General features: G+C 44.0%; 1 protein-coding gene across 7 annotated transcripts; it reads right to left on the bottom strand.

Annotated features, from left to right (window-relative positions):
• Window positions 1-26203: 26203 nt before the first annotated feature.
• Window positions 26204-128730, bottom strand: DUSP16 (dual specificity phosphatase 16). 7 transcript variants are annotated; one of them, XM_030539271.1, is made up of 11 exons: window positions 128227-128730; window positions 91535-91687; window positions 86160-86321; window positions 85580-85702; window positions 84476-84639; window positions 81563-82156; window positions 80147-80285; window positions 45964-46127; window positions 37441-37600; window positions 35314-35437; window positions 26204-30475 (listed from the first exon to the last, which is right to left on the bottom strand). In XM_030539271.1, exons 6-11 carry the CDS (start codon window positions 81791-81793, stop codon window positions 29296-29298), a joined length of 1998 nt encoding a protein of 665 aa, XP_030395131.1. In that variant the 5' UTR covers window positions 81794-82156; window positions 84476-84639; window positions 85580-85702; window positions 86160-86321; window positions 91535-91687; window positions 128227-128730; the 3' UTR covers window positions 26204-29295. The 7 variants fall into 7 exon arrangements, with proteins under 7 accessions (XP_030395131.1, XP_030395165.1, XP_030395140.1 ...); XM_030539305.1 differs by lacking the exon at window positions 84476-84639; XM_030539280.1 differs by lacking the exon at window positions 91535-91687.
• Between the last annotated feature and the right edge of the window lie 14225 nt (window positions 128731-142955).

The following is a 142955-nucleotide window of genomic DNA, read 5'->3' as shown; positions in this document are numbered from 1 at the left end:
GACGGGAGGCTGAAGTGTCCATTGAGCTTAGTGTGTTGGCTCAGCTGCCTTCGTTCTGAGAGCAGTTGAGTGCAGTGTTTCATGACTAAAACCACACCGCCCTTTGGGATTATGCTCCACAAACTGCTCCAAAGGCAACAGGACGTTCTCACTCTATTGCAAACACCATGCAGCTCTGCAAGGGAGGCAGTGTGCTCGTGCGGGTAGAGCTCTGCTCTGGGACGTAGACAGCTGGGTTCTATTCCTGGCTCTTTCACTTGCCTGCGGGGTGACCTTTGGCAGGTCAGTGCACCTCTCTGGGCCATGGTTTCTCCATCTCTAAAATGGGGGTAATGATACTTTACTCGCCTTTGTACAGTACTTTGAGATCTCTAGATGAACGGCACTATGTAAGCCACAAATATGTAATGATCTGAATAGCTGCTTCATGATTAGTGTTAACTCAAAAGTGAGGAACCCTTCCCTGCTTTTGGCTTGTAGCGACGTGAGAAAAGAAATCAAGACCCACAATCAGGTCCAAACATGTGCTTGTTACTTTAATCACAAAATGTCACTGAGAGTGAAACACACACACACCTGTACTTGGCTTGGGTAGTCACTACACCATTCCACAGGGCACATGCTGCAGCAGGCCTGGATCTGGGAATCCTGAAGCAGGGTGTGATTCCTGTTGGCTGCTTTGAATGCTAGTAGTGTATTCACAGTTCTATTTGAGAGCCTCCTGTGACATCCTCCCCATGTAGTGGATGGTTAGGTTATTTACCCAAAGGTTTTTTTGAATGCCTCCTACGGGGCTTTGAAAACATTACTGTATATGTAGAGAATTTACTCAGCCAAAGTTTGTGTCTAAGCACTGGTGAATAAGAGTGACTCAGGCTCCTGTCAATATTAATTGCTGCCTGTTGGCAGCAAGCTGCTTATTGTTCTCCTTTGTTGCATCACCTAAGGCCAGGTGGTTTATATTGGTATCTGTATTGCAGAGTGCAGCCCACTTTGAGTTATATTTGAAACATAGCAATGTTGGACTCAAGTCCTCTGAACATTGTGTGGGAATAGAGTCCCTTTGAAATGAAGAACACTTAATGATTCAGATTTGGCAAAAGATTTATTGGCAGGATACATGCAGTAAAGGCAGCTTAATGGACCCAGTTCTCCACTACTTTATACCGTGTGTATTTGTGAGCAAAACGCTGCCAAATCAGAATTCTCCCCTTCCTCACACCAATGGTAGCATTTTACAACAGCTTTGCACCAGTTCTAATGACAACCCAAAGTTCAAGACAAGGGGGAATCAGGCCCCGAGGTCCTGGGCTCTTTCCTAGATTGTCAAGACACTTGCAAGCCAAAAGCCATATAACACACATTGCCTCCGTAGTGGAGAGATCCATTTGCTAAATTGGGGAGCACTGTAATAAGATCCCTTATGCACCTTGGCGCAACCCTGATCTCTGCCCACTATTTCATCATCCCTGGGTGTCTGACATTCCCTCAAGCAGCTTCAAACAGCTGCCATATTTCCTTAAATCAACCTGATACACAAGTATTACCTTCTCTCTCAAATTACACTGGCTTGAGATCGAGGATGGGCAATATTCAGTCCTAGACCAATGATGAGTTGTGCAGAGCTAGGAGCTGGAGGCTTATACCACTGGGTAGGTCACAAGATACCAGAGCTTAAATTTTGTTAGGTCTTTTTTTAGAAGGTAGGTACTGTAAATGTTTTCTCTCCCATAAAGGTCTGGACAGTTGGACTAGGTCAAAGAGGCAATATATCCTGTGGCTCCTCAATCTATTTTGTCTCTCTAAGTGTGGTGCACACGCGCATATACAACACTTACCATCTTCTAAGTACTTTCCAATATTGCTCCTTGCAGCACAAGTGAAGCAGGTGTCTTGAGTATTCTCTCCATTTTACTACAGCTGCAGAAACTAAGGCAGTGATGTAATTTGCTGCAGATGATACAATATTCCCTCTAATTTTGAACGTCCATGTGCGGAATTAATTTTGTTACGTGTACCAGTATGGAGGTGATGTGTGGTGGGGGTGGGGTTGAAGGGTTCGGAGTGTGGGAGGGGGCTCCGGCTGGGGGTGCAGGCTCTGGGGTGAGGCTGGGGATGAAGTTTGGGGTGCAGGCTGCCCCGGGGCTGCAGCAGGGAGAGAGGACTCCCCCCAGCCCTTGTAGTAGCAGCCTGGGGCCAAGGGAGAGGCACCTTTCCCTGGCCAGGGCAGCTCTCGAACCGTGGGAGAGATGCTTCTCCCTGCCTCTATGGCACTTGATAGCCTGCCGTATGGCCGCACAGCTTAGAGGTAACTTAGATGCCACAGCAAATCAGCAACTTCTTAATTTATGCACTTGTTGCCATGAAAGATCTAGAAAATGGTCTGATTGTGAAAAAAAAATCTTATTTGTGAGAATCTGGTTGTATAGCTCCCTGGACGCTGCTGAGCACCCTGTTAATGCTTTATAAATAGCAAGGAAACAGCAATGTGGCAGGCAGGCATCAGTGTTGGGTATCAAAACAAACCAATAAAAATAGTAGCTTAACTGGAAAATATAACTGGGCCCTGATGCCAAACATCCTCAAAGTGTCAGCCATTCTATTCAATGGGTGGCACAGAAAGCGTACGTGTGACGATTGCTTTGTAAAATGTCACGTACATGTTCTCTAATCATTCACAATTTTATTTCATTTCTCCACCATTCGATTTTGTAACCCGTAAGTCTTTGGACCACTTGCAGTGGGAAAGCTACTCCCTTCTATAGCTCCATAAGCTGCTGCTTTGGTCATTTTGCTGCTGTTGGTTTTCTTAACTGCTGCTGCTCTCCAGTTTGCTCCACGTCCTGCTTATTGGCTTCATCTCAGACATATGCAATACTCAAGGTGTTAGATGCTCTTTTCTCCCTTCATGCTGTTTAGTATGGCATTTGGTGAAAGCCTGGAGTCCCCAGCCTACTAATGCAATTCCTTTTCCAAACCTCCTCCCAAACAGCATCAAAAATAGTCCCAATAACGCTCTCCGTTATGCCATCCATGAAACACAGCTGGCCAGTAGTTCTGGAAGAGATTCAGCCCCACACCCTGACACTATACTCCAAGGTGACTGTAAAAGGAAAATAAATATTCCTATCCTTTGCTGCTGCATTATGATGATAAAAAAGGCTGATGGTTGGGGGTTGCTAAAAAATTCTTGCTGCATGTTTCTTTTGTTTTAAACTAGAAATATTAGTCCTTGGCCTCCTGTTATTGATTGAAAATCCTCTGGAGAACAAGTGGGTTTCTGATATCATGGGGCTGTGGTTCTCAACCAGGGGTATATGTACTCTAAGGGTACACAGAGGTGTTCCCGGGGGTACCTCAGCTTATCAGATACTTGCCTAGTTTTACAACAGGCAACATAATAAGCACTAGTGAAGTCAGTGCAAACTAAAATTTCATAGAGACAATGACTTGTTTATATGGCTCTAAATATTTATACACTGACGTAGTACAATATTTATATGCCTATTGATTTATTTTATAAATATATGGTCAAAATGAGAAAGTAAGCAATTTTTCAGTAACAGTGTGCTGTGACATCTTTGTATTTTTATGTCTAATTTTATAATCAAGTTGTTTAAATGAAGTGAAACTTGGGGTACACAACACATCAGAATCCTGAAAGGGGTACAGTAGTCTGGAAAGATTGAGAACCACTGTCATGTGGGATTAAAACTTGAGTAGATTTTCTAAACATTGTGTGTTTTAGTAACACCTATTTAACTCAAACGCTTTCCTTTTGGAGAAAGGAAGGTTACTTACTTCACAGTAACTGGAATTCTTCGAGATGTGTGATCTGTATGGGTATACCACTGTGGGTCTGCATGGGCTCCATGCACTGAGACTGTCCATGCCTTTGTCACCTCGTGCTCTGACCCAAGGGCATAAGGGGTGGCGTAGCCTGACCACCTCTTCCAATTCCTTTTCTACTGTGAATCACCTTAGGAAAGGATCTGAAGCAGAGCAGAAGGCGGGTAGGCAGCAAAATACCCACAGGGACCATACATCTCAGAGAACTCCAGTCACTGCAAGATAAATAACCTTTCTTCTTTGAGTGGTGATCCCTATGGCGTACTCCACTGAGGATGACTTACATAGTATTCATAGAGGAGGAGGGTGCGGGGAACCATGCTGCACCACAGACTGCAGGACCACTGTACCACACTGAAGGATGTGCTTGTACCAGACTGTAATATCCAAGAGGGGAACACACTGAAGAGAAGCCACTGAGGTAGCCTGAGCTCTAGCCAAGTGAGCCCTCCACCCCTTGGGGTGAAGGAGTCTCCATCAGCTCATAGCAGAGCGGGAAGCAATCTGAGATCCATTTAGAAAGTCTCTGTGAGGAGATTGCTTTCTCTTCCATCCTCTCAGTAATGGAAACAAAGAATCTCAGAGATTTCCAGAAGGATTTTCTCCTTTGCAGGTAGAAAACTAAGGCACAGCAGACATACAGAGACTGGCACTTCCTGTCTTCTTTGGTTGATGGTGTGAAGGTTTTGGATAGAAAACAGGCAGGTATATGATCTGAGTCAAGAGGAGTTCAGAGGGAATGTTGGGAATTAACTTGGGGTGGAACCTCAAAGAAACCTTATCCTTATGAAAGAACTTCTCTGGAGGGTCTGCCATAAGGGCGCTGAGCTCACCGAGTCTTGTGGAGGTGATTGCAGTCAGGAAGGCCACCTTCCGAGACTGATAAAAAGAGCAGGAAGCCAAAATTTCAAAAGGAGGGTTTGAGTGCTGACAACACCAGATTGAGGTCCCGGGTTGGTGCCGGTTCTGGTACCAGAGGAAATGTTCTAGTAAGTCCTTTTCAAAAACCTTAAAGTTGTACGGTGGGTGAAGACTGAATAGTTCACCACCACAGTATGGAAGGTGTTGATTGCTGTGAAATGCACACAGTAAGCTGAGAGATAGGCCTGAGTTCTTTAGGGAAAGGAGATAGTCCAAAATGCTAGGGCTCTGAGTGCTTTGGAGGTATTGGACAACGTTGGCACCAGATAGAAAATCTTTCTATTTAATGGAGTAACATTTTCTCAGGGAGATCTTCCTGCTGTTATTAGAAGATGTTGTACCCCTGTGAACATGTCACTTCCTGGGAGGCTCATAAGTTCTCTGATGGTAAAAGAGGTGAGGAGCAGGACGTAGTTTATAAGGAGATGGTTTGGAGTACTTCTCCAAGGTGCTGGGGTGTAAATACCAGAGGAGTAGATGGTTGCACAGGAGTCTTTAAGAGTGTGAAGAGACTTATCAGTTTTCTCACTAAGTAGATTGTTAATGTGACAGGGCTGTGACTTCTCTTGTCAGTGAGGTGCAAAAAGACGGTTACTCACCTTTGTAACTGTTGTTCTTCGAGATGCGTTGCTCATATCCATTCCAGGTAGGTGTACGCACCGCGTGTGCCCGTCTGCCGGAAACTTTTTACCCTAGCAACTCCAGGGGGCTGGCAGGTCGCCCCCTAGAGTGGTGCCAGTATGGCACTAGATATATACCCCTGCCGGCCCGCCCGCTCCTCAGTTCCTTCTTGCCGGCTACTCCAACGGTGGGGAAGGAGGGCGGGTGTGGAATGGATATGAGCAACACATCTCGAAGAACAACAGTTACAAAGGTGAGTAACTGTCTTTTCTTCTTCGAGTGATTGCTCATATCCATTCCAGGTAGGTGATTCCCAAGCCTTACCTAGGCGGTGGGGTCGGAGTGAGAGGTCGCGGCCTGAAGTACTGCAGAGCCAAAGGCCACATCATCTCTGGACTGCTGGACCAGGGCATAATGGGAAGCGAATGTGTGGACCGATGACCAGGTCGCCGCCCTACAAATCTCTTGGATTGGCACCCGGGCAAGGAAAGCCAGCGATGATGCCTGTGCTCTGGTGGAGTGAGCAGTCACACGGCCCATCGGAACGTGGGCCAGGTCGTAGCAGGTCCTGATGCAGGAGGTAACCCAGGAAGATAACCTCTGGGAGGAAATCGGCAGCCCCTTGACCCAGTCCGCTACCGCCACAAATAACTGGGGGGACTTGCGGAAGGGTTTGGTCCTGTCCACATAAAATGCTAGCGCCCGACGGACATCTAGCGTGTGGAGCTGTTGCTCCCTGCGGGACGAATGGGGCTTTGGGAAAAAGACTGGGAGGAAAATCTCTTGGTTAACATGGAAAGCTGAGACCACCTTGGGAAGACAGGCAGGGTGAGGCCTCAGCTGTACCTTGTCTTTATGGAAGACGGTATACGGTGGGTCCACTGTGAGGGCCCTCAGCTCGGACACTTGTCTAGCTGAGGTAATGGCCACTAGGAAGGCGGTCTTCCACGAGAGGTAGAGCAGGCAGCAAGTAGCTAATGGCTCGAATGGAGGGCCCATGAGCCGAGTTAGGACCAGGCTGAGGTCCCATGAAGGGTCCGGAGGGCGGATTTGTGGATAGAGCCGCTCCAGTCCCTTCAGGAATCTCGCCACCATAGGGTGGGAGAAGACAGAACATCTGTCCATTCCAGGATGAAACGCGGAGATGGCCGCTAGGTGGACCCGGAGGGACGACAACGCCAGACCCTGGGTCTTGAGGGACCAGATGTAGTCTAAAATAGTGGTGACGGGAGTCTCCATAGGGCGAAGAGCTTTCTCTGAACACCAGCAGGAGAAACGCTTCCACTTAGCTGAGTAAGTCGCCCTGGTGGAAGGCTTTCTACTGCCCATGAGAACCTCCCAAACCGGGGTAGAACAGCGCAACTTGGAGCCTGTCAACCATGCAGGAGCCATGCCGTAAGGTGTAGAGATGGAAGGTCTGGGTGACAGAGCCTGCCGTGGTCCTGGGTGATCAGGTCCCGATGTAGGGGCAGGGTAACTGGGTTGGCTACTGAGAGGTCCAGCAACATGGGGTACCAATGCTGTCTGGCCCATGCTGGAGCTATGAGAATCACCCGGGCTCTGTCTCTGCGCACCTTGAGGAGAACCCTGTGTATCAGCGGAACGGGAGGGAATGCGTAACACAGGTGGGCTGTCCATGGGATCAGGAATGCATCTGCTAGAGACCCTGGTTCCCGACCCTGGAAGGAGCAGAATGCTCGACACTTCCTGTTCTGCCTGGACGCGAAGAGGTACATCCGGGGACGACCCCACCTCTGGAAGAGTGAGAGGGCGACGTCCGGACGGAGGGACCACTCGTGCGAACGGAAGGATCTGCTCAGCCGATCCGCTAGAGTGTTCCGCACTCCCGGGAGATAGGAGGTGGAAAGGTGAACCGAATGGGCTATGCAAAACTCCCAGAGGCGCATTGCCTCAAGACACAGGGGAGAGGACCTGGTGCCGCCCTGCTTGTTGATGTAAAACATGGTCGTCGTGTTGTCGGTGAACACCGCGACACAACGACCTTGAAGGAGATGGACAAACGCTTGACAAGCAAGGCGGACCGCTCTCAACTCTCGTATGTTGATATGGAGGTTGATCTCTTGAGGTGTCCACAAGCCCTGAGTTCTCTGGGTGCCGCAGGGTGCCCCCCAGCCCAGATCTGAGGCATCCGTGGTCAGGGATGCCGAGGGTTGGGGCGGATGGAACGGGAGCCCCGCACAGGCTACGGACTGGTCCAGCCACCAGCGAAGAGAGTCCAGCACCCCCTGAGGAACGGTGACGACTGTGTCCAACGAATGTCTGGCCGGCTGATACTGCGCAATGAGCCATGATTGAAGATGCCTCATGCGGAGTCGGGCATATGCCGTTACGAACATACAGGCTGCCATGTGGCCTAGAAGGGCCAGACATGTTCGTAGAGAGGTCAGCGGGGCCGCCTGCAAACGTAGAATGATGGCCAACAGCGACTGGAACATGGGCAAGGGTAGCAAGGCCCTGGCCAAAGTAGAGTCCAGAACGGCCCCTATGAACTCTATCCGCTGCGTGGGGAGCAGAGTAGACTTGCCCACATTGATGACGAGGCCCAAGGCAGCAAAGAGGGTGCTGATCCTGTCGACATGGATGCGGACCTGCAGCTCCGATGTGCCTCGGATCAGCCAGTCGTCCAGGTAGGGGAAGACGTGAATGCAGCAACGTCGAAGGTGTGCGACGACGACTGCCATGCACTTTGTAAACACCCTCGGGGCCATAGAGAGGCCAAACGGAAGGACCGCAAATTGATAATGTTGGCGGCTGACCACAAAGCGGAGGAAACGTCTTTGTTGGGGGGCAATGGAGATGTGAAAGTAAGCGTCCTGCATATCGAGGGCGGCGTACCAGTCTCCGGGATCCAGGGATGGGATGATGGTTCCAAGGGATACCATGCGGAACTTCAACTTCACGATATACTTGTTGAGTTCCCGCAGGTCGAGGATGGGCCTGAGGCCGCCCTTGGATTTGGGGATTTGAAAGTAGCGGGAATAAAACCCCTTGCCCTTCTCGTTTTCCGGAACCGCCTCTATGGCTCCCTTGACAATGAGCGCGTTTACCTCCTGACGGAGGAATTGCTCGTGAGAGGGGTCCCTGAAGAGGGACGGGGATGGAGGGGGGGGGGGGGCGAAGAAAACTGCAGGCGATAACCGGCCTGCACCGTACGCAAGACCCAACGGTCCGACGTTATTCGGGTCCACGCTGGGAGGAAAAAAGAAAGGAGGTTGGAAAATTGCGGGGAGGGATCCAGAGGGGAAACTGGTACTGCGCCCTTGGGTGCACCTTCAAAATGAAGGCTTAGGCCCTGGAGGGGCCTTGGCGGAGCCTTGGTTCTGCCCCATTTGGCCACCGGACTGCCTGCGGCGGTTGTTCCTGCCGTGGCGCCTAGAGAGGTCCTGCCGCGGGCGGAACTGAGGGTACGGCCTCCGCTGCTGCTGCCGGTTCTGCTGCCGTAATGGCCTGCACTGTGTCGCAGGCGTATGCATTCCCAGCGACCGTATTATGACCCTGTTGTCCTTCAGGTCTTTTAGTCTAGGGTCTGTTTTATCAGAAAACAGGCCCTGGCCTTCAAAGGGGAGGTCCTGGATTGTATGTTGGAGCTCCGGTGGAAGGCCAGAGACCTGCAGCCAAGAAATTCGGCGCATCGTGAGCCCCGAGGCCAGGGTCCGAGCGGCCGAGTCGGCAGCATCAAGGGAGGCCTGTACCGATGTTCTTGCTACTTTCTTGCCCTCGTCCAGGATGGTGTAAAACTCCTGGTGGGCGTCCTGAGGCAAGAGCTCCGCGAACTTCCCCGCCACTACCCACGAGTTGAAGGAGTAGCGGCTGAGGAGGGCCTGCTGGTTTGAGACTCGGAGCTGTAGCGCCCCCGCCGAATAGACCTTGTGGCCCAGGAGGTCCATTCGTCTCGCCTCCTTCGACTTGGGCGCTGGGGCCTCTTGCCCATGGCGCTCCCTGTCGTTCACCAACTGGACCACCAACGAGCAGGGTGTCGGGTGAACATATAAGTATTCATAGCCCTTCGAGGGGGCCATGTACTTTCGTTCCACCCCTCGAGCGGTCGGAGGGATGGAGGCTGGTGACTGCCAGATGTTATTGGCGTTGGCCTGGATTGTCTTTATAAAGGGCAGGGCCACTCTGGTGGGCGCATCGGCGGAAAGGATGCTCACCACCGGGTCCTCAATTTCAGACACCTCCTCCGCTTGCAAGTCCAGGTTCTGTACCACCCGGCGGAGGAGGTCTTGGTGTGCCCTAAGATCCAGCGGGGGAGGACTGGAGGACGAGGTACCCGCCACTGCCTCATCCGGAGAAGAGGACGAGGAAACCCCCGGCAACAAAGTGTCCACGGGGGGGTCCGTGTGGGGCTGCACCTCTGTCCCTGGAGGGAGCTCTGGGTCCTGGTGACTGGACCTGCCGTCTGCTTCCGGGGAGTGAGGGGGTCTAGATACCGTCGCCTCCGGAGGTCTGCGTTCCCCCGTAGGGCAGGGAGTAATGTGTTGCAGACCCTGTGCTTGGGAATACGCCCATGGGGTCCAAAACCCCCACTGTTGAGGCCCTTGCTCTTGTGGGGGAGGGTCCTGGAACAGGGCCAAGTTTCTGTCCTGGCCCATGGCATAGGCGCTGTCAGTCTGGGAAGAGACCGATGGCTCCCTAGAAGGCCACGGAGGCGCTGAGCCTGATTGGTATGCGACTCTGTGCGCCGAGACCGACGCTCCCCTCGGTGCCGAGGCTCGGTGCCGCGACCCACATTGGTATCGGGATCGGGAACGGCATGATGACCGGTGCCGGGATCCGGATCGGGATCGATGTCGGTGCCGGGAGCGGGACCGCGACCTTCGATGAGCGCGGTGCCGGGACGGCAGCGGAGACCGGGACCTGCCAACGGCGCGGTGCCGGGAGGTCGACCGGGATCGGGACCTACCACCGGTTCGGTGCCAGGAGGTCGACCGAGGAGCTGAATGCCGAGGTGAACGGCTCCTGGAGTCTTGGTGCCGGCGGTGAGACATGCCCAACCGGGACCGTGCAGATGGCGATCGGTGCCACGAGTACGACCGGTACCGCCTGGGAGAGTGGTGCTGGGACTCCGAGCGGTGCCCCGAGCGTGAGCGTTCACACCTCCGGGGTGATCGGTGCCGGGACTCGGGAGACAGCGCTTGAAGCATCGGTTTACCCCTGGAGGTTACCCGTCCCGGGGGTGCCGGCTGAGGCTGCGATGGCTCCGTCATTGCGATCAAGTCCCGAGCCGAGGCAAAGGTCTCCAGCTTAGACGGTACCTGTAGCTCGACCCCTGATCTTAAGGGGGAGCTAGGAGGGGCTGGACTCGACGGACCTTCTGGGCCCGGAGTCGACAGCAGCCCTGCAGGCGGTGCCGTGGCCAGGGTAGGTGCCGGGCGCTCCCCTCGGGTCTGCCTGGATGGTGTTGCAGACGCCGAGGGATGTGAGTCTGCTCCCGGTGCCGGAGATGGTCGGTGCCGGGGAGTCTTGCCGGTGCCGGCACGGTCCGGTGCCGGAGTAGAACTGGCTGACTGCGCCGCCAGTGCCGGAGACAGAGCCGCTTCCATAAGGAGAGCGCAGAGTCTTTGGTCTCTCTCCTTCTTTGTGCGAGGCTTAAAAGCCTTGCAAATGCGGCACTTCTCGCTGATGTGCGATTCCCCCAGGCACTTAAGGCACGCGTCGTTGGGATCGCTCGTAGGCATTGGCTTCTTGCATGCCGAGCACTGCTTGAAGGCTGGCGAGCCAGGCATGGGCCCGGTGCCGGGTGCCGGGGAGGGCAACGGCCCACCCGCAAGCGATGTTAGACAACTATATACAAGATTCTAACTAACTACTATGCTAACAGTCTATCTACTACTTAACTATGAACTATTTACAACTAAAAACGACGAACAAGTACAGGAGAGCTAGGGATGTGGAGGTCAGCAAGCCGCACTCCACAGTTCCAGCAACCGACACGGCGGTAAGAAGGAACTGAGGAGCGGGCGGGCCGGCAGGGGTATATATCTGGTGCCATACTGGCGCCACTCTAGGGGGCGACCTGCCGGCCCACTGGAGTTGCTAGGGTAAAAAGTTTCCGGCAGACGTGCACGCGCGGCGCGTACACCTACCTGGAATGGATATGAGCAATCACTGGAAGAAGAACCTGCACTTTCTGCTTGCGGTGCCCCCTGTCTGAGTGGTTCAGCCCTACAACGAAGTCACACACAATCTAAACACATGAAGGAACATTTCCTGGGGTGAAAGGTCCAACAGGACCTGTCCCTGTGACCTTGTTACCGTCTTTAGCCCTGTTTCTGGGCTCAGTCCTCAGCCCCTTCTGGGCTACCTTTAAGTCTGTCTCTGCCCTGGTAGAGAGCAGTTCCCGCAGGGCTTTCAGCCTGGAGACTCTAAGTCCTGCCCTTCACTTGCGTGTCTAACTCCAGATCCTGACCCAGGGACCCTATAAATAGCAGCCAGGTGCTGCTTCCTGCAATAGTTGCTGCTGCTATTCCCTAGGCCGCTTCCCGCGTAGCCCCTTCCTCTTCTTGGGTTCTTGGTCCCATTTGATCAGGGTCTCTCCTAGGGCTCCTTGTCTGGAGAGTTTCCCAGTCTCTATCATCATTTCTCAGGGTCTTCTCTCAGGCATTTTTGCCTGGAGAGCTTGTAACAGTCCTATCCCTGCTTGAGCAGGGATTCTCCCTAGTCTTTTTACTTGTGGAGTTTTACAGTTCCTTAGTCCATTTTCACCCTTCTGGTCCCAGCCAGTAACTGAACTGCTCAGGCCCTGCAGTGCTGAGCCTGCTGCATTCTGATTGGCTGCTTTCCTGCAGCCATTCTAGGTGGGCCTAGAGAGTATGCAGCCAAAAGTTTGCCAAAACTCTGGAGAGGACAGTGTGTAAATATGGCCTGCCTCCATCCCCATGCTGTAGAGGAAAGATATGATTGGGATTGCTTGAAGTCACGCAGCCCTAGAGAGTGTGAAATCCAGACAGACGTCAGAGCAGGGGCTATGGTAGTCAGAGCCGGCTCCAGGCACCAGCGAAGGAAGCAGGTGCTTGGGGCAGCCAATGGAAAGGGATGGCACGTCCAGGTCTTCAGCAGCAAGTCCCTCTCTTCCTCTTTGAGCTGCTGCCGAAAAAGAGGGAAAAAGCTGGAGCCGGCCCTGGTGGTAGTGAGAGATTGGACAAAGTTCAACATCGTGTTGCTTCAGCCCCCAGAGGAGTGCTGGCCTATGGTTCCTTTATAATTTTAATTAAAAAAAAATGAAAACCATTTTGAGGGGGATTAGATCGACATATGATTAGTGAGTTTATCCTTCCACTAAGAAAAATAGTTCCAAACAAGGAGAAAAGAGCAGGGGAAGGTTATAAACAATGTTTAACGAAATGGGGAAAAATACTGAGTGTTTTCATTTCTCTTTTCGCTCTCCATTTGGAAAGTTCCCTGGTCGAGTTGGGTCCCCTGTCCAGCCCTCCAGAAGCCAGGAAGCCTTTCAGCAGCAGTTTGTCTCAACAGGCACCTGCAGCTCCCGCTCTAACAGCCATTCAATAGTCCAATTTCAGTTAAAGTAGCACAGAGGTAAAAGAGGATAGAGGACCAGAAATGGCTGCGGAAAGGGAATCCTAGCACTGTTGGGTTGGAGGGTGCCCCATTTTTGCCTCCCTCGTTCCACAGTCTGCCTCAGATCTTTGTGCCCTCAATAATTCTGCCCCTCCTCTCTTCAGTTTAACATAAAGGGCATAAGATCATTCAGTAATAGTCTCAGCTGTGGGATGGGTAGGTGAATATGTCAGCAGTGACTGGTTTACAGCTTTGAATGAGCCATCTGATGCCATACTCTGATTTCTGTTCAATCTGTCTGCCTCTTACTAGCCTGTGGTTATCTGGTACAGGTAGGGGTGTCTAGTATAGGTTCGAGAGTGAAGAGGTCTGGAGGGGAGATTATTATAGAACTGTATTGGGAAGAGAGGAAGGGTGGCTTAATGCTTAGGGTGCTAGCCTGGGACTTGACTTGAGAGACCAATGTTCAATTTTCTGCTACACACAGACTTCCTGTGTTATGTTGGGCAAGTCACATTCTGTCTGTGCCTCAGTTCCCCATCTGTAAAATGGGGATAATATCCCTGCCCTACCTCACAGAGGTACTGTGAGGATAACTATGTTAAATATTGTGAGGTGCTCAGGTACAATAGTAATGGAGGCCATAGGAGTAGCTAAGATAGAGGATGGTCATGTTCTACCATAACCTATCTAACTGTGCACTGGGATGGTGAGACTGGTAGTGTAGATGCAGTCCTGGCCCACCAACACTTTAGAAACTGTTTCAGTGGTTTATGTATGTTTTAGGTATATCTATCTAAATATAAGAAACCCTGAAAGGTCATCAAGTCCAGCCCCTGCCTTCACTAGCAGGACCAAGTACTGATTTTGCCCCAGATCCCTAGGTGGCCTCCCTCAAGGACTGAACTCACAACCTTGGGTGTAGTAGGCCAATGCTCAAACCCCTGAGCTAGGTTGATTGTTCAGTAGTTTATTTAAGGCCATATGAAGGTTGTGTGTTTTTGTTTACTAAATGCAGCTTCCTCCAGTGCTACGCAGCAGGAGGATTTCTCACGGTGGACTGTTGTCTAAGGACATTTTCAAATTGCTCTAGCCTAGGAGACAACCTTGACTTGAAATATTTATTCGGTTTGGCACTGTTTAGGTTTTATTAATAAATGAAGGATGTGTGATTCATGCTGGAACCTCCTCTGTGGTGACTTCTTCAGGGGGGGAAACTTCTTCTCTTTAGACATACTGTCCAGTTCCTGTGCGTTATCCTGGGGGTGGAGGTCTTTAACCCTGTTCAGTGTTTTATGACGCATATCCTTTGAAGGTTACTGTCTCATTCTGAAAAATGCTTGGAGTTCAACTGTGGGGTAATCCTGTAGTGATTCAGCCAGCAACCATCTAAGCTGTAGGAGAGTGCTCTAAGTACAGAAGTGTTCATTAATCACACTAGCTCTGTATTACCTTTTCACACATGTACTATTAGTTTGGCAACAGGTTTTCTGCATGATAATTTCTAGCTTCAAAATACAGCACTGGGCCTCTAGCCTGTTAAGCAGGAGGAGTGACCATTGACCCCTGGCATTTGCTACCATAAGCATAGTATTAGCTACTAATGTACTGGTGGTGTGTTTATCTCCTGGTATAAAGGTGCGTTACTGAGCACTGGGTTTAGCGTCATATGTTTAGGACTGAATTGTGCACAGCAGAAGGACTTGACTTGAAACATCTGCTAAAATTCTTTCACTGGGTCTCATTTCTGCTGTGGAGGGAGGGAAGGAGATGGGGTAGGATTGTTCAAGGAAAGACAAGGAATTCACGGGTGGGGAAATGCAGGCTGCATCTCCCTGATCAACCCGTAACAGGGACCAGCCACCTAGAAGCCCAAGGGCTAAAAGGAAAAAGCATGTGAGTCTGCCTGTATACATTGGGTTTGGGATAGGAAAACAGCAAACAATGCAAAAACTCCCCTTGGTGCTGGGGTTTTGAACAATACTGTCATATAACCTTAGTCCCAGATTTGGACCTTAGCGTCCAAAATATGGGGGTTAGCATGAAAACCTCCAAGCTTAGTTACCAGCTTGGACCTGGTACTTGCTGCCACCACCCAAAAATTAGAGTGTTTTGGGGCACTCTGGTCCCCCTGAAAAACCTTCCCTGGCGACCCCAAGACCCAAATCCCTTGAGTCTCACAAAGGGAAATAATCCTTTTTCCCTTCCCCCCTCCAGGTGCTCCTGGAGAGATACACAGACACAAGCTCTGTGAATCTAAACAGAGGGACTCCCCCGTCCCCGTTTTCCAGTCCTGGAGAACAGAATTACCGAGAGTTAATCTCTCTTTCCCCCCTCACCCAGAGGGAATGCAAAATCAGGCGAATAAATCTAACACACACAGATCTCCCTCTGACTTCTTCCTCCCACCAATTCCCTGGTGAGTAGAGACTCAATTTCCCTGAAGTTTCCCAGTAAAGAAAACTCCAACAGGTCTTAAAAGAAAGCTTTATATAAAAAGAAAGAAAATACATACAAATGGTCTCTCTGTATTAAGGTGACAAATACAGGGTCAATTGCTTAAAAGAAATATGAATAAACAGCCTTATTCAAAAAGAATACAAATCAAAGCACTCCAGCAACTATAGACATGTAAATACCAAAGAAAAGAAATCATATAACAACTCACTATTTGATCTCTTTGTCCTTACAACTTGGAAACAGAAGATTAGAAAACAGAAATCACTTCTCAAAGCTGAGAGAAAAGCAGGCAGACAGACCAGAACAAAAAAAAAAAAAACCTCACACACAAAAAACCCACCCTCCAGAGCTGAAAAAATCCTGTTTCCTGATTGGTCCTCTGGTCAGGTGCTTCAGGTGAAAGAGACATTAACCCTTAGCTATCTGTTTATGACTCGCCCCCCAAATTGCAGACAGTGGGGAAGCTCATTGGCGGCGATTTCCTCCTAGAACTTTAAAATAAACAGATTAATACAACACATGCACCTTTACATATACCACTAAGTATATAACTAACAGACCTCTACATTTTAAGAACACTGTTCAACTACTGGATTCTGGGAAACTCTCACGGGAGAGTGCATCAGCTTCTTTGTTAGAAGCTCCTGAGATGTGCTGAATTTCAAAATCAAAATCTTGGAGAGCTAAACTCCAACGAAGAAGTTTCTTGTTGTTCCCCTTGGCGGTCTGAAGCCACTTTAGCGCAGCATGGTCAGTTTGCAGCTGGAACCGCCGTCCCCAAACATATGGGCGTAGCTTTTCCAGGGCGTACACAATGGCATAGCATTCCTTTTCACTAACTGACCAGTGACTTTCCCTCTCAGACAGTTTTTTGCTGAGAAACACGACAGGATGGAAGTTGTGATCCGTTGCTTCCTGCATGAGAACTGCTCCTATACCACGCTCAGATGCATCCGTGGTTACTAGGAATGGCTTGTCAAAATCCGGGGCCCTGAGTACAGGGTCAGATATGAGTGTTGCCTTAAGTTGGGTAAAGGCCTTTTGACACTCATCAGTCCACTTAACTGCATTTGGCTGGGTCTTTTTGGTCAGGTCGGTCAGTGGGGCAGCGATTTGGCTGTAGTGTGGTACAAATCGCCTGTAGTACCCGGCCAAGCCTAAGAAGGATTGGACCTGTTTCTTTGACCTGGGGACAGGCCACTTTTGGATAGCATCCACCTTGGCCTGTAGGGGGTTTATGGTTCCTCGACCCACCTGGTGCCCCAGGTAAGTCACTCTGTTTTGGCCTATTTGACACTTTTTGGCCTTAACAGTTAGTCCGGCCTGCCTGATGCGCTCAAAGACCTTTTTCAGGTGTAGCAGGTGTTCGGGCCAGGAGTCTGAAAAAATGGCCACATCATCGAGGTAGGCAACTGCAAATTCTCCCAGTCCTGCTAGTAGACCATCTACCAGCCTCTGGAAGGTGGCGGGTGCATTTCGAAGGCCGAAAGGAAGGACATTGAATTCATACGCCCCCGCATGGGTGACAAATGCTGACTTCTCCTTGGCAGGTTCATCTAGCGGTACTTGCCAGTACCCCTTGGTTAAGTCTATTGTAGAGATGAACTGGGCCCGTCCCAACTTTTCCAATAGCTCATCGGTGCGTGGCACTGGATAGTTCTCCGGATGAGTTACCGCATTTAGCTTACGATAGTCCACGCAAAAGCGTATTTCCCCATCTGGTTTGGGTACCAGAACCACTGGAGATGCCCATGCACTGGTAGATGAGCGGATTATACCTATCTGTAGCATGTTCTGGATCTCCTGTTCTATAGCAGCTTGGGCATGAGGAGACACCCGGTAGGGTGGGGTTCTAATGGGGTGAGCATTACCTGTGTCAATGGAGTGGTATGCCCGTTCAGTCCGTCCTGGGGTGGCTGAGAACAATGGGGCAAAGCTAGTGCACAGCTCCTTGATTTGTCACCGCTGCAGACGTTCCAGGGTGGTTGAGAGGTTCACCTCTTCCACGCCACCGTCTTTTTTCCCTTCGTAGTAGACACCGTCAGGCCACTCAGCATCATCTCCCTGGACTGTAAACTGACAAACCTGTAAGTCTCTGGAATAGAAAGGCTTGAGAGAATTAACATGGTACACTCTAGGTTTTAGTGAGGAATTGGGAAATGCTATGAGATAATTCACAGTTCCCAGGCGCTCTTGGACCGTGAATGGCCCTTCCCATGATGCTTCCATCTTATGGGCCTGTTGCGCCTTCAAGACCATAACCTGGTCTCCTACCTTGAAGGAACGTTCTCTGGCATGTCTGTCATAGCAGGCCTTTTGCTCTTCCTGAGCATCCTTTAGGTTCTCTCTAGCAAGGGCTAAAGAGTGTCGGAGGGTGCTTTGTAGGTTGTTTACAAAGTCCAGAATGTTAGTTCCTGGAGAAGGCGTAAACCCCTCCCATTGCTGCTTCACCAACTGTAATGGCCCCTTAACCTCATGACCATACACAAGTTCAAACGGTGAAAACTCTAAACTGGGATGTGGTACAGCCCTGTAGGCAAATAGCAACTGCTGCAACACTAGGTCCCAATTATTGGAGAATTCGTTGACGAATTTACGTATCATGGCCCCCAAAGTTCCATTAAACCTTTCCACCAGGCCATTGGTTTGATGGTGGTACGGGGTGGCAACCAAGTGGTTCACCCCATGAGTTTCCCACAGTTTTTCCATGGTCCCTGCCAGGAAATTAGATCCTGAATCTGTAAGGATGTCGGAGGGCCAACCTACCCTGGCAAAGATGTCTGTTAGGGCCAGGCACACAGTGTTAGCCCTGGTGTTGCCTAGAGCTACTGCTTCCGGCCATCGGGTAGCAAAGTCCACTAAAGTCAGTACGTACGCTTTCCTCTGGGTGTCTTTTTTGGGAAAGGACCCAGAATATCCACAGCTACTCGCTGAAATGGGACCTCAATTATGGGGAGTGGCTGGAGAGGGGCCTTGACCTGGTCTTGAGGCTTACCCACTCTTTGGCATACCTCACAAGACCGAACATACTTGGCAACGTCCTTGCCCATCCCCTCCCAGTGGAAGGACTTCCCCAACCGGTCCTTGGTTCTGTTCACCCCAGCATGGCCACTGGGATGATCATGGGCTAAGCTTAAGAGCTTCCCCCGGTACTTAGTTGGAACCACCAATTGTTTTTGCGGCTGCCATTCTTCCCGGTGTCCACCAGAAAGAATCTCCTTGTATAAAAGTCCGTGGTCTATAACAAACCGGGATCGATTAGAAGAGCTGAGAGGCGGAGGGGTGCTCCGTGCCGCCGCCCAAGCTTTCTGAAGGCTGTCATCTGCTTCCTGCTCAGTCTGGAACTGTTCCCTTGAGGCTGGGGTCACCAGTTCTTCCTCAGACTGTGGACTTGGGCTTGGTCCCTCTGGAAGCGATGTAGGTGATGGGGTTGTTTCCGTTGCTGGTGAACCGCTCTCCGTTGGTGCACCTGAGGGTACTTCAGGCTCGGGCTGAGCCTTTTGGGTATGGCTGTCTGTTGCTTCTGCCAATTCTGGCTCGCTGGTGCCCTCTGGCGTTGAGTTTGAAGATGTGGTTGCACTTGTTGGTGCTGGTTGCTGTTCCAGTTCCGGGCCTGGGACTGGAGGTGCTGTGGCTGTTTCAGTGGTTGGCATGGTATCCGGGTCCACTACCTCTGTCTGGGTCTCTGGTAACACAGACGGGGCCTCTGTGGACGGCTCAGGAACAGGAATGGGTCTGGAAGCTTGCCTGGTTTGGCTGCGTGTAACCATTCCCACTCTCTTGGCCCGCTTCACCTAGTTGGCCAAGTCTTCCCCCAGTAGCATGGGGATAGGATAATTGTCATAGACTGCAAAAGTCCACATTCCTGACCAGCCTTTGTACTGGACAGGCAGTTCAGCTGTAGGCAAGTCTACAGCTTGTGACATGAAGGGATAAACTGTCACTTGGGCCTTTGGGTTGATGAATTTAGGGTCTATGAAGGATTGGTGGATAGCTGACACTTGTGCCCCCGTGTCTCTCCACGCAGTAACCTTCTTTCCGCCCACTCTCAAATTTTCCCTTCGCTCCAAGGGTATTTGAGAGGCATCTGGGCTGGGGATCTTTGGTGTGATGGTGATGTAATGAATTGCACTCGCATGGTGTTCTTTGGACAGTTGGCCTTGATATGTCCCAGTTCATTACACTTAAAGCATCTTCCATCTGATGGGTCACTGGGCTGAGGTGAGTTACTGGAGACTGGTGAGGTGGACGAATAGGGCGTCTGTGGCTTGACTTGGGTTGTATGTGGGGTCTTTGGCTGTCCTCGGTTGTAGGGTTTATGGTCGGTGTGCCCCCTGGGGTATTCGTTCCCCTTGACCGTAGCTTTCTTGCTTTCTGCCACTTCCATCCATCTGGCTCCAATCTCCCCCGCTTCAGCGAGATTTTTGGGTTTTCCATCTTGTATGTACCGTGTTATGTCCTCAGGAACACCATCCAAGAACTGCTCCATTTGTATGAGGAGGTGCAGTTCTTCCAAGGTTTTAACATTGTGTCCTGATATTCAGGCCTCATAATTTAACGTAGTAGGCGTGTTTGGGAAATGACACATCTGGTTTCCACTTTTGGGTTCTGAAACGCCAACGAGCATGATCCGGGGTTATCCCCATTCAGTATCTGGCCTTGGTTTGAAAAAGTTTATAGTCGTTCATGTTCTCCTTAGGCATTTCAGCTGCCACCTCTGCTAAAGATCCACTGAGCTGTGGCCTCAATTCTACCAGGTACTGGTCTTCAGGGATGGGGTACCCAAGACAGGCTCTTTCAAAATTTTCCAAGAAGGCCTCAGTGCCATCACCTGCCTTGTAGGTGGGAAATTTTCTGTGATGTGGAACCATAATTGGCGAAGGGTTGTTAGGATTGGTTGGCGCATGCAGTCCAGCTTGCGCTAAGTCCAGTTCATGTTTTCTCTGTTTTTCCTTCTCTTCATTTTCTTTTTGTTGTTTTTCCATGTCTCGGCGGTGGGCCACCTCTTCTTCTTCTAGTTTTCTGTGGTGGGCGGCATTTTTGGCTTCTTGTTCTCTTTTATGGGCTGCCTGTTTGATCTGTTCTTCTCTTTCTTTCATCTCCATCTCTTTTTGTTTTATTTCTAGTTCCTGTTTGTGTTTTTCCATCTCTCGCCTGTGTTCGGCTTCTTTGATTTATTCTTCGGCCTCAATTTTTGCCTTAGAAGTCATGGTTCCTGTTTTCTTGTGTTGGGGTGCCCTCCGGTGTTTGTCTTCTGAACTGCAGGCTCTGTTGCCTCCTGGGGTCTGCCTAGCAACAGTGCCTTTTTCCCTTTTTTTTCCCTCTAGCTAATGTTCAATGTAAAGTAAACCAGAAAAACCACTTTATTTGCATGTATATAGTGCTGGTACTTGCCTCCTAATGGGAGGGCTATTGTCTGACAAAAGACCCGAAATAGTTTCTTTAATGGCTGCTTGTTTAATATGCAAGCCACAGCTGCCAGAGAGAGCAGAAAAAAAAATTCTCTCTGGTTCCCTTTTAAAACCAAACTGTTTCTCTCTGCTAAAAAGCCCCTAGCAGAGAAAAGAAAAATATAATATTCCTACTGGCTTCTGGATTCTATCTCACCACTGCACACCATGTCATATAACCTTAGTCCCAGATTTGGACCTTAGCGTCCAAAATATGGGGGTTAGCATGAAAACCTCCAAGCTTAGTTACCAGCTTGGACCTGGTACTTGCTGCCACCACCCAAAAATTAGAGTGTTTTGGGGCACTCTGGTCCCCCTGAAAAACCTTCCCTGGGGACCCCAAGACCCAAATCCCTTGAGTCTCACAACAAAGGGAAATAATCCTTTTTCCCTTCCCCCCTCCAGGTGCTCCTGGAGAGATACACAGACACAAGCTCTGTGAATCTAAACAGAGGGACTCCCCCCTCCCCGTTTTCCAGTCCTGGAGAACAGAATTACCGAGAGTTAATCTCTCTTTCCCCCCTCACCCAGAGGGAATGCAAAATCAGGCGAATAAATCTAACACACACAGATCTCCCTCTGACTTCTTCCTCCCACCAATTCCCTGGTGAGTAGAGACTCAATTTCCCTGAAGTTTCCCAGTAAAGAAAACTCCAGCAGGTCTTAAAAGAAAGCTTTATATAAAAAGAAAGAAAATACATACAAATGGTCTCTCTGTATTAAGGTGACAAATACAGGGTCAATTGCTTAAAAGAAATATGAATAAACAGCCTTATTCAAAAAGAATACAAATCAAAGCACTCCAGCAACTATAGACATGTAAATACCAAAGAAAAGAAATCATATAACAACTCACTATTTGATCTCTTTGTCCTTACAACTTGGAAACAGAAGATTAGAAAACAGAAATCACTTCTCAAAGCTGAGAGAAAAGCAGGCAGACAGACCAGAACAAAAAAAAAAAAAACCTCACACACAAAAAACCCTCCCTCCAGAGCTGAAAAAATCCTGTTTCCTGATTGGTCCTCTGGTCAGGTGCTTCAGGTGAAAGAGACATTAACCCTTAGCTATCTGTTTATGACAAATACAAAATACAAATTGGTTTAACAAATATTTAAGTGGTTGTGGGATGTTACTACAATTGTAGTCCAGGCACCTGGAAGTCCTATTTTCTCACAGGAGTCTTTCACTGTACTGCAGCTGTGACTTGGAATGGCCATCTCTCAAGATATAGAGTTAGGGTCCATTCCTGAACTGAGAATCACTCAGGCAGTAAGGCCCCTGTACCCACAGAGCCCCAGCACTGTTCAGGGCACTACATGTGGGGTAGGCATATGTTTGCATGGAGTCAGTTGCAGTTTCAAGGCCTTAATTTTTTCTCCATGCCAGTTCACTCTTTGACCTCTTTGACACTGCCTGAGCAAATCAGTGACTTAATCAAAGGCTCTGTTGCTGTAATGTGTAGTATCATAGTCAGAGCTTTACCTCTGCCAGTTCCCAAACAGTAGGTGGAATTACATATTCAAAAATTTCCCATAAGGTAAAAATAAATGTAAATGACTAATTGTCAGCACTTCCCTCTAATAGGACAACTCTATAATCTTTCAGTCTCTTTTTTTGCAGCAGTTGATACACCTAATTACACTCCAGCTTTTTAAAAAGGCAGCACTTTAAGGGAAAGGGTGGAACTGCTGAATGCTAGAAATAGCCCCCGTTTTCTTTTCTGTTTATAACAGTTGTCCTTAGTCAGGCAGTATAAACTGTAATGGAAGATTTATTTCTAGAAACTCTAATATGTCTTACGTATGACAATTCCACTGGAAGACCTGAATTCCAGTTGAACTTCAGGTAATACTCTAGAAGGGTAGTTTGCCAGGAACTCAGTTTGTCCAATAAGGATAATTATGAGCAGAATTCTTTTGGGCTTCAAAATAAACTGTGTTGTGGGATGAGTGTTTACTGTGATCACCACAGTATTACAACAATGGAATATTTTTTACCTCAGCAGGAATTTAAAGGTTAAACAAATGCAAGGGAGTTTGGTGAGGGAATAGCATGGTAACTAAAAAATCCAACTATTGAATTTAAACTTCAGATACATTTTTGCTCAGCTTTAATATGAGAGAGAGAGAGAGGCAGGAGCTCCTAGTGAGAACTGATTTTCAGAACTGTTCAGCCTTGGTCTAACTCTGGTTCTACTGAAGACAGAGGCTGTAGAGTTAGGCCAATACTGAGTGCTTTTGAAACCACCACCCCTTGGAGATTTTTCATAAACAGGACAAGCACCGATCAAATCAGGCTGTGTGGTTGCTATGTTCATAACTAGCAGCAGCTTGTTCCACTGCCCTTCACTACTTACAGCAAGTTACAGTTTTGACAGAGGAACACTCTGCACACACACTTTGGGAAGCTTGAACAATCTGCAAAAATGTCTTTATAGAAGTGTTACGTACTGCTCTCTTCATACCTATACAGTAAAGCATTTCAAATTTGTTAAGTTCCTTACACTCAACAGCACAACATTGCCTTTTTTTGCATTATGGAGTTCTCTTGTTTGTGACTGGAGACGCAGACCAAGTCATCCACTAGAATCTGGACTGAACAACCCAGGTCTGAAACTTGGCCTTGAGATGAAGCTAAAGACATGTCTACACAGCAACTAGACAGCCAGGGCTTGGGCTGCAGGGCTATTTCAGTGCTGTGTAGACTTCCAGGCTTGGACTGGAGCCTGGGCTCCAGAGCCCTGAAAAGTCAGAGGATCCCAGAGCTTAGGCTCCAGACTGAGCCTGGAAATCTACACAGCAATGAAACAGCCCCATGTTTTTCTTTGCTGTGTAGACAGAGGTCCCACAGGTGAAAAGGCAGTGCATTTAATCAGTAGGCTACCAGACCCCTGAAATAGTAGGAGGCAGATGTGAGAATGATAGAACTGGCTTGTGGCAACATGCAAGCTACTGGTGCAGTTGATGAAGGTTTGGTGAGTCCAATTGTATTTCATCTCCTTCCTTTCTGCCAGAGAAGGCTTGGGATCTCTTGGTGCAGTGCTCTGATAAGCACCAGCATGGAGCACAGGAGGGTGGGTGTGGGGAGAGGATTACAGTAAAATAATGCAACGGCTGGGTGGTGTATGCAGAGTGAGTGTGAGGAACAACTGGAAGATAAGCAGACTCATTTTGAAACTACTCTTGTTCCTTTTAAGGTCTATTTCTCATGGAGAACTCAAGTGCAAAATGTTGTTCTATTTAAATCAGAACTTGACTTGCTGGGGGCAGAGTGAAGTCGAACGAGAGCAGACACTGCAAATGTGCATTTTTCTTCATATAAGAACATGAAGCAGTTTAGATGAGACGTGGCTCTTGCCCTATTTTTTTTTCCTGTATTGGATTCAGGCATTTATTTAGCACTGTCTGTTTGTTTTCAGAAAGCCAGCACAAAGTAAGATTGCTAGTTACATGGTGCTACTACCTCCTAGAGAAGGGGAAATACAGAAACTTCACCCTCTCCCTTTTAATATTGTAAATGGAACTTGTCTTTTTTAAAAAACAAACAAAAAAACCTGCTGAATTTTGGGTGGATAGTTAGGAATGATTTTAATAAGCTGGCAAGCAAGGGTTTGTCATTATAGCCTCCAGTGGTATCACCCTTGACTCAGGGGTGCTGGAACAATTTGTGTAGTGGGGGTGCTGAGAGCCATTGAACCAAACTGTAAACCCTGTATCTGATGGAAACCACTTCAAGCCAGAGGGTGCAGCAGCACCAACGCCTTGGCCAGCTGGTAGTTTGACATCTCAGCCAAAGAAACAGCCTCATCCTCAGTTCAGTACTGGAAGAGTTTAATCTTACTTGCTTTTCCCAGAAAAAAAGCAGCACACTTAGGGTATGTCTACATCTACAATTTTGCAGCGCTGGTTGTTACAGCTGTATTAGTACAGCTGTATAGGGCCAGCGCTGCAGAGTGGCCACACTTACAGCAACCAGCGCTGCAAGTGGTGTTAGATGTGGCCACACTGCAGCGCTGTTGGGCGGCTTCAAGGGGGGTTCGGGGAACGCGAGAGCAAACCGGGGAAGGGGACCAGCTTCGCCGCGGTTTGCTCTCACGTTCCCCGAACTCCCCTGCAAACCGCAGGGAAGGAGACCTGCTTGCACGAGGGTTCGGGGAACGCGAGAGCAAACCGGGGAAGGAGACCAGCTTCGCCGCGGTTTGCTCTCGCGTTCCCCGAACCCCCCTGCAAACCACAGGGAAAGAGACCTGCTTGCTCGGGGATTCGGGGAACGCGAGAGCAAACCACAGGGAAGGAGACCTGCTTGCACGGGGGTTCGGGGAACGCGAGAGCAAACCGCAGGGAAGGAGACCTGCTTGCTCGGGGAACGCGAGAGCAAACCGGGGAAGGAGACCTGCTTGATTACCAGAGGCTTCCTCAGGTATGCTGGGATACCTGCTTATTCCACGGAGGTCAAGAAAAGCACTGGTAAGTGTCTACACTTGATTACCAGCGCTGGATCACCAGCGCTGGATCCTCTCACCCGAGACAAAACGGGAGTACGGCCAGCACTGCAAACGGAGTTGCAGCGCTGGTGATGCCCTGCAGATGTGTACACCTCCTAAGTTGCAGCGCTGCAACCCCCTCACCAGCGCTGCAACTTTGTGATGTAGACAAGCCCTTACTGTATAACTGCTACCACTTAGTCTCAAAGGTGTGGCCAGGCTGGCATGTCCACTGTCCCCTCATGTGTCACTCCCCCTCAGCAGCAAGGCGGCACTGTGTGCACACACCTGCACATGCAGCATCAGTCAAAGCAGTTATCTGTCATGCTAAACAAACTCGGGGAAGGGCAGCATGAGATCATAGCACATGAGGCACTCCCTTGGCCCCTAGGTAATTTAAACAGTGAAATAGTTGCTGCAAGACCAGTAGCACAGCTGTTCTACAAAGCCTCAGACTATCCACTTGGGAAACTGGATTATTGCCTAGTAAAGCAAGTACCACCGAGCAATTGTGTTTAACAATAATAGATAGTTTAAAAGGTTAACACAAGGATACAACAGCTGTTGCTGTTCTAATGGGTAGAGGGTGTGTGGTAACAGGCAACACTACCAAATGATTATTGAAGATGTAGAATCACTACTGCCTGCCAGGTGTGATTAAGCTCAGTTAAAGTTCAACATTTGTTCGCCTCCACTTCAACAAAGCTACCCATTCTGTAATTATTAAGTAGATGACCAGAAGCAGCCGTTGGGAAAGTTCACAACGCATACAGGAGATCCAGCCTCCTGGTTGCTTGGACCTGTATTGTATGCAGACAGGTAGGTGCATGCTCTGCAGCTGACTGCAAAAGAAGTCTCACAGCCATTCTATAGAAACAGGTACCACTTCTGATTTTATTTCATCATAACATACAAGTAATGCTCATAACACATCAAGATGAGAAACTCATCTTTGAACCATTTAAACAGCTTGCCATACACCAAAGAACATTATATTCAGATTAAACATTTACACACTTCTCCCCTCAGCCTCCATCTCACTTTCCAAACTTCTTAAACCCATTTTCTAGCATCTCTCAGGTACAGGATACGAATACAGAAATGAGCTAAGGAGATACCACTACTAGACAGGCTCCAAGGCTTCTTTCTCCCATGGTGATGTGCTCAACAGCCCAAGCCAACAGACTGCTGATCCTGCAGCCATGACTTAACTGTCGATTGGAGGATGTTTGGAATTATGAGGAGTTGCAATGAGACCAGATTTCAGTTGCCAAGAAAGAGGGTTTAAAAAATAAAATCTCGTAGAAGAAGCCTGGAAGATCTCAGCTTTGTTTCTGCTGGCAGGGATGTCTTTAAAATACTTTCCAAACCCCGTTCTTATGAAATATTTGATTTAAAACGGTTACTTAAAAAAAGTGGTTGTAACTGAAATCTGGTTTACATGAAATCTCATAAATGGAACACATGGATCCTGTATGTTACACACAGTGTGTTTATATGCTGAACAATCACTTTCACTTGCTATATCAAACAAGTGGCAGTATGGGTAGTGATTAGCCAAGACCTGATATGCTCTACAATGTGGTATCAACCTACATGCTTGCCCAAACTACCCTCCCTTCCTGCATTTCATACACACATAAACAGTCTATGGATTCAACCATTCCAGTTGCAGTCTGTGTGTCTCGCACTCTTTAGGATCAAGTTAATCAACTCTGTAGCTTTCTCTCAGTGCTAGTTTTAAAAAGTCCATCATAGGACATTTAAGTCACATCCTAGCCACAAACAAAACGAAAAAGACACAATCCTGTCCATTTCTCAATATAGTAAAACCTGAGATTTGAGTCACCAACTAGCTACTCTTAAAGAACAAAAACAAGCTGCTGACTTGAACTAGGGCTTCAGTGACTACCAGATCTTAACTGACAAAACCTCAGCCAACTGCTTTAAAAAGCAGTTAATCATTATAAAGAATTTTATATTTTCAGCTGCCTGCACTGAAACTGTACGAACAGTGGGTCCTACACGTCTCCCCCTCCCCTACACCTACTGCAGGACACTGTAGAGATTTGGAGAATTTTCACTTTGTGATCTTTGTCACAACACTGGACTGAATGACGAAGCAGGTTAGACCCCTGTGTATCATCTGTTGTTTTAATACCATAATCCTCTAACAAGGCATATAAAGTGGCTGGGGGAAGTGGCAGCCAGAGTACCACAAGAATTACTGGCTGGAGAGGAAAAGCAGCTGGTTTTCTCCCTCTCAGAATAAATAAAAAAATAATAAAGAAGAACAAGCCCTATCCCTGTCCCCTCTGGCAGCAAGGATATGACAAGACCTTCCCTAGCAGGAATCTCCAATAGGTAGTTAAGGCTCTGAAACAGGTACTGGCCAGCAACAACAAAAGCAGCAGTGGCAGGATTTACAACTCTCGCCATCAGCAAAACTATGTTGTATTAACACAGAAGGCCTACAGTGGGGATAGAGACAGAACCGCAATGGCCAGATTCTCAGGTTAGCTTAGAACATGTCACGGGAAATTCTTTTATCTCCAGCACTTCGTCTTGATTTTTTTTTTTTAAGTCTTATTTCTTTAAATGCCATCTTCTACCCCCAGCCCATGAAGGATAGTAATGTGGAACCTCTTCTGTCCCCCTTGGATGATTGAGACTTTATCTTAACAGACTGCTCCACTTCTCATCTGAAGTTAGTGGGTCCGACAAGGTTTGGGGGTTGAAGAAGGGATACGTACATGACTAAGTGTGCACGAATCCGCAAGATTTGGGCAAGGATGTGGAAACAATTACTTTTTTCTTTTTTTAAAATGTTGGAAGTAGAGACTAAGCCTTTCCCTTTTGGGAAAGGGGAAAGCACAGATGGGGCAATTCTCATACTGTTGCTACATTTGTAGAGGACAAATCCAAGGCTCCTACCAATTTTCTTTAAAAAAAAATCTGCTCTCTCCTCACCAATTAATTTTCAGTAGACAAAGGGATGGTACTACTTGCACCCAGCCACTTATCTCTTGCACGTAGCCCTAAATATTATCCACCATTCATGCTATAGCATTCAGTTCTTCCTTTAGTATCAGGTTTAGAGGTGACAGATCCACACCTCAAAAGCCAACTTCATAATCACACACTAAAAAACCCTGTCTGGCTTTGTGTTAAAATGAACTGGGGAGTGAACACATTTGAGAAGATTAAATTTTACCACTGGTCTCTAAACCAACTGAGAAACTTGTGCGTAGACGGTTTTAATCAGTCTCACTGTGTGGCCAGTCATCTATTCACACTGCTTGCAAACTGACTACCAGAGAGGGGGTAGCCATGAAAGCTTTATTTTATGAGGTATGATTTTGCTCTAAAGCAGCTTTCTGGCAAGTCACCTCAAACCTGTCCATTAAAATGATAGTTACATCAATATTTACATTGTCTGAGCTTTGTTTTTAGCCCAGCCCTGCTGTGATCAGTCACCACTTGTTTGGATTCATAACTAGTCTCTGTCCTAAGGAAAAGGATCTCTCTCTCCAGAAGTCGGCTCAGTCTCGGCTAGGGTGCATTGTTGATTTCGGGGTGGAAGGGAGGGTTTGAAGAGGGGTGCTAGAACTCATTTTTGTGATTTTGAGTAATGTGTGTCAGTGGAACCAGGGAGATGGCCTGTCAGTCACTAAGAAAGCTTCGTTTAAAGGATGTGCAATTTGTCACATATAATTACTTCGTCTGTCGGGGAAAACTTCTGAAACACCTGGCCTTCCACCTTAAGTGGGAGGGAGAGAAAAAAAACAAAAACAAAAATACAGCGGCTCTCTCCCATGCAGATTTTAGTTTGTCATGTCTGGTATAAATCTATTCATTGCCTTCACACTGAAGCCCCAGATTTTTAAAAATTTCAGATTTACAGGGAATTCTTTTAAACAACGGGAAAAATAAGCCAGCTACAGTGTCACAATTGTCTGCTATTTCTCAGGATACCTCAATGATTTCCATGCTGCCCGAAAAGCTAGACTGGCTGCCCACTTTCCCCAGTTCCTCTCGGGATCGGTTTTCTGACATGATGCTCTCCCCAAATTCCATCTGGCAGCTTCTTCGCTTAAACTGCTTTTCAAAGGAGCTTTCCTCATGCCAGCTGCGCCTTGAGTCACCTCTGTCACTCTGCTTCTGCCTCCTGCGCACAGCGCTGGACTGGTCACAGCCAGTGGGCAACTGGCTGCAGCTGTAAGCAGAGTAAGTGGCGCTGCTCCCATAGATTGCAGAAGCAGAGTAGAAGTGTGAGGATTCCGTAGCAAAATACCAGCTGTTGGTAAGGGATGTGTTGGATGTCTGAGGAGCTAAAATGTCAGAGTGCCAGCCTTTCAGGCCCAGCCCAGCAGCAGACTTTCCCACATGTTGCTGACTGGTGGAAAGACCAAACAGGAAGTTTGTTCTGTAGTTGTCTTCCATGCTCCCACTCCGATGCAGCGGGTACAACAGTGACCTTTGAATTGTGCTGCCGCTGCCGGTCCTCCCCAGGTGCTGCCGCTTGCTCTGGCTGTCCAGCTGCCAGGCGTTTTGAGGTTTTTTGGGAGGATTGGCCACCTCTTGATCGGGGCTGGTCTCTGGCGTCTGTTCTGAAACTTCCTGGACAGGAGAGAACTGACACAGCTTGTTGCCGCCATCTAGAATACTACAAACATTCAACTGCTGTAAAGTGTCCTCTGCCGCTGCAAAACCCTGCACCGATGCGGTCACACAGCTGCTGCTGGCTGAGTAGGATACTGATTTGATATCCAAAGAAAAGGAGCGCTTCAGTCTGTTGCTATCTTCTACCTTCTCAGAGGAAACCTGGAGTCCATTTATGCCCTGTACCAGCGGGCTATCCTCAAACGCTGGTAAGTGCGAGCATGGCAGACTTCCAGAGTCCATTGGCTTCTGCTCCACAGGCTTGGAGGTAGAGTTAGTGCCAAGCTGATTAGTGGAGAGGCCACTGCTCTGTCCACTTTCAGGGACCAGTCCATGCTCACTGCTTTTTTCCAAATGCAAACGTTTCAGCTTGCTAATTGGCCCAGGCTGTCCAGTCTGGTTCTTAATCTTCTTCTCAAAATCCAGAAGCTGGCCCAGGAAATTGAAGTTGGGAGAAATTGTTGCCCTTTTTTCTTTCACAAATCTAAAGAGAAAATGCAAGAATTATTTAAAAACCCTACTGTTTAAAATGTGACTAATATTCCCATTAAGAGTACGAGGCTTACAGCCCTTGGGGTGTCTTGATCCTTGTTAAGATATTTGGAGTCAGGTTCAAAGAAGTTGGGAGAGACAAGGAGGGAAGGATAGATCAGTGGTTTGAGCATTGGCCTGCTAAACCCAGGGTTGTGAGTTCAATCCTTGAGGGGACCACTTAGGGATCTAGGGCAAAAATCAGTACTTGGCCCTGCTAGTGAAGGCAGGGGGCTGGACTCGATCTTTCAAGGTCCCTTCCAGTTCTAGGAGATAGGTATATCTCCAATTATTAAATTAAATTTAAATTAGACAGCAATGAATTGAACGACTCAAACATAAGCAACTAGACAACCCAAAATATTCTCTCTCCTTTTTACACTTTACATAGCTCTTCTTGAAGAAGAGGAGGGAAAAGGTCCCTTTATTTTTGCTTCCTCACTATATATAAAGGCGTTATTCTGTGCAAGTTTTTACTTTAGATTCTCTGGTTCTGGATACCCTGTTTTGCTGGCATTTTTTTTAAGAGCCTATCAGACCTTCTTCGAATATTAAAAGAAAAATAGAGTTCTTCATTCCCGCCCCCCCTTGTAGATCACCTTTAACCCTCTCTCAATATTTTAAATTCGTTTCCCTTGCCAATATCAGCATTGTCTGACCACCTCTCTATCCCATTTTTATCTTCTTGTAGGCAGGGTCAGCCTGTTCTGCAATATGTTGGGCCTAATTTGTGCAGCAAGGACCACTGGTTTCTATGATGCATCAGTCTTTCTGTCTTCAGCCAACTCAAAATTAATTGACTTTTATATCATTAAATCTAAAAATGCAACACGGTTGGGCTATGTCAACATTTCAGAATTTTGCAGAAATAGATTCCCCTCAGTTCCTTGGCTGGCAATTTTGTAAAAATTTGCTTCATGCCTGTTCAGTAAAGCACTGAAACTCCTCCTTACGTCCTATTGAAATCAGTGGAATTTATGTACATGCTTAAATTTAAGCATCCAGTATTGAACCAGATGAACTTAAAATATATAACATTAAGAAAGTACATTTGCTAAATTAGAATCCAAAAGTAAATAGAGGTTCAATATTGAAGTTTTGCAAACACTTCCTCTGAAGTTATATACCAGTTTCTTCTTGACAAACTTGTTTGATTTGCATTATATGAATACTACCTATTCTTTAGAGCCTGTTAACAGTTACCATTGTCAATGTACGTGCCAACACAGAAGTCCAACCCCTCCCACCCTTGTGTTTTCATTCCTGGAATCACACAAGTAAAATGGCAGGAGCAATCACAAAAAGACAGTATAAGTGGGAGTGGCAGCAAATGCATTTGTCCCTGTGATCATGTATTTGGGTGGGAGGAGAATATAAAAACCCACCAGGGAAAGGCAAAAATCTGGAAGTCTAGGAAATAAGGTGAGGAAGAGTATTAAAAGAGGAGCAAAAACCAACAAAAACTGGTGAACTCTAGAGGAAAGTCATTTTCTCTTACACACATGCACATGTGGGAAAGTAAAAAACTCAAAATATACTACTATATTAAAAAAGCTAAAACACAAAAAAAGTCTCCACAAGAAACTGTTCCAGTCGGACCCAAACAGAAAAATCCATATAACTAAGTTATAGAACCCTGAAATAACGAACTACAAAAACACAAGAGATTTCTTTTTTCGTTTGGTTTGGTTTGCAGTAGCCACCGCTACCAGTCATGGAGAGGACCTGGAACCTTTTGATTACAGTGTATGCGAACCCTTTCAGTGCTAATCCTGTGACTAGTGAAAATAGGCAAAATAATAATAATAATAATTAATAATTTGAATTGGAAGATCAGACAATGAGCATAAAATGGCAGCTGACACTACCACCCTCACACATGCATCCTCTTGCAGCTGGGAGAAATGGTACATCCTGCAGATTATTCTCCAGCTCAGAATCTCCTGAGCAAGGAACTTGAAGTATTCATTCTAATGTGTTCAGGAATTCAGTGATTGATTTCATACCATCTTTGTTCTAATTGTTTTCCTCTCTGCTGGTTGCCCTGGTTGGATTAACCCAGTAACTTCTTTCCATCATGTTGGCACTTCTGTCCTGTGTGCTGCTAGAGGCCCCCAAAGCTGTTTTTAAAGGGACACTACCACCTTGAAACCAGTCAGTTAAGGAAAATGTAGTAGTTCTGCATACATAGAAGACAACATGCCAGTTTGGGGTTTTACAAGCATGTTAATTGTTTCTTTAATCAGATAAAATGGATTGATTTTAGTCATTTTTGCTGTTTCTCCTTATACGGTAGTCAGATGTACAAAATAAACTAGAGAAAATATTTTGATCCTTCACTTGGACTTTACTTGTAACAAATGTAAATCTAAGGTTTCAGACAAGTTGTTTTATAGTTGTTCATCTTCTACCTTTCACTAATGCAGAAAATAAAATATGCCCTTTGTAGATTTTTAAAAGCTTTGCACCAAAACAACGCTAAACAATTGCGTTTAAAAAAAAAAAAAAGTCCTTGACCACAACTCTGCACAGAAGTTTTAGACTTGATTGACAGGGACATGCTAGAATTCATTGCAAAAGTTTGGAGAAAGCACTCCTTCAATTGACTGAGTGCTTATAGTCAATAAGAAATCTCATTAGAAAAGGTGTTAGACTTCCGCCATGCATACAACACCAGTTTAACTTCTCCCAATATTGCCAACCTGAAGTGATTGTAACACAGAATCTCAGTCTGCCTTATAAAACAGGTAATCACTGCATATAAACCATGTATTTTTTGTCTATGTCCTGTCTAATTCCTAGTCTGTTCATCAGCATCCTGCATTTGTGCCACTTTCACCATATCTAATGGAAGTTCCTTCGCATTAGTAGGTTCCTAACTAGTTCTGAGGAGGTGCAGTGTTCAAATCTTACATGATACACCTCCCACATTCTGTAAAGAGCAGCCTTTAAAAACTAGAGCGTTTCTATCCCCCCTCTAATGAAACATTGGTTAGATCCAGAAGAAATTCTGCCACTCAAATAGAAGTTACCCACAGGCAGATTTTCAAATACCCTTCTTCCCATCACAGCGACACCTGTAGTAATTTGCAGGGTGTGTCTACCAGCTCAGCAGCAGCTGTTCAAAATTATGTTCTTGGGAGCTTATAGTGCACATTACAGATAATAATGTACTCAGAAGTGAATGAAAAGAAAGCCAGGTTGGCTTTCTGTGGCATTGAGAACAAAATGTTTGTCAAATGAAGTACAAAAATGGTGGTAACAAGCCTGTGTTCAACCTTCCCGAAGCATTCACAGTCAAGCTAGATTCCAAACCTGCCGACTCATGTGAAACAGAGCTCAATTCTTGTACAAAATTCTTGGCTGCCCAAAGAACAGTTACTTCAAAAGATTGTCAGAATGATCGTTGACGGACTTCAATGGCAACAAATGATTCATCTTTCAGTTTACTTAATTCCTAGAAGACCTTCACTACAGCCATTTGTGATCATCATCCAATACCACCGGTAAATCATTAGATTCAATCTAGCATTTTAAAAAGTGCACACACTATATAAACAACATTTGCTATTCTCGTTTCTCTCCTTTCTCTTTGTGGCTTATATTGGCACAGACTACTAGATGGTGGCCTATATGTGGTCTCATCCGTGTATTCTATTTCTTCCTAGCTATTACTATTATTTAACATTCTACCCCTTACCTACTCTGAGCAGAGGCCAAGACTATATTCTGCAGTTGGGAGCTAACTGCCACACACTGACATCAATGGGTGGGGGAACTTGATGGGGCCAGTGGTGAAAGGGGGACAGTCCCAGGAGCACGGGAGGGAGACATTCACCGAGGGACAAGAGGTAGCTTCTCCCTCTGGGGTCTCTGGCACCCATTGGCCAGCTGGGGGAGAAAGGTACTGATTGGCCACCATTCCCCAGCTCTCAGGATTTAGCTCAGCACAGGGGCTACATGGCTCCATTTCAGTAGCTCACCCTACCCACCCGAAGTAGAAATGGGAACCTGGTCTGACATATGCTGATAGACTAAACAGGGTCTAGGCAATCACCTGTTTAAGGGATCAGGAAGGAATCTTCTCTCTCATGGACCAACTGGGAGGGGACCAGGAAGTTTTTTGCCTTCTTTGTGACACCTTCAAGCCACAGTGGATTAAATAGCAATGTGCTTAGTACCTAACCAAGGTAGAGTTTATTTGTTGCAACTTGTGGCCCATTTCCAGTGCAGTTAAGAGAATAAAATGAATGGTTCCCATAAGTAAAATAGCTGGAATTTTGGAGGTGGGCCTTGGGCTCATGTGATAGGTAAGACCTTGTGGCCCTCGCAGGCTGAGGTCCCTAGCCTGCTGCAGCCTCTGTCCCCCTTATGGGGGGTGGGGTAGGGAGGCTAGGACTCGGAGCAGGGGGTAGGAGGGGTCGGCTGAAGAAAGCCACCCCACGTTATGAGTTATATGGTAAGAAGCCCTGTAACCCCACACTGGAACCAATTAAATGCCTGGTATAGGAAAGTATGGGTGATGGGCGGGTAGTGCCCCTCCTGTATTAAAATTTAATAAAAGTTGCAGCCTGCTGCTCTATTCCATGCATGTGTCTGTCTACATTAATGTTAGGTTTTTACTTCCTACAAAACAACGGCAGGGCTGAGTCTGCAGGAAGCCCAGATTTAAAGCAAGAGCAACTTCTGGTATTCTTGGATGAAGAGGAAAGAGTACATGATGAAATAATGTTAATAAGTTTCAAGCTGACAAGCACAAAAGCTCATTTAAAAGGAAAAATCTATCCTTACCTGTAGGCTTCATCAAGGGACATATCCATTCTCTTCATGATGTATGCAATTGCAATTGTGGCAGAGCGGGAGATCCCTGCTAAACAGTGCACTAAAACTCGCCCATTTGAGGCTTTTGCTTTCTCTGTACAATAAAAAGAAAAAATCACTAAGTGTCACGGTCAATGGCACAGGGTGATGAAATATTTAATAGCTCCCTGTTGAAATGACAGAACTATACAGTTCACTCTTTATACCAGATCCCATGGAAGCTTCAAGCAGAAATCAGTGTTATGACTGATACATTCTCTTTCATTGCATGTACCCATGTTGATCTGTTCTTGTATTAAGAATATTACTGTATACTTACAGCATTACAGAAACTATCTCATGATGCACTAAATAATAATCCTAACAAGGACTCACTGGGAGGGATTTGTTCCCATTTTATATATAAATAAAATGTAACACAAATTAAATGATTTGACCAAGTTCACATGGTGGGTCAGTGTTAAAGCTGAGAGTAGGACCTGAAAGTGCAGCTCTCTTGGCTTCCTCCCTCTTGCTCTAAACACAATGCTCTCTCCTCCAAAAAAAAAAAGACTGATGGAGCAGTAGCTTTGTTGTCCTGCACCTAATGAACTCAATGGGAGCTTAACCATAGTTCAAGCTCTTCATGCAGATTTAAAAATAAAATAAAATAAAATAAAGGAAACCTGTAACAGTTACAAACAAACACACACACACACACACACACACACACACCTTTGTTTTGGATCACAAAGATGATGATACAAGAGAAGAGAAAAGAGAGGAGCTCAAAACTTTTATCTTTCCATTTCCTCTGAAGTCAAAATTTACGTTTATACTGAACTCATACCTAGAGCAATGATTTTAAACTTTTCGTTACATCACATGGTATGTGACCCAGGGGAATTCTATGATTTAGGCTAAGACTTATGCAAAAGGTAAGTCGGTGTCAACTGTCCTTTTAATCTGTGATGGAGAAAGAAAATCTTACAATGCTGTTGCTAAGTTTGTTTATTTGTTTAAAGACTTCTGTCCAATTGTACAGAAAATCTGTGGTTACGTTTCTTATCTTTTGGATAAGCTTATTTTTACAAAAATCCTGAATCTGAAGCCAAATTTGACCCACCTATGTCCCTTTAAGAAAGATTATGGCAGAGTTCTTTGTTCCCACATGACATTTATGTAATGCTACATGTGTGTTCAGCAGGAATCTGCAATTGGCGCTTAACTCTACTTCCCTTTTTATGGCACTGCTATGGTATGTGCTGATGCTCTTACTGCTTCTAAGACCTTAAAAATCCCCTCTGCAAATTGTCAGCAGAAGTACCTTTCTGAACTGTTAGTGTGATGGAGAGAGGCAGGCTGTTTTCTAGCCAGAGACCACGTAGGTAGGGTACAGCATTACTTATTCCAAAGATCACCAGCTAACGAACGTTTTCTGATGGCAGAATGACTGCATATATTTATAAATTTTAAACACACATGCACACTTATATTTATACATGTCATTTTGTTCCTGTATGTGGCATTGCCTTTTATGCTGATAAATGCAATTGAACTGCTTAAAAACCCAACAACATTTCAATGGAACTGTAACCACTCAGGAGAAAGTTGTGTATGTCAACTCCATAAAAAAATCTAGTCAGTGCATAGCACTGCTCTTTCCCCTCACCCTCCCCCATAAGCAAAATGTCAGTATACATAGAGAATGAACAAAAACAATGAAAATATTATTGTGCTATTATATAAAGTTGATGGTGCCTGAACTGCATGTTCAGATCTACTCATTCTATCTCAAAATAAGTATAGCAGAAAAGAAAGGGGTTCACAGATAGGCAAGAACATAATTAGAGACAGAGAGATCTGAGCTGGAGCAGAAGTTGAAGGTTTGGGACTGCTGAGTTTAGAGAGGAGATGTATGGGTAGGGATACAAGAGTGGTATATAAAATGACAATTGCAATATGGAAGGTAGATCAGGTGCTTCTGTTTACTTTCTCATAATAAAATACAATGAGACACTTAGCAAAAAAAATAATCGAAGAATTAAAATGGATTAAAATGCTTTAAAAAAATACATGGCATAATTAGCATAGAACTATTTTAGCTCATCTTCTTACCAATAAAATCAACTGATTTGTCTAACCAAGGCAAAATTTTCTCACAGAAGCTGTCATTCACAGGAACTCTCAAGAAATGAGACTCTGGGATAAAGTCAGGTTTTGGACAGGTATTGCTTGCGTTTAATACATAACCAATAGCATTCTGCTGCATCAGCTCCTATAAGAGACAAAGATCAAGGGTGAAAAAAATACAGCCCTATCTCTGGCAAGTAAAAAAATTAAGCATATAAAAGTAATCCTGAGCCTAGTTTGAGTGTTACTTAACTGGAAGCTAGATAAGAATTCCTATTTGCATAATTCTAACTATATGTTAGACATAAGAATGGCCATACTGGGTCAGACCAAAGGTCCATCTAGCCTAGTCTCCTGTATTCCAACAGTGGCCAATGCCAGGTGCCCCAGAGGGATTGAGCAGAACAGACAGACAATCAAGTGATCCATCTCCTGTTGCCCTTCCCAGCTTCTGGAAAAACTTCTGTGTTGGATTATCTTGCTAAAAACGATCTGATCAAGACACACTTAAATGGATGGAATGATTACATACTCATAAGGGGAGACTTAAAAAAGAAGGAGAGGGGAAACCCCTCCACTATTCTAAAGTGTAAAGTGTTGTTAATAGGAGAGGTGGAATTCGCTGCCATTTTTGTTAAAACATATGTTTGTTTGGTGGCAACAGAACTGGCACTCCCAGCATGTCCAGTATTAACCGGCTTACTTACCATATATGTAGTTCTGGGTTACCTGTCACAGAATAAAGTTACCCTCTCAGTGAGGGCATAAAAGAGGGGTCAATGAAAAATGTGAAATGAATCTGATAGCTCCCATACTGCTAATACAATAGAAGAATGATCCCTAAAATGTATGTAACTTATTAGCAATTCTAATTTTTTGTTGTTGCAATCAATATTCTCTGCATTTTTGCACGTATAATGGCTAAAACTATGTTTATGTCATAGAGGTTGTGGAAGTCATGGAATCTGTGATTTCTAGAGATCTCCGTGTGCATCAGCCCCAGGAGCTGGCAACCAGCAGGGTCCTGACAGAGTTACAGTGACAGGGGGCCCCCTGCAAGGTTCCAGCGACAGGTGACAGACTCCTGAGATGGCCCTCCTTGGGGCTCAGCCACAGGCAACAGCCTCGTGCAGTGGGAGGGGGACACCTTGAGTAAGCGGCTGGGGGTGTCTCATTTTCTCTTTGGGAAATATGGTGACCCTGCAGCTCCCAGCCACTGTGATGGAGGGGGCCCCCCTGCAGCTTCCAGCTGCCTCAGGCAGAGGGGGAACCCCATAGCTCCCAGCCACCCAGATGGCAGGAGAAACCATGGAGCTGCAGCAGGAAAAGTCACAGACAGGTCACGGCTTCAGTGAATTTGTTTATTGACTGTGACCTGTCCATGACTAACAAAAAACAACCATGACAAAATCTTAGCCTTAATAATGGCAACTGAAAACATCCCTGCTAGAACTAACACTTTCATCACCAAATAATAAGTTAACACCTCCTCAGTTGGCTAGGATATCCCTGGCTTCTGAGAGTTGTATGAAGGTAGGTTCTGCATACAAATCAGTCTACCCTGGTTAGTGAAGAGCTAAAGGTCCCAATCTGGAATATATTTTCCCAACATCTATCAGAATCGGGGCTTTTTCATCCCAGCTTCCTGGCTCTGCCACATACTTCTTTTGTGAGCTTGGGCAAGTCACATCTAGATCCACAAAAGGGACTTACACTCCCAAGTCCAACATTTAGGCAGCACTGAGATCCTCAAATCTCCCATTCAGCTGCTGCCTAATCCTATAGGCACTTGAAGTCCCCATGCACCTAAGTTTCTGCAGGTGGCCTGTGCAAACCTACCTAAATCCTGATGCTGCTGAGCTGCTTGGTGCTCTAGCTCATGACCAAACTCCAGGGGATTTCAAAAATAGGCGGTCTCCACCTGTCTCACCTGCAGGGCCCAATCAGACATGCTCTGAGCCTGCCTACCAACTGGAATGGGCCCTAAACCAAAGACATCTGACACATGACCAGATCTGGGGAGAGGTTAGGGGGGCGGGGGTAGGGTCAGAGAGAGAAAGTAAGTAAGTGTGTGTGTGTGTGTGTGTGTGTGTGTGTGTGTGTGTGTGTGTGTGTGTGTGTGTGTGTGTGTGTGTGTGTGTGTGTGTGTGTGTGTGTGTGTGTGAGTGAGAGAGAGAGATGTGCTTACCTTATTCCAACAGAACTGTCGAGAGGCTAGAGGTAAAAAGGAGTGTGAGCTAAAGAGGAAGTCTTCCCCCATTTTGACTTGCTGTACTCAGTGAGTAAAATTCAGCCTAAAACATGAGTTGTAAGTGTGGCTTCGGGACTTGTGCAAGCTCTCTGCTGCGGGCTGAATATTCTCCGAAGAACAATGATAAGCAGCACGCTTAAAAAGCACATTCAAACCCTTCCAGCTGGGATTTTCAAAAGGAGCCAAGGGGAATGAGGCACGGAGTTTCTACTGAAATTCAGGTCTAGGCACACACCTCCTTAAGAGCCCTCTGTTTGGGAAAATGCAATAGTGGAGAGAGAGAGTGTGTGTGTGTAATTAATTGCTGCACAGCTTTATATGTGTTTAAAAATAATTGATACAGCTGTCACATTAAGGCTGGGATTTACATGTAAGCACATCCAGTAAGAAAAATGATGGTCTAGCAATTTAAATATTTTTAAAATGTACAGTTTACAGAAATTAGTGCCCCCACCCCTCCATTACTGTATCTTCCCAAACAGCTGGCTCTTAAGATGTCTGCAGACTTGATCTTTTGTCCATTAAATTAATTTCTCCCTTTTCCTGTTTGCATACCCAGTTCTATTTTTAAGAGAGAAATCAGTTTGGCAGTAGTAAACTTGTAGGTTTGTGTGTTTGTATTTTTTGGCACACTAGAAGGATATAACTTCTTAGGGATTAAACAGAACACAAAACACATACTTGGCAAGTTGCACACTTTAACTATTGTTCATACAATCCTCTTTACTACTATATTTGAGAATCTTGTATAGCCAGGGACCTAGAGAAACGTGAGGAATACAGCACAATTTTTCCAACAGGGATCATTTATCAATGTTTCCTCCACGAGAGTCAATAAACAGTTTGCTTAAAAGACACACAGAGAAGACATTTGTCCTCTGAAGAGTTACTGTGCCAAATCTGGAAGTTAATTCAGTCATTCCAACATGAAACAGGCATTTTAGTCCTGATGTGAGTGCCAAGCTCAACGTTACCCTAACCAGGGAGTTGGGAATGGGGTCTGGTGAGGGTGGGCATGCGCGTGATATTTTTAAGTTTGAGTCAAGGTTGCTTGACTCCCATCAATGCAAATACTAAGAGAAAAAAAAACCACCACCAAATTCAGATTACTAAGAATAATACAGATCACCAACTCATGTAAGTTCTCCTAAATGTTACAGGAATGCGGCTGCCATTTGCAGTTTAACAGTGTACCTCACTTACTTTCACATGCCTGTACACAATCACACACAGAACCACATTCAATGTAATTTACAAAAGCCACACGGGGGGAATGGCCGGGGGGAGAATGAATTTATCGCTAACAACCATTGCTGGAGTTTGAGACTGTTTGTTCAGGATGAGGGAAGAGACATACAAGCTGTGAAAGGGGAACTGCTGAGTGAATGTAGACGGGGTGTTGAATGGCTTCTCTCTTAGCTTTTCATATGGTGCTGGTGGGCCACTCACTCTAAGAACCTCAACTCAAACTTAAAGATTTTTGGTGAGGAACTGATTGTGTAAATTGGAATGGAGAGGATGGCATAAACCAGCGCATTCCAAGCCTATGTGTATTTGAGTTAAAAAAAAAAAAAGTTGGTGCTCATCTTTGGGACTAGGCCTCAAGAAAGAAGTTACGATTCCTTGTGTTTGGGATATCAATCATTCACTGAGCTGCAGACTATAATGTAATAACCAGAATAGTGACTTCACTGTAAGGCACCCAAGAGGAAGAAATGAATTATGATGGGAGGAAGATCCAGAAATTCTAATATTAACAACTACGTGAAAAGGAGGTAAATGCTCTTTTATCGAGTTATTTACATTGTGTGTCTTGTTTAATCTTAAAATAAATGACTACCCTAAAATGCCATATTTTTCCAGGACAAAAAAGCCAGGTCTAGGAAAACAAAATAGTTCTGTAAGGAGCAAAGCAAAAGGTTTTACAGTTACTTATATAAAATGTGCTTATGAAATATACACAAGCCTGAGCAACTCTTGCTTACACCTGCAAACACGGACTTGTACGTGATATGCCACTCTTTGAAAGGGACACAGACAGGTAAGCATATGCCCAAAATGTAGGTTGTGTCCTTACACAAAATTTTAAGATTAACAAAAACAGAGTGTGTTTGGATCTAAATACCCCCCTTGTAACATTTTTGCAAATACTCAACTTTGTCTTAAATGTTTTGAGACCCAGAAAGTGGAACTGACTAGTCAATTTTCATTATCCATAAATACAGAAAGTTAATAGTAGAGAGGGTTAATATGAGCCTGACTTTACAAATGTTTATACCCAACTTTGCTTGCATGCCCAGTCTGACAGATTTCGATGGGTCTATTCATACGAATAAAAGATAAATGCCTAAATATTTCCAGTGCCAGGCCTCAAGTACTAAATTCATAATGGGTACACGAGAAGCATTTCTGAACTTTGTACCTATTTTTAATTTAAACCCTAAAAAGCTATCCAATATAAAATCCTAAAATAGAAATAGGTGTTCTCTTAAAATATTTGTTTAAAAAAAACTGTAACGTCAAAGTGAACATGTAAAGAATCCCTGGGACTTTGTAAAGAAGTTTCAATTTTTGTTAGTCATAAAAATTTGCAACCACACATTTCTGCATGCCTTTCCTTTACATAAGTGATACTATTTATCAACTATACATATGAATCAGAAACATTGTGAATATTGTTTTAATTGGTCTAGGTTGGGGATTACTGGTAACTTCAGATTGAAGGTACAAAAAACTTCTGCAACAGGATAAAATGTTTAGTTTCTCCCAGGAGTCTCACATAAGACTGCAGAGGACAACACTCAGCAAGCTTGCCAAGTGATGTGTCAGAGACTCCTCCAGCCCCATAAACTAGACTGAATCATCTACAGGCTCCAATATCCACAGCTGAATCTTATGGCAGATTTATAATTCATTTTGCAGAATATTTTGTATAAGTTTCAGTGATGTGGAGATCAGCTGGTCTGGTTGGGATTGCTCACAACACAGACAGACAATCGATGATCAGAGAGCACTTAGAAGGCAAAAGCAGAGACAATAGAGACCTGTGAATTTTATAGAATTTGGGATTTCCCTGCAGAACTGCCTATATATTTTCCTGCACTTTCCACAATTTAAAAACATGAACAAGGAGCCTATCTTCTCATCCTAATAAGGGCCTTGTCTTGTAACCTGAAGCAGCGGAGACAGAAGCCGAACTGTCAGTCGGGGGCATGCAATCCTAATGGCTGCCTCAGAGAAAGTTCTTCTGCCATTGTCACTAAGTTTGGTTCCCTTCCTTCCTTCCAGCAGCGAGTCCTCCCTTTCATCCCTTTAGAACATTTTTTTAAATGACCCATCTCTTCTAGATTGCTCTCCTTTTAAGCACACTCTCAACAGTCATATCCTGGCGCTAGTGAAAGGCTGTGAAAGTGGGACTTTCATCTAGGCAATCAAGCATTGGAGGTTCTTATCACGGTGAGCCCTCTTCCAACTTGTTTTCTGAAAAACATAGTACCTCACATATCCATCACTGCTGGTACTAGCAGACTGCCAGAAAACCGAGGTGCTCAGGAAAGCTAAATGAAGAAGGCTGTTGGCATCTCCCACCAAAGAGAAGGAAAGTCTCTTTCTGCTGCTAAATCACCTGGGAAGGTGTCAATGGGATTCCAGATGCAGAGATCTTCCTTTTGCTCTCTCAGCTACATAGAGAAGGCAGAAAAGGCTACAGATATTCAAGGTGAAAGCCTTGGTCCAGACTTGCCCAAAGAGGCAAGTCACCAGGACAATAAGCAGAGGGCCATCAATACCCTTTAAACTACCTACTTTCTGCAGGGTAAGCCCCATCAGAGATGTCTAGCTCACAATAGGAGTCTTCCGCCTTTTGTTCAGAGAGAGGGGGAGGAAGGACAATGTATGATAGACAAATAGGTCTGAGACCATAAGATGCTGCTTTGCCATGGAACTGATAAGAAACCCAAAAGACAGTTCCTAGTTTTTGCTAGAACTTCTAGCAAACTGATAAATGAAGAAATTAATAATCTATCCAGGACAGGAACAGAACCACCAATTCGGGGGAGAGAGATTTATTCCACCTTTTATGTGGCTCTCCAAAGGAAATGTAAAGTGGATAGTGATTATAGACCTGAATTCCCTCAACAGATAGATGAAGAAATGCAGGATTTGATGGAATTCTAGGGTCCCACTTTAGCTCTAGTCATGGACAACTGTAGGACTTTTATCAATCTAATGGCCACATACCTTTACATCAAGATCAGAAATTCTCATGGCATGTTCCCCTGCTTCTGCTGAACCAAAAAACAAAAAAACAAAAGAGACAGACAGACAGACAGACACACACACACACTTAGGGCTCTCACAGACAACCCCTCCACTCTGAAAGGATTCACTCCCCTTATCCCACACCCATTTCTCAACAAAGTTAACCCAAGCTTTGTCCTTGAAGATTACACATACAATAATTGTGCAAGTACTTCCTCCCTTTACAGGCATTAATTTCTTTTAAGTGTGGAGAGGAGCTTCTTTTTCCCCCCATCAGGATTATTCACTGGCTAGGGCCACTATGGACATAACAAATAGCAAAACCTTTAGTGTCTCAGAACCAGATGGATAACATGAAAGCAAGAGTTCTGTCCCTCATCCTGAATGCAGGGATCTTGATCAGGAATCTGGTGGGGCTGCTGAGCAGGACTTTGTCATGTCTGGACATAACACTCCTTGGGGATCATTGTGTATTTAAAATAATCAGAATAGAAAATAAAGCCTCTTGGAGAAGTTCCATGGGTTTGTGGCAAGGCAAAAAAGAAAAAATCTTTGATTTGCACTGTCCTTGGACCACTAAGAATATACACGCTAAGAAAAAATGATAAATTACTCAGACATCCACCAAAAACAAGTTGGGTCTAAACTGCTGGCTTGTGCACAGTAAAATATGTGCAAGTTTTAAAAGAAATATCTCAAGTGAATATAATCACCATGGTCTATCTTCCATACTGGCTGCTTTCTTTATGTGCTGTGGAAACAAGTAACTAGTAAATTGCCTATACTCCTAGGACTCCATTAAAATAATGGATCTAAAAAGCCATGAACAATACCTTATTAAAAACAGACTGGAAAGCAGAGAGAAACAGAAGGAACTGGAAAGAATCTAATTATGGTAAAGGGATCTGAATGTGATAGAATTACAGGCCTGTTAAGACTGGAACAATAAATGTTTTCACACACAAGTTTTTACATGCATACGAAACTGGACATGCCCTACTTGGGTGAAGAGGTAACCTGGTAGGGACCAGGAAAACACCACTTTTGTGGATCTTAGATAGTTCTCACAGCTCAGTATTTAAACACCTTGTAAATACCAGCTGTCAAATGGGAATAAACTGGAATTTTGAGAAAGAGGGAAGGTTTTGTCCCCCCTTCATTTCAACATAAAACAAAAGTTATTACCCGGTGAGGTGACATGAGGGCTGAAGCATGAGCCAGGAATGTAGATAGTTCATGTATGCACATAAGGCAATAGAAATTAGATACTGAGGAAGCTTTTAGATAAATCATGAGCCTGGCCCCCTGCAAGAACTTTTAGTTCCCCCACAGAACGTGTAATTGGCTATTTTAAAACCACTGCAGAGCTGCTGATTTTAGGAAAGCAGCCAAGGAACAGCAATCTATTAAACTTATTTATACTTGTGATCAGTGTTTTACCACAATTACAGTGCTATAGTACGGATGAATTTAAAAGGCCCAATGGACTGTCCAAGACTTTATATTTTATAAGGTGACTTTAAAGCAGGATATATGCAGTAATATCTCCTTACAAGATGCCCGGTGTTTCAAACAGATTTTTCCTAGCACTTCTAGAAAATACATGAAACAACATGAAATAACACAATTTTTTTTTGTCCTGTACTTGCCATCAGTACACTTGTGTTCATGACTTGTATGTTTGCCAAAAGAACTAGCTGGAGCCACACATGAAGCTAGTTCAACTTCTGCAGTGACAGATGATTAATTTCCTATTAGCTGGTAGATTACTGAAATAGGTATCACATAGCTGATTGAGGTTAAGCCACACAAGTCTGCCAATTGCATTTACGCAAGGTGTTTTGCAGTTGTACTCCTGTAACATCACAATGCACTCACAAGATGCAATTATTTCAGAAAGTGTGATCTGTATATTTTTTGTTTTGTTTTTAAGCAACTCTTTTCACTCCTGAAAACTACACATCCGTGGCCGTAAATAATCATTTCAAAGTACCCACCTTGTTGAGGACATCTCGCTGGCAACCAAGGTAAAGATGAGGCAGGATTCTGGTTGGACCAATGTTGGAGACAGGTAAGCAAGGTTGAGAAATACAAGTAGGGACTAGAACAGATTTTCCTTCACAGAGGCCAGGGAAACAGCTGGAGAATTCAGCAAACCCACCTAAGAAAAGCAAAAACCTGAGTTTCAGTTCAGTGGGGAAAGTGCAAGTCAAAGTATTTTAGTGTGCCCCACTATCAATTCTCAACACACACAAATAATCTGGGGTTGAGGAGCAGTGATGGGATGCAGCTGGAAAACCCTAGAGAAGCAAGATGATAGAGCTGCATGTGTGTCTTTGCTACAGCTGCTGTGACTGCCAAGTCCAGTATATAATCCAGCACAGAGTCTTGCCTCATATACCCACCACCAAGATCTAAAAGAATTCTGAAATGTTTCTTCTCTTCATTACCTCAAAAACTTAAGGTACCTCTCAATTCTCAACATTTACTTGTGGAATGGAGACAACAAAAAATAGCTCCCCAAAAGATATCCGATCACCTAGAATTAGCAATGACGTTGTCCCTTTCCCCTTGAGCCAAGGCTTTAATAATTCACTGCAATCGCTGTCACAGCAATGGAAAGGAGAAGGATGGGTCATCGGTACAGGGTTTTTAAAGGTGTTAAAATGCATGGTTAGCGGAATGAACACTGACGGCAGAATTTTTCCATTATCCTAGCCTTGTGCCCCAACAAAAAAAATTCAGCCTGTCTCCCTGTAGACCTCACATTTCAAAGCTGCAAGAAGTAGAAACTTCAGTCTTTTTTTTTTTTTTTAAATAAGGGAAGAAAGTAAAAATCTAGATTCTGGGATTCCCTTGGCAGATGGTCAGTAAAAGTAACAAGAATCTTGACTAACTGGTCCCTCATTCATTCTGGTTAATGCTTTAGATTCTCTTCACATTATGGTTGCCCTAGTATTTTTATTAAAGTTTTTCCCTCGTTGCATTATCACATATGTAGACTGGCTGCTAGTGTTTTAACCACAGCATTGTTTAAGTCTGCTCAAAGAAGGTCTAACGGACACTAGGACTACAACCCCAGTGGTTAACACTGACCTGTCTACACTAGCATTCCCACCATTCATGTAGCTCTGCTGGTAGGAAATATGAAGATAAATGCTAGTGCAGACAAGGTTAAGACTGTTAGCCACAAACAAGTAAGCATAGTTCAAGATCTTGTCCCACTGGCATCAATGAGAGCCTGTGATGGGGTATGTAGACGCCACGCTAACTAAGAGAGGGTTAAGGAGTGCCTGTGGGCCCAATCAGCCCCACCCTGTTACATGTGTGAAGTGCCAAGCCTGAAGGGAGGAGTTAAAAGAGGAAGAGCCCCGCCCAGTAGAAGCTGACTGGGAGAGGACCTTTCGGCTAGCTTCACGAAGCAAGACCCAGCTGGGGCCAGAGCCAAACTAGAACCTCTAAAGTCTCGGAGCCTCCTCAGGGCAGGCAGCCCTGTTGCAGGACCGTTATGTTCCTTTTATTCCCCTGACCTAGTTTGGTTCCCATTTTGGGGGTGGATCTGCAGGAGAGAGTCAGCCTAGGAACAGGCTGTGAGAAGAGCCTTGCTGTGGCGTATGGTCAGAAGCAGCCGAGGGATACAGAAGAGAGAGTCTGAAGAAACAGTCTTTATCTGTTTCCTGGTCTAGAATCCAGAGCAGAGTGTGGGCCTGGGCTCCCCTCTGGGCCCACCTAAGGCAGTGGTGCAAAGACCCGGGAGGCAGCTGCTGGAAGGTCCACAAAGCCTGAAGTTGAGCTGAAGCTCAAGGGCTGCCAAAGGAGAAGCCACTATGTCCTGCCCAGCCATGAGGTGGCGTGCCTGTGGCGAGTACACTCTTCCACAGAGCCACTGCCTTCAAAGGATGTGAGAGCCAATCCTTATTTCTTACTCTGTCTGCCTTTAATATGCCACATGCCTTTCAACGTCAGATGCAACATCTTAATGAATGTGTTTTTAGTTCCCTTCTGTTAAATACCTTCTATTATTTCTTCCCCACAACAGCAGAGACCAATCCAAACAGCAGCCATTATCCACACAAACACAGCCTCAATAAAAGTACAAATATTGACAGCTGTCACTAGGAAATGCAACAATTACAGTTCAGGCTTACTGATCCAAATAAATAGCATAGTATTAGGAACTCGAAACAACAACATCTATCTGTACTGTAACTGTAAGCTGCAATGTAGGAGTCAAACTAAAATTCCAGCCCAAAGACCTGGCATTGTCCATACTTTTGTTAGCTGGTGTGTGATATCAGAAATACTGAATCACGATACTGAAGTTTTACATAAAAATGTTCTAATAGTGAAAAAGTATCCCATCTTGTTTCAAGTATCTCTGGCTGTAAAGATTGGTTATGTTCCCTACTAGAGTACCTGCAGTCTGAAAACTAGCATGACCAAATATAAGCATCTTCCTATGCAAGAACAGAGCTTTAGTTAATGATACTACCTATTGTCTTGTTGTAAAGGTAACTGGAAAACTAACTTGGTGGACAGATGAGGACACAGAGCACAAATCCTGCCTTCGAAAGGTCACACATTCAAGCTTACCAGAAAAGAGGTAGAGAGAGAGAGGATGTGTGTGTGTGTGTGTGTGTGTGTGTGTGTGTGTGTGTGTGTCCGTGTCTGCCCTCCACTTTCATAACGTGTGCAGGGCTGGTGTTACCATGAGGCAAACTGAAGCTGCCAACTCAGGTACCAGACTGAACGGAGGGTGCCACTAGGCCCCAGAGTGTAGAAAATTGTGTCTGCTGCTGGTTCAGATGTATTCTCTCTCCTCTAGATGCACAGAGATGGTGGAGTGCTGTGCTGGAGGAAAGAGGGCACAAGAGACATAACAGGCAGACAGGAGAAAAGGTGAGAGGGAATAACAGAAAGCAGCAGGAGCTGCAGGGAAAGAGCGGAGGAGGAGCCTCTTATGTACCTCTCTAGCACCTCCAGGAGCCTGGACTGATTAACACCAGCTTCTCAGGGAGCTTCCTGTTTCCTGCTGCTTCCCTGAACCCACTTGAGGAGAACAGACAGTCAACTGAAGCAGTAGGAGCCAGTTAGGCCCTTCGGACGCTGATATCTTCCCTCACTCAGACCCTGCTACCAGCCTGCTTATTTGTCTCCTTCAACTGAGTGTTGAGAGCCACAATAGCTGGCACAGAACAGCAGTCATGAGTGAAAGAAGAAAAACACCCCTCTGGGGCAGCACTCAGAAAAAAGAAAGCAAGCAAAGGAAGCTTTTCTATCTAAGCAGGAAGGAGCTCTCCTGAGATACATAGGCACAAATGTTCACAGTGAGCCTTCCGGCCCCAGTGAGGATGTGAATGGTGAGGAGATGTCTGATCTTCCAGTTAGTCAGAGTGCAGGTGACCTGGCAGCTGCTGCAGCATCCATATCTCCATCTCAAATGAAAGAAAAGTGTAGATCAGAGAAGAGTGTGGTGGAAGCGCAAGAAACAGCTGCTGCTGAGTTTAGTTCCTTAAGTCTAGATGATCCAGGACTGGGGACCCACTTCAGCAGTAGTCCAATGGACTTCCTTGTACTGCATGGGCCACAGCAAGTGAAAAACTTCATGTTCCCCACAGACAATGAAAACAGAAGTTTCCAGCCAACACATTACTGGTGTGAAATCCCCAATGGTGACAAAGTAGAGAGGACGTGGCTTATGTACTCAAAAACCCAGAATGCTGCATACTGTTTTTGTTGCAAACTCTTCCAGTCTAATGTTCCGGCCACATTGGGTTCTACAGGAACAAAAGGACTGGAAAAATCTGGCATGCTATGAGAAGGCAGCAAATCACTAGAGAGCATTCCATAGGTGGAAAGAGCTTCAGATGAGACTAAGGTTAAAGGCCACCATAGATAATCAGCATCAAGAGAAGATTCATCAGAGTCTCTTTACTGGCAAAATGTTCTGAAAAGGCTCGTTTCCATTGTGAGAATGCTTGCTACCCAAACCCTAGCACTGCATGGCACTTCAGATCAGCTGTATGTGCCAAACAATGGAAAACTTCCTTAACGTTGTGGAGCTGATGTCTGAGAGTTTGATGCTGTCACCACTCAAGAAATGTACACACACCCACTACAGTAACTCCTCACTTAAAGTTGTCCCGGTTAACATTGTTTTGTTGCTGATCAATTAGGGAACATGCTCGTTTAAAGTTGTCCAATGCTCCCTTCTAATGTCATTTGGCAGCTGCCTGCTTTGTCTACTGCTTGCAGGAAGAGCAGCCCGTTGCAGCTAGCTGGTGGGGGCTTGGAACCTGGGTGGACAAGCAGCCCCCCTAAGTTCCCTATGCCTGCAGTTCAGCTGTGTCCCTCCCCCTACTGCCATGTGCAGCTCCTGCCCTCTGCCTTGGAGCTGCTCCCCGAGCTGTGCCGGGTAGGTTGGGGGGAGGAAAAGAAGAGGGGGGTAATAGGGTGTCCCCCTCCCCTCTGCTCCTGCACCCCGCTTCCCCATTTTCCATAGAGCAGGGGGGACACACCAGAGCTGTGGTCTCAGCAAGCTAATCTAATTAACAAGGCAGTGTACTTAAGGGAAATGCGAATCTCTCCCTCCATTCCTGCTGCCTTGCAGAGTGAGAGAGTTAACCCTTGAGAGCTCAGCCAATTGCTAGTTCATAGAATCATAGATTATTAGGGTTGCAAGCGACCTCAGGAGATCATCTAGTCCAACCCCCTGCTCAAGGCAGGCCCAATCCCCAAATTCCTAAATGGCCCCCTCAGGGACTGAACTCACAACCGTGGGTTTAGCATGCCAATGCTCAAACCACTGACCCTCCCTCCCTTTAGCAGGAAGGGAAATATCCCGCCCTCTTACGACTCCACCTCAACCAAGCTTCACAATCATCATCACTGTGTACCAGTATTAAATTGTTTGTTTAAAAGTGTGTGTGTGTTTGTTTTACATACATATAGTCTTTTGTCTGGTGAAAAAAATTTCCCTGGAACCTAACCCCCTCATTTACATTAATTCTTATGGGGAAATTGGATTCGCTTAACATCGTTTCACTTAAAGTTCCATTTTTCAGGAACATAACTACAACATTAAGTGAGGAGTTACTGTACTTTGGAAAAACAATTCAAAATGAGATCACAGAGTTACTGGCAACAAAAGTTAAACAGAACATTGTGGCAGATCTGAAGTCAGCAAGATATTACTCTTATTCTGGACTGCACATTTGACATCAGCCATACGGAACAAATGACTTTAATGGTGCATTTTGTAACAACAACAACAGAACCTAGCAAAAATGTCCAGGCAATGTAACTGTCATGGAGCATTTTCTAATATTTATTGACATTGATGATACTACAGGAGCTGGTATGACAAACGTGCTTCTGAAAAAGCTGAAAGATACAGGAATTGCGATAGCTGACATGAGAGGTCAGGGCTAAGATAATGGTGCCAACATGAAAGGAAAGAACAGAGGAGTGCAGACACGGATCAGAGAGTTAAACCCTCGAGCTTTTTTTGTCCCATGCAGTTCTCATGCATTGAACTTGGTGGTCAGTGATGCAGCATCAGTTTCTAGTGAGGCTGCTGAATTATTGGGACAAATTGCGTCCCAACCGAACATCGATCGCGGCGTGGGACAAATGCCTAAAAATCAGGACAGTCCCAATTTTATTGGGACATCTGGTCACCCTATTCAAAGCATCTATGTATTTTTCTATGCATCAACTCATCTATGGCAAATTTTGAAGCAACATCTGCAAACATCTTCTTTGACACTGAAACCACTGTGTGCCACATGATGGGAAAGTCGAATGGAGGCGATAAAACCTATCAAATACCAAACTGGGAAGATAGATGATGCTATAGTTGCCATTATGGAGGATAATGCAATTACAGGAACTGTTCGTGGGAGAACAGTGGCAGAGGGAAATGAATCACCAGAAACATACATAACTTCTAGTTTCTGTGTGGCTTAGTGTTGTGGCATGACATACTGTTTGAAATAAATGTTGTAAGCAAGAGACTCCAAGCTGTTGATCTTGATATATCTGGAGCAATGGAACGACTGGACAAAGCAAAGTCATACCTACAGTCTTAGCGGTCATATGAGGGTGCGATGGGTTGCATCACAGAAACCCCCCTGGGAGCTGCCACCCGATGTGCCAACACTACTTCTATCCCTGTTTTCCCTGCCAGCTCAGGACTTCAGCATCCTGTCTTGCTGAGCCAGACACTCCCATCTGCTCCAACAAAGACCCAGGGTCTGCCCCAAAGCTGCAGGTTTACCTGAAAACAGCTCACAGAAGTGTGCTTGTCTTTAGCACTCAGATGCCCAATTCCCAATGAGGTCTAAACCCAAATAAATCCATTTTACCTTGTATAAAACTTATACAGAGTAAACTCAAATTGTTCACCCTCTATAACACTGATAGGGAGATATGCACAGTTGTTTGCTCCCCCAGGTATTATTAATTAACTCAGAGTATGTATTAAGTAAAAAGTGTTATTTAATACAGAAAGTAGAATTTAAGTGGTTCCAAGTAGTAATAGAACAAAACTAAGTCACCAAGCAAAATAAAATAAAATGCGCAAATCTATGTCTAATCAAACTAAATACAGATAGGATCCTCACCAGTTCCAGAATGCTCCCTTTTACAGGCTAATCTCCCTTTAGCCTGGGTCCAGCACTCACTCACACCCCCTGTAGTTACTCTCCTTTGTTCTAGTTTCCTTCAAGTATCCTCCGGGGGTGGAGAGGCTCCTTCTTTAGCTAGCTGAAGACAAAATGGAGGGGTCTCCCAGGGGTTTAAATAAATAGACTCTCTCTTTTGGGTGGAGACCCCCTCCTGACCCTGTGTAGAATCCAGTCACAAAATGGAGATTTGGAATCACATGGGCAAGTCAAATGTCCATGCATGACTCAGGACTTGCAGGTAGTAACCATTACCCACATGCTACCTTGACCGTCCTCAGGAAGACTTCTTATGTGGATCGGAGTCTTCCAAGCTCTTTTGTCTGTAAGTACTTCCTGACTGAGCACCTAATTTGCACATTCCTTTCCCAAGAAGTGACCAAATGTTTTAACTAAGGCCACTTAGAAATCAAGCAATTATACAGCCAATGTTCATAACTTGGAACACACAAATGGTGTTCATAACTTGGAACACACAACTAGGATGAACATAACCAGTAGATCACAGCCTTTCCATAGATATGTTACACGGCATATGTAGCAAAACCCTATTCCAGTTATATCATACATACATTTATAAAGTCTTATGGGGTACACTGTTACAGAGGGATTTCAAAACTTTCTGAAGAGTGCACAGAAGTTGGCAGAGGAACTTCACACTGATGCTATTTTCCCACCCATTCAAGAATACAAGAGTCATGAAGAAGAATACATTTTGATTATGAAGACCGGGATAATCCCATAAGAGACCCCAAACAACAATTCAAAGTTGAATTCTTTAATGAGGTGCTAGATTGTGCAATACAGTCAGCTGAAGAACATTTCATGCAGCTCAAGGAACACAGTAGTATATTTGGGATGTTGTATGATATTCCAAAACTCCTCACTATACCTGAAGACGATCTACACCAGCAATGCAGGGCACTAGAGACAGTGTTAACACATGATGACATGCACGATATTGATGCAAGTGATTTAGGTGATGAACTGAAAGCCCTTTCAAGATACATTTCAGCAGGATCAATTCCAAAGGCTGTTCTGGAATATAAGTGCACAAATAAGATGACCACCCTCTTTCCAAATGCTTTTATTGCTCTGCGCATACTTCTAACACTTCCTGTAACAGTTGCCAGTGGAGAACGCAGCTTCTCCAAGCTGAAGTTAATAAAACACATCTATTCTCCACCATGACACAGGAGAGGCTGGTCAGCTTTGCAACCATCTCAACAGAGCATGAGCTAGCCCAGACTGTGGACTTTCAGCAGGAAGCAGTTCAAATCTTTGCCACCAAGAAGGCACAAAGCACCACTTTGATTTTTCAGATAAAAATGCCAGTGTTTACTATGCAGATAAGAAAAGTTAGATTTGCTGTTCAGGAGTTTGAAAGTTAAGTATTGTTCAAAAATTTTAAGTAAGGCATTTAAAGTTGTTAGGTCTCCTTTATTGGAGTGGGTAGCAGAGCAGTACCATGAGAGAACAGGAAGAAGGCAGAATTGAGACCTTTCTAAGTTTTGGCCCAAGCGAGGGGGTATGGGGGCATCATTTGAGCTCCCTGCCTCAGGTGCCAAAATGCTGTGCGCCAGCCCTGAACGTGTGCATCACCTTTCTGCCAAGGCAAACTTAATCTCCATAACTACTTCAATTGGAACTAGGCTACTGGCAAGATCAGATTTGCAGCACCCTGCTGTTTGTCTTAGGAAGAGAAAATGTGCTTTTCTTTTGGCACTCATTTCTAAACACCACCCATTCTCCACTACCACTCCAGCCCTTGCAAATAGTAAATCAATCACATGGTCATGTTGAAATTGTAGCAAGAAGATCTACAGGTCATTAACAAAGCTAGCAGTTTAATAAAGTTTCACTGAAGCTTTTGATAAACTTGACTGGGCCTAGGTCCTAACCTCCTAGGCAAGTTTTGGAAAACCTCAGTTCATCTTCTAAGGGTGCCTAAACCACAAGGGTAATCCTGTGTTTGAAATATCTGGCAAGCTATTCTTTGTAGCTCTAGCAATTAGGGCAACTGCCAAATGCACAAAGGACTGAAATTAGAGAGACTGAAAAAGTCAAGAAGAACTTTGAAATATTTGTTTTTAAATAGCATTATTGAGCCATTCAGGTTCTTCCATGCTTTATTGTTAAATTGGAATCAAACAACAAAACAAAACCTCTTATTTGTTTTAAAACTATCAGGGGGTGGGGGGGAAGGGTGGGAAGAGGGGAATTTCCTAAAAGTATAAACTGGGCGCCAACAAACAACAATCCCTCCAATAAGTGCAGAAATTTGAAGGTCTTTTTAAATGAAGGTTTTGAAAGATTACCTGTGCCCTGCAAATAAAAATATGGTAACACAGATGAGTTCACCTCATATCAATAAACTAAATGGAAATCTGTTTCTATTCATCAAAGCTAAATTGCCATTTCTTATTTATTGTAGGAAAAAATGATTGCCAGTTCCAAAGGAGTACTTAATGCCAAAGTGGCTTTTCACCGCAACCTATTTGCAGAGTAAGTATGGACAGACAGACAGATGCATAATGGATTTCATTTTTCAGCACCAAATTGCAAATAATTGCAAAAATATGATTCAGCCTTGGCAATTTTATTTTTTGGTTTGGAGAACGGCCTGGTCCTATAGAAGAAGATATTAGATGTCCCCCCCTCCCCCAAAAAAAGGGTCTGGTAAATGGATGTTGACATTAAGTCAGCTGGACTGTACCTATCTGAAAAAGTAATCCACTATAGTTGAACTTTTTGTTTTGCTCTGTAAACTTATTAACCGAGTTTGGAAAATACAGCTCTACAAGAAATTACAATTAGACATAACTGGCTAAACCTAAAATCAATTCATTAGGTAGCTTGTTAGAATGAACTGGATTCTCCTCAATGAGTTCACAGTTTTAAATAAGCATCAACATCCGTTCATTTTAGGCAGCGGTCGCAGCACTCAACAGATTGATGTACCACAGTGCATTCCAGTGCAGACTTGTTTAGTTCATTACTTGTGGCTATGATTCTCAAACTGAGTTTCTATGAAACTACATTAACGCTGCCAAAAGCCTTCAGTGGTTGAGCAGCCCAAAATGCTTGTGGGTGGCAGAAAACTCAGTTGCCTCCCCCCCCCCCAAAAATCTTTACTGTAAAGCCAGCTTGTCTTGCATACATGCCTCCACTTCCATTCACAGACTTCTGCCAAAATCCAGTCTCCTATTTAATTACCCTGTTGCTATGGATCTGAAAAGTGGTGGCTGCTCAACCTCCCTTTCATCAAAACACTCAAGATTCCCAATACAGTTTATATGTGTTATGATTGTTAAGGAATCCTAATACCAGAGGCATTTCAGCTCCCTTCCTAGCTAACTCGGGAAACAATATAGGGCCAAACCTACAAGGGATGAAAAGTTGTCACAAACTCCTTCAGGAGGAGTTATTTTCCTATTCAAATTCATCATCATCTTGGCACAAAGAGAGGCCTGTACCACATATCTTGACCACGGGGTACCCGAATGATGGGAAAATTGGCACTACTAATGGTCACAATTAGTTTGTAGGAGAAAACTGAGACGGATCCTTAAAACCACGTAGTTTAACATGCAAAGACTGAATAGGCATAGAGATACAACTACTCTCACAATCCTAGAATTGGTCCCTCGGAGTCAGAATTAAAAGGGAATTAAAACCAACAGTAAAAGGTTCTATAGCCATATAAATAAGAAGAAAACAAAGAAAGAAAAAGTGGGACCACTAAACACTGAGGATTAAATGGAGGTTAAAGATAATTTAGGCATGGCCCAATATCTAAATAAATACTTTGCCTCAGTCTTTAATAAGGCTAATGAGGATCTTAGGGATAATGGAAGGATGACAAATGGGAATGAGGATATGAAGGTAGATATTACCACATCCGAGGTAGAAGCCAAACTCGAATAGCTTAATGGGACAAAATTGGAGGGCCCAGATAATCTTCCGCCAAGAATATTAAAGGAACTGGCACATGAAATTACAAGCCCATTAGCAAGAATTTTTAATGAATCAGTAAACTCAGGGGCTGTACCGTACGACTGGAGAATTGCTAATATTTTCCCCCTTTCTTAAAAATAGGAACTAAGTGATCAGAGTAACTATAGGCCTGTTAGTTTGACATCTGTAGTATGTAAGGTCTTGGAAAAAATTTTGAAGGAGAAAGTAGTTAAGGACATTGAGGTCAATGATAATTGGGACAAAATACAACATGGTTTTACAAAAGTTACATCATGCCAAACCAACCTGATGTCCTTCTTTGAGAAGGTAACAGAATTTTTAGACAAAGGAAGCACAGTGGATCTAATTTACCTCGATTTCAGTAAGGCATTTGATATGGTTACACATGGGAAATTATTAGTTAAATTGGAAAAGATGGGGATCAATATGAAAACTGAAAGGTGGATAAGGAACTGGTTAAAGGGGAGACTACAACGGGTCGTACTGAAAGATGAACTGTCAGGCTGGAAGGAGGTTACTAGTGGAGTTCCTCAGGGATTAGCTTTGGGACCAATCTTATTTAACCTTTTTATTACTGACCTTGGCACAAAAAGCAGGAATGTGCTAATAAAGTTAGCAGATGACACAAAGCTGGGAGGTATTGCTAAGACAGAGAAGGACCGGGATATCATACAGGAAGATCTGGATGACCTTGTAAACTGGAGCAATAGTAATAGGATGAAACTTAATAGTGAAAAGTGCAAGGTCATGCATTTAGGGATTAATAACAAGAATTTTAGTTATAAATTGGAGACACATCAGTTGGAAGTAACAAGGGAGGAGAAGGACCTCGGAGTATTGGTTGATCACAGGATGACTATGAGCTGCCAATGTGATATGGCCATTAAAAAAGCTAATGCAGTTTTAGGATGCCTCAGGCGAGGTATTTCCAGCAAAGATAAGGAGGTGTTAGTACCGTTATATAAGGCACTGTTGAGACCTCATCTAGAATACTGTCTCCCATGTTTAAGAAGGATGAATTCTGGTCTCCCATGTTTAAGAAGGATGAATTCAAACTGGAACAGGTGCAGAGACGGGCTATTAGGATGATCCGAGGAATGGAAAACCTTTCACATGAAAGGAGACTCAAAGAGCTTGGCTTGTTTAGCCCAACCAAAAGAAGGTTGAGGGGGGATAGGATTGCTCTTTATAAATATATCAGAGGGATTAATATTAGGGAGGGAGAGGAATTACTTAAGCTTAGTACCAATGTGGACACAAGAACAAATAGCTATAAACTGGACACTAGGAAGTTTAAACTTGAAATTAGATGAAGGTTTCTAAGCATTACAGGAGTGAAGTTCTGGAACAGCCTTCCAAGGGGAGTAGTAGGGGCAAAAGACATATTTGGCTTTAAGACTAAGCGTGATAAGTTTATGGAGGAGATGGTATGGTGGGATAGCCTAATTTTGGCAACTAATCTTTGATTATCAGCAGGTAAGTATGCCCAGTGGTCTGTGATGTAATGTTAGATGGGTTGGGATCTGAATTACTAGAGAATTCTTTCCTGGGTGCTGGCTGGTGAGTCTTGCCCACATGCTCAGGGTTTAGCTGATCGCCATATTTGGGGTCAGGAAGGAATTTTCCTCCAGGGCAGATTGGCAGAGGCCCTGGAGGTTTTTCGCCTTCCTCTGCAGCATGGGGCACGGGTCACTTGCTGGAGGATTCTCTGCAGCTTGAGGTCTTCAAACCACAATTTGAGGACTTCAATAACTCAGACATAGGTTAGGGATTTGTTATAGAAGTGGATGGGTGAGAATCTGTGGACTGCATTGTGCAGAAGGTCAGACTAGATGATCATAATGGTCCCTTCTGACCTTAAAGTCTATGAGTATGAGAATGTGGTAGTTTGATAACACAGGGAAAAATATTGTTGATTGCTGCTGCAGGTACTATATCAGTTCTGTAGACAGAATTTCCCTTCTCCGGGGCATCAAACCAGCATCTATCACTGAAGAGGGACAACCACCTCTATTATAACAACAAAATTCTACTAGGTTCTGGATCTATGACCTGTATTTGTAAAGTACAAATCACAGAAACGTGTAACTTAAGTATTTTACCAGTACGATCTAATACCCATTTACACCATTCAAGATGAAATCCTACTGCAAAGGCTTTTTAAATTAGGAAGATAAAATTAGAAGCTTCCTCTCCCCAGACTGTGTTCCAGTGACTTATTTTGAGTACAGTGTATTCATGCCTTAGTTCCTTCAGCTGGTTCAAGCTAGGCCTTCATACACCAAAGGGGTAGTGCTGACAAAAGATAACCAGGAAGATTTCAGCAAAAATTTAAATGTTGGCACATTCTGATTAAAAATACTTAATTTACATAGTATGTTTGCTGAGAGCAGCTCAGAAGCCCTTTAATAAAGGCTCCTCACCCCTGTGAGGTAGGGGTTTATCTCCATTTTATATATGGGTGACAAAGGCATAGTGGTCACACAGGAAGTCCCTGGCAATAAATTATAACTCAAAATCCAGATGTTATAACTCTTGGTCTCCAGCTACCTCAAACATCCCCTTTTCACCACAAGCGACTCATCTTCAGTTTTAAGTACATACATGGGTTAGCCCCACCCTAACTCCTCTCTTACCTGGTCATAAGTGGTCAATCCTTGTTCCTACTCTGCCAATGCCAGCCTTCATTGCCCAGCAGTCCAATTTCATGGTTGCCCTCTCTCTCACGCAACCCCTTTGGCATGGAAGGAAGTTCAACAAGACCACTACGCTAACCTCTTTCAAATCTTCCTGAAAAAACTCACCTCTGCTGTGATGTGTAGAAAATACTCAATGAGTAGGCAGCTGGAGGGCTGTAATCACTGACTTACACTAATCAGAGTAGTCTCTCTGTTACCTTGTACTCCCCACTGTCTCTCGTATCCATCTTTTACAATCTAAGTGTGTGACAAGAAAATTCTTTGGGGCAGAATTAGTCTTTTCATTGAATGCCTTGCATAATAGGGCACTGTCCTCAGCTCAGACTTCCAGACATAACTACAATACAGATAAAATCAAACCACTAGACAATCCTTCCTCCTAACATCCCTTTAAAGTTACTTTGAGAAGATTAATACATACTGCACACTAATTATTTAATGCCCTCAAGTGCTTTAGGGGCTCACCAACTGAAATTTTCCCGTGTCTAAAGATGAGTGCCCTTTTTAAGTGAGTTGAAAACACGTGGACAAAGCACAAGAAAGCAAGAGTCATGTGTGCATGCGTTAATACCGTATCTCCTTCTAAAACCAAAAAACTCCTTTTTGAGATTGACAGGAAATTCAACTAGAAATAGGAAAAGTTAGTAAGAACAGACAGTTCCACTCATCACTTAATTTACTCCTCGCACTTCTGTCAAAGATGAGCAACATCACAAGCTCTGAAGGGAGCCCAATGCAGTTCTTCTCTGCCAAAAATCTGGTAGAGGAGCTGTAGGGTTGCCACCTTTCTAATTGCTGGTAATGGGACCCTCCCGCCACTCGCTGGATCATCTCAAGGAGACTGCCTACAGGTAGGAGCCAGCCCTGGCTGAGCAGGGGCTGGTGTGGGTTAATGACCCAGCCCCTCACCCCACCACGTGGTAACCAGACTTGTGGTTTGGGAGCCATTTATGCTTACCAGGTCCTGTTTTTGACTGGACTTTCTGGTCAAAAACTGGGCACCTGGCAACCCTAAATGGCATCTGGACACAGAAGCCAAAAACCAGACTGTCTGGGTGAAACCTGGATGGGTGACAACCCGACAAGCCCAAGAGGAGAGGAAGAGAGAAAAAATTTTAATTTGGGAGAGGATGAGAAAAAACAGTCTTTTATAATGAGGCTCCCCAGTTGTGTGAGGTTAAAATATCAAAGGAATTCAAGCTGTCTCTTTCTCAAACTAAGAGAGAAGAAGTTAATTTTACATACCATAGTTTAGAGCAGCAGTTCTCAAACTGTGGGTCGGGACCCTAAAGTGGTTTGCAACCCTGTTTTAATGGGGTCGCCAGGTCTAGCATTAGACTTGCTGGGCCCAGGGCTGAAGCCTGAGCCCCACTGCCTGGGGCTGAAGCTGAAGCCCGAGTCCAGGTTACGTGCCCTCTGCCTGGAGCTGAAGCCCTTGGACTTCAGTTTTGGCCCCCCTGCCCAGGCAGCAGGGCTTGGGTGGGCTCAGGCTTCAGTTCCCCCTCCTGGGGTCATGTAGCAATTTTTGTTGTCAGAAAGGGGTGGCAGCGCAATGAAAGTTTGAGAACCCCTGGTTTAGAGGTGTGAATGAGGGTATTGGAAATCCACAGAGAGCACCTAATAAATGAAGTCCAAAGAAACAGCACATCCTTTATTTAAAAAAAAGATTTCTCTCTTGTGAAATATTTAGCATAAATATCCCAGCAGTCTGGCACACACCTCCGGCTGGAAAACCAAAAGTCAGATATATGGTTACATGGCAAGATTCACAGAAGAATTCCTTCCTTAGCTGCTCGATTGAAACCAGAGATCAATCAGTAACAGTGTCTGTTTGAAAGAGTGGAAGGCCTGTTGGAGGAGCCCAGAGACAATGCATACTGGGGATACCCAAGAAAAGCAGTTACAAAGATTGTATCACCCTTTTTAGTGTCATTCAAACCATCTGATTTTCCACAATCTCCCTGCCCTCCCCATCTTAGATTCTTGTTAGAGATTATCTGAGTTAAAAGGGGAGACAGAATTTCTCTTTGAAGTTTTCTTCAATGTATTCTCTGTCAACATGAGCAGGTGGGAAAAGAAAAACTATTCATCTTTCTACCAGTTTCTCAGCATTGCCAAGCTTGACTTACATAATATGCATAGCCATTCCCGATCTCAGTGTTAAATATACATTTAATTGATTTTAGGTCAGGAGGCATGGGAAGTGAGAGATGGTAGAATCTAAATCCCAGGTGACAGACCAAAAACCAAGCAGTAAGCTTCCACTAAAGAAGTAGCAAGAGATAGCATTTGACTGATGAAAGGTTTCCCACTTAACCAAAAACTTCCGGTTTGTTATTCTTTTCCTCCTCCTCCTCCTCAGCTAGGGCCACTTCCATTTGTAAATGAGACTCTAGTACTCCTTGAAACAAAAAGCCCATTAAAAAATTAAAGCTATGTATCAACATTAAAGAATGTTTTGCCTGATAATCAAGTCTAACTTATCTATTTTTATCTATCTAATTTCTATTTTCACTTGTGGATTGTTTCAGCACAATTGCTAAAACTATGTAAAAGACTAGCCTAGAATCAAAGACCATAAAAGCAAACCAGAATTTAAGAAGTTGTTGTCCTCCAGACAAGAGTTGAACTGAGACTGAGGGCATGTGGGAGTTGTAGAGGTGCCTTATGTACCATTCAATAGCAAAATTAAGCATTAATATAAAAACCGTAAGTATACAAATCCCTAAACTTTAGTGAAGTGGTACTTTGCTTCATGTAGGATTAGATATTCTTCAAATTGTGGCTTATGAGTAGCACCTTCAAAATTGTGTTCCTATTCCATATTTTCCCCTATACATATTAAAATGCTTATCTAAAGCTGCAGCAGTTTTTTCCCTAAGAAAAATAAGTACCAAAGAAAATAAAGTTGTCAGCTTTCTGACTTGAACGTCTATGAATCTGCAATGTTTCCACCTTGTTTAAATGAACTGCAAATCTTCTCAGATCATTACAATTCATGCATTCCAGCTCAGCTAAACAGGGATGCCTGCCATTTTCCATTACATAAGTTCACGCAGCACAGCTCGGTTAGGAACACTGCCATTTCAGCAGACATTTTTCAGCAGACTCTCCTGTTCTATCCCTTCACACAGATTTTTGTTGAGTTCTTGGAGCAGATTAAAAACCAAATCCATTATATTACAGCAGTGAGTAGAAGGCTCCTAACCAGATCATGGCTCCATTGTCTGGGATGCTTTACAGCGCTCATCCTGGGGGCCTAGGCCAGCACGTCCTATTTCTGTGTAGGGGTAACGGAGAGCATGCCCAGGAACTGTGTGCCAGAGAGGCCAAAAGAGACAGACCAAGAGAAGCTTAAGAGCACACAGGTCTTTCCCAGGCTGTGCCAAAAGTAAAAATGTCTTCAGGAAAATATTTTCAAATTGCAATCAGGCACCTATCATATGTGCCTTTGAAAATCTCCCCCTAATTCTGTAACTCTTCACTCACATGAGTGGCCCTATTCATTTCAAAGATAGGTTACAATGACAGGCTGTATCTATACTGAGCTTTTCCTTACCATTTCCTACTCTTGCACTACTGCAGATGCAGCTCCACCAGTGACAGAAATGGAGGGAGCTCTAGTGTGAGCAGAGTACAGCAGAACCTCAGAGTTATGAACAGACTGATCAGCCACACCCCCTATTTAGAACTAGAAGTACTGGCAGTTGCACAGACCAAAGAAAAGAGCACAACGCTGTGTTTAAATTTAGACTACTATAAATAAATAAATTAATTAAATAAAAACTTTTTTAAAAAAATGATTTGACATGGTAAGAAAACTGTTTGTGCTTTTCATTTAAATTCAGATGGCTAAAAGAAGCATTTTTCTTCTGCATAGTAAAATTTCAAAGCTGCAGTAAGTCAATGTTCAGTTGTAAAGCTTTGAAAGAACAATCGTAACATTTTGTTCAGAGTTACAAACTCCTCCGTTCTCAAGGTGTTCAAAACTCTGAGTTTCTACTGTACTAGTGTTTTTACTATCATCTCATCCAACTCTGCTCAGAACAAGTGTAGATGGTGGTAAAGATGCCAGAAGCCAAGCACATCTTGTTTACATAGTGTTACTGCCACCAATGGAGCTCTATGTGGCAAATGTTAAGAATAATCTGTGAAAACAAGGCCACAGAAAGAAGTTTTTTGGCTCCATTTTTGTGTGTCTTGCATACAACTAAAATTAGTCTGAATTCTCTCTTTTTCTATTGAGATGGGGCAGGGCTAGGGAGAAAACAAACAGTTACTATGCACTGGCTGTAGCATAGGACACACTTAAAAAGATACTAAGTCACAAAAAGCATGTCAATGCATATCACTTGAGTAAATATCAATAAATTCTCATACCTTGAGAATGAAACTCACAGATGCTAATAATCCAGTTGGAGGAGTAGACTGAAATCATAAGTGATGCTGGCAGAAAAGTCTGTAGCTAAAATTGCCTGTCACTTCTCATTATAAAACTGTTTTCAGTTTCTTATAACTTTGTCAAACTTCAGCCATTCAGGCTGAGCTTTTCCATGCCAGGCATACCTCAGGTTTTGTTTGGAGGAAGGGGTTGGGGAACAGGGAGGGGTGGAGTCTTATCAAAAATAATTCAGCCATTTCTCAGATGAGCGAAGAATACACTGCTTTGCCCATTTAAAAAATAATCCTTGAACTGTTTGAAAAGCTCTTGCAGCTCCAGGCTTCAGAGCAAAGAGCTGAAGTTTGAAGGGGGCTGGCGAGAGGAAGAGGATGAGCTTTTTGCTGCCCCCGGGCAGGGGGGGTGGAGGTGGAGAGTCTGAGGGGAGAGGGAACTGTCCAATTTTTGCCAAGTTATAAGCTTCTGGGGGGAAAAAGATGGTTAGAGTTTTGCAGCTAAATTCTCCAAAGATTTTATCTGCACTGGGCATGCTCCAACTCCAGCTCCTGTCTGCAGCTAACTGCACATGTTCCCTCCCAGGGCTTCAGGGGCCAAGCAGGACCCTTGCAATTGCTCCATTTAACTGCTTGAGGCCAGTGTGGTGCCAGGCACCAGAACTGAAAGCAGAAAGACAATCTGTCCTATGCTCCCAAATCTCTTCCAGTGGTGCCCATGCAACAAGGAGAAGGAGGAAGCTGCTTGGCTTGAATTCCAGAGATGGGTGAGGAGCAGAAGAGTCTATAGCAACTAGATCACACTCCTCCACAGAACCTAAAAGTGAACCACTGTTCCCAGGTAACACGTTCTAGCAAATAGCTGTGAAACCCACTGGCAAAGTGCATCTCCATCCCACTCCATTAGTCTAGTCACATAATAGAAGACTTATCTTCTAAGACTTACACCATTACTCAAGTGGCAGCGGACAGCTCTGGGGAACTACAGATCCTGACCCTGCTGATGATCTGTGTGTGCATGGGTGAAGGATATGTCCAATAATGCATGGAGCCACACACTGAATGGAAAAAAAGATACAAAAATAGTTGCTGCACAGGCTTAATTCACATAAGGCAGAGGTCCTATGGAAAAATAGTATGGGATCATGTAATTAGCTATTATATCATAATGTATATGTACAAGGGGGGGCCAAATTAGGGTTGCACGGGTAACCTTAGTAACTAGGAAATGCCAAAAATGAGTGCTACCTTAACATCCTTCTAATGTAGTGTTCTAGCGCTAGCATACCTACTCTCTAGACCAGCCACACTCATGTTGTTATGTGCAGTTGTAAGATGCCAGTTATAGTGCTACATGGGTTACTCCTGGGGGCATTCTGCACAATATTAAAAATTCTGCATACAATATTTTAAAATCCTGCAAATTTGTCAAAACAACAACACTACATAATCACACTAGTTTCAATTATTTTGGTATTTTAAAATACCTGTTACAGACATACTTGCTGACAATACAGACATACACATTCTCCCAGAAGCATAGATTCATAGATTCTAGGGTCAAAAGGGACCAACGTGATCACCTAGTCCGACCCCCTGCACAAAGCAGGCCACAGAACCCTACCCATCCACTTCTATAACAAACCCCTAACCTATGCCTGAGTTATTGAACTCTTCAAATTGTGGTCTGAAGACCTCAAGCTGCAGAGAATCCACCAGCAAGTGACCCATGCCCCACGCTGCAGGGGAAGGCGAAAAATCTCCAGGGCCTCTGCCAATCTGCCCTGGAGGAAAATTCCTTCCCGACCCCAAATATGGCAATCAGCTAAACCCTGAGCATGTGGGCAAGACTCACCAGCCAGCACTCAGGAAAGAATTCTCTGCAGTAACTCAGATCCCATCCCATCCAACATCCCATCACCAACCACTGGGCATACTTATCTGGCGATAATCAAAGATCAATTGCTAAAATTAGGCTCTCCCATCATACCATCCCTTCCATAAACTTATCAAGCTTAATCTTTAAGTCAGATATGTCTTTTGCCCCCACTACCCCCCCTTGGAAGGCTGTTCCAGAACTTCACTCCTCTAATGGTTAGAAACCTTTGTCCAATTTCAAGTCTAAACTTCCTAGTGTCCAGTTTATACCCATTCGTTCTTGTGTCTACATTGGTACTAAGCTTAAATAATTCCTCTTCCTCCCTAATATTAATCCCTCTGATATATTTATAAAGAGCATGCATATCCCCCCTCAGCCTTCTTTGGGCTAGACTAAACAAGCCAATCTCTTTGAGTCTCCTTTCATATGACAGGTTTTCCATTCCTCGGATCATCCTAATAGCCCGTCTCTGCACCTGTTCCAGTTTGAATTCATCCTTCTTAAACATGGGAGACCAGAACTGCACACAGTATTCCAGGTGGGGTCTCACCAGCACCTTATATAACGGTACTAACACCTCCTTATCTTTGCTGGAAATACCTCACCTAATGCATCCTAAAACCGCATTAGCTTTTTTAACGGCCATATCACATTGGCGGCTCAGTCATCCTGTGACCTACCAATACCCCAAGGTCCTTCTCCTCCTCTGTTGCTTCCAACTGATGCGTCCCCAATCTATATCTAAAGTTCTTATTATTAATCCCTAAAGTGCATGACCTTGCACTTTTCACTATTAAATTTCATCCTATTACTATTACTCCAGTTTACAAGGTCGTCCAGATCTTCCTGTATGATATCCCGGTCCTTCTCCGTGTTAGCAATACCCCCCAGCTTTGTATCATCCGCGAACTTTATTAGCACATTCCCACTTTTTGTGCCAAGGTTGGTGTAGGCTAGACTCGCCGGGGCTCGACCCTCCCGGATGAGGAGGGGAGCCACACCGGCCTCGACTTGTCGTCTGCGGGGCTCGGTCTCAGGACTGTCGCCCACCATGCGGGTAGTCGGTCCCTGTGGATAGGACTGGGCAGTGGCACAGTCAACGGGGGCGCGGCCCTTGATTCGGGCAGGCACCAACACACAGTTAATTAGGAGCTCAGGCCGCCTGCTGCAAGGCTGAGCAACAATATACAGTCAGTTCGGGGCTCAGACCCTCTGCTGCAGGGCTGAGTAACAATACACAGTTATCCCAGCTCCGGCCCTTTGGTTCAGGGCGGGCTGGCAGGAGTCCGGGTTGCTCGGGCCCTTTGGAGCAGGGCAGAGCAGTGGCAAAGTCAGAGGGGGCCCAGCCCTTGGTTCAGGCGGGGCACCAAACACAGTTATAACAGCTCAGATCCTCTTGCGTCAGGGTTAGGCAAACACACAGTAGGCCTAATGGCCTCCTCAGGCGAGGGGGAGGGGGATTCTGCCACGCGGCTACGGGTGGCAGGGGGAACGCAGGCCCACCCACTCCACTGTGTTCCAGCCCGGGGCCCTAGTAGCGGTGATCACCGCTGCAGGTGGTCAGTGGGGATCCTGACCGCAACACACTGCCATGGGTATCGGGAGGTCTGCAGCCTGACTTGGGTCAGCTGCTCCCGGGCTACTTCCAGTATCCCCCTCCGAGCCTACCTGGTTCGTGGGATCAGCTTCAGGGACGTCCCACCACATCGGCTCCTCACGGCCAGGGCTGGGCGGCAGGTCCGGCAGCTCTCCTGGGAAGTCCGGCCAGGCCTGTTCCGGGGGGTCCTCGGGGTCGCAACAGGGGCGGGGCGTCTCCGGCCACTCCTCGTCGTAGCGGGCGTGGGGCAGCGCTGGCAGCTCGTGGGGCAGCGCTGGCAGCTCGTCGTCGTAGCGGGGAGGTTCTGGCCAGTCCGGACAGCGGCCTGCGGCCTCAGCAGCTTCCCAGTCAGGAGCTCCCACGGACAGGTGTGCTCCTGATGGTGGCTGGGCTCCAACTGAGGGCTGAGGGCCAGCTTTTATTCTTCCGGGTTGCCGCTTGACCCTCTGGGGGGCGGGACTTCCGCTTACAGGCCCCGCCCCTAGGGATGATTGATGGGGCTCGACCCTCCCGGATGAGGAGGGGAGCCACACCGCCTCATTACACACACACCCCCTCAAGTCCAGCTCCCGCTCATCGGGGCTGGACGGTTCCATCTCTTTGAGGCGGGATAGGAAGTCCGCGTTGGCATGGTCCTTGCCAGCCCGATGCTGGATGGTAAATGCATAGGGCTGCAAGGCCAAATACCAGCGAATAATGCGGGCGTTATTGTCCTTCATACGCATGAGCCATTGAAGTGGGGCGTGGTCTGTGATGAGAGTGAAAGGGGCCCCCAGGAGGAAGAACCGAAGGGCCTCGCAGGCCCACTTTACTGCGAGGGCCTCCTTTTCCACCACGGCGTAGTGCCGCTCTCGTGGGAACAGTTTTCGGCTCCGGTACAGTACGGAGTGGTCTCCTCCGTCCCCTTCCTGAGACAAGACCGCTCCTAGGCTGACATCAGATGCATCCATCTTGAGGATAAATGGTTTGTCAAAATCCAGACTATACAAGACGGATTCCTGGCACAAGCAACTTTGGAGCGTTTTAAAGGCCGCCTCACACTCGGGGGTCCATTGTACCTGTAGCGAGCTATTCTTAGTCAGCAGCCCGGACAAGGGGGCGGCAATGGACGCAAATTGCGGGATAAACTGCCGGTAATACCCCATGAGTCCCAGGAAGCGTCGTACCTGTCGTTTGGTTGTCGGGGTTGGGCACTCTGCGAGGGCTTGGACTTTCCCCAAGAGGGGTTTGACTTGCCCCTGCCCGACGGTATAGCCGAGGTAGGTGGTCTCCTGCCAGGCTATCCGGCATTTCTTGGGGTTCGCCGTCAACCCCGCCTCCCGCAGGGTTCTGAGGACCGCCGCGACCTGGTTTAGATGGTCCTCCCAGCGGCGGCTGTAGATCACGACGTCATCTAGGTATGCGGCCGCGTACTCTTGATGCGGCTGCAGAAGGTGGTCCATGAGCCGTTGAAAGGTCTCGGGGGCCCCATGGAGGCTGAAGGGCATCCGTGTGAATTGATAGAGCCCTGACGGGGTGGCAAAGGCAGTCTTCTCCTTGGAGGTCTCCTCGAGCAGGATTTGCCAGTAGCCTTTGCTAAGGTCCAGCGTGGTGATGAATCGGGCCTCCCCAAGGCGGCCCAGCAGCTCGTCGACCCGGGGCATCGGGTAGGCATCGAAGCGTGATATGGCGTTGACCTTCCGGAAGTCTATGCAGAACCGACGGGAGCCATCTGGCTTGGGCACCAAGACCACCGGACTGTGCCACTCGCTCCGAGATGGCTCGACGACCCCCAGGGCCAACATGGCCTGGACCTCCTCCTCGACTTCCTGCCGCATTTGATACAGCACCGGCAGGGCGGTTTCTCAGATGACCTTCCCGGGCTCGGTTTGGATCATGTGGCAGGTTAACGTCATATAGCCCGGTAGCGTCGTGAAGGTTTGCCGGAACGCCCGCAGGAGGCACTGCGCCTGTTTACGTTGCTCGCCTGTCAGGGAACACCCCAACGGGGGCTCCATCAGGTCCCTCGTTTGGACCACCTCCGGGCCTAGCTCCGAGCCCGGCGGGCGTGGGTCAATCAAGAGGCCCTCCCGGTCACGCCATGGCTTCAGCAGGTTGACGTGATATATCTGTTTCTTCTTCCAGCGGCCCGGTTGGTAAATCTCATAATTAACGGGGCCCACCTTCCGAGTTACCTCGTAGGGGCCCTGCCAACGGGCCAATAATTTTGACTCCTTGGAGGGCAGGAGCAGCAGAACTCGGTCTCCAAGGGCAAACTCTCGTACCTCGCTTCTTGATTATAACTCCGCTCCTGCCTCTCTTGGCTACTTTTAGGTTTTCCCGCGCCAGGGTCCCCGCCTGAGTAAGCTGTTCCCGCAGCCGGAGGACGTACTGGAGGAGGCCCTGGGTTGGGGAGGCCGACTGCTCCCACATCTCCTTCATTAAATCCAGGAGACCCCGTGGCCTCCGCCCGTACAAGAGTTCGAAGGGGGAAAACTTGGTGGACGCCTGGGGAACTTCCCGGATGGCTAGTAGCAGGGGTGTAGGAGTTGGTCCCAGTGGCGTAGCTCATCCGATGGGAACCGTTTTAGAATGTCCTTAAGGGTCCGATTGAACCGTTCCACCAACCCATCCCTCTGGGGTGATAGACAGAGGAGTGTAGTTGTTTCACCCCCAGGAGTTGGCAGACCTGTTTCAGTAACCGGGAGGTGAAGTTAGTGCCCTGGTCGGTCAGGATTTCTTTAGGCAATCCTACACGGGAAAATACCTTCACCAGCTCGCCGGCAATGGTCCGGGCCATGATGCTCCTCAGGGGAATAGCCTCAGGGAACCGGGAGGCATAGTCGACCAGGACCAGGATATACTGGAAACCAGCCGCACTCCGGGGCAGTGGGCCTACCAGGTCCATGGCAACGCATTCGAACGGTGTTTCGATCAATGGCATGGGGACCAAGGGGGCCTTGGGCACTCGAGGCAGGGCGGCCAACTGACACCCCGGGCAGGAATTACAGTACTGTTTTACGTCCCCATCGAGCCCCGGCCAGTAGAACCACGTCCGGATTCGGGCCAGGGTCTTCTCGTGCCCCAGGTGTCCCGCGGCCGGCACATCGTGGGCCAGGCTCATCACGGCACGTCGGTGGCAGCAGGGCACGAGAAGTTGCATCCGGGGCTCCCGTGTGCGGGGGTCCCACTCGACCCAATAAAGTCTGCCCGCCGGAGCTCAAAGTGTGGCCACTGCGTGGCACAGTGAAGGTTGACAATGGATCCATCGACTGCTGCCAGTTGCTCGTAGGCCTGGCTGAGTGTGGGGTCGGCCCGTTGGTCCCGACAGAAGTCCATGTCAAAGCAAGGTCGGGGGGGGGGGGAAAAGAGTTCTTCCCCCTGGCCTCCGCGTTTCCTGCCCCAACCTCCTCGGCGTCCCCTTCTGTCTCCACAGGGGGCTCCTGGGGCTCCGCCTCAAAGGCTGGGTATGGACCGGAGGAGCCCCTCAAAGGCGGGCCAGTCGTGTTCCAGGATCACGGGGTAGGCTAGTCGGGGGCCCAAGCCGACTACCAATGACCGCGTGAGGCCATTGACCGTCAAACAGGCCCGGGCACTCGGGTAGGGTCAGACATCCCCGTGGATGCACTGCAAATGGATGGGCCCCAAACCAGGGGCGACCGGTGGTCCCAGAGCCCGGTGGACCAGCATTTGCCCACAGCCCGAGTCCCCTAGGGCTGTTGTGGCACGGTCCCCTACGACCACCAGGATCGTGAGTTTGGGGGGTTGGGGCCCTCGGACTCTGCCTTTCCCTGCACAGACCTGCCCAAAATCACACTCCATCTTGGGATAGTCCCGTTGTAAGTGACCGGCCTTCCCACATCCGAAGCAGGGTCCAATTTCTGGGTATCCGCCCCGCGGCCAGCGGCTCGAGGGCTTCGGCGGGGCCCCGACAGACCCGCAGGAGAGACCCGCAGGGCCGAGTGCGGGGCAGGATCCGGGCGTGGGGCCCAGAAGGCCGTCGCAGGGTCCGGCCCGTGGTTTGGGCGCCGCGGCCCGGATGAGGTGGATGCCCTAGTCTCTCTCCGGAATTGGTCGGGCCCCAGGGTGGGTGGCCGAACGGCGGACCCCATAGAAGCCTCCGCGGCCAGGAAGTCCTCCATCAGGGAGACCGGTGCCTGCAGCATGGCTGGCCGGTGGTGGAGTACCCAAGTCCTTCCCAGGGCAGGTAGAATTTGCACAAATTGTTCTAAGACTACCTGCTCGGTCACCTCCTCCGCCATACGGGTCTCAGGTTGGAGCCAGCGGCGGCAGGCCTTCTTCAAGCCTTGGGCAATCAGCCGGGGCCGGACGCCTGTCGGGTAGATCTGGCCCCAAAACCGTTGCCTGAAGGTCTCGGGGCTGACATCCAAGGCGTCCAGGACCGCCGCCTTCACTCGATCGTAGTCCTTGGCCTCTTCCGTCGCCAGCCCGTGGTAGGGAAGCTGGGCTGGCCCGGTTAGGTACGGGGCCAAAAGAGTGGCCCATTGGTCCCGGGCCCACCCTGCGACAAGGGGCACACGATCGAACGTGACCAGGTCATCCCCTGGGCCCATCTTGGTCAGGCGCAGGGGAATCGGCGGGCGGAAGCTCCCGGCGTCTTCTCCCGTGGCTCCATCGACGGGGCGGGACGCAGGCCCCAGGAGCAGCTGCAGCTGGCCTCCCACTTGCTGTATCAGCTGCTGCTGGTGCTCCAGCTGAGCGGCATGCTGCTGTTGTTGCTACTGGAGGTGCGCTGCGTCTCGCTGCTGCTGTTATTCAAGATGGGTGGCCTGCAGCTGTTGCTGCTGCAGGAGTTGCGCCGCCTGCTGGCGCTCCTGGCTCTCCGCCAGCAGCTGGAACAGCCGTTCGACATCCATGTCTCTGGCTTCGGAGGGTTGGTCGCGCTACCGTCCTCCTACCAGCCCCTTCTCACAGGGGCTCGGGTTCAAGCAGTCCCTGGTCAGGTGCCAGTTGTAGGCTAGACTCGACGGAGCTTGACCCTCCCGGATGAGGAGGGGAGCCACACCGGCCTCGACTTGTCGTCTGCGGGGCTCGGTCTCGGGACTGTCGCCCACCGCGCGGGTAGTCGGTCCCTGTGGATAGGACTGGGCAGTGGCACAGTCAACTGGGGCCCGGCCCTTGATTCGGGCGGGCACCAACACACAGTTAATTAGGAGCTCAGGCACCTGCTGCAAGGCTGAGCAACAATATACAGTCAGTTCGGGGCTCAGACCCTCTGCTGCAGGGCTGAGTAACAATACACAGTTATCCCAGCTCCGGCCCTTTGGTTCAGGGCGGGCTGGCAAGAGTCCGGGTTGCTCGGGCCCTTTGGAGCAGGGCAGAGCAGTGGCACAGGCAAAGAGGGCCCAGCCCTTGGTTCGGGCGGGGCACCAAACACAGTTATAACAGCTCAGATCCTCTTGCGTCAGGGTTAGGCAAACACACAGTAGGCCTAATGGCCTCCTCAGGCGAGGGGGAGGGGGATTCTGCCACCCGGCTATGGGTGGCAGGGGGAACGCAGGCCCACCCACTCCACTGTGTTCCAGCCCGGGGCCCTAGTAGCGGTGATCACCGCTGCAGGTGGTCAGTGGGGATCCTGACCGCAACACTGCCATGGGTATCGGGAGGTCTGCAGCCTGACTCAGGTCGGCTGCTCCCGGGCTACTTCCAGTATCCCCCTCCGAGCCTACCTGGTTCGTGGGATCAGCTTCAGGGACGTCCCACCACATCAGCTCCTCACGGCCAGGGCTGGACGGCAGGTCCAGCAACTCTCCTGGGAAGTCCGGCCAGGCCTGTTCCGGGGGGTCCTCGGGGTCGCAACAGGGGCGGGGCGTCTCCGGCCACTCCTCGTCGTAGCGGGTACGAGGCTGCTCCGGCAACTCCTCGTCGTAGCGGGGAGGTTCTGGCCAGTCCAGACACCGGCCTGCGGCCTCAGCAGCTTCCCAGTCAGGAGCTCCCGCGGACAGGTGTGCTCCTGACGGTGGGTGGGCTCCAACTGAGGGCTGAGGGCCAGCTTTTATTCTTCCGGGTCACCGCTTGACCCTCAAGGGGGGCGGGACTTCTGCTTACAGGCCCCGCCCCTATGGATGATTGACAGGGCTCATCCCTCCCGGATGAGGAGGGGAGCCACACCACCTCGTTACAGTCAGTAATAAAAATGGTTAAATAAGATTGGTCCCAGAACCGATCCTTGAGGAACTCCACTAGTAACCTCCTTCCAGCCTGACAGTTCACCCTTCAGTATGACCCGTTGTAGTCTCCCCTTTAACCAGTTCCTTATCCACCTTTCAATTCTCACATTGATCCCCATCTTTTCCAATCTGACTAATAATTCCGCATGTGGAACCGTGTCAAATGCCTTACTGAAATCTAGGTAAATTAGGTCTACCGCATTTCCTTTGTCTAAATAGTCTGTCACCTTCTCAAAGAAGGAGATCAGGTTGGTTTGGCACAATCTACCTTTAGTAAAACCATGTTGTACTTTGTCCCAATTACCATTGACCTCAATGTCCTTAAGTACTTTCTCCTTCAAAATTTTTTCCAACACCTTACATACTACATATGTCAAACTAACAGGCCTATAGTTACTCGGATCGCTCTTTCTCCCTTTCTTAAAGATAGGAACTACATTAGCAATTCTCCAGTCGTACGGTACAACCCCTGAGTTTACTGATTCATTAAAAATTCTCGCTAACAGGCTTGCAATTTCATGCGCCAGTTCCTTAAATATTCTCGGATGAAGATTGTCCGGGCCCTCCGATTTTGTCCCATTAAGCTGTTCAAGTATGGCTTCTACCTCAGATATGGTAATATCCACCTTCATATCCTCATTCCCATTTGTCATCCTTCCATTACCCCTAAGCTCCCCATTAGCCTTATTCAAGACTGAGGCAAAGTACTTATTTAGATATTGGGCCACGCCTAGGTTATCCTTAACCTCCTTTCCATCCTCAGTGTGTAGCGGTCCCACTTCTTTCTTTGTTTTCTTCTTATTTATATGGCTATAGAACCTTTTACTATTGGTTTTAATTCCCTTTGCAAGGTTCAACTCTACTTGGCTTTTAGCCTTTTCACTTTATCCCTACAATGTTCTGACCTCACTAAGATAGCCTACAAGGAGTGGAAGAAGGGTGGGATTAGCAAGGAAAGCTTTCTGCTTTTCTTAATCACCTCCCTGAGATGCTTGCTCATCCAGCTTAGTCTACAACTCCTTCCTATGTTTTTTTCCCCCTTTCTTGGGATGCAGGCTTCCGATAGTTTCTGCAGCTGCGACTTAAAGTAATTCCAGGCCTCCTCCGCATTTAGATCCACAAGTTCTTCAGTCCAATCCACTTCCCTAACTAATTTCCTTAATTCTTTAAAGTTAGCCCTCGAGAAGTCAAAAATCCTAGTCCCAGATCTATTTTTGTTTATCCTTCCATCTAGTTTGAACTGAATTAGCTCATGATCACTCAAACCAAGGTTGTCCCCTACAACCATTTCCTCTATGAGGTCCTCACTGCTCATCAAAACCAAATCTAAAATGGCATCCCCTCTTGTCGGTTCTTCAACTACTTGGTGAAGGAATCTATCAGCTATCACATCCAGAAAAGTCTGAGCCCTACAATTCTTGCTAGCACTTGTACTCCAGTCTATATCTGGGAAGTTAAAGTCTCCCATGATCACACATTTCCCATTAGTGTTTACTTCCTTAAAAACATTAAAGAGGTCTCTATCCATATCCAAATCAGATCCCGGCGGTCTGTAGCACACCCCAAGAACTCTCTCAGGGGAGGCTCTAGTAGCTTTCTTTCCCAGTCTGATTTTTGCCCAGACAGACTCTGTCTTGTCCATTCCATCACTTCTTATTTCTTTAAGTTAACCTCCTCATTGATGTACAATGCTACTCCACCACCTTTGCCTTTATTTCTATCTTTCCTAAACAGCACATAGCCTTCAATACTTGTACTCCAGTCATGACTACTGTTCCACCATGTTTCTGTTATCCCTATAACATCTGGTTTCACTTCCTGCACCAGTAGCTCTAGTTCCTCCATTTTGTTCTCTAGGCTCCTCGCATTAGTGTACAGACATCTTAATTTTTGCCGTTTGGTTTCACTCACATTCTGTACCCTGTTAGGCACAGACATTCTACCACCAGCATCACCTGTTAGTCTGTTATCTACACTACCCTTCCTCCTTATGCCAATTCTTCTGTCCACGGCTGTATCCCCTCTTACTTTGTTTACTTCCCTCTCAAGGTTAAATTCCGGCGTGGAGATCTCCCGAACATCTCCCAACCATCTCCCCCAAATTTCTAGTTTAAAGCTCTTTTAATCAGGTCGGCGAGCCTCCATCCTAGAAGTCTATTTCCCTCCTTGCTCAGGTGAAGTCCATCCCGAGAGAACAGTCTTCTGTCCGTAAAAGCTTCCCAATGGCCGCACATCCCAAAGCCCTCCTTATAGCACCACTGCCTGAGCCATCTGTTGATCGCCATAATCTTGTCACACCTTTGTCGCCCTTCTCTAGGAACTGGCAGAATCCCACTGAAGATCACCTGAGCCTTGATTTCCTTAAGCGTCTTCCCCAGTCTGGCATAGTCTCCCTTGATACATTCCAGAGAGTATCTAGCCATATCATTCGTTCCCACATGAAGGACAATCAATGGATTCTTCCCCGCTCCCGCTAGGATCCTATTCAGCCTCAGGTCCACATCCTGTATCTTAGCACCCGGCAGACAGCACACCCTTCTGTTCTCCCGATCAGCTCTAGTCACAGGCCTGTCTATTCTTCTCAGTAAGGAGTCTCCAATCACGCAGACCTGCCTTTTCCTAGTGACAGTGCGCTTCTCCGGTCTATCTCCCGCATCCACCGGCTGCAAGTCCCCGATTCCTATTCCCCCTTGCAATCCTCCTGAAACCCCTATGACAACCCACTTCCTGTTTCTCTGCCTCCTTTCCCCACCCCATGAGCCCAGCAGCAGGGCCCCCACAGCAAATACACCCAACCCCCCACTCTCTCTCCCTCAGAGCTAAGCCACAGGGCCTCCCCATCCCAGATATCCACACCCCCCAACTCCCCCCACAGGCAGCCATAAGCCCCCCAGCCCAGACAACTTCTCTCCCCCTCCCCCACCCCAAACCCAAGGATCCTGAGGGAGAAACAGCCTGATGCTCCAGGCTTGCAAGGAGTTTCCTGCACATTGCCCTCTCCTTCTCTCAGGGCATGCTGATAACTGCAGCTACCAGGAGCCCTCTGTCTCCCTTTCCCTCCCCTCAGCAGTGTCTATGTGTGAGCTGAGCTGGGTCTGGCGGCCCCTAGTGGTGGCTAGCAGCACTGCAGCCCATTTCTGTGAGGGAAAGAAAATTCTGTGTGCATAACATTAATTACTGCAAAATTCTGCCTTGCACAGTGGCACAGAATTCCCCCAGGAGTAATGGGCGCATCAAATGCATGTGGCAGTTCAGTGACTGACCGACATAAAAGTGGCCCTTGAGACTTACCACCAAAATGAGCCCTATTGCTGCCACCCTTCCTTACCCAAAAGCAATCCCAATGAAGTAACTGAAACTATGTGTCAAAGGATTACAGAATTAGGCCTGGATCTAGACATTTTTACATGTATTATGGATCTGCTCCTGCAGCAAGCAACATCACCCCAACAATAGTGGCTTTAAAAAAAGGTCTTGGCTAAGACACTCTCCACTTTTAAGAGGTAGGACAGAATGTTCAAATCACACTATTTTTTTTTTTTTTTTAATCCTGATCCAATTTAAGTCAATGGGAGTTGTGCCACTGACTGCACTGGGAAAAGGGATAAGCAGTGGGTGTCCATTTTTCAATATCATGAGCACAGTAATAAATTTAAAAGCCAAAATAGATCTTTAGAATGCTAAGAATGTTGTCTACAAGATTAAGTGTTTTTACTAGGTCAAATCAAGGGTTTTAGCAAATAGTGTCCCTTGAAGGAGCTTTCCATCTGTAATTTCAATTAAAAGTAATCTTCAAGGGGGAGCATGCCTTTATATTAAGCCTCAATTAATAAAAAGCCAAATAACTCATTGAACACTCAGCAATGGATCCCACAAAACACATTTATTTCAGGTCATTGTTGTAAATAAGCTACACGGTGATTAAGAAAAACCTTTTGACTTAAGTTTTTCCTTTCTGCAAGGTGCATTGACCCCTAAACTCGTTATTAGCCATAAATGTTATACAAGGATTTGTCATCAACTTGCTGAAAGAACAATTGTATCCAGTCTTCTACAAAGCAAGGCACCAGCAAAGTATTGCTTGTTTTGTTTGTTTTTTTTAAACAAATTTTACACTATTTTTTTTTTAATCAGGCAAAAAGATTCATTCCATTAGACTCATACTTAAAATACTATCAAGCAAGGAAGGCAACTTTCCTAAGATTACATTTCCTACTGTGGCCTAATCTATAGCCTTGTCCACCACTTGTGTAAGATTTGCTCCTTTTTTAGTTACAAACCTTCTATTAAAAATAAACAGAATTTTAGACTGGGCAAGATATTTTCCTACACAAATACTAAAAACAGAGGAAGCTGGATATAAAAGGAGGAAACTTGGCAATGAAGCAGTGTAGTTTGAGTATACAAATAGTTATATCAATTTTTTTTTCATAGTCGTTTCTTATTTGGCTCATCTTTCCTGAAATAGCACAGTTAATCTATTACGTGTAGTAAATATTTCCACCTCTCAACTATTTATACTCTGCAACCACAAAAAACAGATTATCCCCACTTTACGTGAGGGTTAATCTACAGCCTCACCTTCACTAAGAAAAGAGGTTTTTAAATACATGTTAAAAGTATATATTGTCCTGTCTACACTAGGGTAGTCACACATTAGCTGGTCAGAGCTCAACTTTAGTGGGGAGCCTAGGTTTACATTGATCAGCTAACACTAATAGTTTAGACCAGGCCAGGCAAGTTTTAATTTTAAACACGTAATTAGCATGCCAATAATAAACATATATTTCTAGTGTAAACATGACCTACACAAGTGGGATTTGCCCTGGCCATGGAGAGTTGCGGTGCTTTCCCTCTGCACTACTATTCACTCTTCACCTAGACGCCACAGAAGAGTCTGTGTGGCTGTTCTTTGAGGTTTTCTCTCCATGGAGATTAGAAGGCACATGGAGGATGGGGGTGGAAGAAGAGCAGGAGACTGAACATGCTCCCCTGCTCAGCACCCAGCTTCCCATTTTTTTCTCTCTCTCTCACACATATACATACACACGTTTCCAAAGCAGTACTGAGTCCTACTGTGCCTCCATCACAGCTGACACAAGCGATACCACCAGTAGGAAAACAACAACAACAACAACAACAACAGATGCACAGAGTGTCAGTCTTTTCCTACTGATTCCATGACTGATCTCCCCCCTCCCATTAGAGGATGATGGTTCCCTGAAAATGCTGGGAGGTGAGCCTCATGGAGTTTTCTCTGGCTACCTCCTTCAGGTTCCTTTGCAGGTGATCTGTCCCTTAGTTATTGTGGAGCTGTACGGCATTTCTAGAAGAATTTGGTACGTCTTCCCTCTGGGTGCATTAAATAAGACTACTTTGTATTGTGGCATGATGCAACAGTCCAGCGCATGTTTAAAAAGCAAAAATAAATAAAATAAAAAAGGGAAGCAGCAGCACCCTCAACATAGCCAGTTGGACAGGTTAAAAACTTGTAACATTTGATCAGAAAAAGGATTTCGTGATGTGGCATGAACTGCTTCTAATAAGTTCATTGTAAACAAAAACAGTTTCAATTTTAATAGAGCATTAGTCACATATCTCAGCATTTCTCAATAAACGTATCCAGTGCCCTGAGGGTAAAATTATTTCTGTTTACTGGGCTGAGTGTGGGGGGGGGGTCTCATACTCTAGAAGAATTACTTGGCTGTAGAGACAGAAACTAAAGCTCAGAAGCGTAACTCTTTATAAGACAGTCGAGAAGTAAAACTAGTCTTCGAGCACTCAGACACAGTTAAACAAGTCTGCTCCGTGTCTGTGCATAGCTCCCACTGAAGTCAAATAACTATAACTTCATTTTGCTTCAAGCACTGGAGACTTTTCACTGCATCAATAGCACCAGGCATTTAGTTGAGTTTCTCTCTGTTGGAAGATCTCCCTGAGATCCCCACACCCCACTTTCAAATTAGAGTTGGCAATTTCCTCAGTTTCTATCAGCAACCAAAGCAATTCACCACCACTGTTGGATGAAGTCACTGAAAAACCTCAAATGCAGCCTCCTGCTACAAGGAAATATTTCTTTAGAATTTCTTCCCTTTCCCCCTGCCCTCTGCATTCCATTTTCTTATAACCATTTTCTCCCTAATTTCTATGCACCTTTCCCTTCCCAATGACTCAAGTAATTTCTCTGAGGGTTTTTGTTGTTGTGTTTTTTTGGAGGGCAAGTTTCTGTTTCTCCGATTCAGAGTTGGGGAGAACTGAGAGCAGGGGAAATGGGAGAGAACAGATTTTAAACCACACAAGACTGAGAATATGGTGTTTGTTTCCACAGTGTAGACATTTTAGTTCTATGCTCCAGTTCAGCGATGGAGGGACACTCCTCCCCCCTCTCCGCTCAAGTGTATACAAGGGCTTTAGAAGCCAGGAACTGCATTCCTAAAGCTGCTTCAGGGTCAAATATAATCAGCATTTCTAGCTAAAAAAGCCTAGGACCCAATTCTCATTTTACAGAACCAGAATACTGTAAAGAGCCCTAGTGTAAACAGAAGTCAGGACCTTTAAGCTTTATAGAGATGCTCGCATGTGCTGCATATACATCTGTACATAGTACTGTGACTATTTTTTAAACCCTACAGTTACATGAATAAACTTAAGTGAACTGACTACAGCAGGTTCAGTATAACACTTTTCTTAATACATGCAAAAGAAGCAGAAAAAAAGTGTGCCATCTCTCTATATAAAGAATTACACCCTCCCTCCCTCAAGTGGTTTTCTTGCATCCTACCTGAAAGCAGGTGTACAGAGTTGAAATTGTTCTCCAACTTGCCTAGTAGTACAGTAAGAAAGCAGTCAGATGAGAGAGAGGCAACATCCTTGGAACTTTGATCATATACAACCACCTCCTGCTTGCAATCAATCTCAATCTGAAAAGCAAATAATTGCAGATAAGGGAAAGGATAGGAAACCTTCCCCCTTACCAAACAGAATTAAGAGACCCAACATATTTACTGTACAGTGGTTCTAGTATCTGGATTTTACATACAGGTTTAAACAAAACTGATATTTTTACACCTCTTATTAGACCTAACTGTACTGTATCCCTTCAAGGTTTAGTAAATGGAATATCTGATCAGGGCTGAAGTTTGTTGCATGAGATGAGGTTCATCCACTGGGCAAATCTGAGCCACTTAAAAACACCAAAAACAAACAAAAAAAACCACAAACAAGTTTACCTGAAATTAAGGTGTTTTGCATTCAAATATAAAGCAACAAACCTTTAGTTTCTTCTCCCAAACAATTTACCTATCCAAAAAACCTTGAACTGCTACAAGTATATTTTATTACATCTATAAAATTTGATTAACTTTTTGAAAATTAGACTTTCCAAATTACACCATGTATAAAATGTCAACCTGAGGCAAAAAGTTTATGCATTCACTCTCTTCCCCTCCCTGCCCCCTATCTTTTCTGCCCAAACCAAAATATTTTGGAAACATTAACAGACCTCTTAAATAAAATCCACAAATAGATTCACTTAAGTTACACTTCAAATTCTCTCTCATTGGCCTAACTCTGAAATGCTTACCTTTAAAATCCAAACAAAAGATATTTTACAGTTATCCAGAAGGGGTGGGGGTTTTCTAATTTACATATTTCCTTCCACAACGTACAGCAAAACCCCTTAATAAGCAATCCTTACTGCCCAAAAAAAGGCCATCCCAAACAATCCTTGAAAGTATTAAATATAGTTCTCTTCCACATGTATAAGAAAACAATTTGAAACAACTGGATTTTTGTGTTGGTCTCTCGAGGGGCTCTTTACCACAGGATTCACTGTATTTCATATACCAAGATGTTTGAAGTTTAATTTGCAAAAACATATACTTGAAATATGAATAAACTACACATAAGGACCATACTACATGAAAAACTCTTAAGAGGGTTATAGAAAAGTAAACTGATGGGGAGTTTTATTTGAGTAATTCTTAAACATTACTGTATTGCCTATAGCATAATTTCACCTATAGTTTATTTACTGTAGCTCCTGGGAACAAGATAATAAAGTTGTGGAAGACTGCAGTTCATCATTACTCATTTCACTACAATGTAGATTAATTTTATTTTAAGAGTTTTACTTCCACACTGCCTTAAAATAAAAAAAAATAAAATAAAATAAAAAAAAGGCAAAAACGATCCTTACCTTGTGTTTTGCTGAATGCTGAATGAGTTCTGTAATTAACACTTTGTCCTGCTGCAGCCTCCGCTTCATAAGCTTGGAGCAGTTGATATTGATAGCATCCAAGATGTGGGATGTATTGTATTCCACAAAGGGACGGCTATCAATCAGTAGCAATTTTTCTGTGCCACTTTCCAGTAAAGCCACCAACCTCTCAGCAACCATGAGTTGAGTCCTGATCATCTCATCAGCCATGACAACAATAAGGCCTCTTTTACCACCTCCCTCTCTAATTTGCAGAGATGATGTAATGGCTATGTATTCAAAGGCTTAGCCACTCCATTGTACTGAAAGCGTATGAGGTCATGCTGGTAGTGACTGGCAAAAGAAAAGTTAAACCCATTTTCAGAAAGAGCCCTCCAAGTGAATGTCTCCTTCTGCTTCCAGTTGATGCGCTGTTACAAAGGGCTCATTCCACAAAGCAGCCCCTCACATCTGATTCATGAGGAGACGACTACAGAGTGGCCATTTCACAATTCAAACAAAAGATGCTTTTGGGCTGCCACTGCATTACATCATTCTTTACCTATGCTCCCAGCTTTGCACTGGACTGAGGGCCTAGAAGACAAAGAAAGAAAGAAAAAAAAAAGTGCTTGCAGTATACAGTATTTGACATTATCACAATCTAGCCCATGCTCTGTGGGCATTACATTTTTAATATACACTTGAAACTTTAAAATTTCTTTGCGGCACGTTCCAAAGAGCTAGGGGTAATATCTGGAAGTCTGGGCTCTGACTCTTTTCTGACTCTACTCCAACTATCCCGGGCTGTACAATTACCCTGTTGGGGCAAATACAGTCAGTCTTAACTGAAGAACTTTGTTGCCACTGGAACAATCTCTTCGTAAGACTGCGCAATAGAATAGAATTATGCGACACTGCTCGAAGCAGTGGTGTTCCTGTTCAAAGAAACTTCTTCTAGGTGTGTTGCAGCAGATTTAGTGAGATCTACAATTTATTAGGGAAAGGTAAGACCTTGATACTTTGAAAAGGATTTTTTGTGTGAGCTTGTGCACTATCTTTCTTGAAAATTTCACCTTAAGGTGAGAACAAAAATTTGAGTGGAAATTGTCAGGAGCTAAAATGGAATATCGCCTCCTCTTTGGAGAAGGTGGATGAAGAGAACACACGAGCAACATGCTGCCTTCGGGACCTAAACTTTTTGGTTTATCATTCAACATACAGTACCAACGACATAATTCTTGTCTACACTAGAGAAATTCACCTTGCTAAGCCTTGTTTGTTCAGTCTAATTGGAGCACTTGTGAGAGGTGTGTTACAAACAGTTTACATACATGCTAAATACCATTTGGAGGGGACTTCAGCAGAGCTAAATATTGGCTTAACCTGAACCAATCCAACTTAAAGAGTTTTAGTGCCAGAGTGGTGCACAAACTAGATGAAATGGTTCAACTCGGCCTCCCAATACAGTCAATCAGTTGCTTTTTGAAGTCTCCCAGAGGGCACTGCTTCTGGAACCTGTGGGATATGTACACAGAGGGCACAGCAACTGACATAGTTTAGGGTTAACAGACAAGGGCAAACCTGCCAGAAATTCAGCATGGCTAGCAGGACCACAAAGGGTATGTCTATACTGACATCAAAAACCCACAGCTGGTCCATGCCAGCTGACTCAAGCTTGCAAGGCTTGAACTAAGGGGCTGTTTAATTGCAGTGTAGATGTTCAAGTCCCAGAGCTCGGGCTGCAGCCTGAGCTTGAATGTCTACACTACAATTAAACACCCCTTAGCCCGAGCCAGCTGGCATGGGCCCTCCACATGTGTCTAATTGCTGTATAGACATACCCAAAATGAACCATTTGTTTTTAAATCTGTGCAATATATCCTTCTCAGACACAAGTGGTTGCATTCTCTAGTTTATATGTGGTTCTGCAGTGTAGTGCTGCTGTTTTCTGTTGTTTAGGGAAATGTCTTATATATAAAACCGAAGTACCTCTTTGACACAAAAGCAAAAGTACAAATCTTTGTCATGTCAACTAGCTATAGCCTAGGCTTGTAGTATCTGACCTGCAAACCAGGCAATTTTAATTTGCTAGTGATTGTACCAGACTGATGATACGCAAGCAGGATAATCCAACCATCAGGCTTGTTAGAGAAAAGGGGTAGAGGGAAAAGGTTTAATTAAAAAAAAAAAGTTGAAATCCCCAGAACGATCAGTCTCTTAGGACAGAAGTGGGCAAACTATGGCCCGTGGGACCATCCTGCTCGGCCTCTGAACTCCCAGCCAGGGAGGCTACTCCTCTGCTCCTCCCCTGTTGTCCCCACTCCTCCCACTGCAGCCTCAGCACTCTGGTCTGCCGCTCCTGCCGGGCAGTGCGGCGGCGTGGCTGGCTCCAGTATGGTAAGGGGGCAGGGAGCGGGTGATTCCAGGGGGCAGTCAGGGGACATGGAGCAGGGGCGGGGGTTGGATAGGCGCAGGAGACCCTGGGGTCTGTCAGGAGGTTGTGGTGTGGATAGGGGTCAGGGCAGTCAGGGGACTGGGAGCACGGGAGTTGGCTAGGGGGTGGAGTCCCTGGGGGGGGCAGTTAGGGGCGGGAGCCATGAGGGAACAAGGGGGTTGGGGGAGAGGGCGGATAGGGAGCGGGGGCCAGGCTGTTTGGAGAGGCACAGACTTCCCTATCCAGCCTTCCATACTGTTTTGCAACCCCAATGTGGCACTTGGGCCAGAAAGTTTGCCCACCCGTCTTAGGGGGATACAAATTAAGCATTGAAACATTTCTATAAAACTTCAAAAGCACTAATTTTTGAAAGAAAAAATTCTGAAGTTTAATACACAATGCACATGCAAAGATAAGAGGCTTTGAACACAACCCCACCTGCAACACTAAGTTGGATTTTTTTAAAAGAAAAATCTTACCTCAAATTTCTTTTAGTGGTCATGTAAATCTAGCCATAATACGTCCAGGGTAGAACACATATTTTACAGCCCTAATCCTGAACTACGAACAGTGCAGAGATAGGGATGGGCCTGCAGACTTCCCAGGGCAGAATCAGGGTCTAAAGTAGCACATGTACCTTGGTCTGCAAGTATAACAACACAACATGGGTTCCAATTGTGTAAGGTGGTGAGTGCTTTTAAATTCCACTGATTACAAGTGTAGTTAAAAGGAGCTCAGCACCCTGCAGGAGGCACTTAACACCTTGCGGAGTCAAGTCTGAAGAAAACAACAACATCTTTATTGTGATAAGCTCATGAATTCAAATTATTTCAGAAATGGTTATATATATGGCTTCTATTATAGTAACAGGTCATTTGTGTTTAGCAGTGGGAAATCCCACAGCAGTAGGTGTTCTATTAGTTAGATAAAGATTATTCAAACACATCAACCCCTGCCCCATATATCTAAGCTCAATTCAGAAAAGTGAACAAGGTTCATTCTGACAGAAAGATTTAGTCTTAAATACACACACAGAGACACACCAACCAACCCTAGGATAAATAACTTGTTTCATGTTTTAAAGAGAACAGCGTTGCATTTACCAGCACAAGAAAAATGCCAGACTTTTACATAAGCAGTCACTGGGTTGATAAAATGTTGTTTATCTATTTGCCAAGACCCCGCTGCTTAATGGCAAGTTGCCACCATTTCTATTCAGATCTAGTAAAATACATATTTATCTAGGAGGCCAAAATAAGAAGTGGGGAAAATTACTACAGCAGACCTTTAGGAACTAGTGAAATCCTATCTATGCAATCTGACTGGCAGATGCTTTTCCTAAATAGAATATCCACTATTAAGTACACGCTTATTTTAAAAGTAGGTGGAAGGGAATAAAAAAAGCTAAACTAGTTAACAGGCTTTAAACTATCTAGTTATAAAAGAACATAAGTTCCAGCCATGCTTTGTTAACCTAGTGAGTTATGCCTAATTTCTAAAACCAGCAAGAAAAAAATAATTTAGATTTTTATTAATATATTGTACCCTGAATTTTGGATTCAATCCTCTGTACCCAGACATACCAGAGCCTGATCCAAAGTTTGGTGACGTCAATGGGTGCCTTTCCACTAGCTACAATGGGATTCAGATCATGCCCGTACTGAGATAAACCTTCTGCTTGGATAGGTAAAGGGCTGAGTTTAAGTCTGAATAACAAAGAAGAAATACAGTAGGTAAGAAGTTTCATGAACTTGCAACATTCTTAATTTTACTGATTTACAAATGTTTAAAAACATTCCTTCAGAAAAGGATTATTAATTAAGTTAGGAGGCTATGAAGAAAAGAAATATTCCCAGGCAATTTATTCCATCTTGCTGACTTAGTTAGCCCCTTCTCTCACAGTGAGAGTTTTTCTAAAGCTACAAATTCTTCTTAAAGACCCTAAAAATCTGATAGTAGGGACTCCCCCTCCTAAAAAAAAAAAAGGAGGAATGTCTCTCTGAATCCTTTTAGTAAATTTTCTAATACAGTTTTGTAATCTGCAAACTTCTGGCTGTATTTACATAGTAGTAATTTGAATGTTACAAGCACTTTGACTTTAGTTTTGTCTCATTTGAATGGCTGCTAGTTTCATGTACTAAATTGCATCATGGAGTGACTCACTGTCAATTCGTTGTGCTCCACTGCAACATAAGTGACATCGTCATGAGGCTGCACTTAATTGCAGTGTCATAAGCAGGCCATTATATTGATGATCTTTGGACCAGGAAACATCTTAGAAAATCCAAGTTACAGGATGATCACAGGTATTGAAGTTAGCTGGAACTACAAAACATCAGACAGTTATGAGGATGTTGTATTAAGCTGTCAACATGGAATGTTACCATACTGCGACGGATTTCAGAGTAGCAGCCGTGTTAGTCTGTATTCGCAAAAAGAGGAGTACGTGTGGCACCTTAAAGACTAACAAATTTATTTGAGCACCACTTTGGCTTAACCATGAGATCTTGCATGATCTACAAAATAAAAAGGAGTCATAAAAAATGGAAACTAGGTCAGATTACAAAGGATGAATATAGGCAAACAACACAGGAATGCAAGGGCAAGATTAGAAAGGCAAAGGCACAAAATGAGCTCAAATTAGCTATGGGATTAAAGGGAAACAAGAAGACTTTTTATCAATACATTAGAAGCAAGAGGAAGACCAAGGACAGGGTAGGCCCATTGCTCAGTGAGGAGGGAGAAACAGTAACAGGAAACTTGGAAATGGCAGAGATGCTTAATGACTTCTTTGTTTTGGTCTTCACTGAGAAGTCTGAAGGAATGTCTAACATAGTGAATGCTTACGGGAAGAGGGTAGGTTTGGAAGATAAAAGAGCAAGTTAAAAATCACTTAGAAAAGTTAGATGCCTGCAAGTCATCAGGGCCTGATGAAATGCATCCTAGAATACTCAGGGAGTTAATAGAGGAGGTATCTGAGCCGCTAGCTATTATCTTTGGAAAGTCATGGGAGAGATTCCAGAAGACTGGAAAAAGGCAAATATAGTGCCCATCTATAAAAAGGGAAATAAAAACAACCCAGGAAACTACAGACCAGTTAGTTTAACTTCTGTGCCAGAGAAGATAGTGGAGCAAGTAATTAAAGAAATCATCTGCAAACACGTGGAAGGTGGTAAGGTGATAGGGAATAGCCAGCATGGATTTGTAAAGAACAAATCGTGTCAAACCAATCTGATAGCTTTCTCTGATAGGATAACGAGTCTTGTGAATAAGGGAGAAGCAGTGGATGTGGTATACCTAGACTTTAGTAAGGCATTTGATACGGTCTCGCACGGTATCCTTATCGATAAACCAGGCAAATACAATTTAGATGGGTCTACTATAAGGTGGGTGCATAACTGGCTGGATAACCGTACTCAGAGAGTAATTATTAATGGCTCCCAATCCTACTGGAAAGGTAAAACAAGTGGGGTTCCGCAGGTGTCTGTTTTGGGACTGGCTCTGTTCAATATCTTCATCAACGACTTAGATGTTGGCATAGAAAGTACGCTTATTAAGTTTGCAGACGATACCCAACTGGAAGGGATTGCAATTGCTTTGGAGGACAGGGTCAAAATTCAAAACGATCTGGACAAATTGGAGGAATGGTCTGAGGTAAACAGGATGAAGTTCAATAAAGACAAATGCAAAGTGCTCCACTTAGAAAGGAACAATCAGTTTCACACATACAGAATGGGAAGAGACTGTCTAGGAAGGAGTATGGCAGAAAGAGATCTAGGGGTCATAGTGGACCACAAGCTAAATATGAGTCAACAGTGTGATACTGTTGCAAAAAAAGCAAACGCGATTCCGGGATGCATTAACAGGTGTGTTGTAAACAAGACACGAGAAGTCATTCTTCCGCTTTACTCTGCGCTGGTTAGGCCACAAGTGGAGTATTGTGTCCAGTTCTGGGCACTGCATTTCAAGAAAGATGTGGAGAAATTGGAGAGGGTCCAGAGAAGAGCAACAAGAATGATTAAAGGTCTTAAGAACATGACCTATGAAGGAAGGCTGAAAGAATTGGGTTTATTTAGTTTGGAAAAGAGAAGACTGAGAGGGGATAGCAGTTTTCAGGTATCTAGAAGGGTGTCATCAGGAGGAGGGAGAAAACTTGTTCACCTTAGCCTTTAATGATAGAACAAGAAGCAATGGGCTTAAACTGCAGCAAGGGAGATTTAGGTTGGACATTAGGAAAAAGTTCCTAAGTGTCAGGGTAGTTAAACACTGGAATATATTGCCTAGGGAGGTTGTGGAATCTCCATCTCTGGAGATATTTAAGAGTAGGTTAGATAAATGTCTATCAGGGATGGTCTAGACAGTATTTGGTCCTGCCATGAGGGCAGGGGACTGGACTCGATGACCTCTTGAGGTCCCTTCCAGTCCTAGAGTCTATGAATCTATAAGAAGTGTTTGGATCCATGACCAAGACTAAACCTTGGACTAGAGGTCTCCCCACATTGACCGCAGAAAAATGGGAATAAAATTGTTCTGGAATAGAGTCTATTACACATACAGTTGGAGGTATATTGCAATTCAAGACCAGCAGAAACAATAGTAAACAGCTAGATCTGATTGTTACCTACCAGTAGTGAGAAGCTGTATGTATGTGGGGGAGGGATGGATAATTTACACAGTGAGGAGTGGGGCATAAGGGATCCTGCTCAAAGTGAAGTCCTATGGGGAAACTCCAATCAACTTCAATCAATGGTGCAAGACCAAACCTATTAACTCTATAGGCCAGCCATGTAAAAGAGCAGAAAGTCTGTATGTCACATACATAACTCATGCTAACAAGTTATGGTTCTCCATTTCCTGTCTAGTACCTAGACCAGACGTGGGCAAACTACGACCCGCGGGCCACATCTGGCCCAAGGGACTGTCCTGCCCAGCCCTTGAGTTCCCGGCCATGGAGGCTGTCCCTGACCCCTCTCCCGCAGCCTCCGCTCGCCATGCTGTCAGCACTCTGGGCTGCGAATTCCTGCTGGGCAGCACAGCTGTGAGAGCCGCTGGGGTGTAGTGTATTAAATTGCTTCTCATAGGAATGTGCTACTTACGGAGCACTGGGACTGGCAGCTGTAAATAGCACACCGTAAGTAGCACATTCCTACAGGGAGCATTTTAGTACACTACACATGGGGAGGGAAGGCTGTGCCTCCCCAAACAGCCTGGCTCCCACCCCCTATTCACACCCTCCCACTTCCCGCCCCCTGGCTGCCCCCCTCAGAACTCCCGACCCACCCAGCTGCCACCCCCCCACACTCCTTGTTCCCTGACCAGGACCCCTTGACTCCAACCACACACCCCCGCAGGATCCTGCCCCCTATCCAATACACCCTGCTCCCTGACTTCTATCCACAATCCTGCCCCAACAGGCCCCCCTGAGACTCCCACGCCTATCCAACCCGCTGTCCCCTGACTGCCCCCCCCGAACCTCCATCCCATCCAACTGCCCCCTGCTCCCTGTCCCCTGACTGCCCCCCCCACACCCACTCCCCACCCCCTTATGCCGCTCAGAGCACCAGAACTGGTAGCTGTAAGTAGTACACCGTAAGTAGCACATTCCTACTGGAAGCAAATACAATACACTACACCAGCCCTCCAATACATTTTCGGAACCCTGATGTGGCCCTCAGGCCAAAAAGTTTGCCCACCCCTGGCCTAGACCATGCAGAGGGGATGTCTACACTGCAGCTGGAAAGTGAGCCTCCCAGCTCAGATGGACAGACTTGTACTAGCTCCAATAGGAGCTACAGCGCTAAAAAACCAGCAGCAGCATGGGCATTGTGGCTGAGGAGGCAGGTTGGGCTCAAGCCCATCCAACTCCCCGGTCTGAGTTCGTGTGGGCTAGCCCAAGTCTCTGCTGGAGCCACAACGTCCATACTGCAATGTAGATGAACCTATAGACTTTTAGGAGTCTGCTGTTCCCTGTGACCTAAAGGATTAGGTCCATTAGAACAAGTAGTAGAGGCTCATGCTTTTACACCTACAGACCCTGGGTTCAATAACTGCAGATGACCCAAGCAGCACCACTGTTACTCAGACTCACCTCTTAAGAACATAAAAATGGCGATACTGGGACAGACTAATGGTCCATCTAAGTATCCCATCTCTGACAGTGGCCAGTGCCAAATACTTGAGAGAGAATGAATACAACAGGTCAATGTAAGATTTAAGATCAGCCAAAGCATGGAAAGAAGTAGGTTTTGCACTACCTCACTAGGGCATTCAAAATTGGCTTAATGGTAAAGAGCAGTGAGGAAGATAGTGAGATTGAAAATTTTTACTTGAGGTCCTCTCTATAATGCATCTCAGGCCCACAGAACCAAAGTACTATTTTCAAGAGTGACTTAGGCACTTGTGAAAGTTTTATCTCTGTGCTCAACCACATGATCCTGCCTGCCCTTCCTCCAGTCTATCTGCAATTCATGTCTGTGACCATCTAGAGCCAGAATGCAAGTGCGTTATTGTCTCAGTCTTAGTAAAGTGGTATGGTTTGTATGAACAGAGGGTGCCTATAAGTGAAAATTTGACCCTGTGCATTTTATTTAATTTTTTAAAATTAATACTTCCCCCTTTCGGCTGATTTTGCAGTGAAACCCAGGATGTTTGCTCAACTCTAATGCAAGTAGAATGCATTTTTGATTATCTGATAAACAGAATGCTTGTTTATGATAAAGGGAAGTACAATTAATTGAAAGCATGCATTACAGACAGTTTTCTGTTAATGCATCATTGCTCAGCAAATTGTTCATCATGCTATTTGATCTGTAATTGCTAGCAGTTGTGATTAGTAGTTTTAAATGAGTTTTGGATAAATTTTGTTCTGCCAAGCTCAGACCAGGATGGAGGAAAAGCACCTTCTTTGCACAAATAACCTGCAGAATGTATCTGAAATTCATATTTTAAAATTATAGTTTGTATTCCTGATACTACTGCCAATAAACGACCATATTCTAGAGCATCACATCAGTGATTAATGAAGTTCTTGTCCAAATTTTTGAATCAGTATAGAAAGCAGAATAGAAACATTTAAAAAGACCTCTTACCCAAAATAAAAAAAGAAATTGTATTTATTGGAAATGTTAGTCTCATATGCTGCCGTCTGAAGCCTCAAACAGTATCATTTTTCAGAAAGCATGCAATTACCAGCTAACTGGAAAGCTGTAGTTACAAACCTTGGACTGGCGCTAGATTTTTAACAAGTATTTAGGCCCTAACAATGCAAAGTGCCTTTTCCTGTGTAGAGCTGATTTTTTGGGTTCGCTGGCAATTTCAGAAAATGAAACACAAATTGATGTGAGTCAAACTGAAGCTTTTTGGAATTCTCATTTATTCTGGGGTGGGGCTTGCTCCACCTCTCCTGTTGAAGCTGTTCCACTTTGTATAGAATACACGGAGTACTGGACACCCAGGTTCCAGTCTCTGCTCCAATTAATATTTAAGTATATTTTTTAAGAGTAGAACAGCATCAACAGGAGAGACTGAGAGGGACTTACCTCAGAATAGCTGGAGCAGGGACTTGAGGCCAGTTCTCCCCCATCCAGGTGAGTGCCATAATCACAGGGCTGTTTGGTAAAAGGGGGCACCTCACCTCCACTACCACCACCTCTTCCTCCTACATTTTGTGAATAGTGCATAAAACCCCTAGCCTGGAGAAAAAAAAAAAAAAAAACAACCAAAGCTTTGATAGTGGTCCGTTTTGACACCGACAGTTCTGAATGGGTTTTTTTTTTTCCCATTTTGACCAAACCAATTGCCACAACTGACACAAATTTGTGAACTGTTTTATTTGACCTAGATCAGCTGAAAAGTTTCACTCACATTCACACTCAGGTCCCCTTGCAGTCTACAGTCTGCGAAGTCTTGCCCTTTATTTTCAAAATACATGTCATTTGATTTCTGCATTGAAATGCTTTTCACGACCAGCATATTCAGACAGCTGAGCTAAGCAAGATGGGCGGGGTTTACTTTTAAGCAATGGTGGGATTTTGCGCACTATACAAATGTCATTTAAAACAAATGTTCACAAGTGACATAGCACGCTTCTCATCAACTGGTTGTTACTGTCCTATTTATCTCTCAATCCACATGTAATGTTATTGAGAGGCCTCCTAATGCACTAATACCAACTCAGAGTGACCATAACTGACGAACATAACTGATGCTCTTATTGAGAAGTCAAGCTGTTTATTTCATTCCAAAGATCAATTAGGCTTGTTTACAATGTTTATTATAGCAGAGAAACCTGATTGCTAGAATATGAAGTCATGGGAAACACTGAAGAATGTGCTGATATAGTGCTTCGCTCAATAATCCGCAGCTCACACACCCAGTTTATTTCTTGGCCTCCCTCCCCACATCCACCCAAGCAATAAGTTGTTTCCAGATGGAAACAATTCTCATTGTTGGGTGAGAGCATGTGTCATTTGCATGGACAGCTTATCTAATCTGTTCAACGCCAAATATCAGAGTACACATTTTTAAGCTTCCCATCTTCAGGGAACTGCAGATAACCAGCAAAGACTAGAACTCATTTCAGAAGTTCATTAGCCCAACATGCTCCTTAACATAAGAACATTCAAATTTCACCTCATTCTAGACACTAAAGGTACCTGGGAGCTAGTTCACTTCCACCTGGCAATGTTACAATTTATGAAAAAGTTTAAAGGAATGTTTAAGAAGTCAAGAGGTGGTATGAACATTATCAATTCACAGTTGCAATTGTCAACGATTACTCAAATCTAAGCCAATTTCTACATTGGCCAGGTGGGATACTCCCTCACCCTGCACACCATTGAGAAGAAAGTACCTAAAACATAAAACAAAAAGTAAAGCCTTTAAAAAAAAAAGTCAAAAGCAAACACATTAATTTGCAGTACTCCCTCCCCACAACTTGCTGTAGATCTAGAAATTTTCCCATTAAAATGGATGAGATTGTGGGGGGTTTCAACTGCTATTCTCTAGAGACAAACATCTTAGCCTTTGACTACAATGAAAAGCTGGACATTAAAGCAGATTTAATGCTGACCCACCTTCCTGCTGGGTTCTTAAATTCAGACCTGTATAACTGCATCCCATATAAACATTTACAAGGGCCCTCAGAGGTGCATGTTTAGCATCTATTAATAAAGTTAACTGACAGTCTTTTGGCTACACATGAATATGAAATGGTAACTAACTGCTCCCAATTCCATCACGTTGCAACTTAATCCAATAGCGGAAACTGCCTAGAACCAATATTTAACTTATTCAGAGTTTAAAGCATATGTACTAATTTCTATATAAACTCTACAAGTACCTGTGGTTATTGCAAGATGATTAAGTGGAAGTAAGGATCATAACAAAATAAAAATAAAGACACTAATGCTCATTCCACACTCAACAGATCCTGGGAAGCTAAACAAAACAAAAATCACTATCTACTGTTGGCAACTCTACTTAATTGTCATAACAAATCATTGCCAAGTATTGCCTTATGAAATCCAGAAGTGGTTCTCAACAGTGTAGCATATACAATCTAACAAAACCATAAGGAGTCATCACAAAAGAGGGCAGAGATCATTCTGAAAGACGCTACAGATTCTCTCAAATTAATGCCATCTTGCATTGGAAAGACCTGCAGGAACGGCCACTCCACTTTTCTGTGATAACAGGCATTAAAATCTTTGCAAAATATGGCATGTTTGCATATGATACAGTAAAACAAATACCCACAACCTCTAACTTGTTTTGTTAGCAGGTAGTTTGTACCCAGGAGCACTGTGTAGGTAAGTATGTTAGCCCACCAACAGCTAAGTTTATGCCAGCAGAGGTTCCCCGGTGACACAAACTCCTCCAGAGTTCCAGGCTAAGGATGCAACACTTGCATGCACATACACGTGTGTAATAGAGAAAGGGGATGTGGGGGGGGGGGAAGGGCAGCATACACCAAGAGCAGCAGCACAAGATAATCTATTCAGTGTTGTGCCAATTCAACATGTCCTCACACCTGCTCTCTCCAGTAGAGCTCCTTTGAAGCCCACACAAGAATAAACCTGCAAATCTCTTCCCTTTGCTCCCCCCTTTCCCCCACCATGTGGGATCCCAATAGAAGGGATAGGGACAGAGGCAAGGGAAGTGAAAGCTCTTTCTGCAGTCTTTGTTCAGCATTTGGCTGGAAACAGCCTATTAACAATTAGTCCTAGTGCTTAGCACACCTTTGGTTTTGCTTAGAGAAAACTTATTAGAGTCAGTATTGGAATAGTCCCAGGACACCTTTTGCCACGGTGCATGGTAGCCAAAGTCTTGACTTAGTCCCTCTTTTACAAATTCCCCCACAATGCCTGAGATAACCATCATAATAGCGTAGTAACACTCGACACATACACAATGTCTTTCATCCATGGGCCTCAAAGTCCCCACAAACAATTATTAAACCTAACTAGCGCCATGTGGAGCTAGATTAGCATTCTCCCCATTTTACACAAGGGCAATGAGGCTAGGGTGACCAGATAGCAAGTGTGAAAAATTGGGACAGAGGGGAGATGGCAGGGGAGGTAATAGAAGCCTATATAAGAAAAAGCCCCAAATATCAGGACTGTCCCTATTTAAAAAAAAATCAAAAATCAAGACATCTGGTCACCCTAAATGAGGCACAGAGAAGCTAAGTATCCTGGCCAGGCATATACAATGGAATACAGAACTCTTGAATTCCAGCATACCACTCTACAACTAGACAACATTCACTCTGCTGAAAACCAGATTTAAAAAAACCAAACAGACACACTTAGCAATTTCAAAGCACTTCACCACCTTCCAGTAAAACATGTTTAGAATAGGAATTGCTCATGACTCGAGACTGCTTGGGCCCTGGCAATGTTCATAACCACACTTAAGTACACTTGGAAATTCCCTGGCAGTGTTGTTGCAGGAACAGACATTTCCTGTAATTTTCAGAAGCATTTTATTCTCCTCTTTAGCCTGTTGTGAGGGGGAGGGAGAGGAGGATGCTATATTATAATTAAGCAAAATGTGAGAGACACCCCCGAATATAAAAGGCAAAACTTCAGCTATTCACACTTAAACAATAGTATTTGTTCCTTGGGACAAAGAGGGATTTTTCTGCTGACACTAGAAAAGTTAATACACAGTAAATAAAGGTGACTTATAAAAAATAAACTTACTATTTTGCTTATTTATGGTATATAAGAAAAGCCATCAAGTCTTTTAAAATTATTATTAATACAGTAGAACCTCAGAGTTATGAGCACTAGATTTACGAACTGACCAGTTAACCACACATCACATTTGGAACAGGAAATGCACGATCAGGCAGCAACATAGACAAAAAAAACACAAACCATTTTTCTTCTGCAGAGTAAAGTTTCAAAGGCTGTATTAAGTCAATGTTCAGTTGTAAACTTTTGAAATAACTACCATAACATTTTGTTGAGTTATGAACATTTCAGAGTTACAAACAACCTCCATTCCCGAGGTGCTCATAACTCGGAGGTTCTACTGTACTACATTCTGCTTGTATCTTGCATCAAAAATTTGGGTATTTTCTACCCAGCTGCTACTCAGAGCTTTCCCAAGCTGGTTAGTTTTTACTGTGCTGCAATCTTGTAACAAAAAGAGAGACAGAATGCTCCCCTCCCTCTTAGCAGCCACTAGGGTTGAATGGTGTGGCTTCAAATGTGTCTGTCATAAACAGATAGTTAAGGATTAATGTCTCTTTTACCTGTAAAGGGTTACAAGCAGTGAACCTGGAACACCTGACCAGAAGACCAATCAGAAAACAAGATACTTTCAAATCTCGGTGGAGGGAAGTCTGTGTTTTGTGTTGTTGTTTGTCTGTTGTTCTCTCTCGGTTCTGAGAGTAACTAGACGTACCTACAGGCTCTCTAATTTTCTGTTCAAATAGTAAGTACCTATTTTACAAATAGAAAGGCAGTTTAGTCTTTTTGATTGTTTTCTTTATTTGCAAATGTGTATTTTGCTGGAAGGATTTTAATTTGTATTTGTGTTGGGGGGGAAGGCTTCTCTCTAGCGTCTATAAGCTGAAAGACCCTGTAACCTTTACCATCTTAATTACAGAGACAACTTTTACTTTTTTCTTTCTTTTATTAAAAGCTTTTCTTTTTTAAGACCTGATTGATTCTTTCCCCTTGTTGGGGCTCAAGGGAATTGAGTCTGTACTCACCGGGAATTGGTGGGAGACAGAAGGGAGGGGGGAAGGTGCATCCCTCTCAGTTTTAAGATTCAAGGAATTTGAATCACAGTGATCTTCCAGGGTAACCCAGGGAGGGAAAGCCTGGGAGAGGCAACAGTGGGGGAAAGGGTTTACTTTCCTTGTGTAAGATCCAGGGGGTCTGGGTCTTGGGGTCCTCTGGGAAGGTTTTGGGGGACCAGAGTGTACCAGGCACTGCAAGTCCTGGTTGGTGGCAGCACTACAAGATCTAAGCTGGTAATTAAGCTTAGGGGGATTCATGTTGGTACCCCATCTTTTGGACGCTAAGGTTCAGAGTTGGGGTTATACCATGACAGCGTCACTCACTAACTAAAAGCTGTTGTGAGACACCAAGCCTCCTAGCATGGTTCTGGGACAGCATCCTTGTAGGAATCCCAGCATCCTTTCCTCCCCTCGCAGTCAGAGGGGCACTGCCTCTTGCCAATGAGCTCTGTCATCTTTTGTCTTGGTCCATGTAGGTTTAATCCTCTGCCTAGTAAGGGTCTGATCAGGGCCGGCGCAACCCATTAGGCGACCGCGCTAACATTTGGAGGGCGGTGACCACGGCGACCAGATCTTCCCCCGCCCCTGTTGCGGGTGGCATTTGGGAGGCAGGACCTTCCGCCACCTCTGTTGGGGGTGGCATTTTGGGGGCGGGACCTTCCACCCCCTAGTGTGGCAAAAAAGCTGGTGGCGCTCCTGGGTCTGATATAAAGTTGGTCAGTCTGTTTAGCTGGAGCAGAATGAGCCAGCCTTAAGACTCATTTGCCTGATTCCACACAATCCTCCTCTCACAACAATGCTTTCAAGACCCAAGTTACTGGATGTAGGGAGGATTTAAGGATTTACAGTTACCCTCAAATATCCAAACTGGGAGGTCAATGGTAGTTGCCTCTTTCCTGTTATAAACTCTATATAGAATACTTAAGAGTCTTATTTATGGGATCCCACAGGATGTGGAGACTGGCCACATACATTCCAAAAACGTAACACTGTGGTTTATCATCTCAAAATTTTAGCATATGATTCAAAAACTTAAAATGCACGAATGAAGACTAGAGTTAGCAACTACAGTGCTACCGATGGCTCTGAGTTCTTTACATTTTAGTAACCCCCATGTCTTAGCAGCATAGGCCACACACTCATTTACAGCGTGGGAGCAATTCCAATTCATTCAAGGTTTTAATATAGAAGCAATACAATCAAATTGCATACAATTGCTCCACAAGAACCACCCTAATTGGGTAGACCAATGTAGACAGTAGTTTTATGTAACATCTTTATGAGGGAACAAGTTAAAAATAAAAGCCAGTGGATTGAGGAGGAATGCTAGATTAAAAATTTAAGTACAGTATTTCCAGTTTTATCCAATACAACACCTTTTTCACTAGTTTGTCTTATCCAGCATGACCCCTGAGGATTTAGATAATGTCTCCCCCCTTTAAGATTAGGATCGCAGGTATAGTAAAAGGGTGTTGTGATTAGCTTTCTTTAAAAAACCTTGGGAGAGAGCGAATCAGAGGCAAGCCCTAGTAATAATCCAGCAAAAGTAAGTATCCTTTTCTGTGGCCACTTCAGAGAGCAAGTGGAAGGATGGTGCTGAACTCTTCACCAAGAAGCCTAGAGCGCATAATGGTGGTTTTATTGTGGGAGAGAGAAACAGAACAACACTTTTGGGGGAAGGGGTGACTTTTCAGGAATTAAATATCATAGCTCTAAACAAAATATCACCTTCACAAGAGGAGCGGGTCTCATTTAAAAACTGAAAATTGCATTAAACGCTTGTCACTGTGGTAAATGGTGGGTTAATTTCTATGATCTGTCACCCATTTGAGGAAGTGACACTAGTACTCAGAGGGCAACAAACATTCAACTCATTCACACCAGGGCATGAGAAAAAGCTACAGGGATTTTTTTTTTTTTTTTTTTTTTTTTTAATGTTAGGTCAGCTTTAATAGCTTGCTTCTTCTGGCTTGTGTTTGGAAACACAGTATTGCACGTGTCTAGCCAGCTCTCAGGAACGGCACGCAAAAATGTACTAAAAAAAAAAAAGCGATCTTATTACAAGTAACATTTTAGAAAGCTATTAAATGTAAGTTTCATCTTACTGTCAAACAAGTTCAAGACACTCCACAAGTCTACCCCAAAATGAAGATTTTTGTAAGTTTTTTTAAAATGAGGCAAAGTCCATGTCTATGCTAGAGAGCTTACAGCTGTACTGATGCAGCTGTGCTGTCATATGATCTCTCATGGACCTACTCTATGCCAACAGGAGAGAGTTCTCCCACAGCACAATTAAACCATTTCCAATGAGCAGCAGTAGCTATGATGGCAGGAGAGCGTTTCCTACTGCAGAGTGCTGTGCACACCATCAGCGCTTCTGTCGGTGTCACTTATGTTGGTTGGGGTGTGTTTTTTCACACCCGACGGACAAAAATGTTACCAACAAAAGTGCTAGTGTAGACAAAGCTCAAGTGTTAGGCAGAGCCCAGGGGAAGTCCTCTGTTAACAGAGCACCTAGAGCAATGCTGCTGCAAGTTGTCTGTATCCAATATGCGCCATTGTGATTTGAAGGCATATTTTTGGGTCCAGCAATTGCACTTAAGCATGTGCTTAAGCCCATCCCTTTCAAGCAAGAAATGAAGCTGCTTCTTACTGTCTCAATTCTATTACATGAAACCCCCAAGCAAAAGGTGTTTGGGGAGCACCAACAGCTGGAGAGTGTAACAAGTCACTGAAGCATGATTCTCTTGGGAGCTAGAAGACAATGCAGCAGGGGTGAAAGTAATGCGGTACGGGCCGGTACACAGTACCGGAAAAAGTGGCCGCTGGCACCGGCCCATACAGCTGACTTTAGAACACTTTAATGTCACTGCCCCTTTTGTGCCCAACGACGGGGGGGACACAAAAGGGGCAGCGACGTTGAAGTGCTGCCACGCAAAGGCTTTAACATTGTTGCCTCTTTTGCTCCCCCCTCCCCCCAGCCACCGACAGGAGGGAGACGGGGAACAAGAGGAGCAACTGCCATGGGGCCGGTGATTTCAAGGGCCCAGGGCTCCAGCTGCTGCTGCAGTAGCAGCGGCGGCAAAAGCCCTGGGCCCTTTAAATCGCTGCTGGAGCCCTAGGTGGTGCAGGGCAAGCAGCACGGATGGGCTGGCTGGGGGACACTGACCCCCAGTCCTGCCCCTTCTGCCCTAGTTGCCGGCCCCTGTACCAGTAAGAGATCAATTTTACTTTAACCCCTGCAATGCAGAGAGAGAATCTACATGAGGGTCCTAGGATCCAAGATTAGGGGCCAAACTCCTCCCATTCCCCCTTCCACCAACACACACTTACTTCTGAGAGGATAATTCAGAAAAATCAGAACTGAAAACATTTTCCTGGAAAGTTTATCCCCATGAACATCATTTGTAGGGATGCTTCTTGTTCCCATCAGCCATTTACTTCCAATTTGTCATTTGAATGACACTGTACTAACAGATTTTTCTATTATTGGACATACAGAGGGCTGTGTCAGCACGCAGCATGTACTTATTGCAACGTGCTTGGAGATGCTTGTATGAAAGGTGCTAGGAGCTTATTTGGTACTGCAGTTAGAGTTCAAGTTTAGCAGTAGTCTCAAAGCCACAACAGTATTTAACTTGCCAGAGCACATGGCACAATGAGTAGGTCAACCAGGTAGTCAGAATGCTAAAACACAGAATTTGTACTTAATTTTTAGGGGTTTACTGTTTCCCCACACTTTCCCACAACTGTGAAAGTTAAAAAGGTAACTTGAAAACGATGCTTTAAAACCAGCATTGCTATTATCCCTCAATTTATCAAAAACTATAAATTGAATTTGTATATCAGTGATTCTCAAGTTTTTGTACTGGTGACACCTTTCATATAGCAAGCCTCTGAGTGTGACCCCCCCCCATATAAATTAAAAACACTTTTTTATATATTTAACACTATTATAAATGCTGGAGGCAAAGCAGGGTTTGGGATGGAGGCTGACAGCTCATGACCCCCCACGTAATAACCTCATGACCCTCTGAGGAGTCCCGACCCCCAGTCTGAGAACCTCTGATATACAGTAACAGATATATACAGAAGAATGCCATAACCACACAATTTCCCCCTACAAAATATCTGCTGGGCTCCCTTACTACGCTTTCAGTGTGGAAGCATTTAATATTTTCAAATGCAGTGTTTTCTAGAGCATCTATTACCCACAGGGATTATATAATTTTGCAGCAGATAACACAAGAATGTTGCCACAGAGCTCTGAAGATGCAGGGAACACTGTGGGCTATTACTCATTTACAGGACATCCTCATTGTCTGAAGTGTGCTTATAAGTGTCTATACATCTATACAATAGATATACACAAAAGAATTTAAAAACTTTGGATTTAATGACATTTACTCAGAGATTCCTCCAGCTACAAAATGAATGATTTTACAGATCCCTTTAAATAGCAACTGTAGGTTAGCAGCTGTTATTTTGTTGAGCATTTCTCAGTGACAAATGAAGCAGCACTGAACTTCTTTCTAGCCCAATGGAGTCCTGATCCATTGACTCATGCTCCTCGGTGCAATGATAATACAAATAAATAATAGTTCTATGCTATAATTAGTAGTTCAATGTCTTACTTCTACAAGAAGAAATAAAATAGTGAAAGGAAAAAAAAAAGTAAACATTAACTTCCATGGAAGCAGAGTAAGGCCAATGCAAAATCACTTTTGAAAAGCTCACCCTAAATTGCCAGGCCCAGCTACTTAGCAGGCAATTAGCAAATGGGGGAAGGATTAGTTGTTCACCACCAGTGGCAAGTTTTTCACTCTCTCTAAAGCTACCTCACATATACCTTTGTGTTTTATTAACTTGACCATACACAACCTGAATATCTTGGGAAGAGAGAGTGTGCTTTTTAGAAGTTAAAAAATAAAAGCAAACAAAACCCCAAAGCAGTTTCATAAAGCAAGATCCCAGAATACCAGTGCCAAAATTCATGTGTATTTAACATGTATATTTATGATGAAGGGAAACAAAATTTAGGACAGAAACATTTCAGAGTTGAGTTTCCAGAGGAGTTATTACAAACCGTAAGAAGATAAAGAGCTTCTTTGACAATGTGATTCAAGAAAAGTTTGACTGAAATGTGTTTCACAAAAGGTGGGAGTATTTTACACCTTTAAAAAAAAAGTTTCTAGTTACACTCTAAGAAGCTGATAGGCATGTATGAGTGGCATATGCCTTCTGTTATACCTCCAGTCTCTACTTAGAAACTGATTCTGGAATATCAGGTATGCCACAAGTGGTCATTCTAATCACGTCTTCCATCCGGAGAATAAGGCCAAAATAGAAAGAGTTGAGGAGGGAAACCTATGAAAAAAGAAACTAGGAAGTTCTGAGAAATGGATGACTTGTTGCTTAATCAAGAGGCTAAGATGGAAATAAGCAGCTTACAAAAGCTTCATGCTGTACTAATAAGTTTTCAGAAGTGACTTAAAATTAGGTCAGTCCAATTTGTGGCTGATACTTTGTTCTTTAGTGACTATGAACTCATAATGATGTCAGTCTCGTGTTCAAACATGCCACATTTAGCGGCATATAGCTTTCCCGAGAGCCTAACTTTCAGCCTTCACACTGCTGCCAGATTCTTAGCTCATACTAAGCTGACTCCCTCGAAACTGAGGTGGCATGCCTGAGTTATGTTGGCTTCCTGTCAAATACTGTGCAGAGGGGTTGGTGGGGGAGGGGAGCGTTGGGGGAGGGTTTCGTAGTGCTTTATTCACTTAAACCTAAACTGCTAGTCTAGAGCACCTAGGAAGCAGGTGCTTCCAGTTGTTTTTAACCTTTAGGTCCTCATCTAGTGAAGTCCTGAATGAGTTCTGAAGGCACACAGCATCTCACAGGATTAGGCCCTTAGTTTGGAGACACTTTGCATAGAGGACCCCCAAAAAAGAAAAGGCAAACTCAGTTGATATATAATGTTTTTAAACCAAAACACAAATTTAGTTTTTCAATCTTTATTGTTTCGGACACAGACCTTGCCCAGGTTCTTGTAAAGTACTTAGCGGATTCTGGCATTAGGGATGGTTTATGAGGCAGCAAGTATATTGTGACGATTGGATTTAACAGTTAAGCTTTGGTCATTGGTGGCCTGGTCTAAAGCCATTGAAGTAAATGGAAAGACTCACAATGGCCTCAGTGGGCTTAGGATCAGCCCCTAAGGCACCAAAATACTGTGGTTATCTGGCCAGTTACAAGTAGAGCAGCAATTTTTTGGGAGGGGGCGGGCGGGGGGGGGTTTATCTATTGCTGTAGGTGTCTTAACAAAACCTGATATATTTGTTTCTAATGACAAAAAGCAGCAGAGGCTCCCAATACTGAAACATATACAAAGGTGTAAAGGAAAGTGCAACAGAATAGTCCACTAATCACTTTGTCCAGTGTCCACACCAGTAACGAAGAGATGCTAGTCCAGGTTTTTCTGACCAGTGGCGACATGGAATTTTTGTTTTTCCTGACACAATGTCATAAATCCATACCATAGACTACTCTGTGGTGCAATGCTATAGCATGGGTTCCTTAGCACGCAGTTGGGGGAAAAAGGTCCCTTCCCACTATATGCAGAAAAATCCAGGCTAGGTCAGGGCTGTTTACAGCACCAGTGTCAACTGATGCATGGATAAGATTTAAGTTCTCTCTTTCATTGGTAGAGTGGTCAAATGAAAAACCTGTGGTCTTGCTAAACTACATTATAACTAGGACTGCTGGAAAAAAGAAAAAGGGTATTTTCTCTTGGGAAAAAAAAAAAGTTCACAGAAAAGAGAATTGAAAAATATTTGTTTCCTCTGAAAAACTGACCAGCTCCAACAATAGCAGAAAATACAGAAATGGAAACTAGCCGTACAGAACAGAAGGAAACCAAGACCCAATAACCTGGCTCTTCCAAACTAATAACAACATTTCATGTTTTTTCTCCATTTCAAGGCTTCATTATACAGTATCAACAAATCAAATAACAAGACAGATTTTCCAAGGGCAAGTACAAGGGAGTGAAAAAAAAAAAAAGTGCGCCTTTTAAATTGTTACAGGAGAGAAGTACCCTGGAAGTACTTGGCCAAGATCCAGAGAATAAAATATCAGCTAGACAGCTCTCCATCTATTCAGATATCTTCCTGGGCTTCTCTGATGGGAATTTTGCAGAGGATGGAAAGTCCAAGATTGCAGTCCCCAGCAGTGACCGTCAGCTGGTTGTAGGGAAAGAAAAATGGCATTACTGGGAGAACCAGTCTCTCCCTGTAAATGCCAGATGCCTCTTGAATGCGAAAGTCTGGGTGAGGAGGTGCTCTTGGAAATGAGATGTTGTCTCCTCAGCTCAGCTTTCCCCAGACTCCGAGGATGGAAGCCTGGGTGATATATTTGTGGAATGCATCAAGACATGCAAGAGGGGAGGGAGAAGTCATTTTCTCCTCAGCTACAATTCCAGCAAAGTTCACTGTCTCGTCTCCCTGGGAAGAGGTGCAGAAAGAGCAAGTTTTTCCCTTCAGGCTTCTTTTCTTGTTTGTCCACCATACTGGGACTGAGAAGCAACATGCCAGGGCACATGCCGCTGGAAGCCAAGAATTAAGTGACCCAAGCGCCACAAACTGAATGTCTGGCACAGATCCAACCAAATTAAAGCCCAATTGCACCAGAAATATAAGATTTTGGTTTGTTTTTAGTTCAGAGAAGGAAAAAAAAAAAAAAAAAAAACCCTTTTCAAGCCACAGGGAGGTCTAGCTAACCTGCCTGCAGCTGTGGATGCAGAACAAAATCAGATGGTTCTTCAGCAAGAAAAGTATATTCCTGATTTTTTTTTAATCAAAATCAGTAGTTATTTATTTGTACCGTCATCCACACTTTCCCCTCAGCTTGACTGCCCTATTGGACAGATATCTTAATACCAAATTAGTTATTAGAGGTGGAGTGGTATTGCTGCCTATTCTTAGGAGGTTACCTGAACTTCCTATAAAACCCTGGCTTTTAGTGGCTTGTAACTTTGCCAAATGTAAACCATTTGGGCTGAACTCTCCCATGCCAGGTATCTGTCTCAGGCTGAGCTTTTTTGGACAGTTTCAGCTAAAACGGTTCAGCTGTTTGCGAGAACAAGATTATGGAAAAATATGTTTTGCCCATGTTAAAAAAGTCTTTCAACCATTTTGCTGAGAAACCCTAGAGCCTCTGTGCTTTGGAGCAGGGCCTTGACATATGGCAGGGAGGTCACGCTGGTGTTGCGTGGTGGTGCCTTTTGCCATCCACGTGAAAACTCAGCCAAGTTTTAAGTCTCCAAAAAATAAACTGCAGTTGGTAATGCTCCTTAGGGACTTAGAGTTTTGCAGCTAAATTCTCCTAAGATTCCATCCGAACAAAGCAAGGACTTTCCCTGCAGTTGCTGCTCCTGGGAATTACTGGAGAGCTACATTAAAAAAAAATAAAATATCACAGTTGTAAAGTCAAGCATTCAGAAGTTAGGCCATGTCACAGTTTAAGGTTTTCCATACAACCTTAATTCAGCCCCCCTGTGCATATGCAGTATGATAATTTAATTACATGATTACATACTACTTTTCCTAAGAACCCTGCCCAATTCAGTGAATGGCTAGTTATGTAACCAAGGACCCATCTGCTCTGCACTCACATTAAAGATACCACTGAGCCATAAAAGATAAGAGATGCTAAGGTTCCAAATCCCTCATAATTTCCATGACATTTATTTGCATTATTTGGCAGTCTGTTTTCAGTACCTGAGAAAGTGATCTGCTTTAGAGACTAGCACTTTTACCAGTTATAAATCTACACAAACAGCGAAGACATTTGCAATTGACAGGAATATAGAGCAAAACAAATGAGACCACACAGTACCATACAAAAAGCTTCATTAAGGTAATGTTGGATTGCAGGTGCATCTCTATAATTCTGAGTGACTCTTTCAAAAACGAAGTTAACAAAAACAAAACAAAAAGCAGTAGGAAAGGCAGGAAAGTCAGAGCCAAGGTTCATTCAGTTCACCAGAAATCAAGCCTCTGAAGGTCTGAAAAGTCAGTTTAACTATCTCAATTCTGCGCCACAGAGATGCCATCCTATCAGTGTCTTACAAAACAAAAACAACCCACTCCCCAAACAGAGTATATGCACCACAAAAATATATGATAGTAACAGCATCCAAAAAGAGATGAGGTCGTACGTAACAGAAGCAAGTTCTCACAAGCTACTTTTTGGAGACTGGCAGTAAATTTTCCCCTTACCGGTCTGGTGCCCCATGTGACATTGCTATCAGACTGTCTCAAAAGCTGGCTCTGTAACAACTACATATCACAGGATTGGATTTGCTTAAGGACACGTTCACTTCTTGCAATAACAGACTGGAAGAAGGATTGATGGAAAGACAAGAATTAACCTCAGGAATCGTGGCTGAGGTTTTATTTATTTATTTTTTAAAAAGACATTGAGCATAAATCTTTTAGAAGTTTAAATGGTTGGGAGTTTTCCCAACTTTAGCAAAAGTTTCCCTTTGTTAACTAATGGAGAGTGGTGAAAAGTGCCATTGTACCATTGGGGGAAAAAAAAAAAAGACTTCTTTTGGATTTTTAGTCATCTGGTTGTTTTGCAATTAAATAAAAGCAGTGAGGGAAAAAACAAGATTGAGATCACTGGCCAATCTAAAATAATTATTTCATTAGCTAATGACAACACCATTATCTCAAAGTTTTATGTCACAGTTAGGTATAAAGGAGGTAATTAAATCTGCAGTCAGGCCCGTTTCTAATCTTTAGCATTCACCACTCAGATTTAACACTAACTTTCCTCTGGCTCCCCTCACAGTAGCAGACTGTCATCTCAAAATCGGATCTTCAAAATCTCACCTGTCTCTCCAGCTACTGCTCCATTTCCCTTACATTTCTAAGCTCACTGAACATGTTTCTCCAATCTCTAGTTCCATCCAAGACCCGCTCCAGCTTTGTTTTCACCCCTAGAAGTCCACTGAAATGTCTCTCAAAGTTTTGAGCTACCTCTTCCTAGCCAAAGATCTGAACTATTGCACCATCCTCTTTGACTTAAGTTGTGCAGTCTTTAATGCATTTATCCTCAACTCCCCTGTGAGGTAGCAAAGTGCTGTTACTCTCATTTGACATTTGGAAAAACTGAGGTACAGAAAGACTAAGCGACTTGCCCCTGGTCACACTGGAAGTTTGTGGCACAGCAGGCAACTGAACCCAGATCTCTCAAGTCACAGGCTCTGTCCCCCCACGCCCAGCACAGATCCATTGGAGTCACGATACTAGGAATTACCATCTGGCTGCACAGTTCCCAGGGAATCCCATGGTGGGGAAAAGCTTATGTAGTCTTCGGTAGTATTACCTTTCCATAGGACTTGGAAGTGAGTGATGAAGGAGACTCAGCCTGCACTGACTATGGAGGGCTGGGTGGTGACTGAGTGATGGTATATGAAACAAGACTCCTCATTCCACCTGAAGGAAAGGAGTAGAAGGACCATTCATCTTGATTTAAGATGAGCAGTCCTGTTTTTTTCCATCTTTCATCCCTTGTCTGGTACAGAGACAAAACTGAATATGATTTTATTGGATTTCATGCATGGAAAACGCCTTTTTTAAGAGTGCCCTACTCCTGCTGGCAGGATCTCTCTCTCTCTCTCTCACCCCTGCCCCCCCCCCCCCCGCATGAGAGGTCCTGCTGGCAAGGCACACTTCAAAATGGCATCCTCTGCGTGGTGTGACCCCACACGCAGCACTTAAATCAATGGGAGTTTTCCCACTTTGAGAGTGGGAAGAGACCCTTTAAATGTCATAAGAAAAAACCCACAGTGACAAAGTAACAAAGTCAAAGCAAATCAGGTGCAAAGAGGAGCTAATTAGCTAAAATGCAGCAAGGAGAATGTTTCCATTTACCAAGTTCCCTGAACCATGGTCAGTTTCCATTTTTAAATCAGAAAAATCTGCTAAGGAAAGCAAGTTACTACAGAGTGATTGAAACTTTAACTATAATAAATACCTAGAAATGTTGATCTTCAAATAGCTTTACAAATATCAGTCAGTCAATCACTTGGTGACTGTGCGAAGTATTTCTTGTCCTATTTTTTCACTGAGATGGCATCTGGAGATGCAAAAGGTAAGCAATTTACTCTAAGGCACAGAGATTGTGTCAGAATCAATAGCAAGATCTAATCTAAACTGAAGGGATGTGTCTGAAAAGGAGTGGATTATTTCTCTTAAAAAAAAAAAATTAGCTTACAAGATTTTAAACACCACTAAGGATCTAGTTAAGATGAGGTTTAAAACATGTCTTCCCCTAGCACTGACCATGAAACAGAAATATTTTTACAAGGTGGTGTTAAATCCGGTCTACTCTAGGTGCTAAAAGATGCTTAAACTTCTGCTAGCCAACACACATGCACACACACACAAAAGATGTTTTCTTATGTTTATCTACGCACAGAAGTTGCAGAGGTTTAACTTAAAATTGGTTTTAAAAGGATTTAGCTCAACTGTTACAAATCCCTGCCTGGGCACTGTTCGACTGGTTTAAACCTGTAGCTGTTTATTTTGCTCTGCAGAATACACCTTTTGTTAAACCAGTGCAAATTTATGTGTAAGTCAGGCTCTAGTGTAGATCAGGCCTAAAATACAGGAGTTTCTGGTTTCTGCTATTGTGTTCAGACCACACCTGTCAAGTTAGACAGAAGAAGAAAAAAAAAACACCAACAAAACCTGGTGTGGGAGGAGAAGAAGATGGGGGAAGTGGAACTTATATAGAAGACACACTCCCAAACTTTAGAAGGCTGGATGATTTAAATTGACTTTAAATAAATTAAAAAGGAAAAATATATATACACTCTATCTGTGGTGATAGATCACTGTTTTGAAAGGACTTGGAAGATGCCAATAAAAAAATCACCATCTAAAAAAAACAAAAACAAAAACAAAACAAACAAAAAAAACTCCACACTGCACAAAGCAGGCTCCTTCTCCATTCCCTTTCCCTAAAGAGAACCAGACACATAAAAGAACCCCTGCTCCTCCAAAAAAACACACCTAAGATTTTACTTAATGTTTGCTCATATGGGGCCAGATCTTCAGCTCATGTAAACAGGCACGGTTCCATTAAAAATCAAGTGACTAAATCAATTTACGCCAATTGAGGGTCTCTACACAAAAGAATAAATAGACAAGTCAGATGTCAAGAATTCTAACATTCAAAAACCATCCAGAGAACACTTCAACCTCCCTGGTCATTCAATTACAAATCTCAAAGTCGCAATATTCCAACAACAAAAAAAAAAGCCTTCAAAAACAGACTCCAACAAGAAACTGCAGAATTGGAATTAATTGCAAACTAGACCCCATTAAATTAGGCTTGAATAAAGACTGGGAGTGGATTGGTCATTATACAGAGTAAAAACTCTTTCCCCATGCTAATTTTTTCCCCTACTGTTACTCACACCTTCTTGTCAACTGTTGGAAATGGGCCATCCTGATTATCACTACAAATGTTTTTTTTTCCCTCCTGCTGCTAATACCTCATCTAATAACTCACCTTAATTAATTACTCTTGTTACAAGTGGTATGACAACACCCATTTTTTCATGGTGTGTGTGTGTGTGTGTGTGTGTGTGTGTGTGTAGAAGTTGCTTGTGCTGATCATCCTCTCCCCAACCACAAAAGTCACAGCAGTGCAGCTGAAAAAGCTATACGCTGTTTATTCCGTACTATATTCTTTTTAAACAAATGTTTAAAAGAAATGCAACTGACTACTAAGGATTGTCAGATAACTATTTCAGTGTAGGAAAGGCTCATAGACAAGAGGGGAAACAGACTGAATAGACAGGAGAAACGGACTACAAACATTGCACTCTCAATGCACAGTGTAACCACAACGGAAACAGATTTTTGTAAACGTATAGTAATCATAGGTGTTACTTTGCAACAACTGATGAAAAACCTCAGACTTTTTTTTTAAAATTGGGTGGTGTCCCTTAAATAGGGATCCCGGTAAAAGAGAAGTGTTGCAAATTAATCAATAATTCATGCCATGTTACTGCACATACCTAGTTCTGGGCTCTAATTTCCCCAGCTGCAAAACTTGTATGTATGCATGCATCTCTCCATTTCCTCCAGGGATAGCGAGCAGATTGTGTCACTGCTCAGCACACCTACCAGGTGACACAAACAGTGGGTTACAACAGCAGTTAAAGATGCTACATGATGGAGGCAAAGTGACATTACAAATGTTACAAAGAAGAGACTGTAGGGAAATAAAGTGTGAAGATTTTCATAGGCGAGAGCATAGGGAAAACCCCAGTCTCTTCCCACCTTGTCTAGTGTGACTGGTAATTCCTGCTTAAGGAAGGGGGGGGAGGAGGGAAAGAGCATTTGAATGATTTAAAGAACACTGTGCTTAACCTGCACAAAGAACCCTGATTGAACTACCTCACTATCTCTAGCTTGCCTGCATATATATACCTGCCCCTGGAAATTTCCACTACATGCATCTGATGAAGTGGGTATTCACCCACGAAAGCTCATGCTCCAAAACGTCTGTTAGTCTATAACGTGCCACAGGATTCTTGCCTGCTTTTACAGATCCAGACTAACACGGCTACCCCTCTGATAAAGAACTAAGAGGTGGTTTCAAAAGGCTTGGAGTCTTGTTTCATTATGATGTATAAAAGACAGCCTGAAATGTTTTGAGTTTTCCCCATTAAATTTCATGTTTTATCTACCCTGATTTCCTGAAAGCTTATGGATAATATCACAGGCTTATGATGCCCCAAAAACCAACCAAATACACCCAGTCAATTAAGAGAAGTGATTTTTACACAGACCATTTAAAAGATGAGGGAGGTGGGGTTGCACTACAGTATTTAATTCCTATGATTAACAAATAGTTTATTCCATTAGGAATGGCAGTGCCCCCCACACCATATCTCTGGGGCCTCCAACTGAGAGCTTCAGCAAAAAACACACTAATTTTTAGGAGTAAAACATGGGGGTGGGTGGAAAACATACAGACACATACAAAAACTTTCAAACCTTTTATAAATCAAAATGAAGCCAAACAAATGGCACAAATCTGCTCTTCCTTCCTCCCCCCTACCATTGCAGGTCACCTTCCAAATTAGCTTGAAAGTCAATATGAATAAGCTGGGAAAGGGGTCACAGTTCACTGTTTCTCTGGCTATCTGCATACTGTTTCAGGCAAGGTTGGGCAGTGATTACACCAATTCATTTAATGAAGGCTTTTCTTGCAACAGAAAAGCTGTAAACAGGAGTTTTTTTAATGCCATTCAGGAATGGTTTAAAAAAAGCTACAAGAGTGAGAAAATCTGCTGTGGGGTTGATGATTCCCCCTCCCCCCCAAATCTATGCTCAGGATAGAGGCAAGTCTGTACACCTGCCATACTGATCCTCATGAGATTGTTTTGCATGTTTTGCAGTTTGCTTACATCTCCACCACTGTGCACACAGGGCCCAAACACACTAACCTAGTAATATAAGCTGCCCAATTTCAAAACCATTGTCTCATGACCTGTTTGTAACTTACAGTATAGACAGAACCTTACTCAGGGCTCCTGCATGACAGCTTGGTTAGGGATTTTAGCACATCTTCATTACAAATATATTTGTGTAACAGAGGGCCTTGACTCTCCTTTTTTAGTAGCATGGGCTGCTCAATATATTCTCTTTATTCTTTCACCACTGCCAGACTCTGCACATCTATTCACCCTGCCGCAGAATCTCCTTTCTAATTAATGAAATGTCGGGGTCTACTAGGTAAAGCAATTTCCACTAGAGAAGGGCCTTCTTGATCAGGGGTCCTTAATATCAAATGCATTAAACACCACAAATAAAGATGGAGCTATTCTGGTGACAGTGCAGTACAATTCTATTTTGAATGTATGAGGTTGGGAAGAGATTCAAAAGTGAGGAAATTAAAACCTTTAGTCTCAGCATGAAAGCTACTTAAACAAACCATAAGCGTTACAGAAGGTGTGCATACCATTTAACAAGGAAAAGAAGCAAGAAGGGGGGGGGAGAAACATTATGGTTAAATGGCAACATCCAAGGGGTTATTCATGACAAATGAGTATGCCTCAGAAAATGGAAATCCAAACCCAGTGGAGCAAATAGAAAGGAGCATAATTAAACCATGGCTAGTGAAATGGAAGTGTGGGAGACCAAAAAGTTAAAGATATAAAAACACTAGCATGAAATTCTTTAAGTGTACAAAGATTAGAGCATTAACAGTTGCACTGGATCACAAAGTGGCAGTTAAGGAGAACAACAGTATTGTTGAGAAAGTGTGTGGTTTTTTTTTTTTTTTTTAAACTAAGCTTTATCACACAGGACACTGGGAAAATGCTTTCCTGAAAATAGTAGGCCCAAGGTAGGTTAGATGAGGTACTGTTAGACATCAATGTGTTAAAACAAATTGATTAACTAGTAATAAGTCACTAGAGCCACAGGATCTACATCCAAGAGTTATGAGGGAACTAAAAAAAAATGAAGTGACTGAGCTGAGAATATGCACTCTCTCCTTAAAAATCAGGTACTTCAGAAGGATTGGAGAGAACATGTTGTACCTATGTTTGCAAATGTACGAAAAGTAATCCAGAGAAGTAAGCCCGTGAGCCCTACTTCTGTATCAAGTGAACCAGCTAATTCTACTTTTAGTCATTTCATAGAACATTTAGAAAATAAGACAGGAACAAATTGAAAACCACTTTGGCAAAGGAAAATCATGACCCTCTAACAGATTAGATTTCGAGTACGTCAAGTGTCTTTTTATTTATTTTTTTTTTTTTAAAAAGACCCACACCATTATTTGATTGGATTTATTTGGACTTTCCAAAAAGTCTGACAGAGTCCCTAACAAAAGGCTATAGAAGGAATCTAAATCATGGAGCAAAAAATAAAATATCACCACAGATTAGAGACAAAGAGACAAAACAAGGTAGTTAACTTGGCAAAAATGTTAACAGCAGGGTTAATGTTTCTGCACATGCTTCTGTTTCAGACCAGTGTTGGTTAACATTTATTAATGACCTGGAAAAGGGGACAAGCAGTGAGGTGGCAAAGTTTGCTAGTGACAAAATTTAGATTAGACAACGCTATTGTGACGAACTTCAAAGGTTCCTAACCAAACTAGGTAAACGGGCAGCATAATACAGATTAAAGTCAAATGTTTACAAAAGCAAGGTTGCAAGGAATAATTTTAATCACCAGTTTCTAAATTAGCTGTGGCTGCTCATGGAAAAGAGATCTAGGCATCACTGTGGAATTGCTCAACGAAAAATGCCTAATCAAATGCAGCAGCATTCAAAAACCAAATGCTAAGAAAAAAAACTAGAAAGTATTATCTGAATGATCTGTTTTATCAATGGCAGAGCCTCACCTGGAGTACTGTGTTCAGTTCTGTTTTCTCTCTCTCATACACAATATTTTATAGACAGATATAGTTATAGCCAGAGACATAATATTTAAAAAATTTTACTGTCTGTCTCTGACCTTTTTTAATATGGTCAGAATCAGATAAGAAGAGTTATTACAAGTACGGAAAGACTTCCATATGGAGAGAGACTAAAAAGACTGGTACCATTTAGTTTGGTGAGGGGACATGGGGTATACAAAACAATAGTATGGACAAGGTAAAGTCAATCACTCCTATTTATCTATTTTCAAAATGCAAAGACACAGGGGACTGAATGAAAATGAAAAGTCAAATCAAGTCTGATATCTTAAAAAAAAAAAAAAAAAGGATTTTTCGTTGTCTGCTCTGAGGTTTCTTGCACATTCTTCTGAAGCATCAGATGCTAGCCACACTCACAAATAAGATACTAGGTTAGAGAGACTTGCTCCAGTATACCAATTTCTGTATTTCTACCTATGGAATCATCAACACCATTTCCTAAATGTTCCTTTGAGACCTCATATCCAAGTGCTCTCTGAATCTCAGCCCAACCCTGCTCAGCTTGTGAAATGTGAAGAGAACGCAACCCAAGAGCAACGGCAAGACAGTTAAAAAAAAAAAAGTGTAAATAAACTAATATTAAACAGTTTCTGGTAACATGCTGTCCCTAGATCTATTTAGACTATGGTTTTACATAACACTCATTCAAAATATTTCAAAATGCTTTATATATAGTAAGCAAAGAGCAGAAAAGCCAGTAATTTTAACTAAAGCAGTGAAACTGAAATTCATCCTCACATGAAGACTATTTGTAATATCGCTTGGGAGACCAAGAGATTTAAAATGGATTATAGAACCCTTCAGACTTCAAAGCAGCCAGTTCAATCCAGTCCTGATGTGTAGTGACCAGTAACAGTTGTCATCTTACAGCTTTTTAGATGGACTATCTGAAATGAATTTGTTGTTTCAGTCTCATTTCTAGCAGACATGTCCAATCACAAAGCCACAACTGCAACTATTGGCTGTCTCAGCAGAGAAGCAAGCATTGAATAGGTGTGGAGAGGGGAAAGCTTTCATGCCTTGACGGTCCCTCCAGGACAGACTAGACACAAAGCGGGTCAGTCAGCTGGTGCACTGAAGTTAACACAGCCATGTTGATTTACCTCAGCTGAAGATCTTGCCCATTGATCTTTGGTCAGCAATAGAAGAGCAGGCTGGTTAGAGGTCAGAACAGAGAGGGAGAGAGAATGGTTTGAGGAATATTTATTTTAACATCTAGAGAAGTTTTATACCTTTGATATTTTGCTTATAAGGCATCGATCAATATTTTTCTGTTTTGTGTGTGGAGATTGAAGCTTTTTGGACAGTGACCATTTCTTCCTATGTGTTTGTACATCACTCAGTGTGAACCCTAATAGAATACTAGATTATTTAAATTAAAAATAAATAAATAATGGTGGTTGGTCTGCTGAAGCTAACACAAGCACCACTGTGCCTGCTGTGACTAAAGGGCATCAGTCTCCTGGACTGGACATACAGCTCTACCTCAATACAATGCTTATGTCGAACTTGCTTTTCTCCACCGGAGTGCGCAGCCCCGCCTTCCCCTGGAGCACTGCTTTACTGCCTTATATCCAAATCCGGGTTATATTGGGTCGCGTTATATCAAGGTAGAGGTGTACTTTAGAAGCACTCCAGATCACTAGTCACATATACAGTATCACTTAAAACTTTAAGTCATGTTAAAGGCAAAATTTCTCTTCCATCTGAACTAACCACATACCTATGATCTGTACAGATGTAAACATCCAAGGATAAATGGGGACAGACGGGAAGGAAGTAAATCATGCATTCATCAGGGAATCAATTAGTGAAGACTAACAGATGCACTGTAGAGGGGGAATTTATATATAATACTTCTTTACAGGTGCCTGAGAGCAAGCAAGTTATTTGTGGCCTACTGTCCCAAGGCCTCTCTCCAGATGAAGAGGTAGGCTGTTTTTATGGTGTAGCATTTGAAATGCAATTAATCTGTTGGTTGCCTTTCTAAGCTTTACTGTTTAAAATCCATAACACAAGGCCAGGAAAAATATAACCTTCTCCAAGAGCAATCACATATCCTAATTTCACATGCAGGATTTTGAGTGTGCCTAGGGTGACCAGACGTCCCGATTTTATCAGGACTGTTCCGATATTTGTTTGTCCCGTCTCCTGACCAAACGTCGGTTGGGACGTGAATTGTCCTGATATTTTGCCCTCCAGCGCACAGGTGGAGGGGGCTCACGCCCCCCTGCCCCTCCCTCCCCCACCGGATCCCTCCCCAAATCCCTGCCCTGGCCCCCCCACTCCCTCCCTCACTGCCCTATTGGATCCCTCCCCAAATCCTTGCCCCGGCCCTGCCTCTTCCCCAAGCATGCTGCATTCCTCCTCCTCACGCCTCCCTCCCTGGCTTGTGCTAATCAGCTGCATGGCAACACAAGCGCTGGAGGGAGAAGTGAGAAGCAGGATGCCGCAGCCAGCTCAGGGGAGGTGGAGGCAGAGCGAAGGTGAGCTGGTGTAGGGGGGGTGGGGCGTGGAGCTGCCAGTGAGTACTCAGCCCCCACCAATTTTTCCTATGCTCCCGCGGCTCTTGGTTGGGTTTTTTTTTGCGCTTTTGTTTTTTCCTTCGCCATCAGCTCTTGGGGTTTTTTTGTTGTTGTTGCTCTGTTGCGTCCCGATATTTCACATCTCTCATCTGGTCACCCTAAGTTTGCCTATTATATTATGATGATTTAAATTGAACTAGGACTACAAACTTACAAAAACAGTATGCTCTTAAAAGTAACTCCCATTCAAAGCAAGTTAGTATTAAAGTTTTCTTACATTCTCTAGTTGGACCTGTAGTATTTGCAATACTGAGCCTATCAGAAATTGTATTTTCCTATACTTCCTAAAATATTGTTGGACCACATCTGATTACCATATATGAATTGCAAAACGCCTATGTTAAAACACTACACCAAAGTTGGGCTTTGGTTGTTGTTGCTGGGCCTTTTTTTTTTTTTTTTTTGGGGGGGGGGGGGGCGGGGAGTAATACAACCTTACTCGATACCTTCTAGCACAATGCTACTAATCACAATGAAAATACCTGTCTTGTCACCAACCTAGAACTACACTCTCTGTAGTTTAAAAGAACAAAGCCCAATTGTATTACAACACTCAAACATTCCATTTTAATAGCTTCCCCCTGCCCCCCCCAAAAAAAGTGCACAACATCTCCTTTGCCCACCAGGTTTCACTCTACTTTTCCTCCTTTTCTTCCCCATACTAGATCATAGTGCAGGAAAAGATGCACTGTCTCCACTCTCTGTATCTCCTTTTGTCTTCTTCCTTCTGTCTCCTTATATCATGCCCTCTCTTCCTCTAGGCCATGTCTACATCTAAAATTTTGCAGCGCTGGTTGTTACAGCTGTATTAGTACAGCTGTATAGGGCCAGCGCTGCAGAGTGGCCACACTTACAGCAACCAGCGCTGCAAGTGGTGTTAGATGTGGCCACACTGCAGCGCTGTTGGGCGGCTTCAAGGGGGGTTCCGGGACGATAGAGCAAACCGGGAAAGGAAACCAGCTTCGCCGCGGTTTGCTCTCTCGGTCCCGGAGCCACCCAGCAAACTGCAGGGAAGGAGACCTGCTTGCTCGGGGTTCCGGGACCGAGAGAGCAAACCGGGAACGCCGCGGTTTGCTCTCTCGGTCCCGGAGCCAGCCAGCAAACCGCAGGGAAGGAGACCTGCTTGCTCGGGGTTCCGGGACCGAGAGAGCAAACCGCGGCGAAGCTGGTTTCCTTTCCCGGTTTGCTCTCTCGGTCCCGGAACCCCGAGCAAGCAGGTCTCCTTCCCTGCGGTTTGCTGGGTGGCTCCGGGACCGAGAGAGCAAACCGCGGCGTTCCCGGTTTGCTCTCTCGGTCCCGGAACCCCGAGCAAGCAGGTCTCCTTCCCTGCGGTTTGCTGGCTGGCTCCGGGACCGAGAGAGCAAACCGGGAAAGGAAACCAGCTTGATTACCAGAGGCTTCCTCCTTCCACGGAGGTCAAGAAAAGCGCTGGTAACTGTCTACATTGGATTACCAGCGCTGGATCACCAGCGCTGGATCCTCTACACCCGAGACAAAACGGGAGTACGGCCAGCGCTGCAAACAGGGAGTTGCAGCGCTGGTGGTGCCCTGCAGATGTGTACACCTTCAAAGTTGCAGCGCTGTAACTCCCTCACCAGCGCTGCAACTTTCTGATGTAGACAAGCCCCTAAACTGCATTCCCTACTTGTTCTCCGCCCCCTCCTTATTTCATCCCCATTATCCTAAACAGCAGCAGCAAAGTCAAACTGGCCTTATTTTCATCAGTTTCACCGCTGCCCACCTGGCTGTGGACAGCCACAGAGAAAACTGGCAAGACTGAGCCATTTCTACCCACTGAAGCTTGGAACACTCTGAGCAGCAGCAGAGGCATTGAAGCTCAGTCTGCAAACATGGGAAGATGGTACAATAAATACATCAAGGTATATTTGGTTTATGTTGGCCAAAGTTATATATACAGCCATAACAGCTAGAAATTTTTTAGAGGGAATGAAGGTAAAAGAATATGGTAGCAGTTCTGTTTATGTTTTTGATTTGTTGGGAGGGCAGATGTTTTGTTTTTAATTACTATAGCTTACATTCTGCAAAAGCTGATGGTATTTGATGGGGGGGGTACTTTTTAAAAATCCTACTTTCCACAGGTAAGTAGAATTTTCAAGTCCAACTGTAACACATGACAGCCAACTTCTGACAGCAATTAGAGACATTTAAAGAAGAAATAAAAGTTATTTTCCCCCACATTAATATAAGAGAGTGTTTTAGGAGGGATAGAACAAAAAAATAGCAAATGTTTCACTAAAAATAATGGCTGGCCCTCCTGAAAAGAGAGGTTACCAGATAGGACAAACACACACAGAACAAATACCAGTGCAAGAGATTTCTAACATAACTGTTCCAAAAATCTGTGTCCCATCCCCCTAAGCATTGTTTATTTTCAGATTGTCATAAACAGATAGCTAAGGGTTAATGTCTCTTTCACCTGGAGCACCTAACCAGAGGACCAATCAGGAAACCGGATTTTTTCAACTTTGGGTGGAGGAATTGTGTGTCTGGGGTCTTTGTTTGCTGGCTGCCTGCTTTCTCTGAGCTTTGGAGAAGTAGTTCTGTTTTCTAATCTTTTGTTTCTAAGTGTAAGGACAAAGAGATCAGATAGTAAGTTATATGGTTTCTTTTCTTTGGTATTTGCATGAATATAAGTGCTGGAGTGCTTTGATTTGTATTCTTTTTGAATAAGGCTGTTTATTCAATATTCTTTTAAGAAATTGCCCTGTATTGTGTCATCTTAATACAGAGAGACCATTTGTATTTTTCTTTCTTTTTATATAAAGCTTTCTTTTAAGACCTGTTGGAGTTTTCTTTACTTCAGGGAAATTGAGTCTGTACTCACCAGGGAATTGGTGGGAGGAAGAAATCAGGGGAGATCTGTGTGTGTTGAAGTGGCTAGCCTGATTTTGCATTCCCTCTGGGTGAAGAGGAAAGTACTTTTTGTTCCAGGACTGGGAACAGAGAGGGGGAGTCACTCTGTTTGGATTCACAGAGCTTGTGTCTGTGTATCTCTCCAGGAGCACCTGGAGGGGGGAAGGGAAAAAGGATTATTTCCCTTTGTTGTGAGACTCAAGGGATTTGGGTCTTGGGGTCCCCAGGGAAGGTTTTTCAGGGGGACCAGAGTGCCCCAAAACACTAATTTTTTGGGTGGTGGCAGCAAGTACCAGGTCCAAGCTGGTAGCTAAGCTTGGAGGTTTTCATGCTAACCCCCATATTTTGGACGCTAAGGTCCAGATCTGGGAATAAAGTTACGACACAGATAAATCTCAAAATAAACATTTTCTCCCACTTCAAAGATACACCAATTCAGCAAAGAACCTATTATACCTAAGACCCACTGACTTCAATAGGACTTGAGCACTTTGTTTAGTTAATCACAAGCTTACGTGTTTTGCTGAATCAGGGCCAGAGACAGCACTTGTCCATATTAAGGACAGACTTTTGCTAAGGAATTTTTAAAACGCCTCACCCAGACCTCCACAAAAATTGCTTATTTTAACTAAAGTATTTCAGTAACCTAAGCCTTTAAAGATTTCACCCTGGTTTAAAATGCCCTAAAGGCCATTTTTCTTGCAAAGCAGATGGAGTTCTGTAAGAAAACTTGGTACTCTTTAAAATTCCTAAAACAAACATTGTGTCTCTTTAAACTAGTGTTTGCTAACAAAATGTCACTATACTCAGCTATTTTTAGGTGCTGCTAAGTGATGCCCTCATAAGTGCATACAACCCCAAACAACACAACCCAGAGGTTTCTTATTAGAACACGGGTTGGAGGCTAGCTCTCAATTGTTGAGTCAAGTGATAAGATTTCACCACCATCACCCCCTATATCCTTTCCTACTCTACAACGTGTTAATTATAGACTGAACATGAGACCTAAAAGCCAAAGGATCAAGAAATATCCTGCCTATTTTGTGCATAATCTTGAATATTTGTGCCACAGCTGGATTAGAAAAAGGTTAGTCATTCAATACATTTCAGAGAGAAAAAAAATTCTCAAAATACTACATCCCTACCTCACCCCCTCAAGGTCTGAGTTAAAGGAAAGATGTGTTCTCATTCAACAATGATGACATTTCATACCTACCTAAAATCAGATGTTGCCATATAGACTGTTTGGACAAAAATAGTTACATATACTTGCTTACTACACAATTAAATACAGCACACAAAGGACTTGCCATTAAATATTTTGTCCCTTAACAGGCAGAGGTCATTAATAACTCATAACACTGTTAGAGACAAAGAAAGTACCTAAGCCTCCCCATTGCTTTTCTATAGGTTTCATCTCAACAAAAGCAGCAGATAGAATATTACTGTGCATTTCCTCATACCAGAATAGGTTACACCTGCGCTGTGTTGTCAAGTCCCACCACATTGGTTCACAGGGCAAAAGATTTAAGGGCTACTCAAGTTTGTCCAAAAAAGGCAAAAAAAGCCACTGGGTTGTTTAGGCCCAAAACGTGTGTCTCGCTTAAATCAGTACAATGTCACCCTTCCACTCCAAAGGCAATAATGGGTGTTAACTTTTTCAAAGTGCCTGCTCCTCTACAATATGAATAGTTGATTTTCCATTTGTCTTCTGCTATTCTGGATTTGATCTTTGGACTGTTATATGGAACTCACAATACGTTAAGCCTCTGTGCTAAGACTGGACATCTATATTTTCTCTTAAGTGTTTTCTCTCTTGCTCAGCAGTCAGGACATCTTTATGAGTTACATGAGAAGGGAATAGTTTTGTTTTGTTTTTTAAACAGCGTTCATGTTATACTATTTGCTGTATAAATTTTATTTGCAAGATATCTCTAATTTTCTCCAATTTTAGTGCAACTCTTCCAATGAGGGCAATTAATGTACTGATGATTAACATCCTACCACTACCAAAGGAGGATTTTGGAGGGAGGGTGCACAAGTCAGATCTCTTTTCTTCAAACTATTTTGGTAATCAGACAAATGGCTGAAAGCCTTCAAAAACACATTCCCCTGGATCATTACAAAATCCAGAACAGACAATGAACATGGTGCTCGTCTCTTCAAAAATATTCAGGAAGGCATCATATGTTTTTTAACTCCGTCGTCATCACAAGGGAAGATGATTGTTCCGAGGCAGAAATTTTAAAGTTCTGGCTCTTAAGAAAAAATGACAAGGCAGCACAATGACTAAGCAGGCTTAACTATATAATTGACAGTATGTGGGTGACACAATGTAGTGAGGCGATATTTCTGGGAAGTGAAAGGAAGCATAACTAGGTGTTCCTTAACCACCCCTTCTGGTCTGGCTCCTCTTTAAATAAGAAAGCAAACATTGAGCCTAAAAGAACAAAATCCAACACGAATGGAAGCTATTGGATTGACAGCTCTACAGGAAGTTAGGCAGGTTCTTAAATGTCAATTGAGATTATTAAATTTAGCTGTTCTTTAAATTTTGGCCCTAATGTGCTTTGTAATTTTAAAATATTTTTAACAAGAGTACAGACGCCCTCCCAACTTACGCAATCGTCCCGTTCTGGAAAGCCTTACGTAACTCGAATTTTGCATAAGTCAGAAATTTATATCTGTATGTTATGCAAAAATTTCCACAACTCGAAAATCCTATTTTTGGCTTATGGAACTTTTTCCGTAAGTGCGAATTTGCATAAGTCAGGTCCTGCGTAACCCAGGGAGCATCTGTAATAGGATAATACTAGGATACTGTTGTTTTGCTGGCCATGCTCTTTTGCTCTGGGAAGTATCTATTCCTAAATTTACTTGTCTATTGATTGCTGTGTTATGGTCTAAGCAGGGTAAAGCAGAGACGTGACCCAAACATCAACTTTTAAATCAAGTGTAGCTGCAGCTAGTTTTTCTTTTAGCAATTGGTTGCATTGAATTCAAAGGTGGAAGGAGAATAACTAAGGTATCATTAAGTACATACATCTACTTTTTATAGAATTATTTCTCATTAACTGATGTGTCTTTATAAAATTTGAATTGGAGTGCAATTTAGATTTTATATAGTACCTTTCATATATTCCGAATAGCATTACAGTCAAACTGGAAATTCGTAGCATGGTTGCTGTTTAGGGAAATACTGAAGTCATAACATGCTCTTAAACAGTTCTCACACACAGCCTTCAGAATTAGAACCCGTTTCAACGGGGAAGAGAACAAGTTAGTCAGAACAGTCGGATTTATCTTAGATTGCTAGAATATATTAGGGGGCTCATCAGCTTCTTACTTACAGATACCCAGAGTCACGCAAGACCTTAACATCTTATCTGAAATGTGGCACTAAAACTTGCCCTCAACCCTACCTTTCCCCCATGCATACTACACTGCAATAGCTTCATTGGCCTGAAACCCAAATCCTGGCATGAGACAGGCGCCTTTCAAACCAGGAGTGAATTATACAGATGGGATGTTGTTTAATTAATAGCGATTTAGCCTTAAACAAGTCATACTATAAAACTAAGGAAAAGAGAAGAAAAATGAAGTACAGAATCTAATTTATCAGGAGTAAGGGGTCGGGGGAGGAAGATGCCTACAAATTCTCTCCTATTTTGAGAGCAACATCTATGCTATCTGTGCAGAGCCAAAGCCTTCTAATCCAGCAGGCTGAATACATACTAGTCATTCAAACCCAAGAATGTGTGCATAAAAGGAATTTCATTCAATTAGTCTCTGTTGTCCTCTTCATTTTATGCTCTCCGCAAAAGTTCTCAGTCACATGTTGCTACCATTTAGCACTCAGGTCAATCTTTTTGCCTCCCATCAACACTAAATACGATCAAACATTGAAGTCAAATATGCAAGGGCATTTAAATGAAAGGCCGTATGTGCAGAAACCCATTAATCTATAATTTAGGCACTAAACAGCCCATTTCATTCACAGAGCAAAATTAAGTACATCACAATGAAACTAATTATCAATAGTTTGATTTTAACATTAAGAGACCTTGTCCAGTAGTTTAGGGCTGAAATTTGACCTAACTTAATAGTTTTATGGAGAATGTCTATTTCATATTCTATTTTTTCTAGGTTATCATTCAATATTTTAAATGAGATTTATCATAAGAAAAATAGGATGTATTTTATATTATCTAAAAAAATTAAAAACTTATGTGAGAAAAGACGGAACACAAGCAGATCAATATTTGTTACATGTAAAAAGAAAACAGTCTTGCCTTAAACATGAAATATTATAAACAAAAGGGTGTGAAAACACATTTAAAAGGGTCTGTGTGTAGTGGGTTTAGTCGAGTCACTGAGAATGGGTAGTTATAGTTTTGATGATCCTATCTGTTATATAACAACAATTCTAATATTGTGACTGAAGAGAAATGTTTAAAAGTTTGCTGAAGGTGCATGGCTCATGTTGTGTCAAATAAAGGTATAGATTTAACTAAGGATTTCCTCAGCTAAAGCACTCTGTTCAACAATTAATTTGGCATATTTATGGACCATAAATGCTATAGCTAATGATTCAGTTGGTTCACACAGTGCAAGAGAAGAAAAATCAGAAGAATTGCAGTATGGGGGACTGGGAACATGGAGGAAAGGTAAAAAGACTAAGAAAGGATCATTCTGCCTACCTCACTGCACCTCAGAAGTTTAAAAAGATACAACCACACAGTGCAGTGTCACAGCAAACCTTCTAGCATCAATGGCAACTTTCTTTTGCTCTCTTCCCTGCTTCTCTAGCCTGCCCAATTATTTCACTTAGTTTCTAAATCGCAGGAGCATTTCATAGGGACACAAAATGGAAAGAAGCCAATCTTCTCAGAGCCAATTCTGAGTAGGTCAGTCTTGGCTCAGTAGCAGACTACAGAGTGCAGCAGGAGACCCAAGGCCTTGCCCCCCCTCTTTCTTCCCCTAGATGCCGACTTGCTTCTGGCACTGAGGAAAAATAACTTATTGGTGGCCAACAAGGTCATCACTAGAGATGCCAGCAGCTGCCAGCAAGCCAGATCCCTAAGCAAACTAAGAGATGCTCTGACTAAACTACAGAAATTTAGAAAGGACAGAGCCAAACTTTCCCTTAAAATACATGTTTATTTTTCTTCAGACGTTAAATGAAAGTACTAGAGAGAGCCCGAAAGACCAAAAAACATCTACCCAGAGGTACAGCAAGGTCAGCAGTAGTGGGAACATTCCTAGCCCAGCAATGTGCTTCAACTCAGAACCGCCTCTAGTGGTGAAGGCAGTTCTGATTCCAGGCCTGTTTCTCCACTCTGTTGCACCAGTTGCAGTCTGGTAACTTTACTGAAATTAATGGAGCTACACTGTTATATAACTGATGTAACAGAATAGAAGATTTGGTTCTTGAGGTATCTACTAGAAACATGACAGACTCACAGTTCACTCACCTCAGAGAGATGGCAATAACTTCCAATCATTACTGCGCTCAGCTGGGTTGAAACCAGAGCCGGACACAAGAGGCTTTACATCAGAGTGTCAACCAATAGCCACATCTTTTGACCTCATCTTTTATTCATGCAGAATTTACAAACATGCCACGTGTGTGTGTTAGGCCAACAATTAACAGCCACGAAAAATGAATTTGCCATTTCCTGATGATCAGTTTACTCAGAAAGCCAGGGCATTATTATATTTTTTAATAACCACACATGCCCAGGCAACACTCAACAAAATAGCCACAATGACTCAAGAGATTTAAAAATAAAAAATAGAGACAGACGCAAGCCAGATTATATCCTTGGAATCGGTACATAAAGGGACCCCTCTATACACAATCCATGTGGCTCGTGGGACAGAACCCAGGTTTTTTCCACTGTGTAGTAGGGGAGGGTATGTGCAAATTCCGACCCTTCAACCCACTGGTCAAACTCCCCCAATAGAATACAGAGGGAATTCAGATACTCTCCTACATGGAATTTTCTGGTTCCTATATGGGCATTTTCACAAAGGCATTTGATTTGGCCCAATCTCATTGTTGGACAACATGTTTCTCACTTTATTGTTTGTTTTTGTTAAAGTAGTCCAAATGAATTATTTGGCGGGGTTTGGGGGGTGAGGGGGAGAGAGAGTGTGTGTGTGTTATGTTCACTATCCCCTCTTAGAAAAGAAAGTTGCTGGTCTGACCTACCTTAAAATCAAAAGGTGCACTGACAGCCTGGGACTTATGACTTAAAGGTGAAAAGTTCCCTCTGCCAGGAACCGTCTCCCTCAGAAATGCACTTATTTTAGCTTGCCTTACTTCATTTCTCTCTGCTCTGGAGCTAGTTTCTCCCTTGGTTATATGATTTTAAAATACAACAATGACTAATAAACCAAGCCACACAGCTTAATAACCAAGGAAGATAACGCTGAACCAATACAGCTACTGTGATTTGGTTCGCTCTAGCAACTCCATGGTCTGTCATGTGATTTGTCCACTTGAGATGGTCAGCATTCAGGGCAATGCCCATGATTTCCTACTTGTTAGTAAAGCACCAGGCAATAGTGGAGTGAAAAATGGCCTCCCCAGCCTCAGTTTCCTTGTGAATGCCTAACTAGCGTTTAGTGGCAATCACAAAAATGCAGTATGGGGCACATCACTAATTAACCTCTCTTCTCAAAATGCAGCATGGGGATGCACGGGACTGAGTATAGGCAGAGAAATAATTTAACAGAATACCCTAATGGTGCAATGAGCTGTGCCTGGGCAGAATCCCATGTCTTAGAGCTGATTTCAGGATCAGAACCTAGGAAGGGAAATGATCCATTTCTTTTGCCATTCGGTAGGGTTTACATGAAACCTGAGGTGGGGAAGCCAGTTCTCTTCTTCAGCCTCAAGTCAAAGGTACTGGCCAGTCATCACAGCCACAATTTTTTAAGTGCAGGTCAGTATTGTGCCTTATAGCAGTAAAACAACAACATTTCACTTGTCCACATCAGGTTTTTGCTTGCTTGGCAACAGGATTTTGCCTCACCTCCAGGTACAGAAGCCTGAAAATTAGCTGGAATTAGTTTATCAGCTGGACAATACATTTGAGACATAATAAGGTTTCCAGAGATCCTAAGGGGACCCTAAATTAGCTCTCCAAAGCCTTAGTGAGCTGAATTATTTAGATCGGTCTCCGACAGAGAGAAAGAGGAACATATTCTGCTCTTGGTTACACCAGTGTAAATCCAGTAACTTTATTTGGCTCCATTCACCCTGCGCACCACTAGCTTCTGCTGGAAGAAACTGAAGCATAGTACTCTCATGGCAGAAAGTCTGTTTGGTGCTGAAGCTTGCAATTGCATATGGCAGCTATAACCATAACTCCACCCTTCTACCAAGGTCAAATGCCCCTGCTAGGATAGCTATCCCTACTGGACCAAGAGTGTGCACTTTACACAATCAAAGATGAATCAAGCCTATTTATTTCCATAGTTACTCTGATGCAACTATGGACTGATTTTGTCCCAGTATTTTCATTTAGAAACAGAAAACTAGATCCATCAGAGTCAAAGATATTTATTTTGAGTTAAAAAAAAAAATCCCTGATCTAGATAAGGAATAAAGTACACTGGATTTTTAGAACATTTGAACTGTCTTTTGAGACATTAGCACATTTAAAATATTAACTCCGCCCCAAAAAATCCTGCTGCTGTCACCTAGAACTTACACTTCCTTCTCCATTACTTTTGCTGTATTTAAGAAAAAACACACACTATCAGGATACGTGCAAGCACTACTGTCATAGGAAGCTTACTGCATAGAATATATTAAACCTCTTGCAAATTTTTATGTTTGTATGGAATGTCTGCTAACACCAACAAGCATATCTGGTCATTGTATGAACTCTTTGGGAATAGCATATTCTTTAAAATTTTCTCCAGTTTCCAGAAGCTGAAGCAAAAAAAAAAAAAAAAAAAAAGAGAGAGAGAGAGAGAAGGGAAGTTCCTCCTCCTTCCTCCCTCCCATCCACCACCAAAAAAACCCTATATGCTTTTAAAACATACACACTTCCCTCATATTTCATCTCAGGAATAGGCTTGTGAATGCTCCAATTTCAAGTGAGCCAGCAAGGTGAACACCAGACAAAGAAATTAATCCTTAACATTTCTCCACCCTCCCTAAAAATACACCCATTTAAAATCCAATTCCTCTTGTGCAGTTGTGATTTCATAAGTTCTGTGTCCACCAAACCACATGCTGCCAGGAACAGAAATACATTCTAAAAGCAAGATCACACACATACAAAACCAGAGAGAATCTGAACACACATCTCTTCAGTGAGAAACAGTTCAAAATGCCTCCAGCAAGTTTAAAGTGTGCGTATATATTTATGTTATAATGGATATATACCAAATGTTCCAGCAAAAATTAGCCATAGCTGAAACAGTAAAATGTACTAGTGATGCCTTTCATCTGGTGGGTGGAGGAAGAGAAAGAGGGACAAGAGAATACACGTATAATCAATTTGAGCTGCAATAACTGTACAAAAACATATTAAGATTTCTTAACAGCTTAGTGCCCTTCATCTTAGATGTAGTTTACTAGTGTTGAACACTGATAACACCACTGCTGGTCAGGTTATGCAATAGACTTGTCACATACACCTTATTCAGCACATGTTGATGTGTGGAGGTGTTTCCTTCTCCCATGGCTTCTTAAAAACATTCAGAAAATGATTCCAGGGAGGGCTTGAAGTAATATAAAACACCAATCAAGCTCTTTTCAAAATCACTATATTTAAAATGGAATCAAGGTAACGTTTCACAGGTAACTTTTAAGATTCTACCTCAACCCTCCATTTTGTTGGCTTGCTTAGTTAAAATATTTAGTATAGTTCAAGGCAGTACTTTCACTCATGTTTAAAGTTTTGGATAATACCGTAAAATGAGATGGTTTTTAAAAAAACTTTAGTTGTTTTAAATAATTCAAAACATTTGAAATCATGAATTCAAATTACTGTTTACTAAATTTGAAGGGGGGGAGGGGTCAGAAGCACTTATTGTTCCTGGAAGCAAAAAACAAACAAAGTCAAGAAATTCCCAAAACATCCTCCAAAAAGGTTGTTTTATTTAATACACTTAATGTAAACAAACTACCTAATTTTTTGCTTGTTTTTAAATCATGCTTTTTCCCTCCTCATACAAAAGGAAGCCCTGCTTTCTCTCTCTCTGTCCCTCTCCTTTAAAATCTGGGATTCAAGACAGGTAGCTATGTACTTTTCCCAAAGGTGAATTTAAAAACAAACCAAACCAAACCCCATACAACCACAAAACAGCTTGCAGTGTTTAAGAGACTCAAAAACGCACAACAGTTAGGAACTGGTACTTTTTTAAAGCCTAAAAAGTGTCTCACACCGGCAGCTCATCTGTCCCCCCTTTCTTCCCATACGAGGTGGGGAAAGGGACTGTAAACCAGTGAGGGCCAGAGAAACAAACCTTTCAATAAAAAATCGGGGGGGGGGGGAGAAATAAAAGGATTGTGGGGAAGATGAGGAGAGAGCATGGAATAATATCATAACCCCATCACTATTAGCAGCTTCCACCACCTTCACTCACCCCCAATTCGTTTAGCTGCTATCTCCCTCTGCTCCTAGGGCCTACACACTGAAACACACACACACACACATACACACCACTACCAGAACACAAGTCAAGAAAACTACAAAGCAGAACGCTGGGGAAGAGGATCAACCCACCCCGGAGATTTTAAAGATTGCTTGCAAAGAGATCACAGATCGTTATCTCCAGCCCACCCTAGAGTGGTGTCCCTATCGTACTGGAGGGAAAGAGGGGGTGACTTGTTTGTGGGGGGCTGCCCCTAGGAACCCAGGGAGAAAACTCCCCCAAACCCTTTTGCCAGCCCCCTCCTTCCTCTACTTTCTTTTCAACACTTACTCCCTCTCCCCCCCCCCCCCGTTTGTTTCCTGGAGAAGGAAAAAAAAGTTACCACCAGCTTCTTCTCTACTGGAGCTGCTGCCAGACCCAACTTTCTCTCCTTCCAACCGCTGGGAAGCTCCAGGCTGTTCTTCTTTAAAATTTTATTCTGATCTATTTAAGGGGGGGGGGAGAGGGGAAAAGTTTGGAGCTCCTCCCCCCCTCCAGATGGTTTGAGAAAATGAAGGGGGGGAAGAAGAAAAAAAAAAAGCTGCGAAGGGAAAAAGAAAGTTAAAAAGGCTGAAGTTTCCAAAAGGAACCACACAATTACTAATAAATGGCTAGAACAAACAGACACAAGGAGGAGGAGAGAGGGAGAGAGAGAGTTTTGCTGGTCAGTAAACTTCAAGCTCCTGGGATGAGGTCATTGGTGTAAAAATAAAGAGATGGCGTCATTTGAAACCAATCCCAGTGAATGAACTCAGCCTGGGGGAGGGGGGGCAGAGGAGCAGGGTAAGGAGACAGCAGCAGCCACCTCTGGCAAAGCAGCCGCTGCTCCTCTCTCTCCCCCCACAGCAGTAGCTCCAGCCTCCAACTCTGGCTGTGTCTCCCCCCCTCAGCACATGCTTCAAGTGAACCTAATGCTGGTGTCACGCCAGCGCTGTCTGCCCTTTTTTCTCTCCGCTTGAAAGGGGGCGGGGTTCACATTTCTTCCCTTTGGACTCCTGTTTGAATACTTTGTTTCTGAGGCAGCCCCTGGGAGGAGCCTGGAGAGCGGCGCTACAATGAGGGAGCTATTCAAATAAGTTGCTGCTGCTCTCCCTCCCTTTTTCCCGCCTCGTCGCCTTGCTATCTCTCCTTCCTTCGCTTCTCACTCCTGCTGTCTTCCCCAGCCCCTGCCTTCTGCTTTCTTCTCTCCCTTTGCTTCTCCTGCCTCCTACTGCCCTATCACCTTCTCCCTGCCTCCTTTCTCTTCTCTCTCCTGGGCTTTAGCTAGCCCCTTCTCTATCCTCCTCTGTCTCCCTTTCCTGCCTTGTCCCTCACAGGCCCATTTAAACCAACCCTGCTAAGTCTCAGCTAAGCACCATGTCTACACTAGGGAATTTTACCACCAGCCCCAGTTCCAGCCCCAATTCAACTGTACCCTTAACACAAGCAGGAGCCCTTGTATTATATGCTCACAATACCCCTGTAAGGCAGGGGAATGCTATTAATCCCATCATAGAGATGAGGAATAGAAATACCAAGGGTACATCTTCACTTAAAATGCTGCTGTCGCAACTGTGGTACTGTAGCACTTCAGTGTAGGCACTACCTATGCTGATGGGGGGGGTTCTCCTGTTGGTATGGTGACCAGACAGCAAGTGTGACAAATCAGGACAGGGAGTGGGGGATAATAGGACCCTATATAAGACAAAGCCCCAAATATCAGGACTGTCCCTATAAAATCAGGGCATCTGGTCACCTTACCCTACCTGTTGGTGTTGGTAATCCAGCTCCCTGAGAGGCAGTAGCTCAGCCAATGGAACAATTCCTCTGTTGACCCTAGTGCTGTCTACACTGGGGGTAAGGTCGGTATAGCTACATCTCTCCAGGTTGTGAACTTTTCACACCCAGGAGAGACCAACTATACTGATGTAAGTTCTTAGTGTAGATCAGCCCTAAGTCATTTGCTCAAGGTCACACATGAATTCAGTGGTGGAGCAAGGAATTGAGCCCAAACACTCCCAAGTCCTAAACCAGTGCCCTAACCCCTGGGCCATGCTCAGGAACCCTAGTCCTGGTCTACACTAGGAAATTAGGATGGTATAACTATATCACTCAGAGGTCTAAAAAATCCATATCTCTGAGCTACGCAGCTAAACTGACCTAGTCCCTGGTGTAGACAGCACTAGACTGACAGGAAAATTCCCCCATTGATCTAGCTACCATCTCTTGGGCAGGTGGATTACCAGTGCCAACAAGAGAATCCTTCCTGTCAGCATAGGCACCGCAGTGCCTTCACTGAAGCGCTACAGCGGCGCAGCTGTGCTGCTGCAGCATGTTAAGTATAGACAAGCCCCTAGTGTAGACAAGGTGGTGTAGACATTGGTTCAATGGGACTACTCATGGAGTAAAGTACAACTCATCATGAACAAGGATCAAGCCCTAAAAGGAAGAATTAATTACCTTTTCTGTTCATTCTTCACATATTTTAACTAATTGTTTTATTGTGACACAGGTCCCAAAACAAATTCAAAGTAAACTCACAGTACACTGCACACTGTGCTAGATAAATGATAACAAATCATAATCGTCCTACCTGGCAATAATTGCTTCAGGTGACTTTTCAAAATGTGTACTTATCAATTTAAAATGATATTACATCAAATTATAAGTAAAACAGAAAAATAGCCACAAGGCTCCTGGTTCTTCGGATGACTTCCCAGTAGAGAACCCTTGTATCTTCGGGGAGCCCTTTTGACATCATTGCAAGATTAGGGCCAAGATCTTAGAAATACTCTTCTTTAAAGAAAAATTCCTTATTTAAAACAACAACAACAAAAACCTTGAGGAAAAGAAATTGAAAGTTAAGCTGGAACATCTAGATATACTTTTTATATCACACAAAGTATTTATACATCATCCCTCTGCTATAAGAATAGATGGAAAACCTGCAGACTTATCTCCCCTGCTATGACAATCAAAACCCCCACAAGACACCTTTCAAGATCCAAGGGTCCTACACATGCCTATCACTACGTGTGGTGTACCTCATCCAGTGCACTAAATGCCCCAATAACAACTATGTGGATGAAACCAGACAATCACTATGCACTCAAGTGAACCCTTACCAGAAAAATAATAAAAGACAAAAACATCCTATCGCTTGTGGGCGGACACTTTTCACAAAACAATCATTCCATATCTGACCTCTTAGCCCTCATCCTCAAATGAAACCTATGCAACAGATTCAAAAGATAAGCCTGGGAACTTAAATTCATAACTCTCTTGACACCAGAAATCATGGTCTTAATAAAGACACTGGATTTACAGCTTATTACAACAATTTGTAACCCAATAACCCTCCTCTGTCCTACAACAGTAGAGATGTTATCTGGTTGTTTCACCTTTGAATGGTCTCTTGCAACTTTGATTAGATTAGATAAATTCATGGAGAGTAGGTCCATCAATGGCTATGAGACAAGATGGTCAGGGACGCTACCCCATTCTCTGGTTGTTCCTGAACCTCTGACTGCCAGAAGCTGGGACTGGATGACAAGGGATGCACCACCAGGTAATTGCCCTGTTTTCTTTATTCTCTCTGAAGCATCTCACGCTGGCCTCTGTTGAAAGACAGAACATTGGGCTAGATGGACAATTGGTCTGTCCTAGTATGGCCATTCTTATGTTCTTAAAAAGAATCAATAATAGTGCCTGATTTATCTTCTATTATTCTGAAGCACCAGCTTTGTATGGTCAAAGTTGAGCAGCAGGTTCTGTTTAGAGGTAGATACTTCTAAGTACTCTAAATTCTGCCTGCTTACTTGGATTGTCTTGAAACTTTCAGTGTCTCTTAGGGGTGCTTAGTAGTGTTAGTGGTCCAAACTTAGGGGTTCATTTGAGCAAGGTGCTCCTGAGATAAAACCCATGAAATAACAGCATTTTACAAAATCTATTGATTCTTATATTATAATGCTTTTTGTGCACACATTGTCCCTCAATTGATCTCAGTTGCTTGACATTTGTCTCACTGGTCCATGCCCCTGCTCCTTTGGAGAAGCAAAATTGAAAATGTTATTGACCATAGAATTTGGCTCTCGAGAACAGTACATGCCAAAACTCATGAACCAGAGAGATTGAATGTGCGTGTGCGGCAAGACTACAAGATGGTTTCCAGGCAGCTTGAATGTTGCTACTATCTGTTTCTGTTAAGGGTTTGGTTTTTTGTTTTTATTTTTAAAAATGTGCCTTGATCATTTACACAACAAATTTAGAAGTGACTCTAACTATTTTCTGAAAGATAATAAATAACACCTGCGCTACACAGATATATGAGAATCATTGCTGGGCATGTTGCTACTTTCCACCTAGGGCATTATTGTAGCAGAGTACCAACACTGATTAATCAGTTGAGCACTGATTAACTAGATGGTAGATAAAAGACAGTTAGGGTAAATGCAATCATGTTTTCTGAACAATGTAACTGAGTCAGGGGCATACGCTTTCGTTGGTTGAATACCCATTGAGTCAGACACACGTAATGGAAATTCCCAGAGGCAGGTATAAATATGCAGGCAAGAATCAGTCTGGAGATAATGAGGTTAGTTCAATCAGGGAGGATGATGTCCTTCACTAGCAGCTGAGGTGTGAACACCAAGGGACAAGAAACTGCTTTTGTAGTTTGCTAGCCATTCACAGTGGACTCTCTGCTCAGACCCTATGCCACCAGCACTCCCAGCTATCTCCGTGACACCACTGATTTCCTGAGAAAACTATAATGCATTGGTGATCTCCCAGAAAACGCCATCCTTGCCACCATGGATGTGGAGGCTCTCTACACAAATATCCCACACACAGATGGAATACAAGCTGTCAGGAACAGTGTCCCTGATGATGACACAGCACAACTGGTTGCTGAGCTCTTGCCTTTATCCTCACCCACAACTATTTCAAATTTGATAACAATATATACCTCCGGACCAGTGGCACCGCCATAGGCACCCCCATGGCCCCACAATATGCCAACATTTTTATGGCTGACCTGGAACAACGCTTCCTCAGCTCTCGTCCACTCACGCCCCTTCTCTACCTGTGCTACATTGATGACATCTTCATCATCTGGACCCATGGGAAACAGACTCTGGAAGAATTCCACCACAATTTCAATAGCTTCCACCCCACCATCAACCTCAGCCTGGACCAATCTACACGGGAGGTCCACTTCCTAGACACCACAGTACAAATAAGTGATGGTCACGTTAACACCACCCTATACCGAAAACCCACTGACCGCTATGGCTACCTTCATGCCTCCAGTTTCCACCCTGGACACACCACATGATCCATCGTCTACAGTCAAGCACTGAGGTACAACTGCATCTGCTCCAACCTCTCAGACAGAGGCCAACACCTACAAGATCTTCACCAAGCATTCTCAAAACTACGATATCCACACAAGGAAATAAAGAAACAAATCAACAGAGCCAGACGTGTACCCAGAAGCCTCCTGCTACAAGACAAGCCCAAGAAGGAAACCAACAGAACTCCACAGGCCATCACCTACAGTCCTCATCTTAAATCTCTCCAGTGCATCATCAGTGATCTACAACCCATCCTGGACAATGATGTCTCGCTTTCACAGACCTTGGGAGGCAGGCCAGTCTTCACCCACAGACAGCCACAGCCCGCCAACCTTAAGCATATTCTCACCAGCAACCACACACCGCACCGTAACAACTCTAACTCAGGAATCAATCCATGCAACAAACCTCGATGCCAACTCTGCCCACATATCTACACCAGTGACACCATCACAGGACCTAACCAGATCAGCTACAACCTCACCGGTTCATTCACCTGCACCTCCACCAATGTTATATATGCCATCATGTGCCAGCAATGTCCCTCTTCTATGTACATTGGCCAAACTGGACAGTCACTACATAAAAGGATAAATGGACACAAGTCAGATATAAGGAATGGCAATATACAAAAACCTGTAGAAGAACACTTTAACCTCCCTGGTCATACAGTAGCAGATGTAAAGGTAGCCATCTTACAGCAGAAAAACTTCAGGACCAGACTCCAAAGAGAAACTGCTGAGCTTCAATTCATTTGCAAATTTGACACCATCAGATCAGGATTAAACAAAGACTGTGAATGCCTAGCCAGCTACAAAAGCTGTTTCTCCTCCCTTGGTGTTCACACCTCAGCTGCTAGCAGAGGACCTCACCCTCCCTGATTGAACTGACCTCGTTATCTCCAGACTGATTCTTGCCTGCATATTTATACCTGCCTCTGGAAATTTCCATTACATGCGTCTGACGAAGTGGGTATTCACCCATGAAAGCTTATGCTCCAATACATCTGTTAGTCTTAAAGGTGCCACAGGACTCTCTGTTGCTTTTTACAGATCCAGACTAACACGGCTACCTCTCTGATACTTGAGACAGGGGGTTCCTGATACGCGGTCCCCTTAACATGAGATGCTCATAACCGTTTTAAATTCTTATACCGTTTTTGGGGCCAAGCTAGGGAATGTGGAAGTGCCAGAGCAACACTGAGTGTCTGAGGGACCAGTGCTGAGAGTGTGAGGGTTGGGAGAGAGTGGGCAGAGGAGGAGGGGCATTGGGAGTGGGGGAGTAGCAGGGAATAAGGGGAGAGGGATTTGAGATTGCAGAGAAAGGAAGGGGATTAGGGGGAGAGGAATAAATTGGAAAGGGTGATGAGAGAGAGGAGTTGGGGTAGCTCAGGCCAGGAGGAGATGGGGATGAGGGGAAGTGGGAGGGATAGAAAGGGGTGATAGCAAGGGTGGTTGGGGGATTAGGAACACCACTATGGCTCCTCTAAGTTTACCAGGGGCATATGAGTGGCAAGGAAAGTGGAGTTGGGAGATGGGTGGGTTCGAAGCTGGAGTATGTAGCCAGGCTTAACACACTCAGGATGTGGGAGTGGGATTTGCAGTAGCAGTTTGTGCATGAGGGGCTCAGAGAAGTGAACGTGTTGGAGGGACTGTTGGAGGAGTTGGAGCAGTGACGGGTTTCTGAGCTGCTGGGGGCAAATAGGGTTTGGAATAGTGTGGGGCAGGGAGTGTTGGAACAGTGCAAGGAAGAGTGGAGTGGAAAGGAAGGGGTCAGAGCTGTGCAGAGATGTTGGAGGGGCTTCAGATCTGTCTCCCTGCTTCTCACATATCCAATCATCAACCAATGACAGCCACTCCTTTTTTCTATGGCAGCTGGCCCCTAGTGCCATAGGAGCTGAACACCTGACTCTATAGTGTATTTATCCTCACAACACCCCTGTAAGGTGAAGTGCCATCATCCCCAGAGGTCACAGAGGAAGTCTGTTGCAGATCAGGGAATTTAACCCAGGTTTTCCAAGCCCCAGGTCCTACCTACTGGGTCATCCTTCTTCTCATGCCCCTGTGATGTCTGCTCCCACCCACTTCAAAAAGTATGCCCACTGACTCCGTGCTACTCCCTGCACAATTCTTGCAGCCTATCCTCCACTCCTCAGTCTGTGGATGCCACATTGACACTTGCCTGTCAGTGAGGAGGACCACTGGGGGCAGGGGAGAACCAGGCTGTGCCTGACAGGCAGAGAGATGGGAGACAAGAAGATAATGCAGGGAGTGAAGGGACTCACATGCAGGCAGTTCATTCTGTGACCAGGGTAATCATTGCCAAGGAGCCAGAGGCCATGGATAGGAAGAGCTGGACTGTGGTAAATGGGGATGCCGAGAGAGAATTTTTTAGAAAACAAGGAAATTAAATGCCCCAAAACTGTTAACACAGAGTTAAAATTGCCCGGTGGTGCTTGGTGCCCTTCCAGAATGTGGAAAGTGGCTAAACTTAAACCTCTGAAAACCAAGAAATACAAAGTTAACTTACACACCACCTCCACAACACAATCTTAACTCTGCCCTCTTTGAGCAATGCCCCCAACACACCTGTTAGCACTCTACTCTCACAGATGTTACATAACACTTTGGGAACAGAGCACATGAGCCCTGTAGGACACAGTCTAACATCTTCTCTTTGCAAAGGCAAAACTTTGGTTTAGGTCAGGCATAGCGAACGAGAGCTGCCTATACCTGACCTATACTCAGATGCTGACCCTACTCCTCACATATCACCCAGACTTGATAAATGTTATCCTCCCCTCACCCTTGCCTAAAGGATTCCTGCTGAGACACTGCCTTCACTTACCCATCACTGAACCCTGAAGACCACTGTCCTGTGTGCCATTAGACTGCCACCAATCTCCATGGCAAGAAGATCACATCGGCAGATCTACAAAACTCAGTGCTGAAACGAGGAATATTCAATCCTTCAAAGTGCATGTACACTGCTTGCAATGTCACAGTAACAGCTCTATCAAGCTGCTTCAACTAATCCCTCCACCCTTCCATACAGCTAACCTAACACAGTGAAGGCAGTTGGAGTGCATGTAAATAAACATTGGAATTCAAACCCATGGAGCACCATGCAAATAATGGCACATTCTCTTAGAATTTCCTCCTATCTCCTTATTGTGGCACTTTCCTTACTGAGCCATTCCCAGTGGTCACTGCCAGCTCCAAGGAGAGGAATTAAGGTGGTGTATAGCTTAACTTTGTGTTTCCTGGTTTTCAGAGGTTTAAGTCTAGCCATTCCCCACATTCTGGAAGGGTACGAAGCACCACTAGCCAACTGTAACCCTACGTTAACAGTGTTTTGGGGGCATTTAAAATAACATTCATCTAAACCACTATAACAACTTATATTTAACAGCATCTATAGCACCGTAAGAAACAGTCTGTGCCCTGAAGAATTACTTTACTTGCTTGAGTAGTCCTATTGAAGTCGATAGGATTACTTATGTTAATAAAAAGAAGCATTTAAACAGGTACTTGAAGGATCAGGGCCCAACCTGAGACAAGAAACAACATGCAAGTGTGACAAACAACTGCAGGTTGGAGGGAGGATGAAGCTAAAGAAAATAAAATCATGTGATTCTATAGATTAACTATGGGGATTTCTAATGGTTCCCTATTATCTTAGATTTTGAAATAAATGAATAAAATACAATCATCTGCTCTGACTGATGAACAGTCAAATCATCATTGATCATAACGGTTTCTTGTAGGTATAACCTCACAACTGCATCTGGAAAAGTCATTTGAAGGTGGAGAGTATAGCAAACATTATTTACAAAGTACAGCATAATAAAGAATTGTTCTTAAGAAATGGCATGTACAAGTACTTTATGGAAATAAATCTACTGTCACCTGATAAATATATTAACACTTCTGAGAGACATAGTTAAGCTGACCTAAGCCCTGGTGGAGACACTGCTAGGTCAATACAAGAATTCTTCCATCAATCTAGCTACCACCTCTTGAGGAGGTGGATTTACTACAGTGACGGAAAACTCCCTTCTGTTGCTGTAGTAAATGTCCACACTACAGCCCCATAACGAGAGCGCTGTGCAACTGCAGTGCTTGTAGTGTAGACATAACCTCAGATCTGTTTTTTAAAAAAAGAGTTACTGTTCATGGTTAATGTGGGAAAGAAAGGCATGAATTCCTCTGAACAGTAACTTATTTTCTTTTGTATAAACAATAAAGGAGAGAACACCCAAAAATCAGTATTATGACGTCAACAGCAAAAACACAATAAGAAACGGTCACTGTTCTCTCTGAAGAGCACCTCATTGTGCGAATGCACCAGCAAGAACATTTTCAATTTGGTGCCAGACCAATTGCTAATAACAGACAGTAGAGCATATCAGGAAAGACAGGTGAAAATATCAGGTTACATGGAAAAAAAGCTTGTGAAGATTTTGGAGCCTGGAATTTTTTTTCTCAGGGTGCAAGGCTAACTCATGCCTATTTTAGAAACATTCAAGAGTTCAAAAATCTAAGGTGGAGGTGGGGTGAAGGACTGATCATCTATTTTTACTCTCTTTTCTTGATTGCCATTCAGATGTGCAGAAACTATTTTACTCCTCTGTATGAGAGACAGATACTCTTATCTAGTGGCTAGAAAGCTGAGTTGAAAATCTCATAAGAATGGACTTTATCAAGAGATTTTCAGTACTCCCTGCTTCCAGTTAGACTATATATCTATATATCAAAAGAAGTCTTTCTGGTTTTATATTGATACTTGTATTTTCATCTCTGCCTAGAACCAAAAAGTGAAGAGGTTTTAAAAAAGGAAAAACAGTGGGGTACAAAAGTAGATCTTTATTTATTTATTTAAAAACCCTTATAAAGGGTTGGCTTGAGTTTTGGGTGTAAAGAGAAGAGAAAGAATGTCCCTAAGGTTAAAGTACAGGACTGGAAGTTAGGAGCTCTATCTTCTATTTCTGGATCTTCCACAGACTTCCAATTACTTTACTGGGGTTACACATGCTTACCTCAGATCTGAATTTGTCGCATTGACTCTTCAGTCACTGAGAATTAATTTCAGCCCACTGACCATATGAGGATGAGTTCCAGATAAAAATATGTTGACTAATATCCCTGTGATTATCAAAAATTCTAATTAAAGTACTATGAAATCAACTGGGAATGGGGAGTTTGCGAGGTGGGACATTCTAGCTGGAGCATAAGGACTTTTTAAGGTGTTTACTGGGGACTGTGGACATTGAAAAAATTAGACTCAGTCAGCAGATGCACCAAAGAATACCCATATAAGGATAAATCCTGTTTGTGTACGAATCAGTTGGAATAGTAAAGTAAATGTAGTTTACTTGATAAAGTAGTAGTAATGTAAATGTCAAGTAAATATAATTTGGCTCCCAAAATGTAAATGGAAAAAGAATTCTCTAATGGAAATGTCTGGGGTGGTCTCATCTAATTATTAGTTTCAAGTAAGTGCATGTTGAATCACTTATTATTTTTATAGAAGGAACTATGGTCAAACAATGTCATATTTTCAAGTTCAAAAAACCATTCATTGTTATAACTGAGTTTGGCATCCTAAACAAAGTTTTATCTAATGATTTCAGCAGGGGACTGGGAGTCTGGATTCCTGAGTCTATTCCTGCATTTGACACCAACTCACTCAGTGACCTTTGACAAGTCCTTTACTCTATGCCTCAGTTTCCCCACCTGAAAATGGGAATAATATTTACCTACCAAATGTTACAGCAGTGTTACAGGAGATATATACATATTCTCCAGACAAAAAACAATGTTAAGATGGAGTTAAGGTTGGGGGTATGTACTAGTAACTTAACAATAAAAAATATGGGAGGGATGGTGTTGTTATCCCCAAACCAAGCATTATAAACTCAGAAAGCGCAGAGTTAAATCTATACATAAATGGAATTCAAACAAGTTAAGGTAGGAAAGGCCCAGCTAGACAATCTTAACTCTGTAGGGAAGTGAATTATGCAATAATCATAAAATGATGAACCATTTTAGTATTAGTGGTTCCAGATTAGACTAAATTGATTTTTAAAGACACATTAGATTTTTTTCCATATTTTTTTCCTTTGTGGCATCTCTACCATGTAGTGTAGTTCCTGGGGTTTTTTGGACCAATATAACTTCTTGTGTTCTATAATTGGGCCTTATAGTGGTAGTAAATTATATTTATATTCTCTTTAAGGGCCCTGTTTGAGAGGTGTAAAGTGGACTGAGTCTAATATATAGACATCATTAGCGTATCTAAAGAGTTTCTGGGCCTAATTTTCATTTACATCAAGGCCCCTTTATACCGCTCTGGCAGTATAAAGGGGCTTTAAAATGGTTATAAAATTCTTATATATTTACATTCACTTTAAGGCACTGTTGGCATGGTGTAAAAGGGCCTCAGTGAAAATTAGAAAATGGTCCCTTTCTTTAGTGTTTTACAATGAGAGTTCAGTCTTTTGGTGTGCTTTGTAAGCTAAATACATTTGAACATGAAGCAATAAAATAGTATATTTATGTAAAATGAAGATGGTTTTTGTAAGACACTTAGCCTGTTCTAAATGTTTTAAAGAGGCATTATCTAGCAATTTTAGGCCCCAATCCTGCAAACACTTACTTTAACTTTAAGTATTTATTTCCAATGGCAGTACTCATGTACTTAAAGTGAAGCATGTACATGTTTGTGGGAACAGGGCCACTTACTTCAAATTTGGGTTTCAAGAGAAAACAAAAGAGGATTTTGCAAAACATCATATAAATAGGAATGTTTGCATATATATTTTCAAATTGTCAATGAAAACATTTTTAAAAAAATATTCCTGACATGTTTTGAACATCAAGGCAATGGCACTTTCCTAGTGCAGGAAGTGAAAGAGACTAGAAATAAAATCAACTGACAACTCTTGTTTCATTATCCAAGCTGAGGAGGTGCAGAATAGTAAACCACCTGGTGAATTCTTTTTATTTTAATAAGTTAACATTAAATTAGTAACACAAGGATGGGTTGCTTTTTTTTGTTTTTGTTTTTATTTTATTTTTAAAATCCTGACTCTCTTTAAACAGGTTGGGCCAGACGCTATGCCAGTTTACACCAGCTGGCCCATTGGGACTGATTCTCCACTGTAGCTAGCATAGTCATTTACACTTGTATTGAGTCCAAAGTGGGTGTAAAATGCTGATATAATAGAGTACAGAATTCTGACTTGGAAGCTTTTTATGCCCAGTTTGGTGTAAGAGTTAGATTTTCGACTGTGCCTGAGCAAAATGTAAGTGGCACAAAGTGAACTAGGCAGACCAGAGAATCTGGCTCTAAATTTCTACACAAGGGGCAGGGCAATGGAGAATCAGGAGAGTGATTTCAGCTAGTCTGTCTGCAAATAGCTACTGTGCACTACAAACAAATGCACATAATAACCCAGTTTATTTTGGATGATTGATTTGTGGGCACATTACTCATGCACTCAATGCATGACATTTCCAATTACATCTTCATTTCATTTATGAGTTAAAAGATATAAATACTTTGGAATTTGCCACCAGTTGGGTTGCCACCTGTCTGCTTTAAATATTACAAGGGAAAAAAAGGGTGAAATATGTCCCCCTTAAGAATGCTGAAAGCTATCTGAGACTCTAAATGACATTTCTGAGAGGGTCAGAGGAGAATTTTCCATAGCAGCACTGCTAGAGATTTAGCAATGGGACCTTCCCTGTCTAAAATAGATAGGATTTTCTAGGAAGTTTATAGAGAAAAAAAAGGGAATAGTTCCACTGAAAATGGAAAAGTTTGCCACTCTACGTGGTTGGCTCTTATTTTGGTAGGATGAAGATACTGTATATCTTCACCTGGCAGATACAGTATGAACGATGAATATTTCAAGCCGAAAAGTCAGCATTCAACTGTGTAACTGTTCATCACTTCCTTGGTTAATGTTTATATACTGGACATTGTAGCGGTGAGGTGGCTGGTTAATAAATAGCTCATTCGAGTAAAGAACTGAAAAAGAGAAAACAACTACTTGTATTTCTTACTGCAAAATACCCATCTGACTGGTGGCAATCCACTTAAGTTGGCCATTTGAAGTATTTGAAGTGACAACTGAGTGACACTCTATGTGTATGGTGTGCTCCTTCCTCTGGCCCAGCTTTCCCCACAGTGGTGAAAAGATCCATGGAGAAAACTCAGTGAGTTCCATTCATGGAGCATCCCCCAATTTCTGCCATCAGAGTGTGGGAACATCCTCCAATTTCTTCCACCAGAGTGTGGGTCTCAGGGGATTCTCTGGGTAAAGGGGCCATCTATGCACAGGCCCTGTGCCTCTGCACTGTCTCATGGAATCTTTTAGCTTTCTTCCAGCTCCCTATTTCCTTATGAGGAATAATTCTGGTACTTTCATATGGGATGTGTGGTGGGGGGCAGGGAGGAGGGGCAGAAGAAGAGGAGGTATGGGAATACACCATACAGAGGGGGATCCATTCAGGAGTTAGAAAGCTTCTCCATATGCAGTTCCTGGTCCTGGACCCTCCATGGGATCCAGAGGAAATGCTATAGAGAGCCTCTTCAGCGGACAGATACACAGTGTGCAATTTGACCGTGAGTTACCTGGCACACGCTGGGCAGTATGGGTGTAATGGGCTTTGCATATTTTTGTACTTAAACTTGGACACCTTTAGGAGCTCGTAGTAAGATAATCTGATGACTTTTCTGTGCCCCTTCCCACCAATAAAATGTGCCTTCCTTAAATTCTCCTGAAGTAGATGGTAAGACAGCACCAATCAAAAACCAGGCAGTTTTATTCTAATTTACATTAGTTTTTGGCAAAGCCTACTGTTCTCCTTTTGACCAAAGCTTTGGCTGAAATTTCAGTTAGGGGTATTTTAACTTTGAAAAGTCAAAAGTGATTCCACAGTTGATTTTGGCTGAAATTTCAGTTAGGGGTATTTTAACTTTGAAAAGTCAAAAGTGATTCCACAGTAGACTCTGTGGTTTAAATATGGTCCTTTTAGATATGGAAAGAAGAAAAAAATCTGATGCTTTATTTCATTGTTGCTTGCAAAAAAATTTTTTAATGTTGAATGTATACCATAATTACATTTAACTCCCCAAAATTGAAAATACGCCTCTAGCAAATTAGTTATGCTTTCAAGGTTCAGACAGTCTGGAGGCTAAAACCAATTAAAAAAAGAAAAAGAGAAGAAAATAAAGTTAACAGATATTTATGCACATTAATACTTCATTTTCCTTGTATCTGACTTTTTTCATCTGACAATTTGGGAGCTAGAATTGACTGGTGATTTTAAATGTCAGATGCTACTTGCAGTGAAATCAATACATTTTCCGGAGATGGTTGTAATACTGGGTTGATCCTGCATCGTTAAGCATATAAAATTAATCCTTGTTCGCATCAGTAGCCCCATTGGTGTCAATGGACTACTCATGTCAGAAAGGCTTAATCCCATGAATGAGGACTCATCTACAATTACAGTCATGTCAGGCAACACAGTGACAGTGGGTTTGACTTCCCAAGGAAATCCTATCAAGCTTAAACATGATTGTAAGGAGTCTAGTTACATGGACCTGATGCCCATTAAGATGGACTAATCAGTGTAGACAAAGACAAGTTACGTTAAGCATAGTCTTGCATTACTCCACTCCTCACAAATAGTACAGAAACATGATAAGATTTCCTAGTGAAGGCATG

Source organism: Gopherus evgoodei, chromosome 1 (genome assembly GCF_007399415.2).
Source record: "Gopherus evgoodei ecotype Sinaloan lineage chromosome 1, rGopEvg1_v1.p, whole genome shotgun sequence".
Taxonomy (NCBI): Eukaryota; Metazoa; Chordata; order Testudines; family Testudinidae; genus Gopherus; species Gopherus evgoodei.
Note: the sequence above shows the minus strand (reverse complement) of the source record. Positions and strands in the feature narration are given on the sequence as shown.

Bases quoted from the DNA above. Each gene is read 5' to 3' on its own strand.
- DUSP16 (XM_030539295.1), bottom strand. From the start codon at position 81,793: ATGGCTGATGAGATGATCAGGACTCAACTCATGGTTGCTGAGAGGTTG. The intron at 80,286-81,562 runs GTAAGGATCGTT...TTTGCTTTTCAG, and splicing joins AGCATTCAGCAAAACACAAG to ATTGAGATTGATTGCAAGCA. The intron at 35,438-37,440 runs GTAAGAAGATGA...TTTATTGTACAG, and splicing joins CAAATCAGTTGATTTTATTG to AGAAAGCAAAAGCCTCAAAT.